The 144,179-nt window shown below is 36.8% G+C and overlaps 1 protein-coding gene and 3 long non-coding RNA genes across 4 annotated transcripts; 3 read left to right on the top strand and 1 right to left on the bottom strand.

The window, feature by feature from the left end:
- The first annotated feature begins 9,873 nt into the window (after nucleotides 1–9,873).
- On the top strand, nucleotides 9,874–10,960 carry LOC144355786 (uncharacterized). The gene is made up of 2 exons (XR_013421299.2): nucleotides 9,874–10,072; nucleotides 10,176–10,960. It is a non-coding gene; the product is annotated as an uncharacterized LOC144355786 (long non-coding RNA).
- A 56,762-nt stretch (nucleotides 10,961–67,722) lies between these two features.
- On the bottom strand, nucleotides 67,723–107,538 carry LOC100373614 (sperm-associated antigen 16 protein-like). Its single transcript, XM_085495326.1, has 14 exons — nucleotides 107,480–107,538; nucleotides 105,183–105,257; nucleotides 104,671–104,738; nucleotides 104,022–104,146; nucleotides 98,411–98,656; nucleotides 91,869–91,986; nucleotides 91,057–91,254; nucleotides 80,936–81,069; nucleotides 80,504–80,647; nucleotides 78,773–78,873; nucleotides 77,434–77,518; nucleotides 76,942–77,068; nucleotides 76,420–76,677; nucleotides 67,723–68,350 (listed from the first exon to the last, which is right to left on the bottom strand). Exons 1-14 carry the CDS (start codon nucleotides 107,517–107,519, stop codon nucleotides 68,240–68,242), a joined length of 1,830 nt encoding a protein of 609 aa, XP_085351452.1. The 5' UTR covers nucleotides 107,520–107,538; the 3' UTR covers nucleotides 67,723–68,239.
- On the top strand, nucleotides 86,370–86,928 carry LOC146729848 (uncharacterized). The gene is made up of 2 exons (XR_014928096.1): nucleotides 86,370–86,406; nucleotides 86,685–86,928. It is a non-coding gene; the product is annotated as an uncharacterized LOC146729848 (long non-coding RNA).
- Nucleotides 107,539–122,392: 14,854 nt separating the features above from the next.
- LOC144349505 (uncharacterized) lies at nucleotides 122,393–136,138 on the top strand. The gene is made up of 3 exons (XR_013419981.1): nucleotides 122,393–122,521; nucleotides 135,289–135,335; nucleotides 136,072–136,138. It is a non-coding gene; the product is annotated as an uncharacterized LOC144349505 (long non-coding RNA).
- Nucleotides 136,139–144,179: the final 8,041 nt, after the last annotated feature.

Raw genomic sequence — 144,179 nt, 5'->3', positions numbered from 1 at the left:
GTGGGAAAGTCCAATAACGTGTCGGCAGATGAACATTTGTAGACGAAGTACAGTTCATATAGCTGACGGTCGTACGTGGCTACATGGGGGTCGAAAGTTTTTTTGATAGTGGTTTGTCATCAACTAGGTCAGTTTACCAGCTACCCAAGTTACAGTTGGTTTTCCAGTTCTCATCATGAATAGCGGCTACTTTTGTTTGAAGTAGATATAAGACGCATAATAATAATAACTGTATTTAAATCTACAAATACAACACTATCAGATATTGACAATAATGAGCTAAAATCGTCACAAATGTCACGGATATACGATAAAATAAAAAATGTATTTATAAAGCATTGGATTAACTCAATTAATGATGATAACAGACAAAACACTAATACAAAAAACAAACTGAGGACTTACAAAAAATTTAAAACAAACTTCATTTTGGAAAACTACTTAATTAAGCTAAAAAATAAAGAACTGAAAAGTACCCTAACTAAATTCAGACTGAGCAATCACAGTTTAGAAATTGAAAAAGAAAGACAAAACAGAATCAAAAGTAGCGACAGAATCTGCAAATTGTGTAATAAAAATGATATTGAAGACGAACATCACTTCCTCATAATATGCCCAGTATATAGTAAAGAGAGGGTCGTTTTATACAATGAAGCTGAAAAGATTATTCCTGACTTTACTAATCTCACACCTGAAAATAAATTCATAAAAATAATGTCAAATAATAACTTAGCAATTCCTCTGGCACAATATCTGAAATACAGCTTTGCTATTAGACAGCAGCACCTACCCCTGGTACTTAGTCATTGACTTTTTCTTTTATTTTTTTTTTACACCTATTCATTGGGTTTTTTGTTTTTATATTCAGTTTATAGTTTTTTTTTGGTGTTTTATTTTACTTTATTATATATTTCCGTTACTAACTTTTATTCTGTTTTTAGTCTGTTTTTGGTTGTCTTTAAACTATTAGCCATTGTAATTTGATTAATTTTTTTTCTGTAATTTTTGTTGTTGTTGTAACCTTTAACCTCCTTCAGTAGGTTGTTATGAGTTAATAAATTGTACTGTATTGCATCTTTAGAAATACGCAATTTTCTATCAGTACCGGTATATAGCAATAACTCCAACTGTATTAGAACAGTGTACAGAACAGTGTTGGGTGCTTCCGCAGTAAGCTATTTTGGGGGTTATGTATTGCATGGAGCTTCATGTGTAGCCAGCTGACAATGAATGTTTGTTAGTTCATGGTATTATCAGCACTTTTAATATGAAAAACATTTAAATATCATCTGAAACAATTTCTTTTCATTGTAATGTTTCAGTGTCACTTTATTTAACCCATCGAGGAAAGGGAATTATTTCCTGGACTCGAGACTCAAGTTAACAAATGAAAATAGCTTATAAGATGATTATCAAAAAAATATTTTCATTATAAACTGAAATAATCTGGCAAAATGTCTGTCCTGACGTTGCACCCACATCTATACAATGTTGATAATTCCAGGTTAGCCAGCATTAATTTATATTATATCCAGTATACAGTGCAGTAATGTTGGTTTCCATACAGCTTGTTCTAAAGAATATAAAGGAAAAAATATGGCATTCTTTATCAGCATCCTCAGTTATATTATATAGGTTCTCTAATAAAACACAATTTGTTTTATAATAATTGTAAATGGTTGCAGTGTTATTCCATACTAAATAAACTTGGTTCTGAATGTCCATATGATTTGTGTGACATTTTAGGCGCAAAACTGACAATTGAGATTTGTGTCCACAAAATATAAATAACTGTACATCCACAATTATGAGCAACTAATTTAAAGGGCCAGAGAAAATTTGCACCACAAATTTCATCAAGTATCCTAAGTAGGTAAAGATAATTTTCCAAAAAAATTGAAAACTGTAAATGTGCTGCCTTCTAGATGACTAATATGGCAAGTGTCAGTTCTGCAGTAGCAATAATTAGCTATTTAAATTTGAACTGACATCAATGAAAATCAGTTGTCACTAATACCCTCATAATTGTATTAAAGTTGCCTACAGTGCATGTAAGTAATATACTGGAATGTGGTGGATACTTATGTCATCGTCATCTCAACATTTTATTACAAACTATGGAATTATAAACTTGTTAAATAGGTTAATCAGGTCTAGTGTGCAATGTCTTCATTATAACACTGTGTGACTATCTCTATATGCACTAGTGCTCCTGACAGGACTCTGTACGAACCTGTGAAAATAGGGCATCAAGGGACACCAAATACTTTCTGCATTTTCCTATACTAATGTAACATACAAACTAGAAAAGCATGTACTCAGAATGTCAAACACACATGATATATACAAGGATGATTTATCTGTGGTTCCACAGAATTTCTGTTTTCTTAGCCATGTTTTTTAAGATTTATATATAGTTTAAGCTCAACAAAACAAAATAATGTTTCAGATCACCATGCACATCATTCAAAGATTACATGTCAAATGGTTTTTTTTGCAGTTGGCCATGGTAGTAAAGAAATGCATCAATTTTGAAAAAATAATTTGGCCAGAAACATTGTTTTTGGGCAAAGAGTGTACAATGTCACCTTTGACTTATTGTGGTACAATTAAACTGCTATAAATAGATAAAACCCAAGTTTTACTGTGTTGCCTGTCCCCAAAATACTATTAACAAGTTATACAGTCCTCATTGGTTATGAAGTTTAAGTCATTGCATAAAAAACAAAATCCATCCAAGATGGGGCCTTCTGCAGTCATCTTAATAATATTTATTAGATGCATAAAATCCTCAGGGAAGAATAAAAAGGGTCTTACAAAAAGAAATTTAAAAACTATAATTTAAAAAAAAAACAAAAAAGAAAACACACTATTCTAAAAATAAAAAAACAAATAAAAAACAAATATGAATAAAAAATATGCATCCCGAGTTGTGTGCATGTTTAAAGTTTCAGGTTAACTATCCAAGTACTTTCAAGATATGGAACCAGAATTATATTTGTTAAATCAAAAGGAAAGGACGCGCATCAAGATTCAATATTAGTTCAGAAAGGCCAATTTAAATAAGTTTAATGCATTTTTAGTACTAAATCTTGAATCAAGTAGTAGCACATGTTGTATGGTGTTTGTATAAAGATTGAACTTGACCATTCCAGTGTTTCCAATATAGAGACCTGGAACTGTATTTGGTAAAACAAAATGGCCACCAGTAAGCCATTTTTAATTATATCTGCATGTCTCGTGCATCAAGGTCCCATTCGTTTTCATTGTACCAAGTTTGAATGTAATCAGTCTATGCATTACCAAGATCTGTTTCTGAAATGGCCAAAACAGGGAATTTTGATGTATTTTTAGCACTAAAATTGCCACTGTTTGTCCATGTTAAATAAGTCTGTATCACAAATGGATGTTCATATGTAAGTCATATGTACAAGCCTATATAACAATTTTGTAAAAGTCTGGAAAACAACCAAATTTGAGGTGAAATCAGTGAATAAATTCATTTGCACAGAAATTAAGGGTGACCAATACATTTTCAAGACTGTATTCAGAAATGGCTAAATAAAATGTTTCATTACTATACACCTTTTTTCAGTTTACATGGTGGTCTATGGGGAAAACTGCAAACATTTAATGTGATGGTCAATTTTGTAAAAAAAAAAATACCAGTTTTCTTTATACTCCAAAAAAATTAGAGAAAAGAAATAGAGAACAACAATTTTAATGCACCAATAGAGAAAAACTGTATTGATTGTATATTTTAATATCAGTAACATTTTCCATCAACTGTAAATTCTGCAGTACTGGTAGTAGCATTGGAAATGATGGGAAATGTTCTTAAGAAATAGGTTGCTAACATAAACACTGTATTTGCTGTTTAATCTGTTTATGAAAATGATTGGTCAAACTACTACTTGTCCTAATCAATATGGAACTCATGACATACACAATACGTGTAAAATACACATTTGTTTACAGGGAATGCGCAGCAACGCTTTAATGACCATGAATACATTAAATACAATTATTTAATTGTAAATATGGCACTGCCAAACTGTGGTTATATTTATTCCCACTTTTAAGAAACTTTGTGCATGCAAATTTATGGGATCTTCGTTGATTTTATTATCAGGAACAACATAATATAATTTTTAAGATCAAAAGGTAAAATAATAAAGAAACATAATTCAACGAGCATGCAACACAAGCTATTATATAGTATTCCCTATTTTGAGTGACGTATCACTAGGAGTCCACAAACTTCAGATCTTCTGTGCAAATCAAAGACTCAGATTCCTATATTTCACATGGATGTTACCCTAATATTCAGAACTTGTAATGGTTGTCGTTTATAGATTGCATATGTGATTTGATAGCATACCATGTACACAGTGATGATTTGTGCTGTGAAATAAATCATTAATCTACTGAAAACCAAGCGACCTGACGGTCGAAATAGGTCCGCTGTCTTCATTATCATGGAACAAGAATCAGTGAAGTGGCATTGTGGTTGTAATATTCATAGTCAGTCATTTAGAAAACATTGCAGTTGCAGTTTATTGCAGTTGCAATTATGAACTTTTATAGTGTTCATAAGGATAGTGCATTTCATTGGACAAACATCATTGAGGCTAAACTTAAGAAATCATGGATGTGCAAAAACCTGAGAAATGGTCGAGAAAAAAAAAATATGTTTTTGTTTGAAAATTGTGGTCATGTTTTTGAAATGTTATCTTTCCTGATACGTTGTACATATATGTAATTGTTTTGTTACACCCAAGAACAAATGTTCAATAAATCTGTGCAGTAATAATCTTATGATCAGGTATAAAAGAGTCAATTACAAATGTACTCCAGTTTTACATAAGACATTGCTGAATGCAAGATCAATTGTTGTGCCATATATGTGGTGGCTTCTGAAATAAGCTGAGAAGATCTAAAAGTTGTTTCTAATGACTGTATCAATGTTCTATTTATAATGACCGTCCAAATTATTATGTGTGCAATTTAAGGGACCTGATATAAGCAGAATAATCATCGCATTTTTCATCAAAAATACCAGTTACTTAACTCACTTGTGCTATTACATATTCAAAGTATACTTTAAAGCTGTATTATGTTTTATATTTAGTTGAAAGCTCTCTGTAAATAGGGCTTACGGTTTTGAACCAGTTGTCAAAAATAACATTTTTTACCAAAAATGAGAAAAATGTTCACTAAAAATCCAAATTTGCTTATTTTGACACCAGTTTAACAAATCTGACCATCCAACGTATCATTGCTGGAAATATGAAAGCATTTGGACTTATGGTTTCGAACTAGTTGTCGAAAATAACCCTTTTTTACCAAAAATGACAAAAATATTCACTTAAAATCTAAATTTCCATATTTTTACACGAATTTAACAAATCTGACAGATATATATATATAACAATTTTTTTTTAGATGGTGCCGAGCATTTTCTAGTGGAACTCTGTTAAATCCAATAGCAATGTAAATCAGCATATATTTTTACTTAACTATAAAATATACAAATTAGCAATTGTCTCTTATAAACTTTACGCTTTGACCTTTTGTTTTGAAATTTTCACAAATGATTAACAATGTGTTTATCTTCAAAACGCCGTAGGGGCATTGTTTTTGGTTGAACAGTGTTACAACAATCGTACAGACAACTAGCCTGGGTGTTAATTTATGCATAAACTTGAATTAGTGAAATTTGAGCTGCTGCCCAGGTAGACAGTTTTCAAGACGAAACTTTCTTCATAGTAAACAGATGTACCCGTAAACCAATTTTGACAGGAAACAGAGACATGGTTTAGAAGCGAATTTGTTTTAAATCACTTTTGACCAAAAAAAAAACATTTTTGTGCATATTTCAAACTACAATGTCCATAAAAAAAAATACTTACAAAATTTTAAAATTCATACAATAAGCTTTCTAAAAATATATAGTTATGTGGACAAGGGAGGTCATCTTGGTTGCCTAATTAACTAATTAAAATACCTGTCAGGTAAACTGCATCTCTACCTTAAATATCAATTGGCCCAAACCTAATAATCCCCTTATATAGCTACAATGGTATGTTAATGATTTGTAAACACAATCACTTTTCTATTTCAAAACAATATTTCTTCCATGAGAAATCTCAACCCAGGCATTTGGGATGTGGGATTCAATTAGTCTCAAAAATTGAATAATGCTGCCTAGCACAAAGAGATGGCTGGACAAATGTGAACAATAAGATACAGTATTGTATTTATATATATATGCAATATTATGCAATATTCAAATGCTGCACCTTTCACAATATGAATGATTAAAATATTAAATAAATGAATTTTCAGGACAGCTGATTCCAAAACTATGGTGCACACAATATATTAAGGCATGCCTGAAAAATGATATTCTTCACTTCATGATTTTAAATGGTAGAATTTGAACAAGGTGGAACTACATTTACAATTATCAGACATTAATCTTTCTTGAACTTCTATAAAACTAACAATTGCTATGCAATCTTCAATTTCAATTACCGGGGGTAGTTCACATTATTTTGTATCTTTCTCCAAGCAACCCATAGAGGGCACTGTGTATTTAAAAAACATTCACTGGTTTGAATTCCAGTGGATACTAAATAGAAATATTCATTAGATTAAAAATTCACTTGTTTGAGAAAGGAAACTATACATTCTACTGTTAAATCATGGACCATTTTATTAGGTTCATACTGTCTATCAGCCATCCAAATCAGCTACTGGTAATAATTTAATCTGATTTATGTACATGCAGCGGTAAATTTGATAAAAATCATTAGCCACATTTTATTTATTATAAGTAATAGAGATGACATCTATTAGTAAAATAATTTGATTTTCAATAAACACAAATTAGAAACATACATTGATCATTATTGAGAAAAAAATTGTAGCACCTGATGGTTACCAAAAGAAAGTTGTTGTAAAATACATTGCAGTAATTAGCCTGTAGTAAGCACACCAATCACTGTCTTCCTTTTATTTTAAGGAACTATTCAACATCATGAAAGATGTTTATTCCAATCACAGTTTTGAAATATAGGTTCTGTCTTGTGTATAGGAATGGGATTGAATGTTTTGATCACTGAAGCAATATAAGACCAAACATGCTAAAACAGAAACATGTTATGTTCTAAGATATCAAATTTATACTGCTCCTTATACCGGGGTATAAACCACTACTATACCAAGATAATAATGTTTAAAAATTACAAAGGTATGAAGTATTGTTTTAACGACAACAATAATACACAGTCACCTGAGTTAGCCAGTGAAATTTGTTTACGTCTAATGTGGAAAGAATATTACCTAGTTCTTTAATGCTGTGTTCCCCAATCTTAGAAAAAAAATTTACCCAAAAACACTCAGGTCTAGAACAAGTAATATCAGGATAACCTTACATTTATTGAAACATGTCAAATTCCTGGAGAGGAATTAAACTGGTTTTATACAATTGTACCAGTTAAATGCTGCAAGCTAACATACTAGATGTTAAATAGTACATTGGAACAGTACATGCTTCAATGCCCCCAGACATCACTACCTCAAACAAGGATTAGCTGAATTAAAAAATAAATTAATTTGTCAAATAATTAATTTATTCAACACTAAAACGAACTACAGTGAGTTGTTCTATGGTCATATAACAATAAAAATAGATAAGATAAAATAAAATAAACTACACTAAGATACAGTAATGTTAATCAACTACACAGAATGCTAAATAAAGCTAAATAATATTACAAACACGCAAAAGATCATAATAAACTTATACGGTACAATACAATACACTAGCTAATATTATTAAGAAGTAACAAAATCACATTAAAATCACATTAGAGTCATAATTATGGTGGAAAGAATATTTTTAATTTTGGTAGAGCTGCTCACATCTCATTTGCATACATTTTTGTATGTATTGTGCAGTTCTTATTCCTGAACAATATTTCATGATTGCATTGAATTTTTCTAGTTCATTTAACTTCCTAAAATTTTGTATAATTTCCTTACAGTACTTCTGTGTGTATTGTACAGACTGCAGTCCATAAGGAAATGTATCTCATCTTCAATCTGCTTTTTAGCACAGTGTTTACAGACCCTTTCATTCCTTGGAGTTCTGCAATGCCTGCCAGTTTCAATATGAAGTTTGTGATCAGAGATTCTGAACTGGCATAGGGAGTGTCTCAGTTTAATATTACTCATTGTTATTAAACATTTTTCCATTTTAAACTGTGTTTTGAATGTTCTATAATTTTCCAATTTGTTTGTTCCACCATTTGCTCTGTTGTCATCAAATAGAGCTTCTTTCCATTTTATTTTATAATTTTCTTTCAGTAAAGCAGAGATAGTCTTGGTTTGGTGTGGTTTCTTTTTTTTTATTTGTTGTTTTATTGCCTTATCAAGATTGTTGTCACTGATTATTTTGTCGACATTTCTTGTCCACCTAGTTTTTACTGTATTGACCTCATCAAAGGTGCTTTTTATTAACTTGGGCGTCTATGGAAGTTTTGATCTGAGCCAGAATTTAATTATTTGTGTGATAATTTTTATGGCAAGAGGGTATCTTCCCAATTCCCCTAAGATTGCAAGCTTAGTAGCATTCTTTTTAACCCTCAGGAGTAATCAGAAGAAAGAATAGTTAACAGTTTCAATAATATCGCTATTTTTAGTGACTTCCTCTCCCCATACTTCACACCCATAGCTAATGATGGGTGCTATCAATTTATCAAATAGGTTTAGAGCTATGCTTATTTTGAGGTTTGAGACAGAATTGAGTGTTTGTTTTAGTACGAACTTGTACTAGTGTACGTTTGTTTCAGTAATAAGCCTTCTTCCCTATACCCCCTCTAGATAACTATAGGCGTCCTTAGAAGGGACATACGCAATTAAATTGGGCTAGGAGTGGTATGGGGTGATGGTTTTGGTAAAAGGAGCCCCCCCCCCCCCCCCCCCCCCGTGTTGGAGCACAGGAACTATGATCAAATTTGAAATTTTAAACAGCAACCAATATTCTTCAAGCTGGTATTTTTTTTAGATTTTATTTTTTCATTCCGTTTGACTGTTTTTTCGAGTTTAAAAAATATGAGCTGGCTGGAGCCTTCATCCCTTATTTCTTAAACTAGATACCAGCCGATAACCCCCCCCCCCCCCCCCCCCCCGCTCATAGGGATTGCGTACAGTTGATCAAAGTTCCTGGGCTCCGACTGGTTGGAGGATCACAAGTGTTCATAGCAAAAATGTCTGGAGAGCATTTATAAAATAAAAACGATTAAATAATGTTGGGCTTAAGTTACAGCTCTGTTTTACTCCTGAAGAGTATGGAAATCTATTTGTTATTCTTCCGTTTAAACAAGCTGTCGAAGATTCGGGTCAACGCAACGAGTCCGATGCCAATAAATATTCCAATAAATGTCAATAAATCCTACGTTCATAAACATGAATAAACATGCAAACTGAATCGCTATCTCGCGAGGCGATATTGGTTCAAATACTGCGTCAGGAAAACGTACGATTACTGGTAAACGCAAAACATCGAGTACACACTGCGAAGAAACCGAAAAAAACTAACAACTAACCTACCAGCCATTTTGTATAATGCAATATGGGTAATATGTAAAGTAGGTCGTATTCGTGAGGTCCTATTTGAGAGCTCCCAGATACGACCCAATGTGGCGTGCGCATAACCCTTCTCGACTAACTTGACCACATTTACATGACTGCTGCCACCAAGGGTTACCATCGCCACACTTCCTACATGGTGTCATTGCGATACGGAAAGTTGTTGACGTAATTATACAGGAAGGCGTGTGCACCTGAAACCAGCAATGTATGTACTGCAACTCAGACGGTAACACTCACAACTGAACCCATCCAAATTGGTAACAAAGTAAATAACTATGGAAATACAATGATATTCATGCAATGTGTTTGTTTGGAGACCTCACTTCTGTAAACGATAACCTCTTGTACCTAATACTGATCTACCAAGGCGCTACTACAAGGGGGACCAAAGGTATGAAATATTCACGGGAAAGTAAGTCATGCCTTCTACGAAAGTTCTCAATATCAGTGTAGAGGCCGCTACGGTAACGTGATATGCGACATATTATCTGACAAACAAGTTTTTATATTACTAGTACGTGATGTCCAGCAACTGATGTTCTAGTGTGTGATAACAGTGCCCCACGTGACAGTACGTGATGTCCAGCAACTGATGTTCTAGTGTGTGATAACAGTGCCCCACGTGACAGTACGTGATGTCCAGCAACTGATGTTCTAGTGTGTGATAACAGTGCCCCACGTGACAGTACGTGATGTCCAGCAACTGATGTTCTAGTGTGTGATAACAGTGCCCCACGTGCGTATATAATTATATCATAGGTCATGGCATTTGACATGCTAAGAATGCTACGTAGAGATGCAAAATACAAACAACATTACCATTTCGATGAGAAATCTCTACACTACTAAAACATCCGGCAAATATTGCTGCACTCGTCTGCAACGCCAGGCTAGGCTACACATGCGTATTCAAAATCGAAAACATGGAACTTTTTATATTTTATATAATTCATAGTGATAAATTGTGTACATATTAAAGACAGTGAGTTGATATATCAGATATAAATATGGACGTTATTAAAAAACTATGATGAATGCATTGTTACTTAATCCAACATATATCATTCTTGCACGCGTTCCCTTGACAGTTTGCGATAATTGGCACATGCATTGGACATAACCACTCGACATCAGTGAACACTACCTAGCTACGTACTACAAATACAATATAACTGTGCCCGAGATCAGCAAAAAAAATGAGCACATTATATATGGGCTACTAGTATATTTCACCCCAAGCTCAAGATGGGAATTATTGGAGTTTAAAGGTCAAAGGTCCGAGTAAAGATATTTCATTTAATTGTTTTGTTGCTGTCGTACATTTAATAGTTATGGTCGATCTATGCTATCGCGTGGTGTATCTATTTATATCATACATAAACGGTTCCTGACGGGGGGGGGGGAAACCGATCTATGATTACGTCATTTGCAGATGGAAGTAAAATACGTGGTGTGAACAATCTGTGATATTTTTTTTAAGCTCCCTAACCAACTTGAATGGTGTGACGAGAAGGCTGATATTTCAATGACTTCATACCCTCGCGCGAAGTAACGTCATGGAATAGGCGCCTTCAACGGTTTAGTCGGTACCCCGCCACACTAACAACTCTGCCATATTGTAAAACATGACATTTTTTTCACATAAAAAACACCTCTTCCGTTAGAGCCTCCGTGGGCGAGTATTTGACAGACTGAATTTCATTGTACGTATCACGTTTGTAGATTATACCCATAGCCACGCTAATTAAAATGGATTTATGACCATGCCGATGTCAGCGAACTTGAATGACGATGATCGCGTACATGATAGACATATGAAAGCTACTACATTACCAAAACACATATGTGGATTGTTAGGATCATAATGTTGACCTTCTGAAAGGTCTTTCTGACATCAGTAATGATCAGCGGAACGTGTGTTATGACACACCATTGACGCCTTCGTTAACTCGTTCATTGTGTATGGATACCGAGTGTTCGCGTCCACATCAAAACACCGATGATAATGGCAGTGACCGTAGCTCTATTATGGCGAAGCGAGCTACTAGATCGACTCCATATCCATATTCCGATGAATGTGATCATATGTAATGTGAATGTATAGAGTGCATTAAGGATGTACACAGGGACGATGTGTCAACACAGTCAGATAAGACGGATTGATCCACCCACTGTTGGTTGTTAACATAATCAGTCTGATTAAACGAGAATATGACCAGTTGTGCTGGTCAAATGACACTGACACTGACTATGTGTTAGTATAAAAGCAAATCATACATCGTACTTACGTTAACGCATCAACCGCCGAGTACAAAACGGGAACCGTGGCAGTATTCACTGAGATTATCCAGGTCAAACGCTTATAAACACCAAAATACTACACTGACATCGCTGACGATGGCCTCACCAATGTTCAATGAACACTGCTCGCAGGCGAGATAAGAGTACAAAAAAGAATCAGCGCTGTTTACATGGCGAAACCTCATCCGAAGGTCTTCATGATATATATTATAGCAACCGTTCTCTTTCACTCGGCTCCCTCTGGCTTCTCATTATTATTTTCGTATAGTGGTGTGCGCATGCGTAGATGTGTTCTATTGTGCATTTCAATGTACATCTGATTATTATTAGCGGTTGGTGCCGTCATTCGGACTTCCCAATAATTGATCGCTTCCGGGCACCTATTTCTGCGTGTACATGAATAGCTGCTACCAGACAAACAGGACAGGACCATTCTGTAGAATACGCGATTACCTTCGGAGAAATAGTGCAATAACTATAAATTACATACACATACACATCGATATTGTATTGCGGGATTGTCTCGATTCATGAGATTAGATCCTGTCACAGTTTTAGTAAACTGAAGCACAAATAAGTTGGGACGCAGGTATGCCGATATAAATGGGAATAGAACCAATAATGACGATTTTGATGTTACTAAACAACTGACAAAGTGTGGAAGTTTCACTTTAAATTGTGTGAGCTATTTAGATTTCAACGTTCCAGGCCAACTGAACAACACGGATGAAAGCATTTTGCTGATGCTCGTAATTAAAATGGATGTAAAATCCCCAAATTTAAACCTATTATCGTTTTGTAAAAAGTTATATACAGTGCATAATATGGAGATTCCATATCCATGGAGATTCCTTTTTACTATTTACGTACACTGTTAGCCTCATAAATCTTGTTTGTGCATGATTTTGTTAATTTTAAAATCGTTTTTTGAGTATGTTCCACCATTCGCAGAGCTGCGAGATTGCCCGAATAAGAAAAAGCAAAAACAAATCAGTCCGTCGAAGTGCCCACGAACCTGCATCTGTACCTTAACAGTTAATCGAACTTCGAGTTACTGCAACATAAATTATGTATGTTGTTCAACGTTAATATTTCAAGTAGTAACTTTGATTAACACATATGCGAGCATCGAGTTGAAGGCAACCTATATTTTTGTTGTTGTTTGAACCATACAACAGCTCCCATCTACTAAATCAACAAACAAGCTTATGTTTAAACCTCAGACTAGTAATACTAGTATTACTAGTCTGAGTTTAAACATAACAATCTAGGTTGCCCGATGCCTTGACATCAGTGGCAAGCAATTTCATCCCAGTATTGCAATGGAGAAATGATAATGTGTGTATGTGGGGTACGCGTTGAAGGGAAGACTCTCAACCACAGAGCATTATTTATCTTGGTCGTTTCTGTACTAAAATGTTATACTAGTATTCAGGCAATAACTTGTTTAGGGTTCCCGACTTCCCTGGTTGCTAAGCTACCATGCACGTGAAGGCGTCTGGAGTCAATGTGGAGTCACTATTGTCAGTAGGAATACGCAGACATACGTTTTAGACAGCTTCAGATTTGTACCTCACATTTTGATTCTGTATTGTAGACATCCAACGTTACTTTTCATAAAATATAGAAAACGTGTTTTACATTCATACACTCAAAATGAATAAAAACATAATTACCCGGGGTCATGGTTGAAGTCATTAGAAGACAACTTAGAAATATACACTAAATGTAATATGGATAATATAACAATAAAAGAACTGATAATTTCAATCAGAGAATATTACACTAACGCATGGAACAATGACAATAAAAGAGACGATGCAAAACTGCGCACTTACAGTACATACAAAACCACACTAGACATGGAACTTTACATAAAATACATATATAACAGACATTACATCAAAATACTAGCACAATTTAGAACAAGTAGTCACAAACTAGCTATAGAAACAGGAAGGTACACACAACCAAAAACACTGATAAAGACAGATTATGCACCCACTGTAAAGAAATAGAGGATGAATTACATCATTTACTAGAATGTGAACTGTACACAGAACACAGAGATGACATATATAATATTCTTAAAGAAATTAACAGTGATTACCAAAACTTAAACAAAAAAGAACAATTTAAACTTATATTACAGTCACCATCTTATAAGTCTCTGCAAATATTTAGTTAAATCTAAACAAGACTAATTCTTTTATTTTGTCAAGTTCTTTTATATTTTATACATATTCTGTGCTGCATACATGTATACTTGCATATCACAGTATTTTGATATTTCTTATACTATTAATAATTGTCTGTAGTATTTTTGTCGTTCATCAATTTTGAGTTCTTTTTTAAATCAATTTTTACATTTCATGTACTTTTATTATTTACTTTATTAATCTGAAAACCTAAAAAGAAATGTTAACTCTTTCTTTACGGTATTAATAAAGCATTATTCTATTCTATCCTATAATGTCATTTATATTCCCGCGGTGTTTGTTGTCCGTAAGACAAAATAGAAACGGGGTAACATACAAGGACGTGTATTCAACTTACAAAAAACTGGTGCAAATAGGCTAACGGATGATCGGTTGTAAAATCTACCCCCCCCCTCATCTTTTTTTCTGCGAGCGCGTTCAGTAACGTGGCAACCTTGGAACACCAAGAAACTACCGTGACTAGGAACTCGACTATTGTCCAAAAAGTAACCTGATGTGAACAGTTTAAAAATGAAACATAAAACAGAATTTGCTCTCATTACCGTATAATAGAAGATGAAATACATCAGTTGATAAACTGTAAATTATTCAACAAAGAAAGAAGCATATCATTCAACAAAATTAACTCAATAAACATTAAATTTTCAAAATTTGATAACAAAGAACAATTTCAACTTATACTCAAATCAAAACACCATAATATTATAGTCGCATTACCTGACTTGGAACAGAATTTAGAAACATGTCTTTTCTACCTTCCATCGTCCTAGCCAATGTACAAAGTTTGATTTACAAAAGCGGTTTACAGAACACACAGTTTATGACACAGTTATGTAGCTGGAATAATATGCCAACATATGTGTATCAATTACACTTCATTGCATCATTAGTTCGTTAATGCAATGTACATAGAACCCAACATGACAATTCACCTATACTAGGCCATGCATATTTATACCATATATGAATACTATTGGTAGACAGTGAAACCAAACTGAGATTGCATTTTAATGTATCAACTGAAACGCTTGTCACATATTTACCAGTCATTTTTAAATCAGTTATTTGTGTACAACATGGAAATGTCAATTACTGGTACCCCATAAAAAATATTTGCCACAAGCAAAAAGTTGAAATCGGTGACAAGGAGTTTACTTTTCTCGATACTAACTAAAAGAAAGACACAGAACAGGGGAAATCCTTGATTACTGAACAGCAATTCAAGTTACTTATATTTTAATAAATTGTCTGGCTGCGTTTTAGTCTAGTATCAGTTTGTGAAAATCATTGAGTATTCGCCTCAGTCTGCTATTGGAATATTCACACCGTGTGTTCTTGTCAGAAAGCCATTATGATGTCAATCACTTTCTTGCACAGATTTATATTAAGTATTAGTATATTCAAATTTCAAATTGTTTGTGTGTGATGGCATAATATGGTACATACGAATCCATCATTGACGGCTAGTAGATCAGTAAATCGGAAGTAAACTTACTACATGGTATCGGGTAGTAATAAAACGAAATGGAGGGTAATCGTACATGTCACACAGTGTCGGGTATGAATGAGAATTCGTGTTAAGAGTAGTCAGCAATCAACGTGAGACACTGCGGACAGGGATTTGTGTTACAAGTTGTCAGCTAGCAATGTAAGACATCATGAACAGGAATTCGTGTCTCACGGTATCATATAGCAACGCGAGACATTATGTATGGGATTTAAGGTATCAGCTAGATGTGGGTCCATTTTCTTGCGTTGGTCATCATCAATCGATAGTATGTTTATTAAACACTCATCAGCGCGAAAACCGTGACAAAAATTATCTGTTTGAACTCAATATAACACAGTCAATTCAGATAGTTATGTCAGGGGAGCACACATCCTGTCCCGCTGCAGTACCCGACACATACCATGCAATATACATATTGAAGCCGATCCTATAAATTCATAACCTTGTTGCGAAATTAATTAACCAACAACAGTTCAAAGAATCATTCGATTGATACCTTCAGTTTGACCCTGACCTTGGGGTAGTAAATGATTTTGAAGATGGCATTCATCGATTGTTTAAACTTGTCTGAATTCAATAGTCGCGTTCATGCACAGTTCTTTAGCACGGGCTAAGAGGTCAAATACCTTAGCCCGTGCTACGAAAACGTGCATGACAGCTTAGCACGGACTAACAAATGCTAAGTTAAATCTGGCCTGTTTTTAACACAGTCAGCTGGCGCACACCTGATATAATAAAATAAATGCGATACTTACTATATGGGGGCCGGCATCTTGAATGACGCATAAAACTAAATAAAAGATAAGTTGTGAAACGCGTTTTTCAGATTCCTACAAATCAGGACAAAAATACCAATCTTTCACAAAAATACGGTCCGTTGGAGTTATATTAAGCCAACCGATAACAAAATTCGGCCGAATTCGTCGTTTTTGTGTGGAAAATTCCCTTGCATACGAACACCTAATTACACGAAGAACCTAGAACACTTTCATGGGGTATTTGAAACTTTCCACTTCAGCAGCCAATCAGCGACAGCCTTACACTTAGATGACAATTTCGGTTTTCAAATGCCCCGTCTATCTGTACTGAAATCTAGATATAAATACACTGTAACTGGATTAGACATTTGTGAGCTAGCAGTGAGTTAGTCTACGTGACTGTTTATGTGACACACATTTCTCATCCACCGTGGTAATTCATTACGTGTCTGTTCAGTACAGCTGATCTGTTCCTAGCAGGTGTTCGTTTCATATTTCATTTCACTGAATCTATTATTATATATCGTATACAACATACGGGAACCCACGGAGCAGAAGGTGATTTACATATGACATGACAGGAAATGATATTTAATATTTATCAAGAAGCTCAATCTGATATTTCTCTTCGAGTAAGTTCTATTGTATATAATTTTGGTTTTACGACAAAGTATACGATTTCATCTACTTTAGTATATTAAAATCAGCGTTTGTGTTTAAAGGTTGTAAGATTTCAAGCCTGAAAACACAATGACTCAAGGGTCAGGTATCAAACGAGAATACACGATACTATTAAATACACGTCAATAACCCAATTAAAATATATTGGTAATCAATGCTTATATTGATAATCCATGCGTATATTGGTAATCAATACGTTCAGTAATAACGCGACGTGTCAGAGAATTGGCTATAGTATGATTCTCAGCTATTACAGTCTAGATAGTCCGGGGAAAAGTCGGTTTTAAAGTTGATAAAACTAGATAGCCGGGGTTACAATTTCGATAGACCTGCGAAAAGTCCGATCTCAAGTTAGTGCACTCCAAATAAACCAGTCAAAGATACGATTAATTGTTACAATCTAGATATGCCAGGGAAAAATGATTTCCAGTTAATTACAATGTTAATAGGTTGGGGAAAGGTCAGTAATACATTCTAAATAGGCCGTAGGAGAGTGAAAATAAAACCAAATGTTAAAAATAGCCTCAGCTATTTCGCGTAAATTATAAAAATACCATTCGTAACGGTTCTACGCACATTTATTTATTGAAATGTGAGGCTCATTACGGTGAGATGCGGCAGCGCGAATTTCATTATTTCCCTGCTAGCAACGAAATGATTCGTCAATGTATTAATTATTTCAGTGTTTCATAGCTGCAGGTCACACGTGATAGTCACGTGCACGTGAACTGTCATTTCAACTCGCCGCTAAGTTCCTTCTTGCTTTGGCAGCTTGTTTGTCTATTGTTATTTTCACAGATTCAAATGTAACTCCTAGATAAATAGATAAATAGATGTACTAGATTTGTTCAATGGTGTCGCATATGTACATTTGGTACTTTCGATTTAATGTCAAATTTTGTAAATACCACGATTTTTGTTTTTAGGGTAGTATTTAAAGATAGACATCATCTGAAGCTTCAAAGGTTTGATGCAAGCAGGGCATTATATTATTCAGTCTCTTCAACTCACATCATGGCTTACTTTCTGAACCAACACAACATTTAACATGACGAATTATTCTACCCTAAATGTTTGCTGATTTGTCGCATATAAATTATACAAACAGAAACAACCCATGTCTGACAGACAAATGGCAAAACATCAGAGACAAAGACGTCGCAAAAGCAAAACAAAACCATAAACATCATAATACATTGAATAATAAGTAAAAGAAGTATTGTCATTCGTATATATTAATTCTTTTTGGCTTATCTGTGCATTTGGGAGTTGGATAGGTTGAATTGAATTATGTTTTAAGAAACTAATGAGTGATATTTCTTGCAGTTTATACTTTTTTTTGTTTAATATTATATGGCTTGGGTAGATACAAGTATTGATAAGTATATATATATATATATATATATATCGTTGAGCAGTAATTTAAAGAAAAGACTCTAATCTCACAGTATCAAAACATGAAGCATATGTATATTTTATTGGATTGTAGACAGGGAGTTCTTGATCAGGGTAAGAACAGTAACAACATTATCTACTGTTCAGTGTTTGTGACTGAATGCAGCTTGATTTTGATGGATCAAGTGAGCCTTTTATGCTGTGAAAAATTATATGTGCAAAATCATTGTAAATAGTTTTATAATTGAATTGTTAGTGGAGTTACTTTTAATTATTTAGATTATGCCTGTCTTTAGTATGATTTAGTAATGATATTAGTATTCAAAGAGTTTGAATATTATAATGCTGTACAAGTTGCAGAAGACAGTTACTATCGTCGGATGGCTGTCTTTCAATATTTTTAATGGTATTCCATCTTGCCAGGTACTTTCCTTGTTTTCATCTTGTTCTGAGCTTGTTTAATTACATTGGTTGATATTTCTTTATTCAATGTATTGTTTATTTTACCATATATACATATACAGATTCATTAATGTATATGTATATGTATATGTATATGAAAAATGTAACATGTATAATAAGAAGTATGTACAGACATATGCACTCATTAATCGAAAACAGTCGTATAAGGATGTTAAGTACAATGTACATATAACAATATACATGGAACAAAGTCAATTTACACATATACATGGATCAAATTGTGCCGCCGTAGAAAGATTTATGTGCAACACGAAAGGAAATAATTAAATTAAATTAAAGTCGAGTGTGGTCTACTAAAATAACTCGGTCGTGGTGATTGTGTGGTAATGTTCTGTTTTATTACCCAATTCATGTGAAAATATCATTATGAAAGTAATAGGATTGATTATCAATATCATTCCAGTTTGGTCAAATGAGTGTTACTGGTTTGCCAGCCACATTCGTATTCATATACTTCATTATTCATAACTTCCGGCTAATTAGCTCCAAAACAGCATGCGTTCGTTATACGACTCATTACCCGCTGTACGTTTGTATCAATTAGAGAGTGAAATCATCCCTGCAAAATAAGGTATATTGAAAAGTTGAACGGTTGACGACGAGTTGATTAAGAATCAAATGAGCACCTGATTTCGCTACTTTAAATTTCCTCATGAATACAATTTATACAGGGGCTACCGATCTTCTATCTTATCAATATATTACATTAAATATTCGAAGTGTGGACAATGTATATTTAATTTAACAGTAATGTTCCAGAAAAATACATTTTATAACCCCAGAATCTAATACAATGCGGTGTGCGGTGTCTAAAATCCTGTCGCGTAAGTGTCACTGAAACAGTCAATTATTACGTGTTTCTGTTTATTTACATTTTGTCTATTTACAAGTAATACTAGCGACACGCTCTGCTACAACCAGATAATGATGGCAAGTCTCTATATATTATAAACTGTCTATAATATTTTCTATTCTGTTTTAAAATACATGTACATAAAGTTATCATCATAATTGTCTTTTAAACATTCAATTATATGTGTGTGTACTGCCTTTGCTTTGTGTGTTTTGAGATATAGCAGGTATAGCACAGTGTTTATAAATATTGTGATTTGATTTCAGCTACAAAATAACAAAGCTATTCTATATATTGATACATCGTCAACATATCAATCAATATATTATGTAGTTCTTGAAATAAGATACGTTTTCAATATTCATTATAGACATGATTAGTAAACCTCGTAAAATGTGTAATACGTGTTCGCGGCGTACGTATCACGTTTTTGCAGAGTGTGTTGTACCTGTTTTTAGTATGTATTTCGTATTCGCTAAGTTTGTATTACGTAATCCAGAACATGTTCTTCGTATTCGAGAATATTTATTACGTGTATTTGCTTTTCGTAACTGTTCTCTCACTCGGCGAGAGTCGGCAATTATTTAACAATTGTGATCAGACACATTTGTGTTATTTTAAGTCACTATACTGAGTCTTAATGAAAAATACTAGACCACGTTGATGCCCCTGGCATGTATTACAGTCCGTTTTCAGTTGTCTACACGTGCAATGCAGGTAGACCTGTGACTAAACAGAAACAGTGAGATTTTTATTATAAACAAATTGGTGATGTTGTGCGGGCGTTGAATAATGAAAATATCTGGCTCTGGGTAAGGATGTGCTTATTAAATCTCGAAATGAATCGCCTTGGGACACCATTGTATCAGATAATACAATATAATATTGTATACGTCCGGCATCCAAATCTTTTTTGTGATTAATAAATGGAAATTCACTTATTTTCTATTTCAGATAGCTGTAAATTAAATAAAACCATGCAACGCCGGTGGTTTGAAGACAGTCCAATATATCGTGGCAAATACCATACCGCAAGGCGCTAATCTATATGAATATGTAAAGTAATTATTCAATATGTGGCTTCTTTAAATTAAAACCAGTCGATTATGTTTCTCCCTTAACCAATATGTTTGCTGGAATTTTTTTTTTCAGAGAAAAGATACGTCCAGAATACAGGAGTAAAGTGTTCTACCACTCGGTGCATTGCATCAACGTCTGCACCATATCGATGCGCGCAATCACAGGAAACTCACTCAATCGAAGCGCCAATTTAAGTATGTATAATCGGTTCTTGCAACAAACAGTCTGCTTGTTGTCATGGTTATTGGAGAGTATATCTCCGTGAAAACACAACAAGGACGACTATTGTTGTATCGAGTATACGTTATTTCAGTACATGTGCCATGTCATACCAAAATTTGAATGCAACAATTTGCATATTTATTTTGTAGTTTCAATTAATTTCTTGGTTAACTAAGGACCAAATGGTCTTAATTTCTCATTACCTACTTGTCTCGTTCAAATGGTTAAAGATCGTTACGTTTGTAGCAGACAGTCATATGACGCTCGTCTGTGATTGGTCAGTCCATCAAAGTGCATTTACAGTCAAGATCAGTTATACATCAGTTTCTTTAAGTTAGCTTCAATCGAAGCCAAATATATTGTCAATCGGATATGAAACTGATTTGCGAAATTTGAAAATCAGATATTTTGGGTTCAAGAGTCTTCTCCGGAAATGACAAGCCTGTCGTCATTAGAAGGCGGAAATTACATGTGAGCCTGAGTTGTGAACTACTGCAGGTGTACACATGTGTTCGCCCGTATGTTTGCCTGCAGATTCAGCAGCAGCAATCAAACTTCAAACGCTCATGTCATTGTTTTACAATATTTATGCAGACAGTTAACACCCATACGGGTCATGTATGTACGTGACCGACATGGACATCTGAGATAATGAAATCTGTGATCCGAGAATAAAATCTAGTTCAAAATTGAAAGTGGAATACTTCAGGTATCAGTGATACACTGTCGCCTACGGGAAATATTAATTGTAGGTATGAATGATACACTGTCACCTACGGGAACCATTAATTGTAGGTATCAATGATACACTGTCACCTACGGGAACTATTAATTGTAGGTATCAATGATACACTGACACCTACATGGAATATTAATTGTAGGTATCAATGATACATTGTCACCTACGGGAAATATTAATTGTAGCTATCAGTGATACACTGTCACCTATGGGGAATATTGTAGCTATCTGTGATACACTGTCTCCTATAGAGAATATTGTGGCTATCAGTGATACACTGTCACCTATGGGGAATATTGTAGCTATCAGTGATACACTGTCTCCTATGTGGAATATTGTAGCTATCTGTGATACACTGTCTCCTATAGGGAATATTGTAGCTATCAGTGATACACTGTCACCTATGGGGAATATTGTAGCTATCAGTAATACACTGTCACCTATAGGGAATATTGTAGCTATCAGTGATACACTGTCACCAATGGGGAATATTGTAGCTATCTGTGATACACTGTCTCCTATAGGGAACATTGTAGCTATCAGTGATACACTGTCTCCTATAGGGAATATTGTAGCTATCAGTGATACACTGTCTCCTATAGGGAATATTGTAGCTATCAGTGATACACTGTCACCTATGGGGAATATTGTAGCTATCAGTGATACACTGTCACCTATGGGGAATATTGTAGCTATCAGTGATACACTGTCACCTATGATGAATATTGTAGGTATCAGTGATACACTGTCACCTATAGGGAATATTGTAGCTATCAGTGATACACTGTCAACTATGGGGAATATTGTAGCTATCTGTGATACACTGTCACCTACGGGGAATATTGTAGCTATCAGTGATACACTGTCACCTATGGGGAATATTGTAGCTATCAGTGATACACTGTCACCTATGGGGAATATTGTAGCTATCAGTGATACACTGTCACCTATGGGGAATATTGTAGCTATCAGTGATACACTGTCACCTATGATGAATATTGTAGGTATCAGTGATTCACTGTCACCTATAGGGAATATTGTAGCTATCAGTGATACACTGTCAACTATGGGGAATATTGTAGCTATCTGTGATACACTGTCACCTATAGAGAATATTGTAGCTATCAGTGATACACTGTCACCTATAGAGATTATTGTAGCTATCAGTGATACACTGTCACCTATAAGGAATAGTGTAGGTATCAGGGATACACTGTCACCTATGGGGAATATTGTAGCTATCAGTGATACACTGTCACCTATGTGGAATATTGTAGCTATCTGTGATACACTGTCACCTATGGGGGATATTGTAGCTATCAGTGATACACTGTCACCTATGTGGAATATTGTAGCTATCAGTGATACACTGTCACCTATGGGGAATATTGTAGCTATCAGTGATACACTGTCTCCTATGGGGAATATTGTAGCTATCAGTTACACACTGTCACCTATTGGGAATATTGTAGCTATCAGTGATACAATGTCACCTATGTGGAATATTGTAGCTATCAGTGATACACTGTCACCTATGGGGAATATTGTAGCTATCAGTGATACACTGTCACCTATGGGGAATATTGTAGCTATCAGTTACACACTGTCACCTATTGGGAATATTGTAGCTATCAGTGATACAATGTCACCTATGTGGAATATTGTAGCTATCAGTGATACACTGTCACCTATGGGGAATATTGTAGCTATCAGTGATACACTATCACCTATGTGGAATATTGTAGGTATCATGGATACACTGTCACCTATGTGGAATATTGTAGGTATCAGGGATACACTGTCACCTATGGGGAATATTGTAGCTATCACTGATACACTGTCACCTATGTGGAATATTGTAGCTATCTGTGATACACTGTCACCTATGGGGGATATTGTAGCTATCAGCGATACATTGTCATCTATGAGGAATATTGTAGCTATATGTGATACACTGTCACCTATGGGGAATATTGTAGCTATCAGTGATACACTGTCACCTATGGGGGAATATTGTAGCTATCAGTGATACATTGTCACCTATGGGGGTATTGTAGCTATCAGTGATACATTGTCACCTATGAGGAATATTGTAGCTATCAGTTACACACTGTCACCTATGTGGAATATTGTAGCTATCAGTGATACATTGTCACCTATGGGGGTATTGTAGCTATCAGTGACACATTGTCACCTATGGGGAATATTGTAGCTATCAGTTACACACTGTCACCTATGGGGAATATTGTAGCTATCAGTGATACAGTGTCACCTATGGGGAATATTGTAGCTATCAGTGATACACTGTCACCTATGTGGAATATTGTAGCTATCTGTGATACACTGTCACCTATGGGGGTATTGTAGCTATCAGTGATACATTGTCACCTATGAGGAATATTGTAGCTATCTGTGATACACTGCCACCTATGGGGGATATTGTAGCTATCACTGATACACTGTCACCTATGTGGAATATTGTAGCTATCAGTGATACACTGTCACCTATATAGAATATTGTAGCTATCAGTGATACACTGTCACCTATGGGGAATATTGTAGCTATCACTGATACCCTGTCACCTATGTGGAATATTGTAGCTATCAGTGATACACTGTCACCTATATAGAATATTGTAGCTATCAGTGATACACTGTCCCCTATGGGGAATATTGTAGCTATCAGTAATACACTGTCACATATGGGGAATATTGTAGCTATCACTGATACACTGTCACCTATGTGGAATATTGTAGCTATCAGTGATACACTGTCGCCTATATAGAATATTGTAGCTATCAGTGATACACTGTCACCTATGGGGAATATTGTAGCTATCAGTGATACACTGTCGCCTATGGGGAATATTGTAAGTATTAATGTTACACTGTCTCCTATGGGAAATATAGTAGCTATCAGTGATACACTGTCACCTATGTGGAATATTGTAGCTATCAGTGATACACTGTCGCCTATGGAGAATATTGTAAGTGTTAGTGTTACACTGTCTCCTATGGGAAATATTGTAGTATCAGTGATACACTGTCACCTATGTGGAATATTGTAGCTATCAGTGATACACTGTCTCCTATAGGGAATATTGTAGCTATCAGTGATACATTGTCGCCTATGGGGAATATTGTAAGTATTAGTGTTACACTGTCTCCTATGGGAAATATTGCAGCTATCAGTGATACACTGTCACCTATGTGGAATATTGTAGCTGTCAGTGATACACTGTCACCTATGTGGAATATTGTAGCTATCAGTGATACACTGTCACCTATGTGGAATATTGTAGCTATCAGAGGTACACTGTCAGCTATGTGGAATATTGTAGCTATCAGAGATACACTGTCTCCTATAGGAAATATTGTAGCTATCAGTGATACACTGTCACCTATGTGGAATATTGTAGCTATCAGTGATACACTGTCACCTATGTGGAATATTGTAGCTATCAGTGATACACTGTCTCCTATAGAGAATATTGTAGCTATCAGTGATACACTGTCACCTATGTGGAATATTGTAGCTATCAGTGATACACTGTCTCCTATAGGAAATATTGTAGCTATCAGTGATACACTGTCACCTATGTGGAATATTGTAGCTATCAGTGATACACTGTCACCTATGTGGAATATTGTAGCTATCAGTGATACACTGTCACCTATGGGTAATATTGGAGCTATCAGTGATACACTGTCACCTATGTGGAATATTGTAGCTATCAGTGATACACTGTCTCCTATAGGGAATATTGTAGCTATCAGTGATACACTGTCACTTATAGGGAATATTGTAGCTATCAGTGATACACTGTCACCTATGGGGAATATTGTAGCTATCAGTGATACACTGTCTCCTATAGGAAATATTGTAGCTATCAGTGATACACTGTCACCTATGGGAAATATTATAGGTATCAGTGATACACTGTCACCGATGGGGAATATTGTAGCTATCAGTGATACACTGTCAACTATGGGGAATATTGTAGCTATCAGTGATACACTGTCACGTATGTGGAATATTGTAGCTATCAGTGATACACTGTCTCATATAGGGAATATTGTAGCTATCAGTGATACACTGTCTGTCACCTATGTGGAATATTGTAGCTATCTCTGATACACTGTCACCTATGGGGGATATTGTAGCTATCAGTGATACATTGTCACCTCTGGGGAATATTGTAGCTATCAGTGATACAGTGTCACCTATGGGGAATATTGTAGCTATCAGTGATACACTGTCACCTGTGGGGGTATTGTAGCTATCAGTGATACACTGTCACTTATGGGGGGTATTGTAGCTATCAGTGATACACTGTCACCTATGAGGAATATTGTAGCTATCTGTGATACACTGTCACCTATGTGGAATATTGTAGCTATCTGTGATACACTGTCACCTATGTGGAATATTGTATCTGTCAGTGATACACTGTCACCTATGGGGAATATTGTAGCTATCAGTAATACACTGTCACCTATGGGGAATATTGTAGCTATCAGTGATACATTGTCACCTATGAGGAATATTGTAGCTATCTGTGATACACTGTCACCTATGGGGAATATTGTAGCTATCAGTAATACACTGTCACCTATGGGGAATATTGTAGCTATCAGTGATACATTGTCACCTATGAGGAATATTGTAGCTATCTGTGATACACTGTCACCTATGGGGAATATTGTAGCTATCAGTGATACATTGCCACCTATGAGGAATATTGTAGCTATCTGCGATACACTGTCACCTATGTGGAATATTGTAGCTATCAGTGATACACTGTCACCTATGAGGAATATTGTAGCTATCTGTGATACACTGTCTCCTATAGGGAATATTGTAGATATCAGTAATACTCTGTCACCTATGGGGAATATTGTAGCTGTCAGTGATACACTGTCACCTATGGGGAATATTGTAGGTATCAGTGATACACTGTCACCTATGGGGAATATTGTAGCTATCAGTGATACACTGTCACCTATGGGGAATATTGTAGCTATCAGTGATACACTGTCACCTATGGGGAATATTGTAGCTGTCAGTGATACACTGTCACCTATGGGAAATATTGTAGCTATCAGTGATACACTGTCACGTATGGGGATTATTGTAAGTACTAGTGTTACACTGTCACCTATGTGGAATATTGTAGCTATATGTGATACACTGTCACCTATGGGGGATATTGTAGCTATCAGTGATACATTGTCACCTATGGGGAATATTGTATCTATCAGTGATACACTGTCACCTATGGGGAATATTGTAGCTATCAGTGATACACTGTCACCTATGTGGAATATTGTAGCTATCAGTGATTCACTGTCATCTATGTGGAATATTGTAGCTATCAGTGATACACTGTCTCCTATAGGAAATATTGTAGCTATCAGTGATACAGTGTCACCTATGGGGAATATTGTAGCTATCTGTGATACACTGTCACCTATGTGGAATATTGTAGCTATCAGTGATACACTGTCACCTATGAGGAATATTGTAGCTATCTGTGATACACTGTCTCCTATAGGGAATATTGTAGCTATCAGTAATACTCTGTCACCTATGGGGAATATTGTAGCTATCAGTGATACACTGTCACCTATGGGGGATATTATAGCTATCAGTGATGCACTGTCATCTATGTGGAATATTGTAGCTATCAGTGATACACTGTCACCTATGTGGAATATTGTAGCTATCTGTGATACACTGTCACCTATGGGGAATATTGTCGCTATCAGTGATACACTGTCACCTATGGGGAATATTGTCGCTATCAGTGATACACTGTCACCAATGTGGAATATTGTAGCTATCAGTGATACACTGTCACCTATATAGAATATTGTACCTATCAGTGATACACTGTCCCCTATGGGGAATATTGTAGCTATCAGTAATACACTGTCACATATGGGGAATATTGTAGCTATCACTGATACACTGTCACCTATGTGGAATATTGTAGCTATCAGTGATACACTGTCGCCTATATAGAATATTGTAGCTATCAGTGATACACTGTCACCTATGGGGAATATTGTAGCTATCAGAGATACACTGTCGCCTATGGGGAATATTGTAAGTATTAGTGTTACACTGTCTCCTATGGGAAATATAGTAGCTATCAGTGATACACTGTCACCTATGTGGAATATTGTAGCTATCAGTGATACACTGTCGCCTATGGAGAATATTGTAAGTATTAGTGTTACACTGTCTCCTATGGGAAATATTGTAGTATCAGTGATTCACTGTCACCTATGTGGAATATTGTAGCTATCAGTGATACACTGTCTCCTATAGGGAATATTGTAGCTATCAGTGATACATTGTCGCCTATGGGGAATATTGTAAGTATTAGTGTTACACTGTCTCCTATGGGAAATATTGTAGCTATCAGTGATACACTGTCACCTATGTGGAATGTTGTAGCTGTCAGTGATACACTGTCACCTATGTGGAATATTGTAGCTATCAGTGATACACTGTCACCTATGTGAAATATTGTAGCTATCAGTGGTACACTGTCAGCTATGTGGAATATTGTAGCTATCAGTGATACACTGTCTCCTATAGGAAATATTGTAGCTATCAGTGATACACTGTCACCTATGTGGAATATTGTAGCTATCAGTGATACACTGTCACCTATGTGGAATATTGGAGCTATCAGTGATACACTATCACCTATGGAGAATATTGTAGCTATCAGTGATACACTGTCTCCTATAGGGAATATTGTAGCTATCAGTGATACACTGTCACTTATAGAGAATATTGTAGCTATCAGTGATACACTGTCACCTATGGGGAATATTGTAGCTATCAGTGATACACTGTCTCCTATAGGAAATATTGTAGCTATCAGTGATACACTGTCACCTATGGGGAATATTGTAGGTATCAGTGATACACTGTCACCTATGGGGAATATTGTAGCTATCAGTGATACACTGTCACCTATGGGGAATATTGTAGCTATCAGTGATACACTGTCACCTATGTGGAATATTGTAGCTATCAGTGATACACTGTCTCCTATAGGGAATATTGTAGCTATCAGTGATACACTGTCTGCCACCTATGTGGAATATTGTAGCTATCTCTGATACACTGTCACCTATGGGGGATATTGTAGCTATCAGTGATACATTGTCACCTATGGGGAATATTGTAGCTATCAGTGATACAGTGTCACCTATGGGGAATATTGTAGCTATCAGTGATACACTGTCACCTGTGGGGGTATTGTAGCTATCAGTGATACACTGTCACTTATGTGGAATATTGTATCTGTCAGTGATACACTGTCACCTATGGGGAATATTGTAGCTATCAGTAATACACTGTCACCCATGGGGAATATTGTAGCTATCAGAGATACATTGTCACCTATGGGGAATATTGTAGCTATCAGTGATACAGTGTCACCTATGGGGAATATTGTAGCTATCTGTGATACACTGTCACCTATGTGGAATATTGTAGCTATCTGTGATACACTGTCACCTATGTGGAATATTGTATCTGTCAGTGATACACTGTCACCTATGGGGAATATTGTAGCTATCAGTAATACACTGTCACCTATGGGGAATATTGTAGCTATCAGAGATACATTGTCACCTATGAGGAATATTGTAGCTATCTGTGATACACTGTCACCTATGGGGAATATTGTAGCTATCAGTAATACACTGTCACCTATGGGGAATATTGTAGCTATCAGTGATACATTGTCACCTATGAGGAATATTGTAGCTATCTGTGATACACTGTCACCTATGGGGAATATTGTAGCTATCAGTGATACATTGTCACCTATGAGGAATATTGTAGCTATCTGCGATACACTGTCACCTATGGGAAATATTGTAGGTATCAGTGATACACTGTCACCTATGGGGAATATTGTAGCTATCAGTGATACACTGTCACCTATGGGGAATATTGTAGCTATCAGTGATACACTGTCACCTATGTGGAATATTGTAGCTATCAGTGATACACTGTCTCCTATAGGGAATATTGTAGCTATCAGTGATACACTGTCTGTCACCTATGTGGAATATTGTAGCTATCTCTGATACACTGTCACCTATGGAGGATATTGTAGCTATCAGTGATACATTGTCACCTATGGGGAATATTGTAGCTACCAGTGATACAGTGTCACCTATGGGGAATATTGTAGCTATCAGTGATACACTGTCACCTGTGGGGGTATTGTAGCTATCAGTGATACACTGTCACTTATGGGGGGTATTGTAGCTATCAGTGATACACTGTCACCTATGAGGAATATTGTAGCTATCTGTGATACACTGTCACCTATGTGGAATATTGTAGCTATCTGTGATACACTGTCACCTATGTGGAATATTGTATCTGTCAGTGATACACTGTCACCTATGGGGAATATTGTAGCTATCAGTAATACACTGTCACCTATGGGGAATATTGTAGCTATCAGTGATACATTGTCACCTATGAGGAATATTGTAGCTATCTGTGATACACTGTCACCTATGGGGAATATTGTAGCTATCAGTGATACACTGTCACCTATGGGGAATATTGTAGCTGTCAGTGATACACTGTCACCTATGGGGAATATTGTAGCTATCAGTGATACACTGTCGCCTATGGGGAATATTGTATCGGTCAGTGATACACTGTCACCTATGGGGAATATTGTAGCTATCAGTGATACACTGTCTCCTATAGGGAATATTGTAGCTGTCAGTGATACACTGTCTCCTATAGGGAATATTGTACCTATCAGTGATACACTGTCGCCTATGGGGAATATTGTAAGTATTAGTGTTACACTGTCACCTATGTGGAATATTGTAGCTATATGTGATACACTGTCACCTACGGGGGATATTGTAGCTATCAGTGATACATTGTCACCTATGGGGAATATTGTAGCTATCAGTGATACACTGTCACCTATGGGGAATATTGTAGCTATTAGTGATACACTGTCACCTATGTGGAATATTGTAGCTATCAGTGATTCACTGTCATCTATGTGGAATATTGTAGCTATCAGTGATACACTGTCTCCTATAGGAAATATTGTAGCTATCAGTGATACAGTGTCACCTATGGGGAATATTGTAGCTATCTGTGATAAACTGTCACCTATGTGGAATATTGTAGCTATCAGTGATACACTGTCACCTATGAGGAATATTGTAGCTATCTGTGATACACTGTCTCCTATAGGGAATATTCTAGCTATCAGTAATACTCTGTCACCTATGGGAATATTGTAGCTATCAGTGATACACTGTCACCTATGGGGGATATTATAGCTATCAGTGATGCACTGTCATCTATGTGGAATATTGTAGCTATCAGTGATACACTGTCACCTATGTGGAATATTGTAGCTATCTGTGATACACTGTCACCTATGGGAATATTGTCGCTATCAGTGATACACTGTAACCTATGGGGAATATTGTCGCTATCAGTGATACACTGTCACCTATGTGGAATATTGTAGCTATCAGTGATACACTGTCGCCTATGGAGAATATTGTAAGTATTAGTGTTACACTGTCTCCTATGGGAAATATTGTAGTATCAGTGATACACTGTCACCTATGTGGAATATTGTAGCTATCAGTGATACACTGTCTCCTATAGGGAATATTGTAGCTATCAGTGATACATTGTCGCCTATGGGGAATATTGTAAGTATTAGTGTTACACTGTCTCCTATGGGAAATATAGTAGCTATCAGTGATACACTGTCACCTATGTGGAATATTGTAGCTATCAGTGATACACTGTCACCTATGTGGAATATTGTAGCTATCAGTGATACACTGTCTCCTATAGGGAATATTGTAGCTATCAGTGATACACTGTCTGTCACCTATGTGGAATATTGTAGCTATCTCTGATACACTGTCACCTATGGAGGATATTGTAGCTATCAGTGATACATTGTCACCTATGGGGAATATTGTAGCTATCAGTGATACAGTGTCACCTATGGGGAATATTGTAGCTATCAGTGATACACTGTCACCTGTGGGGGTATTGTAGCTATCAGTGATACACTGTCACTTATGGGGGGTATTGTAGCTATCAGTGATACACTGTCACCTATGAGGAATATTGTAGCTATCTGTGATACACTGTCACCTATGTGGAATATTGTAGCTATCTGTGATACACTGTCACCTATGTGGAATATTGTATCTGTCAGTGATACACTGTCACCTATGGGGAATATTGTAGCTGTCAGTGATACACTGTCACCTATGGGGAATATTGTAGCTATCAGTGATACACTGTCGCCTATGGGGAATATTGTATCGGTCAGTGATACACTGTCACCTATGGGGAATATTGTAGCTATCAGTGATACACTGTCTCCTATAGGGAATATTGTAGCTGTCAGTGATACACTGTCTCCTATAGGGAATATTGTACCTATCAGTGATACACTGTCTCCTATGGGAAATATAGTAGCTATCAGTGATACACTGTCACCTATGTGGAATATTGTAGCTATCAGTGATACACTGTCGCCTATGGAGAATATTGTAAGTATTAGTGTTACACTGTCTCCTATGGGAAATATTGTAGTATCAGTGATACACTGTCACCTATGTGGAATATTGTAGCTATCAGTGATACACTGTCTCCTATAGGGAATATTGTAGCTATCAGTGATACATTGTCGCCTATGGGGAATATTGTAAGTATTAGTGTTACACTGTCTCCTATGGGAAATATTGTAGCTATCAGTGATACACTGTCACCTATGTGGGATATTGTAGCTGTCAGTGATACACTGTCACCTATGAGGAATATTGTAGCTATCTGTGATACACTGTCACCTATGGGGAATATTGTAGCTATCAGTGATACACTGTCACCTATGGGGAATATTGTAGCTGTCAGTGATACACTGTCACCTATGGGGAATATTGTAGCTATCAGTGATACACTGTCGCCTATGGGGAATATTGTATCGGTCAGTGATACACTGTCACCTATGGGGAATATTGTAGCTATCAGTGATACACTGTCTCCTATAGGGAATATTGTAGCTGTCAGTGATACACTGTCTCCTATAGGGAATATTGTACCTATCAGTGATACACTGTCGCCTATGGGGAATATTGTAAGTATTAGTGTTACACTGTCACCTATGTGGAATATTGTAGCTATATGTGATACACTGTCACCTACGGGGGATATTGTAGCTATCAGTGATACATTGTCACCTATGGGGAATATTGTAGCTATCAGTGATACACTGTCACCTATGGGGAATATTGTAGCTATTAGTGATACACTGTCACCTATGTGGAATATTGTAGCTATCAGTGATTCACTGTCATCTATGTGGAATATTGTAGCTATCAGTGATACACTGTCTCCTATAGGAAATATTGTAGCTATCAGTGATACAGTGTCACCTATGGGGAATATTGTAGCTATCTGTGATAAACTGTCACCTATGTGGAATATTGTAGCTATCAGTGATACACTGTCACCTATGAGGAATATTGTAGCTATCTGTGATACACTGTCTCCTATAGGGAATATTCTAGCTATCAGTAATACTCTGTCACCTATGGGAATATTGTAGCTATCAGTGATACACTGTCACCTATGGGGGATATTATAGCTATCAGTGATGCACTGTCATCTATGTGGAATATTGTAGCTATCAGTGATACACTGTCACCTATGTGGAATATTGTAGCTATCTGTGATACACTGTCACCTATGGGAATATTGTCGCTATCAGTGATACACTGTAACCTATGGGGAATATTGTCGCTATCAGTGATACACTGTCACCTATGTGGAATATTGTAGCTATCAGTGATACACTGTCGCCTATGGAGAATATTGTAAGTATTAGTGTTACACTGTCTCCTATGGGAAATATTGTAGTATCAGTGATACACTGTCACCTATGTGGAATATTGTAGCTATCAGTGATACACTGTCTCCTATAGGGAATATTGTAGCTATCAGTGATACATTGTCGCCTATGGGGAATATTGTAAGTATTAGTGTTACACTGTCTCCTATGGGAAATATAGTAGCTATCAGTGATACACTGTCACCTATGTGGAATATTGTAGCTATCAGTAATACACTGTCACCTATGGGGAATATTGTAGCTATCAGTGATACATTGTCACCTATGAGGAATATTGTAGCTATCTGTGATACACTGTCACCTATGGGGAATATTGTAGCTATCAGTGATACACTGTCACCTATGGGGAATATTGTAGCTGTCAGTGATACACTGTCACCTATGGGGAATATTGTAGCTATCAGTGATACACTGTCGCCTATGGGGAATATTGTATCGGTCAGTGATACACTGTCACCTATGGGGAATATTGTAGCTATCAGTGATACACTGTCTCCTATAGGGAATATTGTAGCTGTCAGTGATACACTGTCTCCTATAGGGAATATTGTACCTATCAGTGATACACTGTCGCCTATGGGGAATATTGTAAGTATTAGTGTTACACTGTCACCTATGTGGAATATTGTAGCTATATGTGATACACTGTCACCTACGGGGGATATTGTAGCTATCAGTGATACATTGTCACCTATGGGGAATATTGTAGCTATCAGTGATACACTGTCACCTATGGGGAATATTGTAGCTATTAGTGATACACTGTCACCTATGTGGAATATTGTAGCTATCAGTGATTCACTGTCATCTATGTGGAATATTGTAGCTATCAGTGATACACTGTCTCCTATAGGAAATATTGTAGCTATCAGTGATACAGTGTCACCTATGGGGAATATTGTAGCTATCTGTGATAAACTGTCACCTATGTGGAATATTGTAGCTATCAGTGATACACTGTCACCTATGAGGAATATTGTAGCTATCTGTGATACACTGTCTCCTATAGGGAATATTCTAGCTATCAGTAATACTCTGTCACCTATGGGAATATTGTAGCTATCAGTGATACACTGTCACCTATGGGGGATATTATAGCTATCAGTGATGCACTGTCATCTATGTGGAATATTGTAGCTATCAGTGATACACTGTCACCTATGTGGAATATTGTTGCTATCTGTGATACACTGTCACCTATGGGAATATTGTCGCTATCAGTGATACACTGTAACCTATGGGGAATATTGTCGCTATCAGTGATACACTGTCACCTATGTGGAATATTGTAGCTATCAGTGATACACTGTCGCCTATGGAGAATATTGTAAGTATTAGTGTTACACTGTCTCCTATGGGAAATATTGTAGTATCAGTGATACACTGTCACCTATGTGGAATATTGTAGCTATCAGTGATACACTGTCTCCTATAGGGAATATTGTAGCTATCAGTGATACATTGTCGCCTATGGGGAATATTGTAAGTATTAGTGTTACACTGTCTCCTATGGGAAATATAGTAGCTATCAGTGATACACTGTCACCTATGTGGAATATTGTAGCTATCAGTGATACACTGTCACCTATGTGGAATATTGTAGCTATCAGTGATACACTGTCTCCTATAGGGAATATTGTAGCTATCAGTGATACACTGTCTGTCACCTATGTGGAATATTGTAGCTATCTCTGATACACTGTCACCTATGGAGGATATTGTAGCTATCAGTGATACATTGTCACCTATGGGGAATATTGTAGCTATCAGTGATACAGTGTCACCTATGGGGAATATTGTAGCTATCAGTGATACACTGTCACCTGTGGGGGTATTGTAGCTATCAGTGATACACTGTCACTTATGGGGGGTATTGTAGCTATCAGTGATACACTGTCACCTATGAGGAATATTGTAGCTATCTGTGATACACTGTCACCTATGTGGAATATTGTAGCTATCTGTGATACACTGTCACCTATGTGGAATATTGTATCTGTCAGTGATACACTGTCACCTATGGGGAATATTGTAGCTGTCAGTGATACACTGTCACCTATGGGGAATATTGTAGCTATCAGTGATACACTGTCGCCTATGGGGAATATTGTATCGGTCAGTGATACACTGTCACCTATGGGGAATATTGTAGCTATCAGTGATACACTGTCTCCTATAGGGAATATTGTAGCTGTCAGTGATACACTGTCTCCTATAGGGAATATTGTACCTATCAGTGATACACTGTCTCCTATGGGAAATATAGTAGCTATCAGTGATACACTGTCACCTATGTGGAATATTGTAGCTATCAGTGATACACTGTCGCCTATGGAGAATATTGTAAGTATTAGTGTTACACTGTCTCCTATGGGAAATATTGTAGTATCAGTGATACACTGTCACCTATGTGGAATATTGTAGCTATCAGTGATACACTGTCTCCTATAGGGAATATTGTAGCTATCAGTGATACATTGTCGCCTATGGGGAATATTGTAAGTATTAGTGTTACACTGTCTCCTATGGGAAATATTGTAGCTATCAGTGATACACTGTCACCTATGTGGGATATTGTAGCTGTCAGTGATACACTGTCACCTATGAGGAATATTGTAGCTATCTGTGATACACTGTCACCTATGGGGAATATTGTAGCTATCAGTGATACACTGTCACCTATGGGGAATATTGTAGCTGTCAGTGATACACTGTCACCTATGGGGAATATTGTAGCTATCAGTGATACACTGTCGCCTATGGGGAATATTGTATCGGTCAGTGATACACTGTCACCTATGGGGAATATTGTAGCTATCAGTGATACACTGTCTCCTATAGGGAATATTGTAGCTGTCAGTGATACACTGTCTCCTATAGGGAATATTGTACCTATCAGTGATACACTGTCGCCTATGGGGAATATTGTAAGTGTTAGTGTTACACTGTCACCTATGTGGAATATTGTAGCTATCAGTGATACACTGTCACCTATGGGGAATATTGTAGCTATTAGTGATACACTGTCACCTATGTGGAATATTGTAGCTATCAGTGATTCACTGTCATCTATGTGGAATATTGTAGCTATCAGTGATACACTGTCTCCTATAGGAAATATTGTAGCTATCAGTGATACAGTGTCACCTATGGGGAATATTGTAGCTATCTGTGATAAACTGTCACCTATGTGGAATATTGTAGCTATCAGTGATACACTGTCACCTATGAGGAATATTGTAGCTATCTGTGATACACTGTCTCCTATAGGGAATATTCTAGCTATCAGTAATACTCTGTCACCTATGGGAATATTGTAGCTATCAGTGATACACTGTCACCTATGGGGGATATTATAGCTATCAGTGATGCACTGTCATCTATGTGGAATATTGTAGCTATCAGTGATACACTGTCACCTATGTGGAATATTGTAGCTATCTGTGATACACTGTCACCTATGGGAATATTGTCGCTATCAGTGATACACTGTAACCTATGGGGAATATTGTCGCTATCAGTGATACACTGTCACCTATGTGGAATATTGTAGCTATCAGTGATACACTGTCGCCTATGGAGAATATTGTAAGTATTAGTGTTACACTGTCTCCTATGGGAAATATTGTAGTATCAGTGATACACTGTCACCTATGTGGAATATTGTAGCTATCAGTGATACACTGTCTCCTATAGGGAATATTGTAGCTATCAGTGATACATTGTCGCCTATGGGGAATATTGTAAGTATTAGTGTTACACTGTCTCCTATGGGAAATATAGTAGCTATCAGTGATACACTGTCACCTATGTGGAATATTGTAGCTATCAGTGATACACTGTCGCCTATGGAGAATATTGTAAGTATTAGTGTTACACTGTCTCCTATGGGAAATATTGTAGTATCAGTGATACACTGTCACCTATGTGGAATATTGTAGCTATCAGTGATACACTGTCTCCTATAGGGAATATTGTAGCTATCAGTGATACATTGTCGCCTATGGGGAATATTGTAAGTATTAGTGTTACACTGTCTCCTATGGGAAATATTGTAGCTATCAGTGATACACTGTCACCTATGTGGGATATTGTAGCTGTCAGTGATACACTGTCACCTATGTGGAATATTGTAGCTATCAGTGATACACTGTCACCTATGTGGAATATTGTAGCTATCAGTGGTACACTGTCAGCTATGTGGAATATTGTAGCTATCAGTGATACACTGTCTCCTATAGGAAATATTGTAGCTATCAGTGATACACTGTCACCTATGTGGAATATTGTAGCTATCAGTGATACACTGTCACCTATGTGGAATATTGTAGCTATCAGTGATACACTGTCTCCTATAGAGAATATTGTAGTTATCAGTGATACACTGTCACCTATGTGGAATATTGTAGCTATCAGTGATACACTGTCTCCTATAGGAAATATTGTAGCTATCAGTGATACACTGTCACCTATGGGGAATATTGGAGCTATCAGTGATACACTGTCACCTATGGGGAATATTGTAGCTATCAGTGATACACTGTCTCCTATAGGGAATATTGTAGCTATCAGTGATACACTGTCACTTATAGGGAATATTGTAGCTATCAGTGATACACTGTCACCTATGAGGAATATTGTAGCTATCAGTGATACACTGTCTCCTATAGGAAATATTGTAGCTATCAGTGATACACTGTCACCTATGGGGAATATTGTAGGTATCTGTGATACACTGTCACCTATGGGGAATATTGTAGCTATCAGTGATACACTGTCACCTATGGGGAATATTGTAGCTATCAGTGATACACTGTCACCTATGTGGAATATTGTAGCTATCAGTGATACACTGTCTCCTATAGGGAATATTGTAGCTATCAGTGATACACTGTCTGTCACCTATGTGGAATATTGTAGCTATCTCTGATACACTGTCACCTATGGGGGATATTGTAGCTATCAGTGATACATTGTCACCTATGGGGAATATTGTAGCTATCAGTGATACAGTGTCACCTATGGGGAATATTGTAGCTATCAGTGATACACTGTCACCTGTGGGGGATATTGTAGCTATCAGTGATACACTGTCACTTATGGGGGGTATTGTAGCTATCAGTGATACACTGTCACCTATGAGGAATATTGTAGCTATCTGTGATACACTGTCACCTATGTGGAATATTGTAGCTATCTGTGATACACTGTCACCTATGTGGAATATTGTAGCTATCTGTGATACACTGTCACCTATGGGGAATATTGTAGCTATCAGTAATACACTGTCACCTATGGGGAATAGTGTAGCTATCAGTGATACATTGTCACCTATGAGGAATATTGTAGCTATCTGTGATACACTGTCACCTATGGGGAATATTGTAGCTATCAGTAATACACTGTCACCTATGGGGAATATTGTAGCTATCAGTGATACATTGTCACCTATGGGGAATATTGGAGCTATCAGTGATACACTGTCACCTATGGGGAATATTGTAGCTATCAGTGATACACTGTCTCCTATAGGGAATATTGTAGCTATCAGTGATACACTGTCACTTATAGGGAATATTGTAGCTATCAGTGATACACTGTCACCTATGGGGAATATTGTAGCTATCAGTGATACACTGTCTCCTATAGGAAATATTGTAGCTATCAGTGATACACTGTCACCTATGGGGAATATTGTAGGTATCTGTGATACACTGTCACCTATGTGGAATATTGTAGCTATCAGTGATACACTGTCACCTATGGGGAATATTGTAGCTATCAGTGATACACTGTCACCTATGTGGAATATTGTAGCTATCAGTGATACACTGTCTCCTATAGGGAATATTGTAGCTATCAGTGATACACTGTCTGTCACCTATGTGGAATATTGTAGCTATCTCTGATACACTGTCACCTATGGGGGATATTGTAGCTATCAGTGATACATTGTCACCTATGGGGAATATTGTAGCTATCAGTGATACAGTGTCACCTATGGGGAATATTGTAGCTATCAGTGATACACTGTCACCTGTGGGGGTATTGTAGCTATCAGTGATACACTGTCACTTATGGGGGGTATTGTAGCTATCAGTGATACACTGTCACCTATGAGGAATATTGTAGCTATGTGTGATACACTGTCACCTATGTGGAATATTGTAGCTATCTGTGATACACTGTCACCTATGTGGAATATTGTATCTGTCAGTGATACACTGTCACCTATGGGGAATATTGTAGCTATCAGTGATACACTGTCTCCTATAGGGAATATTGTAGCTATCAGTGATACACTGTCACTTATAGGGAATATTGTAGCTATCAGTGATACACTGTCACCTATGGGGAATATTGTAGCTATCAGTGATACACTGTCTCCTATAGGAAATATTGTAGCTATCAGTGATACACTGTCACCTATGGGGAATATTGTAGGTATCTGTGATACACTGTCACCTATGTGGAATATTGTAGCTATCAGTGATACACTGTCACCTATGGGGAATATTGTAGCTATCAGTGATACACTGTCACCTATGTGGAATATTGTAGCTATCAGTGATACACTGTCTCCTATAGGGAATATTGTAGCTATCAGTGATACACTGTCTGTCACCTATGTGGAATATTGTAGCTATCTCTGATACACTGTCACCTATGGGGGATATTGTAGCTATCAGTGATACATTGTCACCTATGGGGAATATTGTAGCTATCAGTGATACAGTGTCACCTATGGGGAATATTGTAGCTATCAGTGATACACTGTCACCTGTGGGGGTATTGTAGCTATCAGTGATACACTGTCACTTATGGGGGGTATTGTAGCTATCAGTGATACACTGTCACCTATGAGGAATATTGTAGCTATGTGTGATACACTGTCACCTATGTGGAATATTGTAGCTATCTGTGATACACTGTCACCTATGTGGAATATTGTATCTGTCAGTGATACACTGTCACCTATGGGGAATATTGTAGCTATCAGTAATACACTGTCACCTATGGGGAATATTGTAGCTATCAGTGATACATTGTCACCTATGAGGAATATTGTAGCTATCTGTGATACACTGTCACCTATGGGGAATATTGTAGCTATCAGTAATACACTGTCACCTATGGGGAATATTGTAGCTATCAGTGATACATTGTCACCTATGAGGAATATTGTAGCTATCTGTGATACACTGTCACCTATGGGGAATATTGTAGCTATCAGTGATACATTGTCACCTATGAGGAATATTGTAGCTATCTGCGATACACTGTCACCTATGGGGAATATTGTAGGTATCAGTGATACACTGTCACCTATGGGGAATATTGTAGCTATCAGTGATACACTGTCACCTATGGGGAATATTGTAGCTATCAGTGATACACTGTCACCTATGTGGAATATTGTAGCTATCAGTGATACACTGTCTCCTATAGGGAATATTGTAGCTATCAGTGATACACTGTCTCCTATAGGGAATATTGTAGCTATCAGTGATACACTGTCTGTCACCTATGTGGAATATTGTAGCTATCTCTGATACACTGTCACCTATGGGGGATATTGTAGCTATCAGTGATACATTGTCACCTATGGGGAATATTGTAGCTATCAGTGATACAGTGTCACCTATGGGGAATATTGTAGCTATCAGTGACACACTGTCACCTGTGGGGGTATTGTAGCTATCAGTGATACACTGTCACTTATGGGGGGTATTGTAGCTATCAGTGATACACTGTCACCTATGAGGAATATTGTAGCTATCTGTGATACACTGTCACCTATGTGGAATATTGTAGCTATCTGTGATACACTGTCACCTATGTGGAATATTGTATCTGTCAGTGATACACTGTCACCTATGGGGAATATTGTAGCTATCAGTAATACACTGTCACCTATGGGGAATATTGTAGCTATCAGTGATACATTGTCACCTATGAGGAATATTGTAGCTATCTGTGATACACTGTCACCTATGGGGAATATTGTAGCTATCAGTAATACACTGTCACCTATGGGGAATATTGTAGCTATCAGTGATACATTGTCACCTATGAGGAATATTGTAGCTATCTGTGATACACTGTCACCTATGGGGAATATTGTAGCTATCAGTGATACATTGTCACCTATGAGGAATATTGTAGCTATCTGCGATACACTGTCACCTATGGGGAATATTGTAGCTATCAGTAATACACTGTCACCTATAGGGAATATTGTAGCTATCAGTGATACACTGTCACCTATGTGGAATATTGTAGGTATCAGTGATACACTGTCACTTATGGGGAATATTGTAGGTATCAGTGATACACTGTCACCTATGGGGAATATTGTAGCTATCAGTGATACACTGTCACCTATGGGGAATATTGTAGCTATCAGTGATACACTGTCACCTATGGGGAATATTGTAGCTGTCAGTGATACACTGTCACCTATGGGGAATATTGTAGCTATCAGTGATACACTGTCGCCTATGGGGAATATTGTATCTGTCAGTGATACACTGTCACCTATGGGGAATATTGTAGCTATCAGTGATACACTGTCTCCTATAGGGAATATTGCAGCTGTCAGTGATACACTGTCTCCTACAGGGAATATTGTACCTATCAGTGATACACTTCGCCTATGGGGAATATTGTAAGTATTAGTGTTACACTGTCACCTATGTGGAATATTGTAGCTATATGTGATACACTGTCACCTATGGGGGATATTGTAGCTATCAGTGATACATTGTCACCTATGGGGAATATTGTAGCTATCAGTGATACACTGTCACCTATGGGGAATATTGTAGCTATCAGTGATACACTGTCACCTATGTGGAATACTGTAGCTATCAGTGATTCACTGTCACCTATGAGGAATATTGTAGCTATCTGTGATACACTGTCTCCTATAGGGAATATTGTAGCTATCAGTAATACTCTGTCACCTATGGGGAATATTGTAGATGTCAGTGATACACTGTCACCTATGGGGGATATTATAGCTATCAGTGATGCACTGTCATCTATATGGAATATTGTAGCTATCAGTGATACACTGTCACCTATGTGGAATATTGTAGCTATCTGTGATACACTGTCACCTATGGGGAATATTGTCGCTATCAGTGATACACTGTCACCTATGGGGAATATTGTCGCGATCAGTGATACACTGTCACCTATAGGGAATATTGTAGCTATCAGTGATACACTGTCACCTATGGGGAATATTGTAGCTGTCAGTGATACACTGTCACCTATGGGGAATATTGTAGCTATCAGTGATACACTGTCGCCTATGGGGAATATTGTATCTGTCAGTGATACACTGTCACCTATGGGGAATATTGTAGCTATCAGTGATACACTGTCTCCTATAGGGAATATTGCAGCTGTCAGTGATACACTGTCTCCTACAGGGAATATTGTACCTATCAGTGATACACTTCGCCTATGGGGAATATTGTAAGTATTAGTGTTACACTGTCACCTATGGGGAATATTGTAGCTATCAGTGATTCACTGTCACCTATGAGGAATATTGTAGCTATCTGTGATACACTGTCTCCTATAGGGAATATTGTAGCTATCAGTGATACACTGTCACCTATGGGGAATATTGTAGCTGTCAGTGATACACTGTCACCTATGGGGAATATTGTAGCTATCAGTGATACACTGTCGCCTATGGGGAATATTGTATCTGTCAGTGATACACTGTCACCTATGGGGAATATTGTAGCTATCAGTGATACACTGTCTCCTATAGGGAATATTGCAGCTGTCAGTGATACACTGTCTCCTACAGGGAATATTGTACCTATCAGTGATACACTTCGCCTATGGGGAATATTGTAAGTATTAGTGTTACACTGTCACCTATGTGGAATATTGTAGCTATATGTGATACACTGTCACCTATGGGGGATATTGTAGCTATCAGTGATACATTGTCACCTATGGGGAATATTGTAGCTATCAGTGATACACTGTCACCTATGGGGAATATTGTAGCTATCAGTGATACACTGTCACCTATGTGGAATACTGTAGCTATCAGTGATTCACTGTCACCTATGAGGAATATTGTAGCTATCTGTGATACACTGTCTCCTATAGGGAATATTGTAGCTATCAGTAATACTCTGTCACCTATGGGGAATATTGTAGATGTCAGTGATACACTGTCACCTATGGGGGATATTATAGCTATCAGTGATGCACTGTCATCTATATGGAATATTGTAGCTATCAGTGATACACTGTCACCTATGTGGAATATTGTAGCTATCTGTGATACACTGTCACCTATGGGGAATATTGTCGCTATCAGTGATACACTGTCACCTATGGGGAATATTGTCGCGATCAGTGATACACTGTCACCTATGGGGAATATTGTAGGTATCAGTGATACACAGTCTCCTATAGGGAATATTGTAGCTATCAGTGATACACTGTCTCCTATGTGGAATATTGTAGCTATCAGTGATACACTGTCTCCTATAGGGAATATTGTAGCTATCAGTGATACACTGTCACCTATGGGGAATATTGTAGCTGTCAGTGATACACTGTCACCTATGTGGAATATTGTAGCTATCAGTGATACACTGTCACCTATGGGGGATATTGTAGCTATCAGTGATACACTGTCTCCTATAGGGAATATTGTAGCTGTCAGTGATACACTGTCTCCTATAGGGAATATTGTAGCTGTCAGTGATACACTGTCTCCTATAGGGAATATTGTAGCTATCAGTGATACACTGTCACCTATGTGGAATATTGTAGCTATCAGTGATACACTGTCTCCTATAGGGAATATTGTAGGTATCAGTGATACACAGTCTCCTATAGGGAATATTGTAGCTATCAGTGATACACTGTCTCCTATGGGGAATATTGTAGCTATCAGTGATACACTGTCTCCTATAGGGAGTATTGTAGCTATCAGTGATACACTGTCACCTATGGGGAATATTGTAGCTGTCAGTGATACACTGTCACCTATGTGGAATATTGTAGCTATCAGTGATACACTGTCACCTATGGGGGATATTGTAGCTATCAGTGATACACTGTCTCCTATAGGGAATATTGTAGCTGTCAGTGATACACTGTCTCCTATAGGGAATATTGTAGCTGTCAGTGATACACTGTCTCCTATAGGGAATATTGTAGCTATCAGTGATACACTGTCACCTATGTGGAATATTGTAGCTATCAGTGATACACTGTCTCCTATAGGAAATATTGTAGCTATCAGTGATACAGTGTCAACTATGGGGAATATTGTAGCTATCAGTGATACACTGTCACCTATGAGGAATATTGTAGCTATCTGTGATACACTGTCTCCTATAGGGAATATTGTAGCTATCAGTAATACTCTGTCACCTATGTGGAATATTGTAGCTATCAGTGATACACTGTCACCTATGGAGGATATTATAGCTATCAGTGATGCACTGTCATCTATGTGGAATATTGTAGCTATCAGTGATACACTGTCACCTATGTGGAATATTGTAGCTATCTGTGATACACTGTCACCTATGGGGAATATTGTCGCTATCAGTGATACACTGTCACCTATGGGGAATATTGTCGCTATCAGTGATACATTGTCACCTATGTGGAATATTGTAGCTATCAGTGATACACTGTCACCTATATAGAATATTGTAGCTATCAGTGATACACTGTCCCCTATGGGGAATATTGTAGCTATCAGTAATACTCTGTCACATATGGTGAATATTGTAGCTGTCAGTGATACACTGTCTCCTATAGGGAATATTGTACCTATCAGTGATACACTGTCGCCTATGGGGAATATTGTAAGTATTAGTGTTACACTGTCACCTATGTGGAATATTGTAGCTATATGTGATACACTGTCACCTATGGGGGATATTGTAGCTATCAGTGATACATTGTCACCTATGGGGAATATTGTAGCTATCAGTGATACACTGTCACCTATGGGGAATATTGTAGCTATCAGTGATACACTGTCACCTATGTGGAATATTGTAGCTATCAGTGATTCACTGTCACCTATGAGGAATATTGTAGCTATCTGTGATACACTGTCTCCTATAGGGAATATTGTAGCTATCAGTAATACTCTGTCACCTATGGGGAATATTGTAGCTATCAGTGATACACTGTCACCTATGGGGGATATTATAGCTATCAGTGATGCACTGTCATCTATGTGGAATATTGTAGCTATCAGTGATACACTGTCACCTATATGGAATATTGCAGCTATCTGTGATACACTGTCACCTATGGGGAATATTGTCGCTATCAGTGATACACTGTCACCTATGGGGAATATTGTCGCTATCAGTGATACACTGTCACCTATGGGGAATATTGTAGGTATCAGTGATACACAGTCTCCTATGAGGAATGTTGTAGCTATCTGTGATACACTGTCTCCTATAGGGAATATTGTAGCTATCAGTAATACTCTGTCACCTATGGGGAATATTGTAGCTATCAGTGATACACTGTCACCTATGGGGGATATTATAGCTATCAGTGATGCACTGTCATCTATGTGGAATATTGTAGCTATCAGTGATACACTGTCACCTATGTGGAATATTGTAGCTATCTGTGATACACTGTCACCTATGGGGAATATTGTCGCTATCAGTGATACACAGTCACCTATGGGGAATATTGTCGCTATCAGTGATACACTGTCACCTATGTGGAATATTGTAGCTATCAGTGATACACTGTCTCCTATAGGGAATATTGTAGCTATCAGTGACACACTGTCACCTATGGGGAATATTATAGCTGTCAGTGATACACTGTCACCTATGGGGAATATTGTAGCTATCAGTGATACACTGTCACCTATGGGGGATATTGTAGCTATCAGTGATACACTGTCTCCTATAGGGAATATTGTAGCTGTCAGTGATACACTGTCTCCTATAGGGAATATTGTAACTGTCAGTGACACACTGTCACCTATGGGGAATATTATAGCTGTCAGTGATACACTGTCACCTATGGGGAATATTGTAGCTATCAGTGATACACTGTCACCTATGGGGGATATTGTAGCTATCAGTGATACACTGTCTCCTATAGGGAATATTGTAGCTGTCAGTGATACACTGTCTCCTATAGGGAATATTGTAACTGTCAGTGATACACTGTCTCCTATAGGGAATATTGTAGCTATCAGTGATACACTGTCACCTATGTGGAATATTGTAGCTATCAGTGATACACTGTCTCCTATAGGGAATATTGTAGGTATCAGTGATACACAGTCTCCTATAGGGAATATTGTAGCTATCAGTGATACACTGTCTTCTATGTGGAATATTGTAGCTATCAGTGATACACTGTCTCCTATAGGGAATATTGTAGCTATCAGTGATACACTGTCACCTATGGGGAATATTGTAGCTGTCAGTGATACACTGTCACCTATGCGGAATATTGTAGCTATCAGTGATACACTGTCACCTATGGGGGATATTGTAGCTATCAGTGATACACTGTCTCCTATAGGGAATATTGTAACTGTCAGTGATACACTGTCTCCTATAGGGAATATTGTAGCTGTCAGTGATACACTGTCTCCTATAGGGAATATTGTAGCTATCAGTGATACACTGTCACCTATGTGGAATATTGTAGCTATCAGTGATACACTGTCACCTATGGGGAATATTGTAGCTATCAGTGATACACTGTCACCTATGGGGAATACTGTAGCTATCAGTGATACACTGTCTCCTATGGGGAATATTGTAGCTATCAGTGATACACTGTCACCTATGGGGGATATTATAGCTATCAGTGATGCACTGTCATCTATGTGGAATATTGTAGCTATCAGTGATACACTGTCACCTATATGGAATATTGCAGCTATCTGTGATACACTGTCACCTATGGGGAATATTGTCGCTATCAGTGATACACTGTCACCTATGGGGAATATTGTCGCTATCAGTGATACACTGTCACCTATGGGGAATATTGTAGGTATCAGTGATACACAGTCTCCTATGAGGAATGTTGTAGCTATCTGTGATACACTGTCTCCTATAGGGAATATTGTAGCTATCAGTAATACTCTGTCACCTATGGGGAATATTGTAGCTATCAGTGATACACTGTCACCTATGGGGGATATTATAGCTATCAGTGATGCACTGTCATCTATGTGGAATATTGTAGCTATCAGTGATACACTGTCACCTATGTGGAATATTGTAGCTATCTGTGATACACTGTCACCTATGGGGAATATTGTCGCTATCAGTGATACACAGTCACCTATGGGGAATATTGTCGCTATCAGTGATACACTGTCACCTATGTGGAATATTGTAGCTATCAGTGATACACTGTCTCCTATAGGGAATATTGTAGCTATCAGTGACACACTGTCACCTATGGGGAATATTATAGCTGTCAGTGATACACTGTCACCTATGGGGAATATTGTAGCTATCAGTGATACACTGTCACCTATGGGGGATATTGTAGCTATCAGTGATACACTGTCTCCTATAGGGAATATTGTAGCTGTCAGTGATACACTGTCTCCTATAGGGAATATTGTAACTGTCAGTGACACACTGTCACCTATGGGGAATATTATAGCTGTCAGTGATACACTGTCACCTATGGGGAATATTGTAGCTATCAGTGATACACTGTCACCTATGGGGGATATTGTAGCTATCAGTGATACACTGTCTCCTATAGGGAATATTGTAGCTGTCAGTGATACACTGTCTCCTATAGGGAATATTGTAACTGTCAGTGATACACTGTCTCCTATAGGGAATATTGTAGCTATCAGTGATACACTGTCACCTATGTGGAATATTGTAGCTATCAGTGATACACTGTCTCCTATAGGGAATATTGTAGGTATCAGTGATACACAGTCTCCTATAGGGAATATTGTAGCTATCAGTGATACACTGTCTTCTATGTGGAATATTGTAGCTATCAGTGATACACTGTCTCCTATAGGGAATATTGTAGCTATCAGTGATACACTGTCACCTATGGGGAATATTGTAGCTGTCAGTGATACACTGTCACCTATGCGGAATATTGTAGCTATCAGTGATACACTGTCACCTATGGGGGATATTGTAGCTATCAGTGATACACTGTCTCCTATAGGGAATATTGTAACTGTCAGTGATACACTGTCTCCTATAGGGAATATTGTAGCTGTCAGTGATACACTGTCTCCTATAGGGAATATTGTAGCTATCTGTGATACACTGTCACCTATGTGGAATATTGTAGCTATCAGTGATACACTGTCACCTATGGGGAATATTGTAGCTATCAGTGATACACTGTCACCTATGGGGAATACTGTAGCTATCAGTGATACACTGTCTCCTATGGGGAATATTGTAGCTATCAGTGATACACTGTCACCTATGGGGAATATTGTACCTATCAGTGATACATTGTCACCTATGAGGAATATTGTAGCTATCTGTGATACACTGTCTCCAATGGGGAATATTGTAGCTATCAGTGATACATTGTCACCTATGAGGAATATTGTAGCTATCTGCGATACACTGTCACCTATGGGGAATATTGTAGCTATCAGTAATACACTGTCACCTATAGGGAATATTGTAGCTATCAGTGATACACTGTCACCTATGTGGAATATTGTAGGTATCAGTGATACACTGTCACTTATGGGGAATATTGTAGGTATCAGTGATACACTGTCACCTATGGGGAATATTGTAGCTATCAGTGATACACTGTCACCTATGGGGAATATTGTAGCTATCAGTGATACACTGTCACCTATGGGGAATATTGTAGCTGTCAGTGATACACTGTCACCTATGGGGAATATTGTAGCTATCAGTGATACACTGTCGCCTATGGGGAATATTGTATCTGTCAGTGATACACTGTCACCTATGGGGAATATTGTACCTATCAGTGATACAATGTCTCCTATAGGGAATATTGCAGCTGTCAGTGATACACTGTCTCCTATAGGGAATATTGTACCTATCAGTGATACACTGTCGCCTATGGGGAATATTGTAAGTATTAGTGTTACACTGTCACCTATGTGGAATATTGTAGCTATATGTGATACACTGTCACCTATGGGGGATATTGTAGCTATCAGTGATACATTGTCACCTATGGGGAATATTGTAGCTATCAGTGATACATTGTCACCTATGGGGAATATTGTAGCTATCAGTGATACACTGTCACCTATGTGGAATATTGTAGCTATCAGTGATTCACTGTCACCTATGAGGAATATTGTAGCTATCTGTGATACACTGTCTCCTATAGGGAATATTGTAGCTATCAGTAATACTCTGTCACCTATGGGGAATATTGTAGCTATCAGTGATACACTGTCACCTATGGGGGATATAATAGCTATCAGTGATGCACTGTCATCTATATGGAATATTGTAGCTATCAGTGATACACTGTCACCTATGTGGAATATTGTAGCTATCTGTGATACACTGTCACCTATGGGGAATATTGTCGCTATCAGTGATACACTGTCACCTATGGGGAATATTGTCGCGATCAGTGATACACTGTCACCTATGGGGAATATTGTAGGTATCAGTGATACACAGTCTCCTATAGGGAATATTGTAGCTATCAGTGATACACTGTCTCCTATGTGGAATATTGTAGCTATCAGTGATACACTGTCTCCTATAGGGAATATTGTAGCTATCAGTGATACACTGTCACCTATGGGGAATATTGTAGCTGTCAGTGATACACTGTCACCTATGTGGAATATTGTAGCTATCAGTGATACACTGTCACCTATGGGGGATATTGTAGCTATCAGTGATACACTGTCTCCTATAGGGAATATTGTAGCTGTCAGTGATACACTGTCACCTATGGGGAATATTGTAGCTATCAGTGATACACTGTCACCTGTGGGGGTATTGTAGCTATCAGTGATACACTGTCACCTATGGGGAATATTGTAGCTGTCAGTGATACACTGTCACCTATGTGGAATATTGTAGCTATCAGTGATACACTGTCACCTATGGGGGATATTGTAGCTATCAGTGATACACTGTCTCCTATAGGGAATATTGTAACTGTCAGTGATACACTGTCTCCTATAGGGAATATTGTAGCTGTCAGTGATACACTGTCTCCTATAGGGAATATTGTAGCTATCAGTGATACACTGTCACATATGTGGAATATTGTAGCTGTCAGTGATACACTGTCACCTATGGGGAATATTGTAGCTATCAGTGATACACTGTCACCTATGGGGAATACTGTAGCTATCAGTGATATACTGTCTCCTATGGGGAATATTGTAGCTATCAGTGATACACTGTCACCTATGGGGAATATTGTAGCTATCAGTGATACATTGTCACCTATGAGGAATATTGTAGCTATCTGTGATACACTGTCACCTATGGGGAATATTGTAGCTATCAGTAATACACTGTCACCTATAGGGAATATTGTAGCTATCAGTGATACACTGTCACCTATGTGGAATATTGTAGGTATCAGTGATACACTGTCACTTATGGGGAATATTGTAGGTATCAGTGATACACTGTCACCTATGGGGAATATTGTAGCTATCAGTGATACACTGTCACCTATGGGGAATATTGTAGCTATCAGTGATACACTGTCACCTATGGGGAATATTGTAGCTGTCAGTGATACACTGTCACCTATGGGGAATATTGTAGCTATCAGTGATACACTGTCGCCTATGGGGAATATTGTATCTGTCAGTGATACACTGTCACCTATGGGGAATATTGTACCTATCAGTGATACAATGTCTCCTATAGGGAATATTGCAGCTGTCAGTGATACACTGTCTCCTATAGGGAATATTGTACCTATCAGTGATACACTGTCGCCTATGGGGAATATTGTAAGTATTAGTGTTACACTGTCACCTATGTGGAATATTGTAGCTATATGTGATACACTGTCACCTATGGGGGATATTGTAGCTATCAGTGATACATTGTCACCTATGGGGAATATTGTAGCTATCAGTGATACATTGTCACCTATGGGGAATATTGTAGCTATCAGTGATACACTGTCACCTATGTGGAATATTGTAGCTATCAGTGATTCACTGTCACCTATGAGGAATATTGTAGCTATCTGTGATACACTGTCTCCTATAGGGAATATTGTAGCTATCAGTAATACTCTGTCACCTATGGGGAATATTGTAGCTATCAGTGATACACTGTCACCTATGGGGGATATTATAGCTATCAGTGATGCACTGTCATCTATATGGAATATTGTAGCTATCAGTGATACACTGTCACCTATGTGGAATATTGTAGCTATCTGTGATACACTGTCACCTATGGGGAATATTGTCGCTATCAGTGATACACTGTCACCTATGGGGAATATTGTCGCGATCAGTGATACACTGTCACCTATGGGGAATATTGTAGGTATCAGTGATACACAGTCTCCTATAGGGAATATTGTAGCTATCAGTGATACACTGTCTCCTATGTGGAATATTGTAGCTATCAGTGATACACTGTCTCCTATAGGGAATATTGTAGCTATCAGTGATACACTGTCACCTATGGGGAATATTGTAGCTGTCAGTGATACACTGTCACCTATGTGGAATATTGTAGCTATCAGTGATACACTGTCACCTATGGGGCATATTGTAGCTATCAGTGATACACTGTCTCCTATAGGGAATATTGTAGCTGTCAGTGATACACTGTCACCTATGGGGAATATTGTAGCTATCAGTGATACACTGTCACCTATAGGGAATATTGTAGCTATCAGTAATACTCTGTCACCTATGGGGAATATTGTAGCTATCAGTGATACACTGTCACCTATGGGGGATATTATAGCTATCAGTGATGCACTGTCATCTATATGGAATATTGTAGCTATCAGTGATACACTGTCACCTATGTGGAATATTGTAGCTATCTGTGATACACTGTCACCTATGGGGAATATTGTCGCTATCAGTGATACACTGTCACCTATGGGGAATATTGTCGCGATCAGTGATACACTGTCACCTATGGGGAATATTGTAGGTATCAGTGATACACAGTCTCCTATAGGGAATATTGTAGCTATCAGTGATACACTGTCTCCTATGTGGAATATTGTAGCTATCAGTGATACACTGTCTCCTATAGGGAATATTGTAGCTATCAGTGATACACTGTCACCTATGGGGAATATTGTAGCTGTCAGTGATACACTGTCACCTATGTGGAATATTGTAGCTATCAGTGATACACTGTCACCTATAGGGAATATTGTAGCTGTCAGTGATACACTGTCTCCTATAGGGAATATTGTAGCTGTCAGTGATACACTGTCTCCTATAGGGAATATTGTAGCTATCAGTGATACACTGTCACCTATGTGGAATATTGTAGCTATCAGTGATACACTGTCTCCTATAGGGAATATTGTAGGTATCAGTGATACACAGTCTCCTATAGGGAATATTGTAGCTATCAGTGATACACTGTCTCCTATGTGGAATATTGTAGCTATCAGTGATACACTGTCTCCTATAGGGAATATTGTAGCTATCAGTGATACACTGTCACCTATGGGGAATATTGTAGCTGTCAGTGATACACTGTCACCTATGTGGAATATTGTAGCTATCAGTGATACACTGTCACCTATGGGGGATATTGTAGCTATCAGTGATACACTGTCTCCTATAGGGAATATTGTAGCTGTCAGTGATACACTGTCTCCTATAGGGAATATTGTAGCTGTCAGTGATACACTGTCTCCTATAGGGAATATTGTAGCTATCAGTGATACACTGTCACCTATGTGGAATATTGTAGCTATCAGTGATACACTGTCTCCTATAGGAAATATTGTAGCTATCAGTGATACAGTGTCACCTATGGGGAATATTGTAGCTATCTGTGATACACTGTCACCTATGTGGAATATTGTAGCTATCAGTGATACACTGTCACCTATGAGGAATATTGTAGCTATCTGTGATACACTGTCTCCTATAGGGAATATTGTAGCTATCAGTAATACTCTGTCACCTATGTGGAATATTGTAGCTATCAGTGATACACTGTCACCTATGGAGGATATTATAGCTATCAGTGATGCACTGTCATCTATGTGGAATATTGTAGCTATCAGTGATACACTGTCACCTATGTGGAATATTGTAGCTATCTGTGATACACTGTCACCTATGGGGAATATTGTCGCTATCAGTGATACACTGTCACCTATGGGGAATATTGTCGCTATCAGTGATACACTGTCACCTATGTGGAATATTGTAGCTATCAGTGATACACTGTCACCTATATAGAATATTGTAGCTATCAGTGATACACTGTCCCCTATGGGGAATATTGTAGCTATCAGTAATACTCTGTCACATATGGTGAATATTGTAGCTGTCAGTGATACACTGTCTCCTATAGGGAATATTGTACCTATCAGTGATACACTGTCGCCTATGGGGAATATTGTAAGTATTAGTGTTACACTGTCACCTATGTGGAATATTGTAGCTATATGTGATACACTGTCACCTATGGGGGATATTGTAGCTATCAGTGATACATTGTCACCTATGGGGAATATTGTAGCTATCAGTGATACACTGTCACCTATGGGGAATATTGTAGCTATCAGTGATACACTGTCACCTATGTGGAATATTGTAGCTATCAGTGATTCACTGTCACCTATGAGGAATATTGTAGCTATCTGTGATACACTGTCTCCTATAGGGAATATTGTAGCTATCAGTAATACTCTGTCACCTATGGGGAATATTGTAGCTATCAGTGATACACTGTCACCTGTGGGGGATATTATAGCTATCAGTGATGCACTGTCATCTATGTGGAATATTGTAGCTATCAGTGATACACTGTCACCTATGTGGAATATTGTAGCTATCTGTGATACACTGTCACCTATGGGGAATATTGTCGCTATCAGTGATACACTGTCACTATGGGGAATATTGTCGCTATCAGTGATACACTGTCACCTATGGGGAATATTGTAGGTATCAGTGATACACAGTCTCCTATGAGGAATGTTGTAGCTATCTGTGATACACTGTCTCCTATAGGGAATATTGTAGCTATCAGTAATACTCTGTCACCTATGGGGAATATTGTAGCTATCAGTGATACACTGTCACCTATGGGGGATATTATAGCTATCAGTGATGCACTGTCATCTATGTGGAATATTGTAGCTATCAGTGATACACTGTCACCTATGTGGAATATTGTAGCTATCTGTGATACACTGTCACCTATGGGGAATATTGTCGCTATCAGTGATACACTGTCACCTATGGGGAATATTGTCGCTATCAGCGATACACTGTCACCTATGTGGAATATTGTAGCTATCAGTGATACACTGTCTCCTATAGGGAATATTGTAGCTATCAGTGATACACTGTCACCTATGGGGAATATTATAGCTGTCAGTGATACACTGTCACCTATGGGGAATATTGTAGCTATCAGTGATACACTGTCACCTATGGGGGATATTGTAGCTATCAGTGATACACTGTCTCCTATAGGAAATATTGTAGCTGTCAGTGATACACTGTCTCCTATAGGGAATATTGTAACTGTCAGTGATACACTGTCTCCTATAGGGAATATTGTAGCTATCAGTGATACACTGTCACCTATGTGGAATATTGTAGCTATCAGTGATACACTGTCTCCTATAGGGAATATTGTAGGTATCAGTGATACACAGTCTCCTATAGGGAATATTGTAGCTATCAGTGATACACTGTCTCCTATGTGGAATATTGTAGCTATCAGTGATACACTGTCTCCTATAGGGAATATTGTAGCTATCAGTGATACACTGTCACCTATGGGGAATATTGTAGCTGTCAGTGATACACTGTCACCTATGTGGAATATTGTAGCTATCAGTGATACACTGTCACCTATGGGGGATATTGTAGCTATCAGTGATACACTGTCTCCTATAGGGAATATTGTAACTGTCAGTGATACACTGTCTCCTATAGGGAATATTGTAGCTGTCAGTGATACACTGTCTCCTATAGGGAATATTGTAGCTATCAGTGATACACTGTCACCTATGTGGAATATTGTAGCTATCAGTGATACACTGTCACCTATGGGGAATATTGTAGCTATCAGTGATACACTGTCTCCTATAGGGAATACTGTAGCTATCAGTGATACACTGTCACCTATGGGGAATATTGTAGCTATCAGTGATACACTGTCTCCTATAGGGAATATTGTAGCTATCAGTGATACACTGTCTCCTATAGAGAATATTGTAGCTGTCAGTGATACACTGTCTCCTATAGGGAATATTGTAGCTATCAGTGATACACTGTCACCTATGTGGAATATTGTAGCTATCAGTGATACACTGTCTCCTATAGGGAATATTGTAGCTATCAGTGATACACTGTCTCCTATAGGAAATATTGTAGCTATCAGTGATACACTGTCTCCTATAGGGAATATTGTAGCTATCAGTGATACACTGTCACCTATGTGGAATATTGTAGCTATCAGTGATACACTGTCTCCTATGGGGAATATTGTAGCTATCACTGATACACTGTCTCCTATGGGGAATGTTGTAGCTATCAGTGATACACTGTCACCTATGTGGAATATTGTAGCTATCAGTGATACACAGTCACATATGTGGAATATTGTAGCTATCAGTGATACACTGTCTCCTATAGGGAATATTGTAGCTATCAGTGATACACTGTCTCCTATAGGGAATATTGTAGCTATCAGTGATACACTGTCACCTATGTGGAATATTGTAGCTATCAGTGATACACTGTCTCCTATAGGGAATATTGTAGCTATCAGTGATACACTGTCCCCTATAGGGAATATTGTAGCTATCAGTGATACACTGTCACCTATGTGGAATATTGTAGCTATCAGTGATACACTGTCTCCTATAGGGAATATTGTAGCTATCAGTGATACACTGTCTCCTATAGGGAATATTGTAGCTATCAGTGATACACTGTCACCTATGTGGAATATTGTAGCTATCAGTGATACACTGTCACCTACGGGGAATATTGTAGCTATCAGTGATACACTGTCTCCTATAGGGAATATTGTAGCTATCAGTGATACACTGTCACCTATAGAGAATATTGTAGCTGTCAGTGATACACTCTCACTTATAGGGAATATTGTAGCTGTCAGTGATACACTGTCACTTATAGGGAATATTGTAGCTATCAGTGATACACTGTCACCTATAGAGAATATTGTAGCTATCAGTGATACAATGTCACCTATAGAGAATATTGTAGCTATCAGTGATACACTGTCACCTATAGAGAATATTGTAGCTGTCAGTGATACACTGTCACTTATCGGGAATATTGTAGCTGTCAGTGATACACTGTCACCTATGGGGAATATTGTAGGTATCAGTGATACACTGTCACCTATGTGGAATATTGTATCTGTCAGTGATACACTGTCTCCTATAGGGAATATTGTAGCTATCAGTGATACACTGTCACCTATGGGGAATATTGTAGCTATCAGTGATACACTGTCTCCTATAGGGAATATTGTAGCTATCAGTGATACACTGTCACCTATAGAGAATATTGTAGCTGTCAGTGATACACTGTCACTTATAGGGAATATTGTAGCTGTCAGTGATACACTGTCACTTATAGGGAATATTGTAGCTGTCAGTGATACACTGTCTCCTATAGGGAATATTGTAGCTATCAGTGATACACTGTCTCCTATAGAGAATATTGTAGCTGTCAGTGATACACTGTCTCCTATAGGGAATATTGTAGCTATCAGTGATACACTGTCACCTATGTGGAATATTGTAGCTATCAGTGATACACTGTCTCCTATAGGGAATATTGTAGCTATCAGTGATACACTGTCTCCTATAGGAAATATTGTAGCTATCAGTGATACACTGTCTCCTATAGGGAATATTGTAGCTATCAGTGATACACTGTCACCTATGTGGAATATTGTAGCTATCAGTGATACACTGTCTCCTATAGGGAATATTGTAGCTATCACTGATACACTGTCTCCTATGGGGAATATTGTAGCTATCAGTGATACACTGTCACCTATGTGGAATATTGTAGCTATCAGTGATACACAGTCACCTATGTGGAATATTGTAGCTATCAGTGATACACTGTCTCCTATAGGGAATATTGTAGCTATCAGTGATACACTGTCTCCTATAGGGAATATTGTAGCTATCAGTGATACACTGTCACCTATGTGGAATATTGTAGCTATCAGTGATACACTGTCTCCTATAGGGAATATTGTAGCTATCAGTGATACACTGTCCCCTATAGGGAATATTGTAGCTATCAGTGATACACTGTCACCTATGTGGAATATTGTAGCTATCAGTGATACACTGTCTCCTATAGGGAATATTGTAGCTATCAGTGATACACTGTCTCCTATAGGGAATATTGTAGCTATCAGTGATACACTGTCACCTATGTGGAATATTGTAGCTATCAGTGATACACTGTCACCTATGGGGAATATTGTAGCTATCAGTGATACACTGTCTCCTATAGGGAATATTGTAGCTATCAGTGATACACTGTCACCTATAGAGAATATTGTAGCTGTCAGTGATACACTCTCACTTATAGGGAATATTGTAGCTGTCAGTGATACACTGTCACTTATAGGGAATATTGTAGCTATCAGTGATACACTGTCACCTATAGAGAATATTGTAGCTATCAGTGATACACTGTCACCTATGGAGAATATTGTAGCTATCAGTGATACACTGTCACCTATAGAGAATATTGTAGCTATCAGTGATACACTGTCACCTATAAAGAATATTGTAGCTATCAGTGATACACTGTCACCTATAGAGAATATTGTAGCTGTCAGTGATACACTGTCACTTATCGGGAATATTGTAGCTGTCAGTGATACACTGTCACCTATGGGGAATATTGTAGGTATCAGTGATACACTGTCACCTATGTGGAATATTGTATCTGTCAGTGATACACTGTCTCCTATAGGGAATATTGTAGCTATCAGTGATACACTGTCACCTATGGGGAATATTGTAGCTATCAGTGATACACTGTCTCCTATAGGGAATATTGTAGCTATCAGTGATACACTGTCACCTATAGAGAATATTGTAGCTGTCAGTGATACACTGTCACTTATAGGGAATATTGTAGCTATCAGTGATACACTGTCACCTATAGAGAATATTGTAGCTATCAGTGATGCACTGTCACCTATAGAGAATATTGTAGCTATCAGTGATACACTGTCACCTATAGAGAATATTGTAGCTGTCAGTGATACACTGTCACTTATAGGGAATATTGTAGCTATCAGTGATACACTGTCACCTATAGAGAATATTGTAGCTGTCAGTGATACACTGTCACCTATAGAGAATATTGTAGCTGTCAGTGATACACTGTCACTTATAGGGAATATTGTAGCTGTCAGTGATACACTGTCACCTATGGGGAATATTGTAGGTATCAGTGATACACTGTCACCTATGTGGAATATTGTATCTGTCAGTGATACACTGTCTCCTATAGGGAATATTGTAGCTATCAGTGATACACTGTCACCTATGGGGAATATTGTAGCTATCAGTGATACACTGTCTCCTATAGGGAATATTGTAGCTATCAGTGATACACTGTCACCTATAGAGAATATTGTAGCTGTCAGTGATACACTGTCACTTATAGGGAATATTGTAGCTATCAGTGATACACTGTCACCTATAGAGAATATTGTAGCTATCAGTGATACACTGTCACCTATAGAGAATATTGTATCTATCAGTGATACACTGTCTCCTATAGGGAATATTGTAGCTATCAGTGATACACTGTCACCTATGGGGAATATTGTAGCTGTCAGTGATACACTGTCACCTATGTGGAATATTGTAGCTATCAGTGATACACTGTCACCTATGGGGGATATTGTAGCTATCAGTGATACACTGTCTCCTATAGGGAATATTGTAGCTGTCAGTGATACACTGTCTCCTATAGGGAATATTGTAGCTGTCAGTGATACACGCCTTTAACGCCTTTACAAAAAAATCGAAGTATTTCTTGGTCTAGTGATAAAATCATCACATCTGATATACACAAATCGAAATACGAATTCACGTGATGTACAATAATTGCGAAATGCCAAGGTTGCCTGGCGTATGAATATTGAAATATAGCAACAACCTCTTGGCAGCACCCCTAGAAAGTGAGGTCACTCACAAGCATGAAAACACCCTCATTTATAAAGGCTATGATTGCCTCTACACAATATCTTTATTCCCTGCCACAACTATCTATTTTGATTCACAGTGTCAGGAAGATAGATATTGATTATGCAATCTGTGGAGGGATACCCACGAAGCAATTACAGGCACAACAAAGCGACACTTCGATATAACATACGTGTTGCATTTCATTAAATGAAAAAAAGAACGGATTACGAAACACCTACCACCTGCGTGCGTGACCAATCATTTTGTGTCGATGAAGAGCATAGTTGTTGCCATGACATCTATTCTAAGGTAACAACAAAACTCTCAATGTTTGTCAGTTGAACCGACTGTGGCTTGCAGTGAATTTTCTATAACGCTTTCAAGTGGCATTTTAGCTATGCCTAACATCCATTAAACATAGACAACCAATATCTGGATTTGCATACACAGTAGTAGTAGCTGTAAACACGATTAGTTTAGTTATTTCTTCATTGTTATTCCACACAATATGAACAACTTGTCAAGATCTTTTTGTTTACTTAAAGTAAGAATCTGGTGTGTATTCATATTTATTTATTTATTTATTTATTTATTTATTTATTTATTTATTTACCGACACAAACATATAATACTACTTGGTTACCTAAAAACGGTTTTCTGAATGGAGGATACATCAGGTGGGGACACCTACACATGGGATTCTCCCTAAACCAAATATAAAGTAAGCACGCACGCACGGTCTAAAATAATGTTTGTTTTTTTCTACACTTTCACCTTGATCTGAGAAGCCGGGTTGTTATTTAGAGGTGGGGGGGGGGGTGTGTTAAAACGTCAGTTACAGTAAATGCATTAATTGTTCATTGGTTCTCTAACTTAAAAGGCGGTAGTCATCGCGCCTCTCATGCGCGCTAAATGTGGGTTTTATATAAACAAAGATGGCAACTTTGACTGTTGTGCAGATCAACGAGTACTAACTAACTGCAACGTTTTTAAGCTTCAATTGTGCATTTTTTTTAGGTGATTGGAAGATGTCGAAGGAGCCACCGGCAGTATTCAGAGCAAGTCGCATCCAGGTAAAACTTCATACTTGTGATTTTCATTTGAAGAGCGCATTGGATTGTGGGAAAATCAATGTTTATCAACACAAACGTCGCATATGTTCAGTGGGACGACTACTGCGCTTTAACATAGTCAATTAAATTCATGTGAACTTGAAAACAATTTGAAATAATGAAATTAAATGCCAGTGAAAATAAATGATTTTAAGTACCCATTGGGCATCTGTCGCATCTAATGTATGCATGTGACGTCACAACTGATTCCCAGCACGTTCAAGTTGCACGAGTTGCATATGAGTGTTTTATTTTGTCTGCAGAAATGGCCATCAATTTGAATTTTTCCCTGGTAACTTCACGCTGCGTATAGCAAGAAATCACAGTCGAGTTAAAACTGGATAAAACCACAACATAACACCACGATACCTGTATAATAATGATAATAATGAATTTATTGCATCCTTAGAAATAATTTCCATTGGTTGAACAGCAATAAAATGTTAGTAATAAAGTACAATACGTATAAAATTAAAGTAAAAGTAAAATGTCAGTTATTGATATTTCTGATTTCAAATATTTTGTATAAGTATTCACCAACTTGTCTTATTAGTACGTCTTCTCTTGAACTCATAATATATTTAAATATCTGGTTATCACTTTTCAATTCTTCTGGAATACTGATATTATTAAATAGCTTTTGTCTTTCTGTTTGGTACCTAAGACATTCCATGAAGAAATGTTCTTCATTTTCAATTTTGATCTGGGAACATTGCTTACGAATTCTGTCTTCTAAAGGTATTTTGGGTTGGGTATGTCTACCCTTCTCAATTTCTAATACATGACTGCTAATTCTGAAACGAGTTAATAAGATTTTGTATAAGCTTTTCAGGGTTCAAATATTCTAAATATTTTATTCACTTAGTTTTGGACTGATATTTTTCTCATGATGAATTTGCTGTAATTTTCTTTCCACTATGTGAATTTTCCCTAAAAATTTCCTGTTACGGTACTGTTTTCTGCAGGGTTTATTTTCTGTGCATATATTTTTTTAATTATGTTGTCGCCCCACTCCCAGGACGTTCTGTTTGTCTGAATGCAAGAAGGCCATTCCTTGTGAACATGGTCAGTTTATCGATTCAATATTTTATTAAAAAAACAACCAAACAAACAAACAAACATCAATGTATTTACGGTTATAGAGACGCATTGAAAATATGTTTGCTAAATATTGGCCCGTTCTATCACTCGTCAAAACACACTATGGAACCAATGCACATACCAACAGTAGTTTGACAGAGTTAGTGGTTTTTCTATGGAAAAAAGAATCCCGTGTTTTGCCATGGTCAAAGTTGAAATAATTTAGAAACAGCGAAATCCTCAAAGGCAATTTTATAACATAAACACACTGGCTCGTCGCTCGAGTTAATGTCTTTCGAGTACAATACAACATGCAGCATTTACTCCCAAGGCAATGGTTTCCACAAACATCCCTAGATGCAATACGGGCATTGTCTGCATCTACCCCTAGGGAATGGTTTCCACAAACATCCCTAGATGCAATACGGGCATTGTCTGCATCTACCCCCTAGGTAATGGTTTCCACAAACATCCCTAGATGCAATACGGGCATTGTCTCCATCTACCCCCTAGGTAATGGTTTCCACAAACATCCCTAGATGCAATACGGGCATTGTCTGCATCTACCCCCTAGGTAATGGTTTCCACAAACATCCCTAGATGCAATACGGGCATTGTCTGCATCTACCCCCTAGGTAATGGTTTCCACAAACATCCCTAGATGCTATACGGGCATTGTCTCCATCTACCCCCTAGGTAATGGTTTCCACAAACATCCCTAGATGCTATACAGGCATTATCTCCATCTACCCCCTAGGTAATGGTTTCCACAAACATCCCTAGATGCTATACGGGCATTGTCTCCATCTACCCCCTAGGTAATGGTTTCCACAAACATCCCTAGATGCTATACGGGCATTGTCTGCATCTACCCCCTAGGGAATGGTTTCCACAAACATCCCTAGATGCTATACGGGCATTGTCTCCATCTACCCCCTAGGTAATGGTTTCCACAAACATCCCTAGATGCTATACGGGCATTGTCTGCATCTACCCACTAGGGAATGGTTTCCACAAACATCCCTAGATGCAATACGGGCATTGTCTCCATCTACCCCCTAGGTAATGGTTTCCACAAACATCCCTAGATGCAATACGGGCATTGTCTGCATCTACCCCCTAGGGAATGGTTTCCACAAACATCCCTGGATGCTATACGGGCATTGTCTGCATCTACCCCCTAGGTAATGGTTTCCACAAACATCCCTAGATGCTATACGGGCATTGTCTGCATCTACCCACTAGGGAATGGTTTCCACAAACATCCCTAGATGCAATACGGGCATTGTCTCCATCTACCCCCTAGGTAATGGTTTCCACAAACATCCCTAGATGCTATACGGGCATTGTCTCCATCTACCCCCTAGGTAATGGTTTCCACAAACATCCCTAGATGCTATATGGGCATTGTCTGCATCTACCCACTAGGGAATGGTTTCCACAAACATCCCTAGATGCAATACGGGCATTGTCTCCATCTACCCCCTAGGTAATGGTTTCCACAAACATCCCTAGATGCAATACGGGCATTGTCTCCATCTACCCCCTAGGTAATGGTTTCCACAAACATCCCTAGATGCAATACGGGCATTGTCTGCATCTACCCCTAGGTAATGGTTTCCACAAACATCCCTAGATGCTATACGGGCATTGTCTGCATCTACCCACTAGGGAATGGTTTCCACAAACATCCCTAGATGCAATACGGGCATTGTCTCCATCTACCTCCTAGGTAATGGTTTCCACAAACATCCCTAGATGCTATACAGGCATTGTCTCCATCTACCCCCTATGTAATGGTTTCCACAAACATCCCTAGATGCTATACAGGCATTATCTCCATCTACCCCCTAGGTAATGGTTTCCACAAACATCCCTAGATGCAATACGGGCATTGTCTGCATCTACCCCCTAGGTAATGGTTTCCACAAACATCCCTAGATGCAATACGGGCATTGTCTGCATCTACCCCTAGGTAATGGTTTCCACAAACATCCCTAGATGCAATACGGGCATTGTCTGCATCTACCCCCTAGGTAATGGTTTCCACAAACATCCCTAGATGCTATACAGGCATTATCTCCATCTACCCCCTAGGTTATGGTTTCCACAAACATCCCTAGATGCAATACGGGCATTGTCTGCATCTAACCCCTAGGTAATGGTTTCCACAAACATCCCTAGATGCAATACGGGCATTGTCTCCATCTACCCCCTAGGTAATGGTTTCCACAAACATCCCTAGATGCAATACGGGCATTGTCTGCATCTACCCCCTAGGTAATGGTTTCCACAAACATCCCTAGATGCTATACAGGCATTATCTCCATCTACCCCCTAGGTTATGGTTTCCACAAACATCCCTAGATGCTATACGGGCATTGTCTGCATCTACCCCCTAGGTAATGGTTTCCACAAACATCCCTAGATGCAATACGGGCATTGTCTCCATCTACCTCCTAGGTAATGGTTTCCACAAACATCCCTAGATGCTATACAGGCATTATCTCCATCTACCCCCTAGGTAATGGTTTCCACAAACATCCCTAGATGCAATACGGGCATTGTCTGCATCTACCCCCTAGATAATGGTTTCCACAAACATCCCTAGATGCAATACGGGCATTGTCTGCATCTACCCCCTAGGTAATGGTTTCCACAAACATCCCTAGATGCTATACAGGCATTATCTCCATCTACCCCCTAGGTTATGGTTTCCACAAACATCCCTAGATGCTATACAGGCATTATCTCCATCTACCCCCTAGGTTATGGTTTCCACAAACATCCCTAGATGCTATACGGGCATTGTCTGCATCTACCCCCTAGGTAATGGTTTCCACAAACATCCCTAGATGCTATACAGGCATTGTCTCCATCTACCTCCTAGGTAATGGTTTCCACAAACATCCCTAGATGCTATACAGGCATTGTCTCCATCTACCTCCTAGGTAATGGTTTCCACAAACATCCCTAGATGCTATACAGGCATTGTCTCCATCTACCTCCTAGGTAATGGTTTCCACAAACATCCCTAGATGCTATACAGGCATTGTCTCCATCTACCTCCTAGGTAATGGTTTCCACAAACATCCCTAGATGCAATACGGGCATTGTCTGCATCTACCCCCTAGGTAATGGTTTCCACAAACATCCCTTGATGCTATACGGGCATTGTCTCCATCTACCCCCTAGGTAATGGTTTCCACAAACATCCATAGATGCTATACGGGCATTGTCTCCATCTACCCCCTATGTAATGGTTTCCACAAACATCCCTAGATGCAATACGGGCATTGTCTCCATCTACCCCCTAGGTAATGGTTTCCACAAACATCCCTAGATGCTATACGGGCATTGTCTGCATCTACCCCCTAGGTAATGGTTTCCACAAACATCCATAGATGCTATACGGGCATTGTCTCCATCTACCCCCTATGTAATGGTTTCCACAAACATCCCTAGATGCTATACGGGCATTGTCTCCATCTACCCCCTAGGTAATGGTTTCCACAAACATCCATAGATGCTATACGGGCATTGTCTCCATCTACCCCCTATGTAATGGTTTCCACAAACATCCCTAGATGCAATACGGGCATTGTCTCCATCTACCCCCTAGGGAATGGTTTCCACAAACATCCCTAGATGCAATACGGGCATTGTCTGCATCTACCCCCTAGGGAATGGTTTCCACAAACATCCCTAGATGCAATACGGGTATTCTCTAGTGGGCATAATAATTTCGTAAACCCTGTTTTTCAATGTTTACAATATATCCTATATTGAATTGGAGCTCAATTTATTGCAAAATGAATAAATTCTCGGTATTTCCATTTACGATTTGGCTGCTACTTCAACTAATCTGAGAACACTAGACAACATTTTACAGACTGATGTACTTCGTTTGTGTGTGCATGTATGTGATCATAATCAAGTGAAACCCGCTCATTTGTATTTGCAGCACAGTCACATACTCAGTGACCTTTGCAGCAGAGTGAACATCTGAGTTAAATTACTTGCAAAATCAGAAATCACAGTTCCACCATTTCACTAGTAATCTACATTAAAGTAGGTAAAGCCAAATTCAGATTTTGTACTAGTGAGCAGGTTACTGTAAATATATATGCAAAGCATTATGGGAGAAAGAACATACCATTGGATATAAGTATCCTTAAACTATCAAAACAACAAATGTTTACAAAAATTTTAAGTTCGAGAGATGGGTTCATTGCCAATAGTGCTAGCAAATTTATTGACAGCATTTTATTTTACTATAAGTAATTTTACTTAGACTTTAGTTATTTATGTATTTTCTTTTGTCTCGTGTGTGTACTTGTGTTTTATTATATTTAATGTCTTTTGACCACAGATAATGTAACAAAATATATTATTTAGTGTCAAATAAAATATACTATACTATAAAGTATATAATTAAATGTTAATTTAAATGTTTTTACAATATTAGGATTCATATTAGACTTGCTTACTGGTCTTTTTTTTTCCAAAAAAAAATAATCAGAGATTGAAAAAAAAAATGCAATGCTCTTGAAAAAACAATTGACTTGTATCCCTTGCATATGCCCTCATTGGCACAATCTTTAACCAGTGATGTAACATGACTAGTTTCTACAATAACCAGTAAGAAACTATTATATTCACATAGTATACATATAGCATTCTAGTGTTTGTTATTATGTCCTGAGACCACAGTTTTCAGTATCTTAATTGACATTAATCCATAATTGAAAACATAGAGGAGATTACATATAATCTAAAATTTGACCCAAACCTCCATAATGTGGCAAAGCACTGTAGGCTACGAGTACCACCATTATCTAGTTAGACATTAGTATAATTGTTTGCACTAACCGTAAATTTTTCCAGAAGAACATTGAGTAGTACTTGATTTCCGTGGCTATTAATAAAATTCATGGCGATTAACTAGCATAGACAAACAAATTGTGACATCTCTAACCATTCTTCAATGTCTATTTTAGCTGCATATACAGTTACGTTAGTAATCAATAGACATATTCAATATCTTTGGGTTAGACTGAGACTGCATATAGACAGATACCTTTATGTGACTATTACAGTTAGAGTCTTTGCAATAAGATGACTTCCAAAACATTCAAATTTTATTTAGAAATTGAGTAAATAAAATATTCTGTTCTCAAATTGTGTTGTCTCACTTACTTTACACACACACTTTTAAACTAGTAATGTACACACACGCTGATCTGACATGTTAATTTAAAGGATATTTATAACAGCAAATAATACAATATTTACAAATATTAAACCTAAATATGTAGTAATCAATATACATAGAAAACATTGCATACAATTTATAAATTGAAATCACACAGAAATATACTATGTTGTAGAATTTTGTGAAGATGCATAACTTTTATTGTCTGTCTCAAATGCATTCTAATTGGAAGATATGTGTTCAGTGAAGCATGTAACAAATCAATGCAACAAACAGTATTACAACTCTAATATAGACAGGTGTGCCCTCCTATAAGGAAATACACCTTTTTATGTGGCACAAATGCCCATAGTTGAGCAGACACCCGTATTACTTGGCAACAATTAAATTTAAGATTGCTGCAAAGTGTTTTTAAACCATGTATTTTGATATAACCGGCAACTTGACTTACTTGATTACAGAATTGAGACATAAAAGTTTAGCTACAAAAATTTATATAAATACAAAATTGACATGACCATTTTTTGGTGTAGTGGATCAATTCAAATTTCTTTTAGGACCAGATTCGGACAGTGCAGTCAGAGCCACCAGACACCAAGAATTCACCGGTCTTATCGAACACCACAGTCTGAGTGGCATCTTCATGTCCAATTAAACTGGTAATCTGAAATAAAAACAAAAGTCAACAAGAGTTACAACAGTGGTAATTACTAGATTCATGTTAAGGGATCTCGACATGTGTCGAAATTTTTAATCCTTTGTGTTTGCAGAGGGATTACAGCAGTTGCGTTCACGTTATTCGGGACCCATTTAGGACCAACATGGCTTGTGCCGAAATCACGCCCTCATTCCTCTATCTGTTATTTGACCCAAACATGGAAAACAATATGCATATGATGATAATAATAATTGCTATACTAAAAATATATCCATCTGTTATCATAATGGTATTTATTACGAGTCATCATACACATGAAATTTTTTATTCGATGAAGCATTGCAAGAAAATAGCGGTTGCAGGAGCACATAAATATGCGCCGCTGACGACTGTTTGCATTCATTTCATGCATTACTACAGCATCCGACCATATAATAGTATATATGCATTTCCTGTCATCGTCATTTCATAGTAGTATGATTCGGCATATGTTCTCTTAAAGTTACCACCGATGGTGTGATTTCGGCTCGTGCCAAGCGTTCAGGCAGCAAATTGAGTTTTGGTCTCAAGCATTTATCGGGACCGAGATTGAGTTTTTTTCTGCACGCGTGGACTTGGTCCCGACGGTTCACACACAAGTTTCGGTACGTGCCGACTCGACCCCGAGTCTCGGTACGTGCCAAGGTCTTTAACGTGAACACCACTAATGTAACAAAAATGAACTTCTCACAACAATAAAGTGTATTTTGAAGAACAGTCAATCCTATGGCAGTGTAGAATAAAGTGTTCACCATGGCACTGTATACTATCAATATGTATTAGTGATGTTGTAAAAAAAACCCAGCAACATGAACCAGGCCTTGCCTAATGACAGTAAGACTAGTGATTAGAGTTAAAATTTATGTGTATGTATTATACATGGAAAACAAATGGGAAAACTTATCCCCAAAAAATCCAACAAAATGCAAGTACTGCTGCAGTCTCGCATGTCAGAACACAGTTGTGCGTGTTTAGTGCATGGTAAATTGTAAATTTGTGTTACTAGTATTTAGCCAAATATCACCCCCTCATAAAAATGGTTTGATCTTACCAGTCTTAATCAGGTAGCAATCTCAAGTTAGCTGTCAATACATTTCCAAACTGACACTCCTGAGTGCATTTTTTTTTTCTCAAATTTGTTTTGTTTATTAAAATTATTGAGCAAAAACAGTTTGTGAATATATTTGATGATAATTAATAATAATTAATATGTGAGATCTAAATATTTTTTGATTTGAAGGTTGTGTACATGCAATCAGCATTTGTGGTAATAATATATGTCTATATACTAGACATTAGGGTTCACGTATTGTAATATAAGAGACATAAAGTCATTAGTGTCTATACTGTGATTATCAATGTTATGTACAATTCACAATGGGAATAGACACACATATAATGTACCGTATCTTAAATTGCAAGCATTACAAAAATAGTGAATCTGATATCTTCACTAGATGCTTACAACTGTCATGTACAATACATACCACAATCTGTGTATCAAAGCTATCAATTAATCAAAAAATATTAAAACATACAGCAGGCTGGTAATAAGTAAGATACTTGACCCTAATTGATATTCACTGGGGCACTGTGTGCATGGCTCAATCTAATCAAGCACACTGTAGAGCTAATCCAGTGTGACAGTGCTTCCATTTACAAACCCGGTATTGATTTCATGCAGTATTTAGCATGGTAATTTTCAGTCTTCATAAGAATACATTACATGCAGTTATTTAAATTAACAACCTGGACTGGAATGTGACGCTTATTTGATTCAAGAGTCTCTGTTATTATGCTTTCTGTGTAGTGTTTGCTCTGCTCTTTGACATGCCCTTGTACGTTCAGAACCTACACATGTCACATACAATATAATTACACTAAAGTATGTCACAGACATTACCAATTTAATACCTAGGGAATGCAATTTAATCTTAAATATAAATTAGAAGATTGTTAAGATTGCTAAAATTGCACACTTGGCTAGATGAATATTTATAGAATTTTTCTCTGACAGTTACAGGATATCAGTATTTATATAATTTAGTTCAGAGACCTCACTGGGCATGCTCTTGTCAAACAATACACTCACTGACAAGTAATGTATAAAAGGCAGCTGTGTTTCAATGATAACATAATATTTTCAATTTTATCCTGACAATATTTTGTGATAAAGTATCATTACAGAGCGTCAAATCCAGAAATCTCAATTTGTATAATTGTCTACCCTAGTATGTAACACCTAACCCATGTAATATAACTGTTCCACAGATACTGCAACGATTAGGATTTTACAAACCTATCTTTTTTCAATTCAGCCTCTAACTCTATTTTAAGTCATGTTTTATTAATATTTTGAACGTAACTTTTAAATTTAGATTTGATATTAGAATTGTTCCATCTTTATTTCTGAGATTATTCTTAACCATCTATATTTTGTGGCATTGGGATATAAAGGCTATAATAGCAACACATATAGACAATTTGTAATATAAAATATTAATTATTAATATATATATACACTGCAAGAGTAAGGACGAGTACCATTTCTCCAATAGAATAACAAATAAATCAAATATTGCATTTATTATGCACAGGATTATTCAAATATAGCTGAATGTCATTTACATATGCACATGACACACTACAAAATAGTTTGGTATTTGTATACATGCATACTCTTCTATTTTTCCAAATATATTCCACTAATTAAAACCAGTGCAAAATACAAATTTGTACATAGCATGCAACTAAACCTAATTCACGTTTCCAGCTCAGTGAACAAATATTAGTGCCAGAATTCAACTAAATTAGATATTAATCTGACGTCAACGCAAAGGTAAAATTTCAGGAAAGCCAGCATGCCTATGAAGTGAAATTTATTCTACTGTTAACAAAATGATTTTCCTCTGACTCATCTGGAGCTCAATATTTCTTTTATTATGGCTACATTGTGATGAGACCTATGGAGTATATTATCACTTTCTACTTAGGCTAATTACAGAATGTGACCTTGACTATAGAAATAACATCAGTACAATTTTCAATCAATTCTGTATATTGTACACATACAAATAATTTCAATTGATCTGTCAAAACAAACTGTTATTTATAAACGAGAAAGCCTTTAATTTAGTATCATGAATTTTAAGGCACATGAAAATTTCAGGAATGCAATACTGTATAGTACAGCTGCTTATTATTTTGACATAATAGACAAGTCAAACCAGAACAATTATTTGTGCATTATATACAATGAATACTCAAATCAGTGACATATATTGATCTAAAGTGTAGACTCATGTCAACTGCAGCAGTTTTTACCTCCATTATTTAGACAATATGAAGGCAAACCCAAGACCCCTCAACTCCATCTCCATTATTGACACATTCTGCAGACAAACCTAAGACCCCTCAACTCCATCTCCATTATTGCACAAACTGCAGGCAAACCCAAGACCCCTCAATTCCATCTCCATTATTGACACAATCTGCAGGCAAACCCAAGACCCCTCAACTCCATCTCCATTATTGCACAAACTGCAGGCAAACCCAAGACCCCTAAACTCCATCTCCATTTTTGCACAAACTGCAGGTAAACCCAAGATCCTCAACTCCATCTCCATTATTGACACAATCTGCAGGCAAACCCAAGACCCCTCAACTCCATCTCCATTATTGCACAAACTGCAGGCAAACCCAAGACCCCTCAACTCCATCTCCATTATTGCACAAACTGCAGGTAAACCCAAGACCCCTCAACTCCATCTCCATTATTGCACAAACTGCAGGCAAATCCAAGACCCCTCAACTCCATCTCCATTATTGCACAAACTGCAGGCAAACCCAAGACCCCTCAACTCCATCTCCATTATTGCACAAACTGCAGGCAAACCCAAGACCCCTCAACTCCATCTCCATTATTGCACAAACTGCAGGCAAACCCAAGACCCCTCAACTCCATCTCCATTATTGCACAAACTGGAGGCAAACCCAAGACCCCTCAACTCCATCTCCATTATTGACACAATCTGCAGGCAAACCTAAGACCCCTCAACTCCATCTCCATTATTGGCACAATCTGCAGGCAAACCCAAAACCCCTCAACTCCATCTCCATTATTGACACAATCTGCATGCAAACCTAAGACCCCTCAACTCCATCTTTGACACAATCTGCAGGCAAACCTAAGACCCCTCAACTCCATCTCCATTATTGACACAATCTGCAGGCAAACCTATGAACACTCAACTCTTTCTCTACACTATACTAGCTTATCATTAGAAAATTATTCATCATTGTTATGTTATTTGATTACTATAGCTTGACACCATATCTAGGTGTAGCAGCGCAAGTCGATTAAGACTGGGACTGTTTTTCATGCAGAGCTGCAATCTCCACACAACAAGATCTTGACATCAGAAATCTAATAATGTGCATACTAATAATTTCTTCCTATCTGTGTGTACAACACTAGCCATTAGACACATCCTAGAAATTCAATGAATTATTTTACACTTCACCAGCCTGAGGCTAACTGAGGTGAAAACAAATTGGACCAATTTTTAAATGCTGTGTCAAATATTCATTAAATGTATTTGATGACATGTACGCACTTCTAAACATATGACATTTAAAATATGGCTTGTTTATGCAAGCATGGGTTAATTACTTCCACATACTCTTTTTGTACAGATTATGAATTAGTCATAATCTACCCCTGGTATGCAGATTTTTAAATAAGAAAAAGTGCTCAAAACCATGACCACAAGAATGATTCTTTTAATAGATGTAGGTCATAGGCACAAAGGAAGTGATGACAACTTCTTTTGCACTGAAGTAGAAGCTGGCCATGTTCTCTGTCAAAGTTGGGTGCATTGGGCTAGACTTCTGGGTAAGACTTCTTTCTTAACCAAACTTTATCGCCAACAGGGTTGTGTAATTGGCAATAAATCTAGTGGTACATTTACACTACTGAAAGTGTGTGAATTCTGCTGGGGTCTACAGTCGGAAAATGGGGAAGGGATTATTGTATTTATTGAAACAGTCCCTGAGCCACATCATATCCACTTTGTCTTGTTTAGAAAAATATCAAGCTTGTACTATAGTATATAGCTAGTAATATCATAAATAGTTCTCATGATATCTCAAAGTTTTGTTATGATATCTATATGGTGAATAAATCCACCGTAAAATGGGAAATAGTAATATTTACAAATGGGAATTAATCAATTTTTTTTTTAAAGGAAATATTGCTTTGATATGGATTTCTATGGAAATTGCTCAGAAACTGCTACATTTTGCATACTTTTAGAAAGTTAATCTTCAAAGAAATATAATTATAACAGACAATAATTGCAACTTAGCATTAAACATACTAAAAATTTCCATTAATTTTTGTGATAATTTTATTAATGAAAAGGGTAATCCTTCTTCTGTCATAACCATACAGGAATAAGAGTATGCTTTGTGCTTTTAAGTACATAGCACAATAATTAATAGAATACAATTAAGATATTAAGATGATGTCTGGATGCAACTGCTGCTTTTATACTATATGTCCTTAAAGATAATAATCTAATTGTACAAAAAAGATAATATTCAAAATAAAATCAAAGCACAGTTGAGATTATGCCAAGATTATGAAGATAAAGACCAGGAAACAGCTAGCATCTCTAAAGAATTTAATCTGAATACATATAGTGGGTTAACAATCACATCCAATTGAACAGAGCTATTTTTGTACTATAATCATATTTATAATATCCTTCCTGTACATATGATGTATTATGACTTATTTATGCTATACATTCAGACATTTCCAAGGATTTAAAAGGCTAAACACTTTATTTTCACAGACTACCTTGAAACAGTCAAAAAAATTATCTATTACACTCATTATTATTATTTTATTATTATCAGTTTTCTTTATTGGTTTACAAGCAGGAGACAGAAACAACAAATTTGTTTCAATGAAAAAGATTCATTTGAAATTATGTGAATGTGTGCTGTATCAAATCTAGTCTGTGTGCCAATACATGTCTAAATGGAGCAAAAATGAATGGAAATATTATATAGATTGATATTATATCCAAGTTTGAAAGCTATTTTTGATCAGAAATTGTTGCAACCATGCACAAAAAGAAACCTCATGACCAGGAACACATTATTGCATTTCTCTGAACCAATGATACATACACTGGCAGGAGAATTAATGTGTTATCAAACAAGTCCTGATGTACATTAAAAAAAGGACCGTTATCACAAAGTTGCATGCAACAACATCTATTTAACACAAACATTTCTGTTGTTCAATCTGCATATTAGTTACAAGAGAAATTAATGGATTTAACACTTTTATCCCACTTCAAGAGGAAAGGCTGCTAACTCTGAATAGCACTGGTAACACCACTAATCAAATGTGATTCTTACTACAGTTTCATCTGTATGTTATCACAGTGAACATTTTAAATCGATATCAGTATTGAATTGAATTTGTGTACAACACAAAGATAGCTATTGTACAGACAAGCACACACTGGATGAAGACATAGCTCAAAGGCATGTCTAGTAATATTCTATACCAGTGAAAGACTTTCCTATTAAAGAATTAATAACAAAAGTCTATTGAGAATGATTAGTTTTCCCAATGCTATCACAGACAAGATACTGATGCAAAAACCACTGAGGAGATTATTAGATATTCTCATTTACCTAGAAGCTACATGTAGCAAAATCATAAATGACTTAAAATGTCATAGTCCCATTCTTAAATAACTAAATAAAAACAGGCAAAAAAAAGCGTCTTTCATATAGAACTTGCCAGTCAACATGTAGAACTGGTTATAAACGCAGTACATTTAAATATTAGAGGAGAAACCTACATGGACATTAAATCTTATCGCAAGAATTATTCACACTTTTGTATTTTGTCTTTACCAAAATCAGAGAAAGTGTATCTGCATAAGTACCCGGACACTGCACATCTGAGAAATGTTTGATGACAAGTAGAAACAAATATGCATATAAAAATCATTATGTCTTTTCTTTTTTAAAAAATTTGTAAAAGTATATCTGGAAAACTGGTAAAAAATTGAAAAGCAACAAATCCAGTCAGCCATTTATAATGAAATTGCATAACAGAATGATATGCTTCAGCAACCCGCCATGTAAATACTAAGTTTTGAATGAAATCAGCCAGGCATGGCTGTTGTGGTTGATGACATGTTAACATTTTTGGTATTACCTTGTATTTGGGACAAACAAAAATCCCCAAATTGATGACAGGATATTTTTGGCAGTATCAAATTAGTTTTAAAAAATGTGAAATAGCTTATATAATTCAGTTGATTCACTGAATCCTCAAAATGTTTGCATAACAAAATATACTTTTGTAGAATATAAAAGAATATTGTTCATTGTTAACTGATATCATAATGATCATGTTTGAACACTAGAAAGCATGTACAAGAAAATAAAAAGCACAGAACAGACACCAGGTTTCAGCATGTATGTGCAATACATTTGTGAAATCAGTTTTGATTGTACTGCCAAAAACAAATATAATGGTAATTTGCATAAAAACTGAGAAATAAATTTGGAACAAGTGCTGTCAACATCTTGGACATTTTTAAATATTTTACAACAATTTCTTTGTTAACTTTGATTCAAATGAACATAATTTCCATTGGCTACATGTCTTGATCAATTTTTTTGAATAAAACATGAAACAAAATTATGTTTTCATTTTGTGAAAGGTTGCAAAAGTTGACTTCAAAATTTAAAGGGTTAAATAGACATTTTTAAGATGGTGACCATTAGTAGCAGAATTGCTTAATCATGTGTAAACACACTAGAATCATTATTCAAACTGTTGTGACCATGTCTTTAATGGATTTTATGTTCCCACACAAATCATTTATAAACAGACTGCTTGTTTGCCATATGCAGCAGAATGATTTTAATTTATGCAGGGTGTTAGTATTTATAATGCGGGGGTGGCTATGTGTGTAAACTGAGGGACAACTTCAACATACCTGCCCAGATGCTACTTCATACATCTTAATGCTACCATCGTTACTTGCAATTGATAGAACCGAACCAGCTGGATCAAATGCCACTCGATTTGTTGGATGTGGTCCCATGTCAATGTTAGCCATGGGTGCAACAGTACGGATGTCCCATAATTTCACATTACCATAGGAGTCACATGATGCCACGGTATCCCCACGCAGGTTGAAAGTGGAATGATTCACTGAGTGGATGTGTCCATAAAATGTTTGAGCACATAAACCCTACAGATAAAATAAGATAATTAACATAATTTGAAAATGACCTACATTATGCCAGCAGCTGGCTTTGTTCTCAATATAATCCCAGTATAGTGAGCGCCCTCTAGTCGCAATATAGTTTTCAATACAGTTTCTATGAACTATAGAGGGCGATGTTGATAAAAAATGTGCTGCAAAATTTATATCGAAAGAGTTTACCTAACACCTATCTAAAATATTCAACACCTATACTGTGAACAATTACAACAATAAAGTGAATATACTCACAGTTCTGGCATCCCATAATGAGATAGTCTTGTCAGCAGAGCATGTCAACAATGTATTGGAATATGGTAAAAACATTATACTATTAACTGAATCAGCATGGCCACGTAGAGTGTAACGACACCGCAAACTGTGAAAAATAAATAAAATTATATATAATACTATGAGTCAAACCAACATGATCTAGTTAAATAAAGAATTTATCAGTTACTGTATTTGTATATATTCATACTGTATTGTATATTAAAAACACATCTCTATTACAACAGTGCACATGAACCAAAATGTGTATTTATTGTTGTACACTGGATCATTAAATTCAATCTGTAAAATTAAGATTACAAACGTAAAATACATTGTTTATTTAAACAAAATCAGAAAATGTTGTATTAATGAGAAATACCTTTGGATTTAAAAAATGATCTTGAATAAACTTAAATGATAAATGATTTGTTGTGCTACACCCAAACTGGCAACAATGTGCAATGCACTTACCTGTTAAGATCCCATACTTTAGATGTATTATCCATAGAACATGAAGCTATGAAATCACCACATTGATGAAATGAACAGCCCCATACTGTAAACAATTACAAATAACAATAATTTGTTTACTTTCATTGCACTTTTCACAATATCGATTGATCAAGATTGCATGACAACAAAATATAAAATATTTAGCAATAAACAAAACAAAAAATAAACATTATTTATATTCTCATACAATCATGGATTAAATGAAAAAAAAAATGTTTTCAGTAGTGCCATAAAATTGATGCGTTTTATGTGAATTGGAAGTGCATTTCAAAGGCTTGGTCGACAAACAAATACTCTAACCCCAACATGTTACCAATCTAGATCTGTATACCTCAAGTAAACACATAGAAATGAGACTAAGACTAGCAATTGGTGGAATGTATGGTTTCACCATCTCTGCAATATACATCTGTGATGGTCACACACTTTCTTGAAAACTATCAACACAAATTTTAGATTTAATCCTGTATTTGACAGAAAGCGAAAGAAGGCTAATAAGATGAGGAGTGATGTGAACGTATTATTTTAGTGATATGAACATATCTTTTTCTCCTCAAAATTAGTATTGTCGCTACATTTTTGACACTCTAAGACATATGCAACCCAGAAATACCATCTAGGTGCAATAAACCATTGCAGTAATCAAGTCTAGAACAGATACATAAATGAATAACAATTTTGGAGATTTGAGATATACAAATATGAAATATAAATAATATGTTAACAAGTGGTACATCTACCATACGTCTAGTACCAAAAATAATAAAATTTACCCTTTCATAAAAAGCTATATATGCACTTGTTTGATTATTTAAATTTCCTCATATTTGGGGTTATCGGTAACTACATCATCAACATTGGCGCATTTCAGATTATTGATGTTGCATTCAAACAATTTTTTTATGCCATTTAGGGCTGTTATGTTTTGTTAAAGTATCACGACAAGCCGAAAAAAATGTATAATAAAAAGATTATCACAAGAATATGCACTCAAGCAGTACACGATAACATTAACTACAGCTATGTGATGGTAAATATGATCACTGGACTACTTCGTGCATACTTTGTGGTACACATGTCCACAAAATTGAACACATTTTACACTTCATCTTCAGAACACCACTCCCTAATAAGATCACATTAACAGCATACCGGTAGTTCCTGCATGGATAATTTGTGGATTTCTCATAATAACCTCATCCACCACTGTTATTTCAGAAAAATAACATAATTTGTGGATTTTTCATAATAACCTCATCCACCACTGTTATTTCAAAAAAATAATATGAATAATTACCTGCATGGGTGTGATCAGTAAAAGTTTGGACACACTCAGCTTTGGAGAAATCCCATATCTTAACTGTTCTGTCACCACTAGCAGTTGCTAACTGTGCACCACTGTCAAAACAAACATATGTATACATCATAAATATAGCAAAACAACAAGTGTGTATTGCGGAAAGGTGAAACATTTAAATATTATTAAAATAAATAATTCATATTCTGGTGGTGTTTGGATTTCATGTGAACAAATAGTGTTTTATATGCATACACACAAAATGGTCACTCATATCAAACATAACAATGATAAACAGCTCACATGTAGTTTATAAATCTGAATGATATTAAAATGAACCTCATACTATGTGATTGAGTTACCATAGACTCAAAAAATAGACATAGACAAAAAACCCACTGAATTTCCTAAATTTGAAAATCACATTTTCGCTGTAATGCAATATTAAAACATCATCCACGTTTTGCTAAAATTACATTTTTTTTGAACTGGAATTCCAACATACCAGAATATAAAAGAGTTAAATTAAAATAGGTTCAACAAGCTCAGCTGGGTGTTTTCTGGTTTGTGTTAGTACGATGAATGTGATAATTAAGATCAGAAAACAATAAAAAGAAAATCTTTTCAGACCTATATACATCATAAAGATATTTTTACTAATTCATCTTGTGATTTTGAGAATATTTTGACAAAAAAATCTCAATTTACTACATTTACTAACAGTCAGACAGAGCATAACTCACTCAAGGTTGACATTGAAAGCATACTTGGATGTGTGATTTCATGTACTGGTAATCATTAGGCTATTAGCCAGGAATTTGCAACTGCCAGCCCAAAACAATTCAACTTCATGAAAATGTAGATGGTTTTGGATATATTTTGGTAAAATTATCAAAGAACAATAGGAAAAAACAGAAAAATGAGAAAAAGTTGTCAGTCCAAAATCAAAGTTGCCAGTCTGTTTGGTGGGTGGACTGGTGGCTGGCTAACACCCTGGTACTGTGGAATACTTTATTTTCGCTGGAATTAATTTTCGCTGAAAAAGCTTTTTGGGCATTTTGTATGGAATTTATTTTCAGTGATTTTTGATGAGTTTAATGTGAAATATAGGCAAAAAAGTATATTCGCTAGATTTTATTTTCACGGAATCATCCCTTCAGTGAAAATAGCGAAAATAAATTCCAAGCGAAAATAAAGTATTCTACAGTAATCATTGACAATGAGTTACAATACACCTTCTCTGAAAACAGCGCCCTCTAGTGACTAGCTGTTTTCATGATGTAAGTTGTTGAAATGTACATGGTTTTCATCTGTAGTTATCAATGACAAAATAATATTTTGGAGTAATCTACTATATACTATGTAAACAAACTTTCCAAAGATTTTGTTTTCACTAATCTACACCATTTTTAGGTGAAAAAGCATTTTTTTCAATAAATCGTTGTACCAGGCAACATTTTCGGACATAAAAGTTACTGCTTGTTCTTGTGCATGTGTAGTCTTTTAAACCTATTAAATACAGCATCTTTAGAAGACAGGGTAGACTGTAAACTGATTTACACTGCTGGGTAAACATTCAGCTTGAAGAATAACCCCAGAACTTAAATTCCCTGATGTAGGGTGAACATGTTAACCACAATATCATCACCCAGGTTTCTCATGTCATGTTGACTTTAGGACAGGTAAAAGATTCAGATAGATTCCACTGAATCAGAGGTTAGATGAGCTTACCTAGGATGGAAATCACAGTCTGACACCCAGTCAGTGTGTCCTTCACCAGTCATAATGATATCACCATTTGGTACAGCCCACATCTTCCAGATGTGATCATCACTGACTGTTGCTAAGATCTGTTTACGTGGATGGAGTGCAATACTGGAAATGAAAACCAAAAACAAAACAAAATTGTTATAGTTATGCCTATTAATAATTAATTTTATTTTTATTCTCTTATGTTGAAATTGTACCATATTTCAAATGGAATGATCGCTTGTCTCATTCTTCCCGTCATCTACAATTTAAACTAGTTGAGAAAACTCCAGGTCGATTTAAGACACCAATCTGATGATGCAATACATTGAAATTTGCTGAGAAATCTTAACAATATTAAGAAATCATAACAAACATGCTAATGCTAATACAATGTAAGTAGTCAATACATACTTGCTGACAGCCAATGTGTGTGCCTGAATTGTATTACTCAGTCTAAAACCACCAGTTCTTGTCAGATGTCCTGATGGTCCTTTCACCAACAATAACTGTGGATTCACTCTGGTATCTGTTGGGAACTCACAATCCTAATAACACAAAACAATGATTTCAGTATTACAGCATACATTAGTCCTATTTTCCACATTATAGAACCATAGTCTAGTAAAACAGACCATGTTTATAATGTAGCAGCTCACTGCTCTAAAAACTGACATCATCCTCTTTTAATTATTTTTTTTCCTGCCAAAATTTGCCAGACATTGTCTGTAACTAATGCTATTGTTGAAATTTTGGACAAAAAAGTTAGATTTGTAGGTTTTGGTCATCATTAAACAATACTTTGTGACCACAACTTCATGGTACCTCACAGTGAAAACATGTATTTATTAGCAGCTTTATACCTATAATCTATTCAATTAATTATTGTGGATAATAATCATACATTATATTCATAATATATTCATATATGATTGAAATATTATAAACAGCGTCCGGATTACTTTCGGAAATTCCGTCGCGTTTCGGAAAGTTTTAATTTTCAAAACTTTTGAATATTTATTTGTGCTTTTAGGTTAGTGAGAAGGTTATAATAATTCTTCATTTCACTTTAACACTGTTTTTACACCCCTCAGACCCCTTTAAAAAGTCACTTCTGGCCATTATAATGGCCACTATTTTCTTAATGGCCAGAGTATTGACCAGAATTTTTTAAGTGACCAAAATATTTACCAGTGTTTTTAAAATGGTGGTTTTAATGACCCATGTTTTTTATACTGGTCAGAATAATTACAATTGCTTTTTGAATGATGGAGTTGATGAACATTTTTTTTTTATGGGCAGTATAATGGTCATTTTATTTTTCATTACATACATAAAATGACCAGTATTTTTGTTCATGTCTCTAAATATAATGGCCCAGAAAAGAGCCTCAATATACGTGTGGGAATTTATTTTTCCCAAGTTTCACTGGCACTTCCAAGTACACTTAAATGAAATTTCGCGAATATTGCCTCGATCCCCAGTGAAATTTCATAGTAACGCTGATGCCAGTGACTGCTGGTGGACTGCATAACCTGCGGAGTATTTAGATGGTGTTGAATCATAGGACGATTGCAGTACTGCAACTGGCACATCAAGGTATGAATTTGTAATTATTTTACCATTTGACAATGACTTCAATACAATATTAGATACTTTTGTTGTTGTTTATGTAGCAGGATAGTCTTTTGGGGCTTTCGTTTTTGTTCAGTCATGGCACACTGTGTAAGTAATGCTTCATTATTATTCATAATTGTCAAACAACAAGCTCAAGTAGGTGTTAATGAGGATTAGCTCCTATGTTTGTTAATACAAGAAAAGTATAAACAAAGGTTATTTCGAGCTCCTGAAATCTGCAAAAAACATCAACGTAAATTTGTTTCCATTCATGGCAATGTTTTCAAATTATTTTAATAAAATAATTTAACTGACTGCAAAATGTTTGTTTTTTTAAATTTTTGAAGACTATGTATATTGTTTTTTTTTTCTCTTCAGACAATACCAGCAATAGTGTACTGTACACTGGGAAATCTAATTTAGTAATCATGTATTAACTATACATGTATATATTATGCCCATAACATCAAATACCATACAGAATCCCTTTTTCCTGTAAACTAGTATAGATGATATATGCCTACAGTGTGCAACAGTTCATTTTTCTTTGCGCACAAAAGAAAAAAGTAAAACTCATACTCAAAATAACTTTTAATTTAGCATGGATTTAAACTAAATTTCAATTAAATCTAATATTCTTTGCTCATCTTTGATTTGATTTGAATGAGTTGTAGAGATCAATATAAAGGGGAAGTGAACCTTAATGTATGCATCTAAGGTAGGAATAAACAGAAGACACTTATTCGTAGATTCACGTAGAGCTCTTTAGCAAAGGCTAAGAGGTCCAATACGTTACCCTGTGCTAAAAAAATGTGCATGAATACAGGCTAAGAAATACTAGGTACAGAGTAAATCTGGTTGGTCCAAAGCCTTAGCACAGGCAAAACAAAACATGCATGAACGCTTAGCTCGGCTAAAAAAAACATTGTATTTAATGTTCATTTAGTAGATTTACTACTATATTCATAACTTTTTATTTTGGTGTGCCATTTCCTGCATGACAATCAACGCTAACACATATAAGTTGTGTTCACGTTACACGAAGTACGGGCTAAGATTTAAGCTGATTTAGGCTTATCTAGCATATTTGCATTTCGGCTAGACCCAATTGCGTCCACGCAAAGGGAGGGCCAGTCGTTAGCACGGGCTAAAGGGGTGCCATTAGTCGGTGACCTTTGGTAAGCTGCTATTTACGAACGAAAAATGAATGACACGCGCGAGGTTCTATTTCTGCTGCTGGCATGTTTCGTTCTAATTTTGAAGCGACGTGCACAGGAACGCGAGAGAAGACGGACCACTTATTTGGATGCACATAAACAGTATACAACGGGCGTAACAGAATACAGCGTTTTATTAATGCATGTCGTAGACAGCGAACCAAATTTATTTTGTCTACAATTGGAGCTGCTGTACGCTCTACTACAGTGACCCGATTAGTGTGGAAGTGAGCGCGGAGTTATGACTGGTGGAATAGTGTCGTTATACGAACATGGGACAATTTTCACACCCAAAGGTCGCCGCAGAGGGCGCTTAGCCCTGGGCTAAGCGTTCGCGCATACTTCGTTAGCCCGTGCTAAGGTCTAGACCGCGTCTTAAATTCGGATCAGATTTAACCCGTACTTAGCATTCCTTAGCCCGTGCTAAGCGTTCACGCACGTTTTCTTAGCACGGGCTAAGGAATTTGACCTCTTAGCCCGTGCTAAGGAGCTGTGCGTGAACGCAACTATAGAGAGATTGACTCAAGAAAAAATGTACCGACGATGAGATACTGTGCTACTTCCTGTTATTCTGCAATTTGCACTTTCTGAATTTGCTTTGGTATTGTTTTATAACTGTAGAAGTAACCTTCCTACTTACTCTTACTGAGCACTCATAGTTAAAATTTCTGAAGATTTTGCCTATTCTTAATAAGTTTGGGCGTTCCTTACCCCGTGCTAACCATTGTTTCCTTCTGTGCATGAACTCAAACATATGAGATTAGCTTAAATCTTAGCCCGTACTTTGTGTAGCATGAACACTACTATTGAAGATACAGGGGGCAAATGGGCGAGACTTAAACAAAATATAATGAAGGTGTAATATGCAGTCAGTGAATGTCCTAGGCATTTCTGGGTCAGCCAAATTGATCATGGGTACTCTTGCTCAACTTGGACAAAAAATATTTAGTCTATATAACGGTACTTAAATCATAGACCTTAGAGAACAGGGACATGCTACTGTGGCTACCCCTTTCATGTAACCTTAGTTATAATCCCCCTACCCAAATTAACACCTTAGAGAAACTGATAATAAATCTATGTCAACACCACTGTTACATCTTCTCCTGTTTCATAAGCCAAACATGGCTGCCAGGGTGTAGCTACACAAAATGAGACAATTTTGTGGTTGGAATATAATCAGAAAAATTAAATTTGATCAAAACTTGAATAGACAAGTCCATTCTATTGATGCGAGTGAAACTAAAAATTAACAATTTTTATTCCACTATGAAATCAGGAAAGGGAAACAAAAATGGTAAGTTTTCTCTGCAAGGAAACAAAACTGCCTAAAAGTAAACAATGACCTGTGGAAATTTGTGTCATTATAACAAGTGGATTTTTCATCATATTTAGAACAGATATAGCATAGTGCACTTGTTATACACTGACTAATGGGAATACTAGTAAAAACTGTTTCAGATGTATAAATCTTCTAGGTACATGTATATGTATTAATGAGATTATACACGAGGTTATAACCCACATTGCACATTGTCTCAGACAGAAGTTGCATGACCCTGTTTTCTAAGGTCATGCTTAAATCATAACCATCTGAATACCATTATTTCACTTTTCAAACTAAACTGTTTTTATATTTTTAATATCATTTTTTTGATTTTGAAAAAAAAATATAGAAACAATATTACACTTAACATAATTACTCTATTAGCAGCACATGCGCTTAGGTAAATTACAGGGATCTTCCATGGTCGAAATAAGTAATATTTTCATGATTTAGTATCCACAAATGTAATTTTAGAGCAAATATGGTATTGTATTGGATCATAATTATAATACAATTATTTATTTTGTGAAAGTACCTGGGGATCGATGAAGTTGTACATTCATGGTGGCATTCCCATTGTGGAGGGACTCTATAATTTTGTATGTACACAACTTCCTACTTTGAAAGACAAAATCATGCAGCTGCATTGTTACATAACATTCTTTTGTCTCTTGTAGGAAGTTAAATCCCCCTATTGTTCTCAGAAATTAGGTTCCCAAGTACAGCAATGTACTGTCCACAGAGGGACTGTGTACTGTTCTAGTCTCTCAAGAGATGAACTGTGTGTATACATGGAAGGTACTAATGGAAGGAGCCACGACGCTATTGTTTTAGCTTTACCCCATGATCGTTTGTCAATGTTTGTTCACAAACATTGTTCTTGTTAGCTTTTAGCACCTTTGTACAATGGGTTATGCTAATCTCGAGCATTCGGTAATATTCGGAGCATGTTCGGAAGCGATAGTCGAACTTCGCATGTACAATATTGAAAATGACGTCTAGTTTGAATGCTGTTGTTTCTGGAGATCTTGGCGAACTTTAATGGAAAATTGTCAGATATAACATTGATTGAAGAATTTTGTATTTGTAATGTAATGAGACTTAATCAAGGATTGCTTGTGACGATTGCATTATGCAATGGTACTATTGTCAGTGCGTGGGTTTCGCGCCCGAAACTGTCGACATTTTTGACCACCGGACATCGGCGAACACCAACAGAAAAGATAGTATCGAAAGAAGAGCATGCCTAGACACTTTCTCTGTGATAATATTGTTTAGGAGTCCTTAGGAATTGTTGTTGTATGCACTCGAAATCTTGTTCTAGTTACAGTTGCTAATATTTAAAACATGGGAAATTTGTGAAGTCAAACGTTCATCAGTTGAATTTCCAGTTGTGAAATACGTATTTTGACCTTTTACACCTAAACAAACCCAGTGCGCATGTGTGATGACCGTAATTTCATAATGCGCATATATTTTATAGTCACATTAAAAAAATGGCGGGGTTGTATCATACTCCGCTAACTCGTTACTTGTGTAAACAATCGCAAACTATCATGGACATCAAAGATGAGCTAGACAATGGCCTTATCAGGATTAATTTGGGTTGAAACAGAAGGAAATAAGCCAGTTAAGAGGCTTAAGTGGCCACTTGATTGGCATCGTGGCTCCTTCCGTTAGTACCTTCCATGGTGTATATATGGCACAACCCCTTAATATATTCGGTTAGGAAACAATTTGATGTTATTCTGTTTTATTTGATATTTATATTTTTTCAATCAGAATGTACCGGGTATCATCTTTTTGGAAGTATATCTGAGTTGCATAGGGGAAAAATTGACATATCACAAGATGTCATTTTATCCACATTGTTATTAGTGAGGACAGAAATATGCCAGAATACACAGACATCACAAATTTTTGTTTCCAAAATTGATTACAAAGTGTCTTAATTAAAAACTGGTCATTGTAAGCTAATAGCAATCTGAATTATTTTTTGCAGATAATGACAATTTAAAAAAAGGAAATACTATATAAATGGAACGTAAGAAGTTGAAGAACCAGAATTTATGGACGTTAAGGGGAAAAAAAAGTTTAACCAGTATTGATGGATGCAATGGTTTAGCATTTGCATGTTTATCAGTTTTACATTTGCACACAGATTTTGAAAGTTCCAAGTGTGTAGAGTTACTGTACGTTCCTTTTTTTATGTTTTCCCTCAAATAAAAGTGACATCTTTCAACTGGTATTTCATGATTTTCAGCTATCTTATATAGTTCTTCTTGCTGACCCCTTTTGTACACACCCACACTCACTCCACAATCTTTCATCTTCTTAATAATAATTAACAGGAAAATATTATTGAAAAAATCCTGTAGAGATCAAAAACATGAACAAATTTGACACGCCTACATCTTTGAGAAAAAATATTTTACACTAGAAAAAGAATAGCACAAAAACAAAGTGGAGAAAAAAACATTTTGCACAGCCCCCTCCTTAAGCTAATCGCCTCTCAAGAAAACTTGATGAATATCTGGAGGAGTATGACATTGCAAACCTAAAATATTATTATCCACTAAAACAGTCTGTATGGCTGTGCACTACATCATGATTTTTCAAAAACAAAACAAAATATTGCTTACATATTCTTGTTTTGTCTAATGTTTTCATTAATTATCCAATTTCTGTACTTTATGTGTTTGTACACTGAGCTGAATAATTAAGATGATGTTTTGAAGCACAGTGATAGAGGGACTGTGTTTGAAGCAATGTTTTAACCCCCCCTCCCCCCATATGACATTTTTACTTTGCAAAGCTGTACCTCCCAGATCTTTAGTTCTTTATGCATAGATGGTCTTTGGTTATAAATTATTTACTTTCCAGTCATTTTTGAAGTGTAAGCCTTTGTCATACTTTCTGCTGTGTTGACTTCCTGTCACTATGCTTTTGTTTCCCTTTGGTTAGCTAAACATATGAACGCTTGTTGAAAATCACACTTGGAAGTCAGAGTTTCTAATGGAATAGCAAGCAATCTAATCTATTCCTGAAATTGTTAAATTATATATAGTGTTATTTGGAAATGTCAAAATAAACTTCTAGGAATCTGTTATTCAGTTCAAAAAATAAACTGGTTTCATGCAGAATCTCAGAGAAACAATTGCATGTACATGCAGGAATGGTCGGATGTTGCAGCAGCAGAAGTTTGGGCCTGGACATTCCAGTCGCATTTTTAAAATGATTTTGTACGTATTCTTAACAAACTGTTACATGAGAGGGGGCAGAGCATGAAATAATATTTTAGTTTTGGAAACTATGCAAAGATGTGTGTTCAGTAATTCAATACCTTTGATGAGCCATTATTAAATCTGCACACTAAGGGTTAGATTTGAATAGATTCCTAGTAAGATTGGTGCATTCTTAATTCAAAAAAACTTAAAAAGTTTTAATACTACTAAATTATACATATGTTTGATATAATTTATTGTAAAACATTAATGTTGTTGTGAAAATAGTTTCATACAAAACTGTGAAAATTTGCCAAAATCCTTATATGTGTTGCCAGTGATATGCTAGTTTCCATTGTTATTTAAATGTACTCATCAGGGAGGTAATCCATTACAAAACATCACTAATCCACAGTAGTCTGGTTTCAGGCTACACCAAGTCATAGTCATAAGAGGGACTTTGACCAAGTACAGGCTAAGATATAAGCTAATCCCAAATGTTTGCATATCAGCTATACCCAATTGTGTTCACTCACAGGAGGGCCCAACAGTTATAGCACAGGCCACAGTAGTGTTGAGGGTCTCTGTACTGGCTAAGAACACCCAAACTTGTTTCCCAAGGGAGGCAGCAATTATGAACAAACAATTAAACAGCAATGGTACAGTTCCATAACTACACTGTTAACCGAAATAAACCAACCACAAATTATCGAAAACAACCACCATATATTTTTCTCCCTTAATATTTTTTTTTTCATTCCTTTTCCATGTTTTATTGATTTATAATGCTTATTTTTTTTTATTAATATCATCACCAGTTTTTTCAATTGTTTTTTTTTAAACCATTGTGGTGCTTCCGATACTAGTTTGCTGATAGTTGTTAGAAGGGAATTTTTGTGATGTTGATTGGTACACTCAAAAGCAATATCACATGTGCAATTTACGTTACACTCCAAAACGGCATGCGTGCGCATGCGAAACACCATATCTTCGACTTCTGGGGAAGTCGTCTACTAGTATCCCACCAGTCATTAATTACTCCGTACACGCTTCCACACTGATTGGGTCGCTGTAGTAGAGCATACAACAACGCCAATTTGGTTCGCTGTCTACGACATGCACTAATAAAACTCTGCATTCTGTAACACCGTTATATACTGTTCCTGTGCATCCAAATAAGTCGGTCTGTCTACGCTCGTGTTCCAGTGCACTTCGCTTCATAAATTAGAATGAAACATGTCAGCAGCAGAAATTTTGCGTTCGTAAACAGCGCCCCTTAGCCCGTGCTAAGGACTGGCCCTCCCAATGCATGGATGCAATTGGGTCTAGTCAAAATGCAAACATCAGCTAAAATCTTAGCCAGTACTTCATGTAGCATGAACACTACTATTGTCCAGCATTATAATACCGTGAACAAACAAACATGCCATTCACTGCCAAGTCAGCTAGCTACACACATGGAGCTCTATGCTAGACCCCCCCCCCCCCCCATATAACTTACTGAACCACCCAACACCGTTTTGTACACATGCAGTAGTCGTGGAATATTTTCACAGATAATTTTCATATCACATTAAACCATTCTTAATAGAGAAAATAGCAAAATATAAAAATAAAGCAGAGCATCATGGGTATTTTTTAGTTGACTGTGTCTTAGCCACTTTAAAATCACCTTCCATCAACCCTTCAACATAAACTTCTACAGTTTATAACACATGTTATGAAAAGTTACTGGTTAAGTATTTCAATTTAAAATGTTATAGTTTGGGTGTATTTGAAGACTAAACTTTAGTTTGTTGTCATTATTAAAATGGGAATTTTGTTTATGTTTGAGCTTAACCCCACTCATAAAGACAGGCTCTTTTTCGGATTAATAACTCGCTGTTTATGTGACTTTTTGGAGTAACTCCCTGTGACTTTTTGGAGTAACCAGCTGTTTATGTGACTTTTTTTGGTGGAAAGTCAGTTGCTGAATATTTTTGGGGTTGCACACTTTTCAAAGATTTAGTAGTGAATGTCTTGTTTGTTTGTTCAAGGTATTAAAATCCTGGATATTGCCTTTATAAGAACAGGATGTAGTACAGAGTCTCATTGTCAGTCCATTTTTATCTCAAGAATAATGTCACAGAATGTGCTTGTATTGATTGTCAAGTTTAGTATAGTTATGAATAAGAATAGTTATGAATATAATAGTTAAATTTTCAAATGGACATCAAGTACAATGGTATTTTGGGTGATTAGCCTGGGCTCAATGTTTGCACACACTTCATTAGCACCCGTGATAAGGGTCTAGACCGAATTTTGAAAACGGGTCATCTTCTATGTTCAATAACCTATTGCATTATACTATATATTATTAAGTCAACAGTATCAAGTGCATGATTTGTTGTGATTTTAAAAACAAATTAACCCAAAACGTCATATTTTTTCAAGATATATAATTCCATATTTCAAATTTTTCAAAATCTTGTATTTTACGTTTACCTACAATTGTACTGGCTTAAAATTAAAGCAAACTGAAGCGAGTGAGGAAAAAGAGGAGAGCTGTCAATCCCCATGTGCCATTACCGGGTATATCTGTGACATGAAAAAAAAAAATGACCATTTTATTCATGTAATGAAAAATAAAATGATCATTATAATACCCATTAAAAAAATAGATTGTCACCCACTCCATCATTAAATAAAAAATTACTATTATTCTGACCAGTGTAAAAATAGTGGTCATTATAACTACCAGTTTGAAAATACTGGCCAATATTTTGACCATTAAAAAATTTCTGGTTGGTATTCTGGCCATTAAAAAAATAGTGGCCATTACAATGGCCAGAAGTGACTTTTCAAAGGGGTCTGAGGGGTGAAAAAAACAGAGTTAAAGTGAAATGAAAAATTATTATAACCTCCTCACTAGCCTAAAAGTATGAATAAATATTCAAAAGTTGTGAAAATTAAATCTTTCCGAAACGCGACGGAATTTCCGAAAGTTATCCGGACGCTGTTTATATCTGCTTTATTTACAGTAATACTTAAATTTATTTTGGTAGGATGCACATTTTTCAACAAGGCTTCTGTGTTACTAGTAACACACTTCCAGTTGAGAAAATTCTGAGAACACATTAAATAAACATCTTTTTTAATAGACCAACTTACATCAGGATGTCTCTTAGAATCCTGTGTTTGGTTTCCAATATCTTTTAGAATATCTTCTTGTATTCTGGCCTCTACCAATGATCTCTGAGAGGGTCCCAGCTCTTGGAACATACATTCTCTCAGTATTCTGGTATCTGGTACTCTGACATCTTTGCCAATATTCTCTAGATTCTTGAGAGTTGACTGAAGACCTGTAACCTGAGATGAAAACACTTCATTCATATTTGGGTTTTATTTTAATATCAGAAAGATTCAAAAAATGTTATGTATAATATAGGAATTAAAGGCAGTACTGTATTAACCAATGAGATGCAGAGATCAATGTGATACTATCGCAGTGAATACTTTTCTGATATTCTTGAATAACTCTTTAAACTCATTCAAACTTTTCAAAACATATTTCTGCTAAATAAAGTATTTTGAACTCCCTGGCCTACAGTGCTTTGTATATACCATGAACATGCATTGTTTATTTTTGCAGATACTAGTGAGGTTGCTTTGCCTACCTTCAGAAAAGCTGCATTTCAACAAACTTGCATGACATTCTATGTGATTTCAGCATTTTCTATATTTTAAAATTGTCTTTAGCCAAGACTGTCCGAGTAAGAAAAAAAAGTACAATTGCCACAAACCAGCCAGCTGGATTGCATTGTTTTACTCATTGTATGTTAAATCTGTGTATTATTATAACCTACAAGACAGCACCTAACATTTAAAAGCAGATACAAGTAAACTGGTTTTCACTTAACTAGTCAGTTTCTAAACTTTTGGATATTTGCCCAACAGCAGAAATTACATTTCTATCTACATACCTGTCCAATAGCTCTGTCTCTTTCCAATTTACTAAGCATCTTTTCTTTCATGGCTACTTCATATTTATGTTTCAACTGCTTCAATGTTGGTTCATATGCTGCATAATGTTTCTTCAATCTATACAGTAGCAATGTAGAAACTAGTGTGAATTAGTAAAATTAGGCGAGGGTTCTCCGAACCCGCCTATTCACATAGTTCATACCCACCATAGACTCCGGTCAGTCAAAATGACTATTTTGAACTGTAGGCATTAATCAGCGATTCTGCCGGTGATGGAGAGATAGAATCCAGGTCAGGGGAAGCCCCATGACTTCAAGATTCTTTTACCCCTTACGTCACGAACCCACGTGACCGAGGCCACCTGGCAGCGCCACAGGTAGCCGTCCTTCACTCTGGTTCCTTTCTCTCCGCCTCGAGGACTTAGACCAACGCGACGGAAAGAGTGGGGAGGTTGGGGGGGGACCCGGAGTCTCTGGTGGGTATGAACTATGTGAATAGGCGGGTTCGAAGAACCCTCGCCTAAATTCACTACGTTCAATTACCCACCATAGACTCCGGTCAGTCAAAATGACTATTTTGAACTGTAGGCAGAGTCAGACACCGATAGGTGGCGGGTTTTTCCGAGCAAACAGAAAAAAAGGAGAATGATGAAAGACTTTTCCCCAGTCCGGGATGAAAACACACCCAAAAACCTAAGTTAAGACCCAAGAAGGGTGGTGTCTTACCTTGCCTGTGCTGTCCCCGAAGCAAGAAGCCAATGCTGCTGTGGTGACAGGGTTCGGTGAGCCCAAGAAAGCTAGACCCAAGCCGAACTCGGGGGTGATAAGCTTGAAGTAGGACCGAAACAGTTCGCATGAGGGCGTAGGTCGACAGAAGCGAAACCTGGGAGCTTCCAGGAAGTGCTAGTGGAACAGACAATCTGCCCGCAAAAATGCAGAGACTGACTTATCGCCTATGCGCAGAGGCCCCTGCAGTCGTTCGGGCTGGGTCAGCAAACAAGGCCTGACCCGCTACGACGGGGCCTAACCTGAAGAGACCCTGCTCAATAGATTGGGTGTCTCCTAGGTAGTAGTTGATGAAGACGTTCTGCGTTCTCCAGAAGCCTGCCCTCAGAATGTGTTTGAGGGGGGCACCTGACGCTAGCGCTAGTGAGTTAGCAATCACACGGACCTCATGTTCTTGTACTTGGTGTCTCTGCAAGATCTGTGTTGAAGAGGATAGTGTATTATAGACCTCCAGTACAGTCGCAGTAATCCACCTGGGGATGGAAGGCGGGGAAACCGGCTTATCCCGCTTGTCAGGGCCGTAACACAAAAACATGTGTTTGGTTCCCCGTCTAGAAAACCTGGTATGGTTCTCGTAGCAACTCAGCACTCGAACCGGGCAGAGAAGCAATTCCTCCTGGTCTTCCGGACTGACAATATTTGCCAGCCGGGGGGGTGACGATCAGTTGAGGATCGTGTCCTGGGATTTGGTTCTAGGCGAGAAACCCAATTCGTGTCTTTAGCACAACTTGATTGTCCATAACGGCGGTACATCATCCAAGAAGGACAATGCCCCCCAGCTCTGGCCGACACCTACCTGAGGCGAGGACCAGTAGGAAGACTATTTTCCACGTCAAAAATTTGAGTGGTGCTTGATCAGAGAGGCTCAAAAGGTGGTCTGCTTAGAGCGGACAACACAGCCGACAAGTCCCAGTTGGGCAGTTCCCTTGCATGGGGTCTCAGCGTCTGGAAAGCAGTAAATAGTCTCCTAATAGTAGGACAATCGGTTAGTCTTGTTCCCGTACGTTTGAATGGTGGGGCACAAGGCCGACCTGTAGCCAGCGATCGCTGCGTAGGACAAACCCACTTCGTCAAACAGATGGACGAAGGAGCCTGCTACCTGGCCAATAGAGGGATGGTATCGATCAATCTCCCTTCCGCTACACTAACCAGTGTATGCTCGCAGCCTAGAAATGTAGGCTGCATTGGTGGAATCCCTGTTCGCCTTGGCCAGGACGTTGACAGCCCGCTCAGATAAAGCTTTCGTATGTGCGGGTCTAATGAGAGCCTCTATGCGGGTAAGTGATACCCGCTGGGCTCGTGGTAGTGCGCCGTCTGGTTGGGACGGCATGTCCGGTAAGTCCGGAAGCACTGCTGGTGTTTCGACTATCTTTTCCGACAGAAGTGGAAACTAGGCCCTGTTTGGCCATTTGGGTGCGACCAATGATAATATGCAGGTGTGCACCTGTCGAAGTCTTCTCCGGTGCCCGGTGGACTAGCGGGAAGGGAGGAAAAGCGTACACAACTAAGTGGGTCCGCGGGGTAGCAAAGCGACCCTGGCCCAGGCTCCTGGAGTCAGCAGGAGTGTTACGTACGTCGGGAGCTTGGTGTTCCGGGGTGCGGCAAACGGTCTAACCTTGGACCGTCCACAGCCGAAACAGCCTGGAGGCTACCCACTGGGGTATCAGCCACTCTGTGTTCTGGAGACGGAGTCGCCCTGAAAGGGCGTCGCCAGACTGTTCCTCTCCCCTGGAAGGTGGTGTGCGGTTAGCTCCACATTGTATTCCAGGCACCAAAGGAGGATTTTGCTCCGCTAGGACTGACAACGATGGGGAATGCGTCCCCCCCTCCTTCTTGAAGGAGACCACCGCTGCGTTGTCTGTGCGGAGCAGGACTCTGTGGTCTCGAACTACGGGTAGAAAGCGTGGTAGTGCTAAGTACACTGCTCACAGTTCGAGCCGGTTGATATGGTGGTCCCGAACCTATGCGGGAGCCATATCCTTGGGCTTGTTCGTCCAATAGATGCGCTCCCCAACTCTGGGGGGAGGCATCTGTTACCAGAGTCATACCTGCGGCGAGCGGGTCCAAGGGGGCCCCTCTGCCCGAGGTTGGTCAGTGACGACCACCAGGGCAGGGCTTCCTTCACTTGGTCCGAGATCGAAACCCGCCTATCTAGTTCCCATAGGGGAGCTCGGCGTTATAACAAGCGTTATACCGGGCGGCTGCGTAGTGCGGCCTGGGGAACGACCCTTCGAACCGAGGTCATCATTCCGATGATCCGCATTAGTTCACGGAAGGACACCGAGGGAACGCTGACTAGGCATTCGGCTAGGCTGCTTAGCACTAAGCAATATGCTTGAAATAGCTAAGCCAAGCTTACCTCTGTGTCAAAACTCCATGCCCAGGGACACCAACTGCGCGTTGGCTCGAGGTGGGACTTGTCGATTTACTAACGAGCCCAACTGGTGAAGTAAATCCTGTGTTAGCCTGATGCGTTTGGCTATTACCCCTTGCCCGGGTTGTTGGTAACCAGTAGTCTGGGTACGGGTTGAGGTGTACCGACATCTGGTGAAGCAGCAGCACTACCTGTTTCATCCCTCTGGTGAACACGTAGGGCGCTGTGCCTAACCCGAACGGGGGGGCACCGAAGTTCGAATATTTGGCCCAGCTGGGCGATTCGAAGGAGATGGCAACTCGCTAGGTGCATTGGTACGTACAGGTAGGCCCCGCTTAAGTCTAGCGGGGCTAGGGCGTTTTGTTTTCTGTGCTTGGGGTGCCCTCCGCTTGCCCATGGCAGGACCAACTGGCTAGCGGATTCGATCTGAACCCTCTGATTCATTGCACTCCGAAGCTTCGAGACTGTACCCACCATTCCCTGAACAAAGAGGGTGGAGGGTGTCCAGTCTGCGTCACTGAGGTGGGGGACGTACCCCAGCTCAGCTTGTCGGCGGAAACATGTGCGTCTAAGGCCGCGTCTCGTAGCACAGTAGTGGCCCTGGCCAAGCGAGCCAGGCAACACTAGGGGGTGTCGCACGTAGATGTGCGGTGACCCACCAGTAAAAATGTCGCCTGGTCTAGGAGGCTGGTGCGTTCTGCCTCCAAGGTCACCAGAGTGCTGGGCACGCATAATAATGCGCTCAAGCAACTCTGCCCTCAGGGCTAGATGGGTCGTCCTCAATTGGCAGACACCCATGGAACGCGGCTATCCCCCTTTGCCCGGTTTGCCAAATTCGTGGTACCGGGGTCTGGGGAAGGAGCCTTGGAATCCGGTTGGGGGCATTTTGGTCTCATCCCACGCTATGGGGTCTGATCCCGAGACACACCGACCGGGTAGCGTTTGGTCCAGTGGGAAGTGTTGCCTAACGTTATCCCCACCCGGGGGCCTTAAGCATTACATCCTCCGCGGCTGACCAATGCCACCCATCAACACCGTTTGCGTGCTCTGCGCCCCACTCCGCACTCAGACGGACAGGGGAGAGATGTGCCGACGGGGTTGCTTTGGATCCCGTCGCCTGTGATCCCATAAGTGTTGAAGCCACCTTAGGTGGTCACTTTTGGATCAAGGGTGGGGGTATATACATCGTATCACTGGGATCGATGATACTCCGCCTCACCCCAAAAGCATGGCTCACCGAGTCATACAGATGGAAGACTCTGAGGGACCGCCCGGAGTAACGGCTGTATCCAACGCGAGCGAACTGCGTCTCCTTTAACTTAAAATATGTGAGAGGGAGCGTGTTCGACTGTGCGTCTCATGACAGGGTCGGTTCCCTCTGGGGACGCCCGTGAGTCGGTAAGAAAGTAGTCAAAACCCACAGCGGGGACCGGACACAAGGATAAATTCGTTACCGTTGTACCGTTACCGCGTGACGAACCCTAGCTGGCTGAAAGTGGGGGGGGGGGGGGGTCAATGCGTGCCCTGCCCTGAAAGCCCTGCCCCGAGATCGGAGACTTGGCTGCCAGCACCCCGTTGGCATTCAGTGCCCGCGGATCAAGAGAAGGACCGGTGCAATTAGCCTGAGCCTCGGCCACCCCCCAAAATAGTGGGAGAGCCGTGACTGGGAACGGGGGTTCCTCGGAAGAGACGTGTTTGAATGCAAACATGCTTTCGTGTCTCTTCCTGCTTGCCCACCGAGGGGACACAGTGGAGACAGCTCGCTTCGACTGCGTCTGATCTACCCGGCCTGCCAGGGACGCAATTGCCCCGACAGTCCTTCGACCAAAGCCCTCAACTCGGAGGCAAACTCGGCGCCGTGCGAGGAAGGGTCCACGAAGAGACCGGCAACGGGCCCCATAGGAGGAAAGCTTCCAGGGGCACAGCCTCGCTGCAGCCGGTAAAATCGGGTAAAAAACACCGCCTGAAAAAACAGACTGTGAGGATGCCCTCCGATCAACGGGGGAGACTGAGAAAATATCGGTACCTCCGCCGTCGGGCCTCTTACTCGACGTCCCGGTACATGAAGTACCGGTAGCCGAGCGCGAGGACTTTCCACTCATGCAAAACACGCAACTCATTTTAACCGATTTGTTTACTGGACGCGCGACCTTGCTGTGACGCGGTCAGTGTCAGCGATTTTGATGGCTCTGAAAGAAAATCTCAGGCCTCAGAACTCCAGTGAAAAAAACACGCTTTCACGCAAAAAAACCCGGAACCCACCCGTAGCCACGACAGCATCTCGGATGCGGGTTCTATGCTGGTAGATTCTGAATAAAAAACTGTACGGTCGGCTCGAAAGACGAGGAGACCGGAAGAAAAAGGCAGCGAGCCTTGGAGCTGTCATTACATCGATATATTGCTAAATACATTAAAAATAAAAGACGACATGCATGAGGGAGATGAATTACAGTTGTAAAAGGTGCCGCCATGAAATCAACATGTGATTACGTAGTGGCGCCGGATTTTGATTTCTTTGCTGTGAAAAATACTACACGCAAAGGGGAAAACGACACAAGGGTAAAAAAAGACAAGGAAAACTTATCCTACCAGCTACCATGTCGGATGCCGAGCAGCGGCAACAACCCAAGCTATAAATCCGGACAGAAAAAAAAGCAGGCGATCCAGCAGAGCTCGCTAGATTTCATCTCCACTCGAGGCGGAGAGAAATTAAGAGTGAAGGACGGCTACCTGTGGCGCTGCCAGGTGGCCTCGGTCACGTGGGTTCGTGACATAAGGGGTAAAAGAATCTTGAGGTCATGGGGCTTCCCCTGACCTGGATTCTATCTCTCCGTCACCAACAGAATCGCTGCTTAATGCCTACAGTTCAAAATAGTCATTTTGACTGACCGGAGTCTATGGTGGGTAATTGAACGTAGTGAATTATCAAATCCAAATGTACAAGGTGCAATTTGTTCAATGACTGCAAAAAGTACAATTCTTTGAATATATTTCTTTTTTTCTGAATATGTTTGAATTGCAAGACCATCCGAATTTTCACATCATCATAGTCCCTAGATCCCAATACCATATTTGCTCTATTAGAAGCACATGTGTTTCTATTGGCAAAATAAGTTATATTTTAATGATTCAAAAAAAGTGATTTTTGGTTTGCAGAATAGAATAGAAGAGTTAACATTTTTTTTTAGGTTTTCAGATTAATAAAGTAAATAATAAAAGTACATGAAAAGTAAAAATTTATTTAAAAAAGCACTCAACATGCAATTCTATTAGAGGTGCATTTCTAATAGAGCAAATACGGTAAAGCTTTATTAATTTATATTTGAGTGCAACTTTAATGCTTAGAAGACAAAACCTAATTTATGAAGCAACATGTACAAACCGTTTAATATCACTAATCAATTTGTTCTTCTCTTGTACAACCCTCTTATGGTGCATGCGATGGAAGTCTCTTTCCTTCCTCAACTTTACATAAGTCTCCTTAGCTTTAGTAGCAGCATTCTTGTACTTATCTACTTCTCTCCTCAATGCTTTGATCTGATTATCCAAATGTTGATTCCTACTGTAGATATCAGGTACTGTACGTACATCCTCTTCATTTAACAGAGATTTCTGTTGTAGTTCATACCTAGGAAACAATCATGTGATATTAAGACATATGACATATCTGAAATAATTTAATAATTTATTTAAAGTTGCTGATTAGATGGTTTTTACAAGGAGCAAGAGAAAGAAGTTCTCATCATACACTCGTAAAAGTCCGGTCCCACTGGCCAATGGACACAAAAACATATAGCAAAATTTCGGGGTTGGCTCCATCTGATTTCATCTGCTCCAGAAGTGGACAAAATTTGTGAGAACAGAACGGGAAAAAAAATGGACGTGGGTAGTATGTAACAGGGATATTAAACTGTTGTTCATCGGGAACCTATCGGATGGAAGTGGATGACAGCTCTGAAGGGGTTACCTGGGATAATTGCAAAGCAAATGCATAGCAGAAAGAGCAGATGAATAGCAAATTAAGTAAATGCATCATATATGCCTAACCGAAAGAAACACATTGTCTGTTTTGAATACTTTATATACGAGATGTACATGTATATGCTTACATCCTTTCTATTCCCGTGTTACTAACTATGTATAGACGTTCCATGTACAAATGTACCTTATCTTTCCTTTCTCTTTCTGTTTTCAGTTGTAGTGGATGTGAGTTGCGAGGATGCCCAGAGGATGCAGAGATGAATACAACAGACTTTTAACGGTTGATAACAAACATAGAACATTTGTTGCATGGTGGAAAGTTCATCTGTAAAAGTTTTGTGCAGCTCAAAACTTTTTGCATGGATGAATTCACAGTGGACGGATGCTCGATAGAGGCTATGAAATATGTATGCAATGAGTACACAATGAATGCATAGCGTTTTCCAACAGATGGCAAGACTTTTTGTTTACATCCTCTTTGCATCCGTAATTGCTGTGGGGCCGGGCCTTAAGGTTGTACATGGGCATTGAGCTACTAAATTTATCACTATTTCTTTCTTTCTTTCTTTCTTTCTTTCAAAACTGTTACATAAATATTGGTTCATTTTATTTCCAGGTTTTAAATTTTTGGAAAATTTATGGAAAATATTCATAAGAAACCAATGGTAAATGGTTTGAAAATCACCAATTCCATATTATCAACGAAACCAATGGTAAATGATTTGAAAATCAATTTAGTGAGTATAGCAAGAGAAATAGATGAAGAACAAGACATGAAATGTCACAGTCCCCGTTATTTGATTATAAAGTAGTACAAGGAACATCTGCAAACAGGTGAATGAATATGTACTCTATGTGGGTACAACTCATCATAAAGTGATTTCCCATAATCTAGTTTTGTACTGACAACTAAAAACTTCCACTGACCCATGTTCAGAATCTCAGAGTACACAAGTGCAACAAAACTATTTGTCATACATGTATACTTGCTCAAGAAACTGCATTCATAAATCTGAGTGAACCTTGATGTACATGACTTCTTTGTTAATCAAGTCTTAGTATATTACCAGGACCTGGGTTTGTTTCAACATCACCACTGGGCATCAGAATCATTCTCATGTTGTCAAATACAATTTTTTATTAATACAGTAAGATTTATTATTTAAAATGTATTCATTGTACATAGAAGCTATGTTTTCAGAGCAAGTACATGTAATAATTAAGGAAGCCAGTAAAGGTTGGTCTGCTCATAACCTTCAATGGAGAAGTAACGATAATTGTTTGAAGTCTTTTTAGTGCAGTGATATTATTGCATTTCATCATTATTAATGGGTATAAAATACTGTAAACCATTTAATTTTCACTTCTAGATATATTCAGGATTCTATGAAATTTCAATAAAGTCCCTGACACTCCATGATGTAGGAACCCAGAAAAAATTGCCTTGCAAAATTGAAGCAGTTCACAGCACCACTGTAAAAAAAAAAAAAGTTTAAAATGAGTATTGTTAAAGATATACACATGTGGGTTCATAAGACATACCGGTATGTACCAATCTGAGCGGTTCTAGAGATTAGTATCACAAGATTTTACTCTCCGTGATTCAATATCAGCCCTATGTATAACGCTGTGTTGATCAGGCGAACTAATTGACAATGGCCCTACAGGTATCGCTATGCAATCACAGTAGTTTTGTATTCTTCTTGCATTTCGACCATGGAAAAATATTTGTTTTTGAGAGTGGCCGAATTATTAGAAGAAAAACAGAAACTATTTTTTTTTAGTATAAATTCTAGTAACTGAAATGCAGGATTGGTAAAGAACAAGACAATAAGCAAGATTGATAAACCTTCAGCGAGCACTCCTGAAATTTCAGATCATTGGTACCATGTTTTTGGATACATTCAATAAAATTGGGTTATTTATTTGATGTAACGAAACATGCATTCACAGCAGACGGAAATTCGTTTGAGATGTTACTGGATTTTTGTATTCAGTTTTCCATTTCAACCACCATCATCACTTGTAAGCTGAGATCATGCATAAATGCACAGTGTAGTGCCACCAGAAAACCAATTGCTTGAGAATATTTTGCACCATTACACCATTTCAAATATTATATTAATTCACAGACAACAAAATAAAGATTTTCAATAACATACAAGTTTTCCCACAGTTTATGATTGTATGGCAATTACATGGCTTCACCAGTTTTACTCTGGAAGAAGTTGGAAACAGATAACAGGAAGGGGCTACATGGCTACATCTTTTTTTTTGAATTTGAATCAAGCATGATTTTTAAATTTTTTTTTTTTTACAAATGTCTATTTCAGGGCAACAGAAACAAAAACAATAAATGTGTAGGTAGGCATTTTAACAATTGCACTATTAATATTGGATGAAAACGTCATTACCGATATAAATCATAATTCTGTTCAAATTAAAAATAAGATCACATTTAATTTAGTCAGTTTTCATAATTAAATACATAATAACATGTACTTATAAATTTGAATAAGGTTCAACGGCTTTTTCATTTAGTGCCAGTTTATACACCATAAAACTTCTGATTTAGGTGTCACACTCAAAGAGTGAAAGGCCTTTGGTTTGGCATCGCGAAATGTTAGAATTGAATCCCCCCAAAAATTCAGTAAAGTTTACGAAAAGTAAAGTATTTTCTAAAAGAAGTTTCGAATAAATACAAACACGAATACATTGCTTAGTTGTTAGTACCGGTAGCAAATGATCACGGTAGCACAATCTGGTCATTCTGTGTTTCGCAAGTGAATAACTTACTTGTTTTCGAAGTATTGCAATTGTTTATTATTATTCAGTAATGATTATAATACGCACAAAAAAATAATTCGTTGAATTTTTATGAATTGGAAGTAATATTCAACTTAGTTTCATCGTAAACGAATGATTTCGGTCGAATGTAAATGCGATGCGATGCGATGCGATATCCGCCATGTTATTTCAGTACACGTGGTCATTTAAATATGTTAATGACGGCTCAGTGATCTTGTGGTGAACGCAACAGGGGATTCACCGATGTTTAGCAAGATCTTTATGCTTTGATTTTGACGGGGAAAACGGCATGATTTTTTTTAAATCGAAAAATTAGTTGTTTTCAAAAAATAAACTGAGCATTCAAAGAATAATTTAACATTGTTCACAGAAATAACAGCCCATTGTCGAAACGAAGCTTACCCATTCACGCTATTCACAATAAACATGATACTCTTGAATAGGTGTCAATGACTACGGTAAAATATAAATTAGACTCTTTTAGGCATCAGGAGTGAATGAAATATCCAAAACATTAAAAAAAACAACTGCCGAAAAAACGGGCGATTTCACGGTCCGTTCACAGACTGTGGTCCGTTGCAGACTGCTCGACCGACCGTCCATACACGTGTTGTCACTGTACATCCGCCATGTTGAATCGCACAAGATCGCCAAAATCTTCATTGCAACTAACAGTTCAATGCTCACAACATAAAAAATACGAATATAATCATAGGCAACCTGCTATTATATAATGAATAAATTGATCGACACAGGGAAATTCTTCCCCCCCCCCCCGAGTTGTGAATATTTCGGAAATCGCTACACAAGCAAAAGACCGGAAAACGATTTACCGGTACTTGAAAACTATGTCCTCGTGAATTAATCGTTCGTGTACAATAATTTGACAGGGTATACAATTCACAAACTAGTTTCGTAGATTAGAGACAATTGTTTGCTTTTTTTGGTTTTTCACAAGAATATAAAGCTGGCAATCATCATAATATTCACGTCCGTACGTCACGAAATGTACACCAATCGTACCCCAATAAACTGGAAAACTTACCTTTGCAAACACGTCTCTTATGCCGCCTTCTTGAAGTTCTTGAAATCAAATAAAGTTACTAGTTCTTCTAGTAACGAGTGAATGAGACCACTGAGCCAAACAGAATACATGTATAAACAGTACTATAATAAATTGCACGCAATGGAGAAATCACGTGCCGTAATAACAGCAGCCTTACTCACAGATCTAATCTACTGTAAAATATTTTATTTCAGCTGGAATTATCATTCGCTGAAAAGACTTTTTCTGGGTGTTTTGTATTGAATTTATTTTCATTGATTTTTGACAAGTTGACTGTAAAATATAAGAAAAGGGTATATTCGCTGGATTTTATTTTAACTGAAACATTCCTTCAGCGAAAATAGCAAAAAAATGTTGCAAGCAAAAATAAAGTATTTTACAGTAATTAATTTATTCTGAGCATGCGCAGACGTTTTGTCAATGTTGCCGGGAGAGGCAATTTTTGATAAAATTGTGAAAAAGACCCACTTGGGATTTTCAGATCTGGAAAAAAAATTACGTGCATACTCGGAGGGGACATGTTCATCAACCTGCCAAGTTTCACTGATATCTGCTGTAGAATTTCTGAGAAAATGTTGGAGACGGAATTATGGACATAACCTGAATTATTAGTCCCCTTTTCAGGCTGCGCCTGAACGGGGACTAAAAAAGCATGTACTAACATATGCATGCATTTAATAGACCCGTAATGAAACATTAAACATACATCAATTTACCTATGGCATAAACACAATTACAATTATTATAATAATTATTGATATTGGTCATTGATACAATATTTGAACACATTTAATGACCTGATGTGTAAATGCATATTTTTCATTAGTCAATCGTTTGACCAATCATATTTAACACATGATATTGCAAGCTTCTTTCATAAAATTAGATTTCTAATTTGATGCAACAAAACAAACATTGTGCTTAAATTGAATTTTTGTGCAGCACTTGCTTGAGTTGCTTTTGTTAATATTGTCTAATATTGAACGACATATTCACAGTAGACAGAAATTCAGAGTGTTTAGTTTACAAAAGTCCATTTCAGAGCAACAGAAACCAAAAACATAAATGTGTAGATGGGCATTTCACAGGCACTGTTCAGAAGTATAATCTCGATTTACTCAAGTTGTGTAAGACTCACCATTCAGTCTGAAAGCAGTCAAGAGTCTTACTCATTCCCATCTTGACAAGAAAATTTCTGACAAAGTCATCAACAACTTCTGGTCTTTGTACAACAGAGGCACCAGGTATTTTATCTTCTTTAGACTAGTGATTAAATATAGCAGAAAGGAGAAAGCAAGAACAGAATATTAAAATAAAGAGTTAGATATGTATCATGTGTATCTATGGTGAAAGACAGATTTCAATGTTTGAGTATATATTGTAAATGCAATAATTATTCACAGCGTAATAATTTTGCTATTTTGCCGATAATTAAATTTGCTATATTAAATTCATGTATGTAAACTAACAATAGAACTCCCTAGCAATTTTTCAAACTCAATATCTCAGAGAAATTAAATTCTGATAAAAATAAATGGTTTTTAAGTAATACATAATCAACTTTTATGTGAATTTCAGCTGGAGATGCACTTTTAATGCAGTTAATGAAGTGTGTGTACAGTGGTCTTGTTTATATTGTCAGCTATATCTACCAGTTATACCACAACTTGGCTAGCAAATGTGTTATTTTAGTTAAATAATGTAATTTTGGATACACACATGTATGAGCTGATGTTAGTATGCATCAAACTGAGAATATTCATTCATTCTAGTATAACATAACTTACAGAAGCTGCTAAATCTTGTGCTGCTTCTTGTATGGTTCTGACTGCAGCATCCAAATCATCATCAGGTTCTGTTAATAAACAAATATGCTTGGGCTTTGAGCAGTTGTAATGACACCAGATACACTGAAAACTCAATCACACTTGAATCTACAAAACTGCTCAGTAATCTTGGTAAGAAACTTCTGATGCAGATATGCAAATACCTGGTACATTTATTATATGGTAATATGTACAGTATATTTGTTTGAATCCAAACAAAATGTTGTCAACTTCTTCAGAAGTGATATGCACCAAGATAATAAGATTCATGAAACACAATTATTTGCTAAATTACAGTAAAATATTTTGTAGCAGTGAACATTTTTTCAAATTTCTTAATAATACAAGGTGTTCCATCAATAACTATTGCCATGTTTCAGTATCAGGAAAAGCTTTAAATTATTAAATCATGGAAATTTCAGTCACAATACATAATGTTTCTAATGAAGTGAAAATTTTGATTTGTTACTTACCAGATGCAATGTCATCATCAATAGGCACCTCTTCATACTGGAATTCATCACCAGAATCATCAACAATACTCGCCTCTAATGAGTTTATTAAGGCAAACAGGAATGACATTGCGTTTACAGATATCACTATAATTACATGTACACACTTTAACAGGTAAACTTAATTCACTGTAGTTTGATGATAATTAAATGAGCTGTTATTGCTTTTTCTTTGTAATTAATTCATATAATACAGTTCATATCATGAAAACTACTTAACAATTATGAAAAACAGTGAACTTCGCAAATCCTTAACAAAATTTAGACTTGGCAACCACTGTCTGAAAATTGAAACAGGCCGGCATACAGGATTGGATTTTAAAGACAGAGTCTGCAATATGTGCGACAATGACCATGTTGAAGATGAACAACATTTTGTCACAAATTGTCCTCATTACAATGAAATAAGATTAAAACTTTACATTGTAGCTAATAAACGTATACCAAATTTTGACAAATTTAGTAATGAAAATAAATTCATATCATTACTAAGTGACGAGAAAATGTCTATTCCTTTAGCGCAATATTTAAAAAACTGTTTTAATACAAGACAGCAGCACCTACATAAACTAAGCCAGTAATACATTCCTTGTATTCAACTTATTATCTTTTTTTTTTTATGCCTTTTTGTTCCCTTACTCTTTATGTGGTTATTTTTCTTTTACTAATATCTGATTTGTAACCCTTTTCATCCCCTCCGGGGGATGTTGTGTGTTAATAAATAAATAAATAAATGAGTGAAAATTATCACCATATACTTGGGGTTTGTAACTACGGTGACATGATACCAAGATCCCGTCACAATCTCACTCTCGCATAAGCGTTCCAACTCAGAAAAAATGCGAATGCGCATGCCCGAAGTAACTAGGATACTGGGATGTCCAGGTGGATCAAAATAGCTGCCCACGATACATGTATGACGGATTACGAGAACTATATTTTCTGTACATCTTCGATGTATTACATTTTTCACTATGATAGTGACAAGAAAAGTTTATTTTTTTCATTACAAACCTTGAACATTGATACGCGTCATGTCAGAAGGTCGTAGCCTCAGTCTCGCTATCTACAAGAAGAGACTTGAATGGGATCTTGACATGACGTCATCATACAGTACTATGCGAGTTGCAAACCCCAAGTAATGTACCTCTGGTAATACATATATGCTAAATGCATAAAAACACCAACCAACACACATATAGTCACAATTTCACATAAGTAGTCTGAACCAATGAAGACCTGAAAGCGAAATAGTGCATTCTCCATAAACTTTAAAGTTAAACTGTACTACCGATAATCTTTTTTGTGAATATTTGCCAATTTCAGCGCAAAACATAGCTGCAGTTACAGCCAAGGAACTGCAGATCCATGCGTAGGATACACCCAGTTTGTCTACCCTAATTCCTGGGAAACTGGTTCACTGGGACATTCATTTCATCTTTTAGTGATCTCATAACATACTGAGGTATCAAAGGGAGCATAAATAATGGATATTCTGTATGTTATTTTTTAAACCAAGATCAAGAATGAGAGTCCAATTTAAATTTTAACTTGTATAATTGGTAAATTGGTAGCGATGTCATCTTTTTGTACGCATTATACTATTTTAAAGTGATCTTTTCTACGTTAGCTCTATGTAGTTATATATAGAGGGATTGTGGTATAATGTACTTTCATGCGTAATCTCGAAGTGGCATTCATATATAGTGGGAAATCCATGTATTGATAGGGCCTGTTTTGGGTTTACCGGTAAATGTGTCAAAAGGTGTTATTTTAAGTGATACAAAAATGTATCTCGACAGTAAGTATCACTAGCTGGCAAAATGCGTTTACTCTGTGCATGGACTTGCAGCTCCTTGCCCGGAACATGGAAATTACGTACCTTCCATGCCCGGAACGAAGGCCAAACTGAGGACAATCAGAGGTGCTAAAACTGCAACAATCGAAAACATAGCGAAGAACTACTGCATTAGACAAAAATATGCCTCTGTCTATGACCGACCTGAGCTCAATAACAATTTTATGATTCTCAAATAAATATATCACATTGCATTGCAGGGCAGCAGAGTATACTAAAATCAAAACAAATGTTATTTTGTAGGTTGTTGTCTGACCTCGAATATGGTATTTAGCTCGTGTTTACGACTACGCCACACACTGAAACATTGTCAAATTTGACATACGGAATGTTTGCCAACAGCTTGGGTAGCTTTCGCCAAAAACTACAACAACAACACTTACATCATGAAAAAGGATACGTTCCAAAAAGTATGCACCTTCGGTACCGTCAGTCGCCATTTTGTTTTGACTTTTGTTGCTAAGCACACTGCGCATGCGTACAAACCTTTTCACCCTTGATCTCAAGTGGGGAAAAAACGAAAGAATTGTTCAAATCCACTACAGGCGGAGACACCGTCGATCCTTGAAAAAATAATGCCCACTCTAAAAATAACACTCCACCCGACCACCGGCCAGTGTACATTTATTATACCGCCAAAGTTTGTATTTCCAATGTAGAGCTTGGCTGGTTAAGTGCTATATGACCAACAATTTATTATATGAACGTTAATTAATTTATTATTATATGTTTGGATACATAAAAAGCAGACAGGGATTTTATTATGTATCCTGTCCTTAAACAAGATCACTGTCCGCTGCGAAATGTGTTCTTACACGAGTCGACCGTCAACTGATATATGTCTGGACACGGTTACTTTTTTAGTAACCGTGGTCTGGAATAGGAAAAATATTTTATGAGATAACTGTATATTTTGCCATAAATAAAGATCAATTATTATATAGATTTTTTGTCTACAGTAATTAAATGAGGATTTATATCAATTTTGATTTAAATCTGATTTAATAACTAATAGTCCGAGTTACAGTGTACAAAGTGAGTAACAATGTAAGCATCTGGCTATTTTCCATTGGTCACGCCCTTTTGATTGATTAGACGCAGCGTTGAATTCGGTTAAATGTCATGAACATATGGAGGAAAGGTTTTGAAGGAAATATTAGCCATCCGAACTAAACAGCGAACGTACCAGAATAGGTATTAAATAAAAGACGCGGTTTTGATGTTTAAGATAATTATTCTTTATATAAAGCAAATATGTACGGGGACATTGCCACTGAAACGTCGCACCAGCATCGCTGCGGGTACGCTCGTGAGAAATTCATTACAGTCACTTCAACGGAGTGCATCCAATAATGTTATAGTCGATAAATTGATACCTGTACTTGTTTCACACTGCTGAAAGTAACATTTAGTGTGTATTTCACATTTTTTCATTACTTTTCTTGGCGAACAATGCACAAAAAACGCATGCTATTGAGTAATGTGTCACTTATTATAATACACGAGGTAAAATATTGCAATATTGCAAAATATTTTGTGGAAGAGCGGGTGTGAAAGATGTATGTTAGTTGTAGTTGGGTATGGTGAATGTCTGTTCGATGTGATACAATAAATAACAAGGTCATTTGGGTATATATCAAGATTTTTTGTTTGCCCTCGGGCAGTTGGTCGTAACCATATTATTGACGATGTCCTCGCCTCGGCCTTGGCATCATCAATATTATGTTCATGACCACCACTCATTGGGCAGGCAATAAATCATGATATTGCCCCCACAAACATGTGTTATTATTTAAATACTGGTAGAAATGTTTGACCGCAGTCCCTGTCAGAAAAAGAGACTGTGTTTCGACGTTCTCTCGGGCGAAGTGGAAACACCAGTAAAATAGTCGTTGTATCAATTCAATGGAAAGTCACATAATGGCTATACAGAACAACTCAAGAATCTGGTGTGCATTTCAGACTAAACTTAATGGAAAATAATTCGAATCGAATATAGATTTTTAACCGTCGATTAGGCGACTTGGTGACACCTCAATACGCTGAAAACTCAATCACAATAGACTACGGAACTACTCTGCGATGTCTGACTATTGCCTTCTGAATACTGTGACTGCTACATTTATTTTTGACGTACCGAAAACAACAAACAAAATTTGGCGACAAAACAACGTCTTTTAAAAGCGTAGTTTTATTGTACAATACAAAAACACCGGCAATGATAATGAAGTGATGCCATGCGTACGGTAAATGAATAAAAGCGGTGGTTATATGTGAGATAGAGCCATAGAGCCCGCCCTTTATCATTTACATGTGGCGGGGAAGAATGCACACAACGTTTATTTATTTTTTGTAATTAAAAAATCATCGCAGTTCAAGGTGTAAATAGAAATAGTTATGACGTCACGGTGCTCTGATGAACACAAATTTGGAAGACAAGTTCACTTGCTTGAATTCATCATATGTAACGAATTTATACGTACCACCTCTATTGACGTTTCAAGGAAACCAGGTCATAAATATATTCCAACTTGTAGGATCTGGTATTCCGCAAATATTATTGTGAAAATATTGGAACCCTTGTATTTCTGAAAAATTTAAATTTTGTAATTCGTCACGAAGATTCAGAGTATACCCTATTATAATAATAGACTTGGGTCATGTAAAGGTTTTCAGCATTCAGCATAGCACCTATATTGGACTTGGGTCACGTGATGGTTTACGAGATTCTACCCAAACTTTTGTTAAAAGATATAGTTATCATCAACCAACTGACATGGTTACCGATACTAACCATGTCAGTCATTACCGGGTTACTGATGATGACATAATCACAGCTGTGATGTGCAATTTAAATTAGAATTTATTAGTAACAAAACCTGAGCCATGTTGGCTCATTTGACCTATCATCTCAATCATCGGAGCCGACTTTGTTATTACCAAGTATCACTTTATCTCTCTATCCAAATAGTCGTGTTATATAAGAAAATAAGCATAGACTGTGATATTTAATACGGTATGGATTACAAACTATATATTTCTCTATCCAAATAGTCGTGTTATATAAGAAAATAAGTATAGACTGCGATATTTAATACGGCATGGATTACAAACTATATTTCTCTCTATCCAAATAGTAGTGTTATATAAGAAAATAAGTATATACTGCGATATTTAATACGGCATGGATTACAAACTATATATCTCTCTATCCAAATAGTCGTGTTATATAAGAAAATAAGTATAGACTGCGATATTTAATACGGCATGGATTACAAACTATATATTTCTCTATCCAAATAGTCGTGTTATATAAGAAAATAAGTAAAGACTGTGATATTTAATACGGTATGGATTACAAACTATATATTTCTCTATCCAAATAGTCGTGTTATATAAGAAAATAAATATAGACTGCGATATTTAATACGGCATGGATTACAAACTATATATCTCTCTATCCAAATAGTCGTGTTATATAAGAAAATAAGTATAGACTGCGATATTTAATACAGCAGGGATTACAAACTATATATCTCTGTATCCAAGTAGTCGTGTTATATAAGAAAATAAGTATAGACTGCGATATTTAATACGGCATGGATTACAAACTATATATCTCTTTATCCAAATAGTCGTGTTATATAAGACAATAAGTATAGACTGCGGTATTTAATACGGTATGGATTACAAACTATATATCTCTCTATCCAAATAGTCGTGTTATATAAGAAAATAAGTATAGACTGCGGTATTTAATACGGTGTGGATTACAAACTATATATCTCTCTATCCAAATAGTCGTGTTATATAAGAAAATAAGTATAGACTGCGATATTTAATACGGTATGGATTACAAACTATATATCTCTCTATCCAAATAGTCGTGTTATATAAGAAAATAAGTATAGACTGCGGTATTTAATACGGTATGGATTACAAACTATATATCTCTCTATCCAAATAGTCGTGTTATATAAGAAAATAAGTATAGACTGCGGTATTTAAAACGGTATGGATTACAAACTATATATATCTCTATCCAAATAGTCGTGTTATATAAGAAAATAAGTATAGACTGCGGTATTTAATACGGTATGGATTACAAACTATATATCTCTCTATCCAAATAGTCGTGTTATATAAGAAAATAAGTATAGACTGCGGTATTTAATACGGTATGGATTACAAACTATATATCTCTCTATCCAAATAGTCGTGTTATATAAGAAAATAAGTATAGACTGCGATATTTAATACGGTATGGATTACAAACTATATATCTCTCTATCCAAATAGTCGTGTTATATAAGAAAATAAGTATAGACTGCGGTATTTAATACGGCATGAATTACAAACTATATATCTCTCTATCCAAATAGTCGTGTTATATAAGAAAATAAGTATAGACTGTGATATATAAAACGGCATGGATTACAAACTATATATCTCTCTATCCAAATAGTCGTGTTATATAAGAAAATAAGTATAGACTGCGATATTTAATGCGGCATGGATTACAAACTATATATCTCTTTATCCAAATAGTCGTGTTATATAAGAAAATAAGTATAGACTGCGATATTTAATACGGTATGGATTCCAAACTATATATCTCTCTATCCAAATAGTCGTGTTATATAAGAAAATAAGTATAGACTGCGATATTTAATACGGCATGGATTCCAAACTATATATCTCTCTATCCAAATAGTCGTGTTATATAAGAAAATAAGTATAGACTGCGATATTTAATACGGCATGCATTACAAACTATATATCTCTCTATCCAAATAGTCGTGTTATATAAGAAAATAAGTATAGACTGCGATATTTAATATGGCATGGATTACAAACTGTATATCTCTCTATCCAAATAGTCGTGTTATATAAGAAAATAAGTATAGACTGCGATATTTAATACGGCATGGATTACAAACTATATATCTCTCTTTCCAAATAGTCGTGTTATATAAGAAAATAAGTATAGACTGCGATATTTAATACGGCATGGATTACAAACTATATATCTCTCTATCAAAATAGTCGTGTTATATAAGAAAATAAGTATAGACTGCGATATTTGATACGGCATGGATTACAAACTATATATCTCTCTTTCCAAATAGTCGTGTTATATAAGAAAATAAGTATAGACTGCGATATTTAATGCGACATGAATTACAAACTATATATCTCTCTATACAAATAGTCGTGTTATATAAGAAAATAAGTATAGACTGCGATATTTAATACGGCATGGATTACAAACTATATATCTCTCTATCCAAATAGCCGTGTTATATAAGAAAATAAGTATAGACTGCGGTATTTAATACGGTATGGATTACAAACTATATATCTCTCTATCCAAATAGTCGTGTTATATAAGAAAATAAGTATAGACTGCGATATTTAATACGGTATGGATTACAAACTATATATCTCTCTATCCAAATAGTCGTGTTATATAAGAAAATAAGTATAGACTGCGGTATTTAATACGGTATGGATTACAAACTATATATCTCTCTATCCAAATAGTCGTGTTATATAAGAAAATATGTATAGACTGCGATATTTAGTACGGTATGGATTACAAACTATATATCTCTCTTTCCAAATAGTCGTGTTATATAAAAAAATAAGTATAGACTGCGATATTTAATACGGTATGGATTACAAACTATATATTTCCCACAATAATTGAAAGAAAGAAATGCCCGATCAAACATACTCGTGATAAATTTAGAAAAACAAACCGGTAATTGTTTAAGTAATATAAGGTGTAAAGATTATGCAAAAAAGTACGTTTCAATTTGCGGCGGAAACCACGATTGTAACTAATTAACAGAGTACATTATGTGGATATTGTCTAGTCATTCTTTGAGCATTTGTTCTTACACTCCGTTTGCCGCAGGTATGTTAAATGATTATTTCGCAAATGGAATGATAGATTGTGCCCGAGGCAATGTGTTGGCCACACTAATACAAGAGATGATGCGAGTCTCTGATTGTTACAGTTCTAATGTATTCATTTTGTGGTCCAAGTATTAATAAAGTGACTAACATTGAAAGTGAGATTTTTATCAACATCGGCGGAAATATTCTGTTTAAACCAATACATACGGGAAGAAATGCCTGTGCTTTGCTAAGGGAATCATTGGATACATGAATGTGATGCAAGCGAGGAGTCATGGGATACATGACTGTAATTTGAACAGGGAATCATGGGATATATGAATGTGATTTGAACAGGAATCATGGGATACATGAATGTGATTTGAACAGGGATTTTTGGAATATATGAATGTGATTTGATTAGGAATCATAAGATACATGAATGTGAATTGAACAGAGAATCATAAGATACATGAATGTGAATTGAACAGAGAATCATGGGATATATGAATTTGATTTGAACAGGAATCATGGGATACATGAATGTGATTTGAACAGAGAATCATGGGATATATGAATGTGATTTGAACAGGAATCATGGGGTATATGAATGTGATTTGAACAGAGAATCATGGGATATATGAATGTGATTTGAACTGGGATTTATGGAATATATGAATGTGATTTGATTAGGAATCATAAGATACATGAATGTGAATTGAACAGAGAATCATGGGATATATGAATGTGATTTGATCAGGAATCATAAGATACATAAATGTGAATTGAACAGAGAATCATGGGATACATGAATGTAAATTGAACAGAGAATCATGGGATACATGAATGTGAATTGAATAGAGAATCATGGGATATATGAATGTGATTTGAACAGAGAATCATGGGATATATGAATGTGATTTGAACAGAGAATCATGGGATATATGAATGTGATTTGAACAGGGATTTATGGAATATATGAATGTGATTTGATTAGGAATCATAAGATACATGAATGTGAATTGAACAGAGAATCATGGGATATATGAATGTGATTTGATCAGGAATCATAAGATACATGAATGTTAATTGAACAGAGAATCATGGGATACATGAATGTGAATTGAACAGAGAATCATGGGATACATGAATGTGAATTGAACAGAGAATCATGGGATATATGAATGTGATTTGAACAGGGAATCATGGGATATATAAACGTGATTTGAACAGGGAATCATGGGATATATGAATGTGATTTGAACAGGGAACCATGGGATATATGAATGTTATTTGAACAGGGAATCATGGGATATATGAATGTGATTAGAACAGGGAATCATGGGATATATAAATGTGATTTGAACAGGGAATCATGGGATATATGAATGTGATTTGAACAGGGAACCATGGGATATATGAATGTGATTTGAACAGGGAATCATGGGATATATGAATGTGATTTGAACAGAGAATCATGGGATATATGAATGGGAATCATGGGATATATGAATGTGATTTGAACAGGGAGTCATGGGATATATGAATGTGATTTGAACAGAGAATCATGGAATATATGAATGTGATTTGAACAGGGAATCATGGGATACATGAATATGATTTGAACAGGGAATCATGGGATACATGAATGTGATTTGAACAGGAATTCATGGGATACATGAATGTGATTTGAACAGGGAATCATGGGATACATGAATGTGATTTGAACAGGGAATCATGGGATACATGAATGTGATTTGAACAGGGAATCACGGGATATATGAATGTGATTTGATCAGGAATCATAAGATATAAGAATGTGATTAAAACAGGGAATCATGGGATATATAAATGTGATTTGAACAGGAAATCATGGGATATATGAATGTGATTTGAACAGGGAATCATGGGATATATAAATATGATTTGTACAGGGAATCATGGGATATATGAATGTGATTTGAACAGGGATTCATGGGATACACGAATGTGATTTGTACAGGGAATCATGGAATATATGAATGTGATTTAAACAGGGAATCATGGGATATATGACTGAGATTTGAACAGGAAATCATGGGATACAAGACTGAGATTTGAACAGGAATCCTAGAATATATGAATGTAATTTGAACAGGTAATCATGGGATATATACATGTGATTTGAACAGGGAATCATGGGATATATGAATGTGATTTGAACAGGGAATCATAAAATATATGAATGTGATTTGAACAGGGAATCATGGGATATATAAATGTGATTTGAACAGGGAATCATGGGATATATACATGTGATTTGAACAGGAAATCATGGAATATATGAATGTGATTTGAACAGGGAATCATGGGATATATAAATGTGATTTGAACAGGAAATCATGGGATATATGAATGTGATTTGAACAGGGAATCATGGGATATATAAATGTGATTTGTACAGGGAATCATGGGATATATGAATGTGATTTGAACAGGGAATCATGGGATACATGAATGTGATTTGAACAGAGAATCATGGGATACATGAATGTGATTTGAACAGGGAATCATGGGATATATGACTGAGATTTGAACAGGAAAACATGGGATACATGAATGTGATTTGAACAGAGAATCATGGGATATATGAATGTGATGTGAACAGGAAATCATGGGATACATGAATGTGATTTGAACAGGGATTCATGGGATACAAGACTGAGATTTGAACAGAAATCCTGGAATATATGAATATGATTTGAACAGGAAATCATGGGATATATGAATGTAATTTGAACAGGTAATCATGGGATATATACATGTGATTTGAACAGGGAATCATGGGATATATGAATGTGATTTGAACAGGGAATCATAAAATATATGAATGTGATTTGAACAGGGAATCATGGGATATATAAATGTGATTTGAACAGGGAATCATGGGATATATATATGTGATTTGAACAGGGAATCATGGAATATATGAATGTGATTTGAACAGGGAATCATAAAATATATGAATGTGATTTGAACAGGGAATCATGGGATATATAAATGTGATTTGTACAGGGAATCATGGGATATATGAATGTGATATGAACAGGGAATCATGGGATACATGAATGTGATTTGAGCAGGGAATCATGGGATACATGAATGTGATTTGAACAGGGAATCATGGGATATATGACTGAGATTTGAACAGGAAATCATGGGATACATGAATGTGATTTGAACAGAGAATCATGGGATATATGAATGTGATTTGAACAGGAAATCATGGGATACATGAATGTGATTTGAACAGGGATTCATGGGATACATGACTGAGATTTGAACAGGGAATCACGGGATATATGAATGTGATTTGATCAGGAATCATAAGATATATGAATGTGATTAGAACAGGGAATCATGGGATATATAAATGTGATTTGAACAGGAAATCATGGGATATATGAATGTGATTTGAACAGGGAATCATGGGATATATAAATATGATTTGTACAGGGAATCATGGGATATATGAATGTGATTTGAACAGGGATTCATGGGATACACGAATGTGATTTGTACAGGGAATCATGGAATATATGAATGTGATTTAAACAGGGAATCATGGGATATATGACTGAGATTTGAACAGGAAATCATGGGATACAAGACTGAGATTTCAACAGGAATCCTGGAATATATGAATGTGATTTGAACAGGGAATCATGGGATATATGAATGTAATTTGAACAGGTAATCATGGGATATATAAATGTGATTTGAACAGGGAATCATGGGATATATGAATGTGATTTGTACAGAGAATCATGGAATATATGACTGAGATTTGAACAGGGAATCATGGGATACTTGAATGTGATTTGAACAGAGAATCATGGGATATATGATTGTGTTTTGAAGAGGGAATCATGGGATACATGAATGTGATTTGAACAGGGAATCATAGAATATATGACTGAGATTTGAACAGAGATTCATGGGATATATGATTGTGATTTGAACAGGGAATCATGGGATACTTGAATGTGATTTGAACAGAGAATCATGGGATATATAAATGTGATTTGAACAGGGAATCATGGGATATATGAATGTGATTTGAACAGGGAACCATGGGATATATGAATGTGATTAGAACAGGGAATCATGGGATATATAAATGTGATTTGAACAGGAAATCATGGGATATATGAATGTGATTTGAACAGGGAATCATGGGATATATAAATATGATTTGTACAGGGAATCATGGGATATATGAATGTGATTTGAACAGGGATTCATGGGATACACGAATGTGATTTGTACAGGGAATCATGGAATATATGAATGTGATTTAAACAGGGAATCATGGGATATATGACTGAGATTTGAACAGGAAATCATGGGATACAAGACTGAGATTTCAACAGGAATCCTGGAATATATGAATGTGATTTGAACAGGGAATCATGGGATATATGAATGTAATTTGAACAGGTAATCATGGGATATATAAATGTGATTTGAACAGGGAATCATGGGATATATGAATGTGATTTGTACAGAGAATCATGGAATATATGACTGAGATTTGAACAGGGAATCATGGGATACTTGAATGTGATTTGAACAGAGAATCATGGGATATATGATTGTGTTTTGAAGAGGGAATCATGGGATACATGAATGTGATTTGAACAGGGAAACATAGAATATATGACTGAGATTTGAACAGAGATTCATGGGATATATGATTGTGATTTGAACAGGGAATCATGGGATACTTGAATGTGATTTGAACAGAGAATCATGGGATATATAAATGTGATTTGAACAGGGAATCATGGGATATATGAATGTGATTTGAACAGGGAACCATGGGATATATGAATGTGATTTGAACAGAGAATCATGGGATATATGAATGTGATTTGAAAAGAGAATCATGGGACATATGAATGTGATTTGAACAGGGAATCATGGGATATATGAATGTGATTTGAACAGGAATCATAAGATACATGAATGTGAATTGAACAGAGAATCATGGGATATATGAATGTGATTTGATCAGGAATCATAAGATACATGAATGTTAATTGAACAGAGAATCATGGGATACATGAATGTGAATTGAACAGAGAATCATGGGATACATGAATGTGAATTGAACAGAGAATCATGGGATATATGAATGTGATTTGAACAGGGAATCATGGGATATATAAACGTGATTTGAACAGGGAATCATGGGATATATGAATGTGATTTGAACAGGGAACCATGGGATATATGAATGTTATTTGAACAGGGAATCATGGGATATATGAATGTGATTAGAACAGGGAATCATGGGATATATAAATGTGATTTGAACAGGGAATCATGGGATATATGAATGTGATTTGAACAGGGAACCATGGGATATATGAATGTGATTTGAACAGGGAATCATGGGATATATGAATGTGATTTGAACAGAGAATCATGGGATATATGAATGGGAATCATGGGATATATGAATGTGATTTGAACAGGGAGTCATGGGATATATGAATGTGATTTGAACAGAGAATCATGGAATATATGAATGTGATTTGAACAGGGAATCATGGGATACATGAATGTGATTTGAACAGGAATTCATGGGATACATGAATGTAATTTGAACAGGGAATCATGGGATACATGAATGTGATTTGAACAGGGAAGCATGGGATACATGAATGTGATTTGAACAGGGAATCACGGGATATATGAATGTGATTTGATCAGGAATCATAAGATATATGAATGTGATTAGAACAGGGAATCATGGGATATATAAATGTGATTTGAACAGGAAATCATGGGATATATGAATGTGATTTGAACAGGGAATCATGGGATATATAAATATGATTTGTACAGGGAATCATGGGATATATGAATGTGATTTGAACAGGGATTCATGGGATACATGAATGTGATTTGTACAGGGAATCATGGAATATATGAATGTGATTTAAACAGGGAATCATGGGATATATGACTGAGATTTGAACAGGAAATCATGGGATACAAGACTGAGATTTGAACAGGAATCCTAGAATATATGAATGTAATTTGAACAGGTAATCATGGGATATATACATGTGATTTGAACAGGGAATCATGGGATATATGAATGTGATTTGAACAGGGAATCATAAAATATATGAATGTGATTTGAACAGGGAATCATGGGATATATAAATGTTATTTGAACAGGGAATCATGGGATATATACATGTGATTTGAACAGGAAATCATGGAATATATGAATGTGATTTGAACAGGGAATCATGGGATATATAAATGTGATTTGAACAGGAAATCATGGGATATATGAATGTGATTTGAACAGGGAATCATGGGATATATAAATGTGATTTGTACAGGGAATCATGGGATATATGAATGTGATTTGAACAGGGAATCATGGGATACATGAATGTGATTTGAACAGAGAATCATGGGATACATGAATGTGATTTGAACAGGGAATCATGGGATATATGACTGAGATTTGAACAGGAAAACATGGGATACATGAATGTGATTTGAACAGAGAATCATGGGATATATGAATGTGATGTGAACAGAAAATCATGGGATACATGAATGTGATTTGAACAGGGATTCATGGGATACAAGACTGAGATTTGAACAGAAATCCTGGAATATATGAATATGATTTGAACAGGAAATCATGGGATATATGAATGTAATTTGAACAGGTAATCATGGGATATATACATGTGATTTGAACAGGGAATCATGGGATATATGAATGTGATTTGAACAGGGAATCATAAAATATATGAATGTGATTTGAACAGGGAATCATGGGATATATAAATGTGATTTGAACAGGGAATCATGGGATATATATATGTGATTTGAACAGGGAATCATGGAATATATGAATGTGATTTGAACAGGGAATCATAAAATATATGAATGTGATTTGAACAGGGAATCATGGGATATATAAATGTGATTTGTACAGGGAATCATGGGATATATGAATGTGATATGAACAGGGAATCATGGGATACATGAATGTGATTTGAACAGGAAATCATGGGATACATGAATGTGATTTGAACAGGGAATCATGGGATATATGACTGAGATTTGAACAGGAAATCATGGGATACATGAATGTGATTTGAACAGAGAATCATGGGATATATGAATGTGATTTGAACAGGAAATCATGGGATACATGAATGTGATTTGAACAGGGATTCATGGGATACATGACTGAGATTTGAACAGGAAATCATGGGATACAAGACTGAGATTTCAACAGGAATCCTGGAATATATGAATGTGATTTGAACAGGGAATCATGGGATATATGAATGTAATTTGAACAGGTAATCATGGGATATATAAATGTGATTTGAACAGGGAATCATGGGATATATGAATGTGATTTGTACAGAGAATCATGGAATATATGACTGAGATTTGAACAGGGAATCATGGGATACTTGAATGTGATTTGAACAGAGAATCATGGGATATATGATTGTGTTTTGAAGAGGGAATCATGGGATACATGAATGTGATTTGAACAGGGAATCATAGAATATATGACTGAGATTTGAACAGGGATTCATGGGATATATGATTGTGATTTGAACAGGGAATCATGGGATACTTGAATGTGATTTGAACAGAGAATCATGGGATATATAAATGTGATTTGAACAGGGAATCATGGGATATATGAATGTGATTTGAACAGGGAACCATGGGATATATGAATGTGATTTGAACAGGGAATAATGGGATATATGAATGTGGTGGGTAGGGTTAATTCTTACTGTCATTCTTGCTTTGAACACGATGTGTTCCGTGATACAATGTGTTACCATGGCAATATATGTTGGTAAAATTATGCCCTGATATTTAGGAAATTTCAAAACATTAAATGTGACGATTATTGTACCATGGCATCTCAGTGGTACACAGTATATAGAAAGAAGTGGAGAATAAGAGTGCATACCAGGTAGCCACAACATTGATTTTGTGTTTCCTACATAAATATCCTATGCATGCATGGGATTCTGCAGGCTGGAAAATAATGCTTACCCGTTTGTTTGTTTTTTTATTCTAACTCGGAGATAATAATGTCTGGGGCAATGGGCACGACTAGTGTTACGATAGTTTCAATATTTTGCCCTATGCTAATACATCACCCATTTATAGAACATGCTCTCTCGCGAACACTCCTGCGCGTCAACTGTGGACCCCCCCTCACATCCCCTGCTGCGATGCAAAGTACTTTGGTCATTTGCTAATAATTCTTCATGAACGGGATCCATGCAATGTGTCCCAGCTCACGAGTGTTTGATTCGCGTACGATTGCAATACCTATAATTTACACAAATGTTTATATATAGCAATTTTTGTATAGCAAGATTTGGGTCAACCAATTTTCTTTTGGAGAACATCGTGGTTATAAATAGTTCCACAGTCTCGCTCACTCCGGAAGTCACGTGGGCTTAAACAAGTATAAATAGCTATAGAAACATATAGAAACGCATAAATATGTTTAAAATAACATGAATCATATGCAGAAAAAATATAGTCTCAAATTATCACCACTCAATTTAAAAAAACACAAATAAAATCTTTGAAACAAAGACGTTGACGATATTTTTGATTCATATTCATTGCCCTTTGACCTTCTTCCGTGCATTCGCAGATGTGTCAAGAAACTGAAATACGCACTATAAAAGTATTTATAACCTTTATTTCCAAAATTGTTAAATTGGCTGAAATTACTATATATCAACAGTTGCGTGAAATATAGGTATTTCAATGGAAGTACCAATCGTACGCGAATCGAACCGTACACTGTCTTCTCACTCGTTCTATAATGCTAATTAAGGCACCACACAAAGAAGTATGTTATTCAAGCTAAGAGTGTGCTGTTATGTAACTCTATTGACTCTATTGTTATTCGGGGCTTACTCCAAAGCAAGTATACCTAATCTGAATAACAATGCACCCACTGGGAGAAGTCATCAACACAACTCCTGGGTGAAGTATGGTGCACCTGTCTGTTACTATAACAACCACGATGCTACTTTTCGTGTCATACTGTGTGATGGTGATGTCCACCCCAATCCAGGACCTACTAGAAAGCGGAACACATCGGAATCTAGCGTGGAAAGCGATGATGCAGACATATTTGACAAGATTAGATATGATAACCCCAAGAGTTTCATTGCAGCTTTTTTGAACATAAACAGTTTTCGTCACAAGGTTATACATATCAGGGAAGCTCTCAAACGTTCCCCTGTAGACATTTTTGGAATCGCCGAGACCGAAATAGACAACCCTTTTTATGATGCACAATTTGGAATACCGGGATATAAGCTATTACGGCGAGATCGCAATGACAGAGGCGGTGGAGTATTAATTTACATTAGATCCGATATTCCTTTTAGGCGCCTTGAACAGTATGAATGCAAGTCCGCGATTGAAACCATTGCTATTGAAGTGCACCCAAATAGGAGCAGTAAGTGTTTATTTGTTATGGCGTATAAACCCCCGAATAACATTTTTAATGAATATATGTCAAATATGCTGGATCTAGCGCATCAACATTTCAAAAATATATGTCTGATGGGCGATTTGAATTTTGACATGTTAGTGTGGTCCAAAGGAGCACCTTTATCGGACCTATGTGATCAATATGGTCTTACGCAACTAATTAAGGAACCCACAAATTGTACAATTTATGGACCCTCGCTTATTGATGTAATCTTAGTAAACAATCTATCAAAATATGCCAAATCGGGTAATCGGGTAAGTAACGGAGTGAGCGACTCCCATAATGTGATTTTCGTGATAATGAAGTTTCTTTCGCCAAGATTTCAAGCTAAAAGTATAATTTATCGTAATTATAAGAATTTTGACATTGATGAATATGCTAAGAATGTCAATTATATTCCTTTGGCAGTCTGTCAGATTTTCAATGACCCCTCGGACAATTTTTGGGCTTTATAATGCATGTTACAGGACGTGATTGATGATCATGCTCCTTTAAAGAAGTTGAAGGTAAGGACTAAAGGGGCCACTTTTATGAATAAGACTCTGAGAAGGGCGGTAAGAGTTAAGAAGCGCCTTCATAATAAATATAAGAAGCACTTAACTGATGACAACTGGGAAGCTTACCACCGCCAAAGAAATCTTACAACTTCAATACGTAAGCAGGACATTAAAGATTATTTTAAAAATAAATGTAATGGGGGACCAAAAATAGTGACTTTTGGAAAACTATCAAGCCCTTTTTGACAGACAAGGGCAATAAGGATAGTGGTTCTATAATGATTAAAACAAACAACAAAATTGAAACAAATTCCTGCGATGTTTCCAATTTAATGAACGACTTTTATGTTAATATTGCGTCACAGATAGGTGGCCACATTGATCTACAGTACAATGAACATGATACTTCAAACATTAAATGTGTGAATCTTTGTGAAGAACATTTTAAAGATCACCCTAGTATCATTAATATAAAACAAAATTTGAACTCATGTAACTTTTCTTTCTGTCACACAACACCTGATAGTGTGGAAGAAATAATAAATCATATGAATACAAGGAAAGCTACGGGGTATGACAATATACCGCCAAGGCTGTTAAGGCATGGTGCTTCCAGTATATGCCACCATATTTCCACCATATTCAACCATATCCAACCAATGCATTAATAAGAGTATTTTTCCTGAAAATGCTAAATTAGCTGAGGTTGTACCACTTTTTAAAAAAAGACAACAGACTTGCTATAAAAAAAATACAGACCAGTCAGTATTTTGCCATCTATATCTAAGGTTATGGAAACTATTATTCATAAAGAGATGTCAGTTTTCCTGGATCATATATGGGATTCTAAAATTGCAGCCTATAGAAAGGGTTATAGCTGTCAACATGTCCTTTTACGTCTTGTGGAAAACTGGAAGCTTGCTTTAGAAAACAAGCAACAAGTAGGGGCCATTCTAATAGACCTTAGTAAAGCATTTGACTGTCTCCCCCATCAGCTGATAATTGCCAAGCTGAGAGCCTATGGCATGTCAGTGGAAGGATGTGCTTTCATCTGGTCTTATCTTACATCTAGAAAGCAGAGAGTCAAACTATCTGGGCATGTTAGTGACTGGCTCAATTTATGTAAGGGGGTCCCACAGGGTTCTGTTTTAGGGCCAGTACTTTTCAATACTTTTGTAAATGACCTTTTTGCAATATCTACAAATATGTCACTTTATAATTATGCTGATGACAATACTATATCAGCTACTGGTGCAAATAGAAATGAGCTGATAAACAAGTTATTTCAAAAGTCAGAAATGGCTGACAAATGGTTCAAAGATAACATGATGTAAGCTAATATAAATAAATTTCAAGCAATTATATTAAATTACAAATCTGACAATACCACTTTTAGTATTGGGGGTGTTGCTATTGAAACTGAAACTAGTGTTAAATTGCTTGGGATTAATATTGATCAGAATTTAAATTTCCATCATCATGTTACTGTTCTGTGTAAACGGACAGGAGCCTAATTGAAAGTTTTGCAAAGAATGTCGGGTTATTTAGATCAAGCCTCAAGACTATGTATATTTAGATGTTTTATTTTATCACATTTTACTTATTGTTCTTTAGTTTGGAATTTTTGTGGTAAAGCAAACATTGCTAAGATGGAGCGTATTCAATACAGAGCTCTGAAATTTGTGTACAATGATTTCAGTCCAGCTATCAAACTTGATTGGAACGTTCTGGACTACAAACACTAGGGGTGTCCAGGAATCGTGACATACTTGTTGAAGTATATAAAAGTGTGAACAAACTCTCCCCATCTTTTATGTGGGATTTATACAAGGAGAAAAATGTAATGTACAATTTAAGAAATTCTCATCAATTACAGTTAAAACGACCAAGGACTAAACGCTATGGACTGGAGTCATTATCTTATTATGGTGCTAAAATGTGGAACTCGCTTCCTGATTGAATGAAGGAGTGCAAAAATTTGTATTCTTTTAAGCAAATGATGTCATTGTGGTCACCATCATTTTAAGATATTTAATTGATTATTTGTGAAATCTTATTGCTGTTTTTCTCTGTGTTTGATGTTTGTAAATTTTTGCTTTTGTTTGATGTAATTTTTAGTAGTCAGTGATATTAGCCTTTGGCTAGGTATTTCAAACTGACTTTATATAAACGAATTGAATTGAATTGTTCCCATCTCGGCTGATTGTTATGTTGCACGTTTGTTATGCACTTTCTTCATTCCTCCAATAATATTTATATAATGCCCATGTAATGTTTATACACGTGTCTCCTTGGAAACAGACTTAAAAAGCACAATCGAAAACGCCGGAAAATTCTTAATTTGATTTGATATATCAAACATGTGAAACCTTTAATTTCAATTACTGCAGTTCACTCAAAACGTAATTTCCGGTTAAGATATTGTATCACTCCCCCCCCCCTCGCACGCCCAATGTTATGCGAAACGCGAAATAAGCGGGAAAGTAATCGTGTCTTTGTTTGTGGTGATTTAGTGTAATTTCAACTGATACAATACACTTTTTATCGATATCTCCCACAGACATTTAGTTGTCTGTAAACATCTGTCAATAAATTATCGAATTCAAAAACTATGATATCGCCGTCGAGTGAAAATGGCATCGCCGTCTAGTAAATATGACATCGCCGTTTAGTGAATATCATGATGACATCGCCGTCTATTGAATACGACATCACCCTCTAGTAAAAATGACATCCCCGTCTAGTAAATATGACATCACCCTCTAGTAAATATGACATCGCCGTCTAGTGAATAGGACATCAACCTCTAGTAAATATGACATCCCCGTCTAGTAAATATGACATCACCCTCTAGTAAATATGACATCCCCGTCTAGTAAATATGACATCACCCTATAGTAAATATGACATCACCCTCTAGTAAATATGACACCGCCGTCTAGTAAATATGACATCGCCGTTTAGTGAATATCATGATGACATCGCCGTCTATTGAATACGACATCACCCTCTAGTAAAAATGACATCCCCGTCTAGTAAATATGACATCACCCTCTAGTAAATATGACATCGCCGTCTAGTGAATAGGACATCAACCTCTAGTAAATATGACATCCCCGTCTAGTAAATATGACATCACCCTCTAGTAAATATGACATCCCCGTCTAGTAAATATGACATCACCCTATAGTAAATATGACATCACCCTCTAGTAAATATGACACCGCCGTCTAGTAAATATGACATCACCCTCTAGTAAATATGACATCACCCTCTAGTAAATATGACATCACCCTCTAGTAAATATGACATCGCCCTCTAGTAAATATGACATCGCAGTCTAGTAAATATGACATCACCCTCTAGTAAATATGACATCACCCTCTAGTAAATATGACATCACCCTCTAGTAAATATGACATCGCAGTCTAGTAAATATGATATCGCCGTCTAGTAAATATGACACCGCCGTCTAGAAAAATATTACATCGCCGTCTAGTAAATATTATATCGCCGTCCACTAAATATGATATCGCCGTCCAGTGAATACGATATCGCCGTCCAGTGAATATGACATTGCGTCTATTGAATATGATATCGCCGTCTAGTAAGTATGATATCGCCGTCTAGTAAACATGATATCGCCGTCTACTAAATATGATATCGCCGTCAAGTGAATACGATATCGCCGTCTAGTGAATATGACATTGCGTCTAGTGAATATGACATAACCGTCTAGTAAATATGACATCGCCGTCTAGTAAATATGAGATCGCTGTCTACTAAATATGATATCGCCATCTAGTGAATATGATATCGCCGTCCAGTGAATACGATATCGCCGTCTAGTGAATATGACATCGCCGTCTATTGAATATGATATCGCTGTATAGTAAATATGACATCACCCTCTAGTAAATATGATATCGCTGCCTAGTAAATATGATATCGCCGTCCAGTAAATATGATATCGCCGTCCAGTGAATATGATATCGCCGTTCAGTGAATACGATATCGCCGTCTAGTAAATATGACATCGCCGTCTACTAAATATGACATCACCGTCCAGTGAATATGATATCGCCGTCCAGTGAATACGATATCGCCGTCTAGTAAACATGACATCGCCGTCTAGTAAATATGACATCGCCGTCTAGTAAATATGACATCGCCATCTAGTAAATATGATATCGCCATCTACTAAACATGATATCGCCGTCTATTGAATATGATATCGTCGTCTAGTATGTATGACATCGTCTCCTAGTAAGTATGACATCGTCGTCTAATGAATATGACATCGCTTTCCAGTGAATATGACATCGTCGTCTAGTAAATATGACATCGCCCTCTCGTGAATATGACATTGCCGTCTAGTAAATATGATATCGCCGTCTAGTTAATATGACATCGCCGTCTACTAGATATGAATCGCCGTCTAGTATATAGGAAATCGCCGTCTAGTGAATATGACATTGCCGTCTATTGAATATGATATCGCCGTCCAGTGAATACGATATCGCCGTCTAGTGAATATGACATCGCCGTCTATTGAATATGACATCGCCGTCTAGTAAATATGACATCGCCGTCTAGTAAGTATGACATCGCCGTCTAGTAAATTTGAAATCGCCGTCTAGTAAATATGAAATCGCCGTCTAGTGAATATGACATTGCCGTCTATTGAATATGATATCGCCATCTAATAAGTATGACATCGATGTCTAGTAAGGATGACATCGTCGTTTAGTGAATATGACATCGTTTTCCAGTGAATATCAAATCGCCGTCTAGTAAATATGACATCGCCGTCTAGTAAATTTGATATCGCCGTCTATTAAATATGATATCGCCGTCCAGTGAATATGATATCGCCGTCTATTGAACATAATATCGCCGTCTAGTAAATATGACATCACTCTCTAGTAAATATGACATCGCCGTCTAGTAAATATGACATCGCCGTCTAGTAAATATGATATCGCCGTCTAGTAAATATGACATTGTCGTCTAGTAAATATGACATCACCGTCCAGTGGATATGATATCGCCGTCCAGTGAATACGATATCGCCGTCTAGTGAATATGATATCGCCGTATAGTAAATATGACATCACACTCTAGTAAATATGACATCGCCGTCTACTAAATATGAAATCGCCGTCTAGTAAATATGACATCGCCGTCTAGTAAATATGAAATCGCCGTCTAGTAAATATGACATCGCCGTCTAGTAAATATGACATCGCCGTCTAGTAAATATGATATCGCCGTCCAGTGAATACGATATCGCCGTCTAGTAAATATGACATCGCCGTCTAGTAAATATGACATCGCCGTCTAGTAAATATGACATCGCCATCTAGCAAAATATGACATCACCGTCCAGTGAATATGATATCGCCGTCTAGTGAATACGATATCGCCGTCTAGTAAATATGACATCGCCGTCTAGTAAATATGACATCGCCGTCTAGTAAATATGACATCGCCATCTAGTAAATATGATATCGCCATCTACTAAATATGATATCGCCGTCTATTGAATATGATATCGTCGTCTAGTATGTATGACATCGTCTCCTAGTAAGTATGACATCGTTGTCTAATGAATATGACATCGCTTTCCAGTGAATATGACATCGTCGTCTAGTAAATATGACATCGCCCTCTCGTGAATATGACATTGCTGTCTAGTAAATATGACATCGCCGTCTAGTTAATATGACATCGCCGTCTACTAGATATGAATCGCCGTCTAGTATATATGAAATCGCCATCTACTAAATATGATATCGCCGTCCAGTGAATATGATATCGCCGTCTAGTGAATATTATATCGCCGTCCAGTGAATACGATATTGCCGTCTAGTGAATATGACATCGCCGGCTACTAAATATGATATCGCCGTCTACTAAATATGATATCGCAGTCCAGTGAATATGATATCGCCGTCCAGTGAATACGATATTGCCGTCTAGTTAATATGACATTGCCGTCTATTAAATATGATACCGCCGTCTACTAAATATGATATCGTCGTCCAGTGAATACGATATTGCCGTCTAGTGAATATGATATCGCCGTCTACTAAATATGATATCGCCGTCCAGTGAATACGATATTGCCGTCCAGTGAATACTATATTGCCGTCTAGTGAATATGATATCGCCGTCCAGTGAATACGATATTGCCGTCTAGCGAATATGACATCGCCGACTAGTAAATATGATATCGCCGTCTACTAAATATGATACCGCCGTCTACTAAATATGATATCGCCGTCCAGTGAATATGACATCGCCGTCTAGTAAATATGACATCGCCGTCTAGTAAATATGATATTGCCGTCTACTAAATACGATATCGCCGTCCAGTGAATACGATATTGCCGTCCAGTGAATACGATATTGCCGTCTAGTGAATATGATATCGCCGTCCAGTGAATACGATATTGCCGTCTAGCGAATATGACATCGCCATCTAGTAAATATGACATCGCCGTCTAGTAAATATGATATCGCCGTCCAGTGAATACGATATCACCGTCTAGTAAATATGATATCGCCGTCTAGTGAATATGACATCGCCGTCTAGTGAATATGATATCGCCGTATAGTAAATATGACATCACACTCTAGTAAATATGACATCGCCGTCTACTAAATATGAAATCGAAGTCTAGTAAATATGACATCGCGGTCTAGTAAATATGATATCTCCGTCTAGTAAATATGACATCGCCGTCTAGTAAATATGACATCGCCGTCTAGAAAAATATGACATCGCCGTCTACTAAATATGAAAACGCCGTCTAGTAAATATGACATCGCCGTCTAGTAAATATGACATCGCCGTCTAGTAAATATGATATCGCCGTCTACTAAATATGATATCGCCGTCTATTGAATATGATATCGTCGTCTAGTATGTATGACATCGCCGTCTAATTAATATGACATCGCCGTCTAGTGAATATGATATCGCCGTATAGTAAATATGATATTGCCGTCTAGTAAATATGATATTGCCATCTAGTAAATATGACATCGCCGTCTACTAAATATGAAATCGGCGTCTAGTAAATATGACATCGCCGTCTAGTAAATATGACATCGCGGTCTAGTAAATATGATATCTCCGTCTAGTTAATATGACATCGCCATCTAGTAAATATGACATCGCCGTCTAGAAAAATATGACATCGCAGTCTACTAAATATGAAAACGCCGTCTAGTAAATATGACATCGCCGTCTAGTAAATATGACATCGCCGTCTAGTAAATATGACATCGCCGTCTAGTAAATATGATATCGCCGTCTACTAAATATGATATCGCCGTCTATTGAATATGATATCGTCGTCTAGTATGTATGACATCGTCGCCTACTAAGTATGACATCGTCGTCTAGTGAATATGACATCGCTTTCCAGTGAATATGACATCGCCGTCTAGTAAATATGACATCACCCTCTTGTGAATATGACATTGCCGTCTACTAAATATGACATCGCCGTCTAGTTAATGACATCGCCGTCTACTAGATATGAATCGCCGTCTAGTATATATGAAATCGCCGTCTACTAAATATGATATCGCCGTCCAGTGAATACGATATTGCCGTCTAGTGAATATGACATCGCCGTCTAGTAAATATGATATCGCCGTCTAGTAAATATGATATCGCAGTCCAGTGAATATGATATCGGCGTCCAGTGAATACGATATCGCCGTCTAGTAAATATGACATCGCCGTCTATTAAATATGATACCGCTGTCTACTAAATATGATATCGTCGTCCAGTGAATACGATATTGCCGTCTAGTGAATATGACATCGCCGTCTAGTAAATATGATATCGCCGTCTACTAAATATGATATCGCCGTCCAGTGAATACGATATTGCCGTCCAGTGAATACTATATTGCCGTCTAGCGAATATGACATCGCCGTCTAGTAAATATGATATCGCCGTCTACTAAATATGATATCGCCGTCTACTAAATATGATATCGCCGTCCAGTGAATATGACATCGCCGTCTAGTAAATATGACATCGCCGTCTAGTAAATATGATATCGCCGTCTACTAAATACGATATCGCCGTCCAGTGAATACGATATTGCCGTCCAGTGAATACGATATTGCCGTCTAGTGAATATGATATCGCCGTCCAGTGAATACGATATTGCCGTCTAGCGAATATGACATCGCCGTCTAGTAAATATGATATCGCCGTCTAGTAAATATGATATCGTCGTCCAGTGAATATGATATCGCCGTCTAGTAAATATGACATCGCCGTCTAGTAAATATGACATCGCGGTCTAGTAAATATGATATCACCGTCTAGAAAAATAAGACATCGCCGTCTACTAAATATGAAAACGTCGTCTAGTAAATATGACATCGCCGTCTAGTAAATATGACATCGCCGTCTAGTAAATATGATATCGCCGTCCAGTGAATACGATATCGCCGTCTAGTAAATATGACATCGCCGTTTAGTAAATATGACATCGCCGTCTACTAAATATGATATCGCCGTCTATTGAATATGATATCGTCGTCTAGTATGTATGACATCGTCGCCTAGTAAGTATGACATCGTCGTCTAGGGAATATGACATTGCCGTCTAGTAAATATGATATCGCCGTCTAGTTAATATGACATCGCCGTCTACTAGATATGAATCGCCGTCTAGTATATATGAAATCGCCGTCTACTAAATATGATATCACCGTCCAGTGAATATGATATCGCCGTCTAGTGAATATGATATCGCCGTCTAGTGAATATGATATCGCCGTCCAGTGAATACGATATTGCCGTCTAGTGAATATGACATCGCCGTCTGTTAAATATGATACCGCCGTCTACTAAATATGATATCGTCGTCCAGTGAATACGATATTGCCGTCTAGTGAATATGACATCGCCGTCTAGTAAATATGATATCGCCGTCTACTAAATATGATATCGCCGTCCAGTGAATACGATATTGCCATCCAGTGAATACTATATTGCCGTCTAGTGAATATGATATCGCCGTCCAGTGAATACGATATTGCCGTCTAGCGAATATGACATCGCCGTCTAGTAAATATGATATCGCCGTCTACTAAATATGATACTGCCGTCTACTAAATATGATATCGCCGTCCAGTGAATATGACATCGCCGTCTAGTAAATATGACATCGCCGTCTAGTAAATATGATATCGCCGTCTACTAAATACGATATCGCCGTCCAGTGAATACGATATTGCCGTCCAGTGAATACGATATTGCCGTCTAGTGAATATGATATCGCCGTCCAGTGAATACGATATTGCCGTCTAGCGAATATGACATCGCCGTCTAGTAAATATGATATCGCCGTCTAGTAAATATGATATCGTCGTCCAGTGAATATGATATCGCCGTCTAGTAAATATGACATCGCCGTCTAGTAAATATGACATCGCCGTCTAGTAAATATGACATCGCCGTCTAGTAAATATGATATCGCCGTCCAGTGAATACGATATCGCCGTCTAGTAAATATGATATTGCCGTCTAGTAAATATGATATTGCCATCTAGTAAATATGACATCGCCGTCTAGTAAATATGATATCGCCGTCTACTAAATATAATATCGCCGTCTATTGAATATGATATCGTCGTCTAGTATGTATGACATCGTCTCCTAGTAAGTATGACATCGTCGTCTAGTGAATATGACATCGCTTTCCAGTGAATATGACATCGCCGTCTAGTAAATATGACATCGCCGTCTAGTAAATATGACATCGCCGTCTAGTAAATATGACATCGCCGTCTAGTAAATATGATATCGCCGTCCAGTGAATACGATATCGCCGTCTAGTAAATATGATATTGCCGTCTAGTAAATATGATATTGCCATCTAGTAAATATGACATCGCCGTCTAGTAAATATGATATCGCCGTCTACTAAATATGATATCGCCGTCTATTGAATATGATATCGTCGTCTAGTATGTATGCCATCGTCTCCTAGTAAGTATGACATCGTCGTCTAGTGAATATGACATCGCTTTCCAGTGAATATGACATCGCCGTCCAGTGAATATGATATCGCCGTCTAGTGAATATTATATCGCCGTCCAGTGAATACGATATTGCCGTCTAGTGAATATGACATCGCCGGCTACTAAATATGATATCGCCGTCTACTAAATATGATATCGCAGTCCAGTGAATATGATATCGCCGTCCAGTGAATACGATATTGCCGTCTAGTTAATATGACATCGCGGTCTATTAAATATGATACCGCCGTCTACTAAATATGATATCGTCGTCCAGTGAATACGATATTGCCGTCTAGTGAATATGACATCGCCGTCTAGTAAATATGATATCGCCGTCTACTAAATATGATATCGCCGTCCAGTGAATACGATATTGCCGTCCAGTGAATACTATATTGCCGTCTAGTGAATATGATATCGCCGTCCAGTGAATACGATATTGCCGTCTAGCGAATATGACATCGCCGTCTAGTAAATATGATATCGCCGTCTAGTAAATATGATATCGCCGTCTACTAAATACGATATCGCCGTCCAGTGAATACGATATTGCCGTCCAGTGAATACGATATTGCCGTCTAGTGAATATGATATCGCCGTCCAGTGAATACGATATTGCCGTCTAGCGAATATGACATCGCCGTCTAGTAAATATGATATCGCCGTCTAGTAAATATGACATCGCCGTCCAGTGAATATGATATCGCCGTCTAGTAAATATGACATCGCCGTCTAGTAAATATGACATCGCCGTCTAGTAAATATGACATCGCCGTCTAGTAAATATGATATCGCCGTCCAGTGAATACGATATCGCCGTCTAGTAAATATGATATTGCCGTCTAGTAAATATGATATTGCCATCTAGTAAATATGACATCGCCGTCTAGTAAATATGATATCGCCGTCTACTAAATATGATATCGCCGTCCAGTGAATACGATATCGCCGTCTAGTAAATATGATATTGCCGTCTAGTAAATATGACATCGCCGTCTAGTAAGTATGACATCGCCGTCCAGTGAATATGATATTGCTGTCTAGTGAATATGACATCGCCGTCTAGTATATATGACATCGCCGTCTATTGAATATGATATCGCTGTATAGTGAATATGACAGCACCCTCTAGTAAATATGATATCGCTGTCTACTATATATGATATCGCCGTCCAGTGAATATGATATCGCCGTCCAGTGAATAGGATATCGCCGTCTAGTAAATATGACATCGCCGTCTAGTGAATATGACATCGCCTTCTAATAAAATAAAAGTGCATTGTTTGCATCTAAATATGACCAGCATTTAGTATCACAGACAAACCAGGAATACAAGTGTGTGTGTTTGTGGGGGGGGGGGGGGGCGTTCATTTGGCGAGTAAATTTGTTATACTAACTTTTCTGGTAAATGTTAGGGTTCTGACTCAGAAATATGCATGTTATAGAGGCGTTTACGGGTGCGATTTATGTGGAACCCTCTATTCGTCATTTGTTTTGTAAAACACAACCATAAAGGGATGTGTCGTCTAGAAAGGGAATTCATCAAACAAATTAATTCTTAATTTAGAGACCCTGATGCAGGTAATACAGGATTATATGTTTGTATCGTGTTTACAGCCTCAGTATATTTGTTTAATACTCGTTGTCGTACAATTGCGTTAAAGCGCTAAATTATGCTGATAACAGCCGCAAATGAATATATTACATTTGCATGCAATTTTCCTTCATTAATTTGGTTGGAGGGTTTGTAAATGATATTGCATCTTCGGAACAAAAATAAGAACATTGCAGTTTTGTTTGACAGAAGCCATATCAGTATTGTTCTACTATGTGCAAGGATATCAGATTACCTAAAAAAAACTGCGGCACCAGTTTAAAGGCGGTCACAGTTAACTGGTAATGGCTAGATTCCCAGACAAATTATATCTATTAAAATATTCATATTTTTAATCGGTTCCTGTCTGTATCACATATTCTACCGTATACTATACCGTTAGTATAATTTAGAACTGTTTTCTGTTTGTTGAATTTGTCCCATATGACAATAAAAACATAATAAAAAACATACACAGATCTTCCTAAAATGGTCTGTGTTACAGCTTCCATATGCCTCTGAATTCTTTCACAGATTGTTTTCGCTTTAAAAATTCTTTCCAAACAATTCCTTTCAGGAAGAAAAAGTGATGTGAAAAGTGCAATCAATTACAGGACTTTTAAGGTTGGTGAGGTAGCCTGAAATGACATACACAATTCTTTCACAATATTTTAAGAGAGAAAAAGGTGAGAATTAGATCAACGTTTTTCTCTCTTCACCGAGTTTGAACTTTTAAACAAACTTTTATGATTCCTTCACAGACTGTGTTTCTACGATTAATTCTTTAGTCTCAATTGTTCGCATTCTCCACATAAGTAAATCTGTGTTTTGTAAAGTTTGGAGGAAGTGTTAATGTGTCATTCTGCCACCATGCCATAAAAACGTGTATTTGTTGATGCTGATAATCTCACAAATCATAGATGGGATGAATAACTGTTCGAAGACGACATAGACTGACCCCCAGATGTGAGTTAATTGTCAGTCTATGAATATTTTAGAAAACGTATAGTATGTCCAGGTTCATTTTGGTTCTTAAATATCAGTATTTCTTTACTAGGGAGTACATATAGCTAAATGTGTCATATGCAATCCAGAAGTAGACTACATTTACAACACATCGTATTAAATCGAAATATTTGTAAATGCTAACAAAATAGACATATTTATCCTAATTGAGGTGAAAAATAAAAATCGATATGTCATAAGCTTCACATTGACGCCGAGGTCTGTATAATATGAGTTCCCGGAATCAGGGCCCCAACATTAAGCAGAGAATGATTCTCTGGCAAATTTCCCCCACCGGATGACGCCAAACTGATAACTTTCCATTAACAGCAAATATTCTCTTGTTTGCTTTCAGAAACAGAGACACTGAAATCAAACAATAATCGTAATAACCCAATAATGTCTGAAATGTGATATGACCTATGAATGTTGTCAAACCCCGAAGGATTGATAGTTACATCAATATTTTATTATATATGACTTTCTAATTACGTGTATTTACTTTTAAGATAACTGCAATGTCTCCTCGACAATCTTCGTATAAATAGGAGCAAAGAAAACTTGTGATTCGATTGCAATTTTATCGATATTGACTGTGGTAATAGTGAATCATGTCTCTGCTGTCAATACTTTCCATAGTAACAATCACATAATACTTGATAAAACGATATGATTGATTAATATGTCTGCTAGCTTGTTGCATATATGCACCCAGCATTACTAACCACATCGGATAATGTTATAATATCTCGAAATTATTCGTTTTCTATTGAGGGAATCGAGACTCTGATATACTTGATAATGATTGCGCCGCCTGTATCGAATCTGCGATAATCAAGGAAATGCTGGGTATTTGAGGCCAAGTGTTAGACCAGTCGATTTTAAGAATCTTAGCTGCTCTGTTTGAAGAACAGTCTGAATTGTGTACATAAACCACATGGCATGAGTAGTAATACTGGTATATTCTTCAAGTCAAGAATACTATTGACCACACACACTACGTGATTAGTAATACTGGTATACTCTTTAAGTCAAGAATACTATTGACCACACACACTACGTGATTAGTAATACTGGTATATTCTTTGAGTCAAGAATACTATTGACCACACACACTACGTGATTAGTAATACTGGTATATTCTTTAAGTCAAGAATACTATTGACCACACACACTACGTGATTAGTAATACTGGTATATTCTTTGAGTCAAGAATACTATTGACCACACACACTACGTTATTAGTAATACTGGTATATTCTTTAAGTGAAGAATACTATTGACCACACACACTACGTGATTAGTAACACTGGTATATTCTTTGAGTCAAGAATACTATTGACCGCACACACTACGTGATTAGTAATACTGGTATATTCTTTAAGTCAAGAATACTATTGACCACACACACTACGTGATTAGTAATACTGGTATATTCTTTGAGTCAAGAATACTATTGACCACACACACTACGTGATGAGTAATACTGGTATATTCTTTAAGTCAAGAATACTATTGACCACACACACTACGTGATTAGTAATACTGGTATATTCTTTAAGTCAAGAATACTATTGACCACACACACTACGTGATTAGTAATACTGGTATACTCTTTAAGTCAAGAATACTATTGACCACACACACTACGTGATTAGTAATACTGGTATATTCTTTAAGTCAAGAATACTATTGACCACACACACTACGTGATTAGTAATACTGGTATATTCTTTGAGTCAAGAATACTATTGACCACACACACTACGTGATTAGTAATACTGGTATATTCTTTAAGTCAAGAATACTATTGACCACACACACTACGTGATTAGTAATACTGGTATATTCTTTGAGTCAAGAATACTATTGACCACACACACTACGTGATTAGTAATACTGATATATTCTTAGAGTCAAGAATACTATTGACCACACACACTACGTGATTAGTAATACTGGTATATTCTTTAAGTCAAGAATACTATTGTCCACACACACTACGTGATTAGTAATACTGGTATATTCTTTGAGTCAAGAATACTATTGACCACACACACTACGTGATTAGTAATACTGGTATATTATTTAAGTCAAGAATACTATTGACCACACACACTACGTGATTAGTAATACTGGTATATACTTAGAGTCAAGAATACTATTGACCACACACACTGCGTGATTAGTAATACTGGTATATTCTTTAAGTCAAGAATACTATTGACCACACACACTACGTGATTAGTAATACTGGTATATACTTAGAGTCAAGAATACTATTGACCACACACACTGCGTGATTAGTAATACTGGTATATTCTTTAAGTCAAGAATACTATTGACCACACACACTACGTGATTAGTAATACTGGTATATTCTTTAAGTCAAGAATACTATTGACCACACACACTACGTGATTAGTAATACTGGTATATTCTTTAAGTCAAGAATACTATTGACCACACACACTACGTGATTAGTAATACTGGTATATTCTTTGAGTCAAGAATACTATTGACCACACACACTACGTGATTAGTAATACTGGTATATTCTTTAAGTCAAGAATACAATTGACAACACACACAACGTGATTAGTAATACTGGTATATTCTTTGAGTCAAGAATACTATTGACCACACACACTACGTGATTAGTAATATTGGTATATTCTTCCATTCAAAAATACTATTGACCACACACACTACGTTATTAGTAATACTGGTATACACTTTAAGTCAAGAATACTATTGACCACACACACTACGTGATTAGTAATACTGGTATATTCTTCAAGTCAAGAATACTATTGACCACAAACAATACGTGATTAGTAATACCGGTATATTATTTAAGTCAAGAATACTATTGACCACACACACTACGTGATTAGTAATACTGGTATATTCTTTGAGTCAAGAATACTATTGACCACACACACTACGTGATTAGTAATACTGGTATATTCTTTAAGTCAAGAATACTATTGACCACACACACTACGTGATTAGTAATACTGGTATATTCTTAGAGTCAAGAATACTATTGACCACACACACTACGTGATTAGTAATACTGGTATATTCTTTGAGTCAAGAATACTATTGACCACACACACTACGTGATTAGTAATACTGGTATATTCTTCAAGTCAAGAATACTATTGACCACCCACACTACGTGATTAGTAATACTGGTATATTCTTTGAGTCAAGAATACTATTGACCACACACACTACGTGATTAGTAATACTGGTATATTCTTTAAGTCAAGAATACTATTGACCACACACACTACGTGATTAGTAATACTGGTATATTCTTTAAGTCAAGAATACTATTGACCACACACACTACGTGATTAGTAATACTGGTATATTCTTTGAGTCAAGAATGCTATTGACCACACACACTACGTGATTAGTAATACTGATATATTCTTAGAGTCAAGAATACTATTGACCACACACACTACGTGATTAGTAATACTGGTATATTATTTAAGTCAAGAATACTATTGACCACACACACTGCGTGATTAGTAATACTGGTATATACTTAGAGTCAAGAATACTATTGACCACACATACTGCGTGATTAGTAATACTGGTATATTCTTTAAGTCAAGAATACTATTGACCACACACACTACGTGATTAGTAATACTGGTATATTCTTTAAGTCAAGAATACTATTGACCACACACACTACGTGATTAGTAATACTGGTATATTCTTTGAGTCAAGAATACTATTGACCACACACACTACGTGATTAGTAATACTGGTATATTCTTCAAGTCAAGAATATTATTGACCACCCACACTACGTGATTAGTAATACTGGTATATTCTTTGAGTCAAGAATACTATTGACCACACACACTACGTGATTAGTAATACTGGTATATTCTTTAAGTCAAGAATACTATTGACCACACACACTACGTGATTAGTAATACTGGTATATTCTTTAAGTCAAGAATACTATTGACCACACACACTACGTGATTAGTAATACTGGTATATTCTTTGAGTCAAGAATACTATTGACCACACACACTACGTGATTAGTAATACTGATATATTCTTAGAGTCAAGAATACTATTGACCATACACACTACGTGATTAGTAATACTGGTATATTCTTTAAGTCAAGAATACTATTGACCACACACACTACGTGATTAGTAATACTGGTATATTCTTTAAGTCAAGAATACTATTGACCGCACACACTACGTGATTAGTAATACTGGTATATTCTTTGAGTCAAGAATACTATTGACCACACACACTACGTGATTAGTAATACTGATATATTCTTAGAGTCAAGAATACTATTGACCACACACACTACGTGATTAGTAATACTGGTATATTCTTTAAGTCAAGAATACTATTGTCCACACACACTACGTGATTAGTAATACTGGTATATTCTTTGAGTCAAGAATACTATTGACCACACACACTACGTGATTAGTAATACTGGTATATTATTTAAGTCAAGAATACTATTGACCACACACACTGCGTGATTAGTAATACTGGTATATACTTAGAGTCAAGAATACTATTGACCACACACACTGCGTGATTAGTAATACTGGTATATTCTTTAAGTCAAGAATACTATTGACCACACACACTACGTGATTAGTAATACTGGTATATTCTTTAAGTCAAGAATACTATTGACCACACACACTACGTGATTAGTAATACTGGTATATTCTTTGAGTCAAGAATACTATTGACCACACACACCAAGTGATTAGTAATACTGGTATATTCTATAAGTCAAGAATACTATAGACCACATACACTACGTGATTAGTAATACTGATATATTCTTAGAGTCAAGAATACTATTGGCCACACACACTACGTGATTAGTAATACTGGTATATTCTTTAAGTCAAGAATACTATTGTCCACACACACTACGTGATTAGTAATACTGGTATATTATTTAAGTCAAGAATACTATTGACCACACACACTGCGTGATTAGTAATACTGATATATGCTTAGAGTCATGAATACTATTGACCACACACACTACGTGATTAGTAATACTGGTATATTCTTCAAGTCAAGAATACTATTGACCACAAACAATACGTGATTAGTAATACTGGTATATTCTTTAAGTCAAGAATACTATTGACCACACACACTACGTGATTAGTAATACTGGTATATTCTTTGAGTCAAGAATACTATTGACCACACACACTACGTGATTAGTAATACAGGTATATTATTTAAGTCAAAAATACTATTGACCACACACACTACGTGATTAGTAATACTGGTATATTCTTCGAGTCAAGAATACTATTGACCACACACACTACGTGATTAGTAATACTGGTATATTCTTCGAGTCAAGAATACTATTGACCACACACACTACGTGATTAGTAATACTGGTATATTCTTCGAGTCAAGAATACTATTGACCACACACACTACGTGATTAGTAATACTGGTATATTATTTAAGTCAAGAATACTATTGACCACACACACTACGTGATTAGTAATACTGGTATATTCTTAGAGTCAAGAATACTATTGACCACACACACCAAGTGATTAGTAATACTGGTATATTCTATAAGTCAAGAATACTATTGACCACACACACTACGTGATTAGTAATACTGATATATTCTTAGAGTCAAGAATACTATTGGCCACACACACTACGTGATTAGTAATACTGGTATATTCTTTAAGTCAAGAATACTATTGTCCACACACACTACGTGATTAGTAATACTGGTATATTCTTTGAGTCAAGAATACTATTGACCACACACATTACGTGATTAGTAATACTGGTATATTATTTAAGTCAAGAATACTATTGACCACACACACTGCGTGATTAGTAATACTGTTATATACTTAGAGTCAAGAATACTATTGACCACACACACTGCCTGATTAGCAATACTGGTATATTCTTTAAGTCAAGAATACTATTGACCACACACACTACGTGATTAGTAATACTGGTATATTCTTTAAGTCAAGAATACTATTGGCCACACACACTACGTGATTAGTAATACTGGTATATTCTTTGAGTCAAGAATACTACTGACCACACACACTACGTGATTAGTAATACTGGTATATTCTTTAAGTCAAGAATACAATTGACAACACACACAACGTAATTAGTAATACTGGTATATTCTTTGAGTCAAGAATACTATTGACCACACACACTACGTGATTAGTAATACTGGTATATTCTTTGAGTCAAGAATACTATTGACCACACACACTACGTGGTTAGTAATACTGGTATATTCTTCAAGTCAAGAATACTATTGACCACACACACTACGTGATTAGTAATACTGGTATATTCTTTAAGTCAAGAATACTATTGACCACACACACTACGTGATTAGTAATACTGGTATATTCTTTGAGTCAAGAATACTATTGACCACACACACTACGTGATTAGTAATACTGGTATATTATTTAAGTCAAGAATACTATTGACCACACACACTACGTGATTAGTAATACTGGTATATTCTTTAAGTCAAGAATACTATTGACCACACACACTACGTTATTAGTAATACTGGTATATTCTTTAAGTCAAGAATACTATTGACCACACACACTACGTGATTAGTAATACTGGTATATTCTTTGAGTCAAGAATACTATTGACCACACACACTACGTGATTAGTAATACTGATATATTCTTAGAGTCAAGAATACTATTGACCATACACACTACGTGATTAGTAATACTGGTATATTCTTTAAGTCAAGAATACTATTGACCACACACACTACGTGATTAGTAATACTGGTATATTCTTTAAGTCAAGAATACTATTGACCGCACACACTACGTGATTAGTAATACTGGTATATTCTTTGAGTCAAGAATACTATTGACCACACACACTACGTGATTAGTAATACTGATATATTCTTAGAGTCAAGAATACTATTGACCACACACACTACGTGATTAGTAATACTGGTATATTCTTTAAGTCAAGAATACTATTGTCCACACACACTACGTGATTAGTAATACTGGTATATTCTTTGAGTCAAGAATACTATTGACCACACACACTACGTGATTAGTAATACTGGTATATTATTTAAGTCAAGAATACTATTGACCACACACACTGCGTGATTAGTAATACTGGTATATACTTAGAGTCAAGAATACTATTGACCACACACACTGCGTGATTAGTAATACTGGTATATTCTTTAAGTCAAGAATACTATTGACCACACACACTACGTGATTAGTAATACTGGTATATTCTTTAAGTCAAGAATACTATTGACCACACACACTACGTGATTAGTAATACTGGTATATTCTTTGAGTCAAGAATACTATTGACCACACACACCAAGTGATTAGTAATACTGGTATATTCTATAAGTCAAGAATACTATAGACCACACACACTACGTGATTAGTAATACTGATATATTCTTAGAGTCAAGAATACTATTGGCCACACACACTACGTGATTAGTAATACTGGTATATTCTTTAAGTCAAGAATACTATTGTCCACACACACTACGTGATTAGTAATACTGGTATATTCTTTGAGTCAAGAATACTATTGACCACACACACTACGTGATTAGTAATACTGGTATATTATTTAAGTCAAGAATACTATTGACCACACACACTGCGTGATTAGTAATACTGGTATATTATTTAAGTCAAAAATACTATTGACCACACACACTACGTGATTAGTAATACTGGTATATTCTTTAAGTCAAGAATACTATTGTCCACACACACTACGTGATTAGTAATATTGGTATATTCTTCCATTCAAAAATACTATTGACCACACACACTACGTTATTAGTAATACTGGTATACACTTTAAGTCAAGAATACTATTGACCACACACACTACGTGATTAGTAATACTGGTATATTCTTCAAGTCAAGAATACTATTGACCACAAACAATACGTGATTAGTAATACTGGTATATTCTTTAAGTCAAGAATACTATTGACCACACACACTACGTGATTAGTAATACTGGTATATTCTTTGAGTCAAGAATACTATTGACCACACACACTACGTGATTAGTAATACAGGTATATTATTTAAGTCAAAAATACTATTGACCACACACACTACGTGATTAGTAATACTGGGATATTCTTTGAGTCAAGAATACTATTGACCACACACACTACGTGATTAGTAATACTGGTATATTCTTCGAGTCAAGAATACTATTGACCACACACACTACGTGATTAGTAATACTGGTATATTCTTAGAGTCAAGAATACTATTGACCACACACACTACGTGATTAGTAATACTGGTATATTATTTAAGTCAAGAATACTATTGACCACACACACTACGTGATTAGTAATACTGGTATATTCTTAG

This window comes from Saccoglossus kowalevskii, chromosome 21 (genome assembly GCF_978046115.1).
Source record: "Saccoglossus kowalevskii chromosome 21, keSacKowa6.1, whole genome shotgun sequence".
In the NCBI taxonomy this organism is placed as follows: domain Eukaryota; kingdom Metazoa; phylum Hemichordata; class Enteropneusta; family Harrimaniidae; genus Saccoglossus; species Saccoglossus kowalevskii.
Note: the sequence above shows the minus strand (reverse complement) of the source record. Positions and strands in the feature narration are given on the sequence as shown.

Coding starts and splice junctions, on each gene's coding strand:
- LOC100373614 (XM_085495326.1), bottom strand. CDS start 107,519: ATGGCGACTGACGGTACCGAAGGTGCATACTTTTTGGAAC. Junction 76,678..76,941: donor CATTATGGGATGCCAGAACT/GTGAGTATATTC, acceptor TTTTATCTGTAG/GGTTTATGTGCTCAAACATT. Junction 68,351..76,419: donor ATGAAGTAGCATCTGGGCAG/GTATGTTGAAGT, acceptor TTTTTATTTCAG/ATTACCAGTTTAATTGGACA.